Source organism: Rana temporaria, chromosome 4 (assembly GCF_905171775.1).
Source record: "Rana temporaria chromosome 4, aRanTem1.1, whole genome shotgun sequence".
NCBI lineage: Eukaryota > Metazoa > Chordata > Amphibia > Anura > Ranidae > Rana > Rana temporaria.
The window spans coordinates 205,341,011-205,485,189 of NC_053492.1; the positions used below are offsets into that span (position 1 = coordinate 205,341,011).

General features: G+C 43.6%; 3 protein-coding genes across 7 annotated transcripts; 2 read left to right on the top strand and 1 right to left on the bottom strand.

Moving 5' to 3' along the window:
• The first annotated feature begins 3,366 nt into the window (after window positions 1-3,366).
• VWA5B2 (von Willebrand factor A domain containing 5B2) lies at window positions 3,367-75,802 on the top strand. 5 transcript variants are annotated; one of them, XM_040349762.1, is made up of 23 exons: window positions 3,367-3,731; window positions 4,382-4,460; window positions 13,574-13,743; window positions 16,958-17,116; window positions 27,138-27,369; window positions 28,638-28,831; window positions 28,976-29,107; window positions 34,116-34,240; window positions 34,338-34,511; window positions 36,982-37,092; window positions 40,406-40,608; window positions 41,803-41,917; window positions 56,361-56,546; window positions 56,637-56,838; window positions 59,308-59,624; window positions 59,766-59,967; window positions 64,385-64,717; window positions 64,841-64,975; window positions 65,058-65,156; window positions 73,244-73,321; window positions 73,942-73,999; window positions 74,080-74,200; window positions 74,297-75,802. In XM_040349762.1, exons 3-23 carry the CDS (start codon window positions 13,605-13,607, stop codon window positions 74,906-74,908), a joined length of 3,927 nt encoding a protein of 1,308 aa, XP_040205696.1. In that variant the 5' UTR covers window positions 3,367-3,731; window positions 4,382-4,460; window positions 13,574-13,604; the 3' UTR covers window positions 74,909-75,802. The 5 variants fall into 5 exon arrangements, with proteins under 5 accessions (XP_040205696.1, XP_040205699.1, XP_040205698.1 ...); XM_040349765.1 differs by lacking the exon at window positions 4,382-4,460 and adding an exon at window positions 4,754-4,819; XM_040349764.1 differs by lacking the exon at window positions 3,367-3,731 and having other exon boundaries at window positions 4,317-4,460.
• On the bottom strand, window positions 75,053-100,838 carry ALG3 (ALG3 alpha-1,3- mannosyltransferase). Its single transcript, XM_040349766.1, has 9 exons — window positions 100,619-100,838; window positions 100,449-100,548; window positions 96,658-96,805; window positions 95,056-95,216; window positions 93,728-93,848; window positions 85,696-85,901; window positions 85,537-85,613; window positions 75,452-75,596; window positions 75,053-75,373 (listed from the first exon to the last, which is right to left on the bottom strand). Exons 1-9 carry the CDS (start codon window positions 100,815-100,817, stop codon window positions 75,196-75,198), a joined length of 1,335 nt encoding a protein of 444 aa, XP_040205700.1. The 5' UTR covers window positions 100,818-100,838; the 3' UTR covers window positions 75,053-75,195.
• Window positions 100,839-100,936: 98 nt separating this feature from the next.
• EEF1AKMT4 (EEF1A lysine methyltransferase 4) lies at window positions 100,937-112,877 on the top strand. Its single transcript, XM_040349767.1, has 3 exons — window positions 100,937-101,196; window positions 104,955-105,238; window positions 112,222-112,877. The coding sequence occupies exons 1-3, from the start codon at window positions 101,046-101,048 to the stop codon at window positions 112,507-112,509; spliced, it is 723 nt and encodes a 240-aa protein (XP_040205701.1). The 5' UTR covers window positions 100,937-101,045; the 3' UTR covers window positions 112,510-112,877.
• The last annotated feature ends 31,302 nt before the right edge of the window (window positions 112,878-144,179 follow it).

A 144,179-nucleotide genomic window follows, 5' to 3' on the forward strand; every position in this document is an offset into this window, starting at 1 on the left:
GTGATAATATCTTCATTATCATTTCAGTATAGGTGATAAGAATATTTTTACAGACATTACTGGGTTTCTAATTATTTTACATTGCTAGTTATGAATGGCTATACAGTATGTCATGCTTGCATAAATACATGCACAGGCTTAAATTCCTGAACACTTGTGTGCCCTAGGATTTACACCTATGTTTGTGCTAGCATGGCACATACCCGAGTCCTGCTAGTGTACATCCATCCTGTCATTGACTCTATTCACCGCTCCTAAAGCGCTGCAAAGAAGCTGCTGGCAGGACTTTTTTTGACGCCCTACCAGTGCAGCGCCCCAGTGTGAAAGTACTCGTGCTTTCACACTGGGATTGCAGCTGAGGCTTTTTTCAGGCGCTAGTTTTAGCGCTAAAGCACCTGAAAAACGCCTCCCAGTGTGAAAGGAGTCTAAGTGTGTAAATTAAAGCTGAACTCCGGGGCACATTTTTAGATTTACCATGCAGTGGGGCTGTTCCTGCACTGCATGGGTTAAAGTGGAACTTTAGTCAAAAAATTAAGTCCTGCTAGATCACTTCAGGCTGGCCCCTTTTGCAGGTATAGCTATGCTATATTGTCAAAAGTATTGGGACACCTGCCTTTACATGATCTTTAATGACACCCCAGCCTTAGTCCATAGGGTTCAATATTGAGTTGGCCCACCCTTTGCAGCTATAACAGCTTCAACTCTTCTGGGAAGGCTGTCCACAAGGTTTAGGAATGTGTCTATGGGAATGTTTGATCTTCCAAAAGCACATTTTCGTTTGTAGATGCAACTGTGTGTATGGCCCCATTGATTCTCAAAGTGTTTTGTTTAGATGCGTACAAAAGTATATGCATATAAACACAGTGTTTTAGATGTCGGTATGAATGAGCCAATATTTTACCTTTTAACCTACACTAAGCCTTGGGTGGCAATTTTCAGGGGGGCGGCATCTCCCCCAGGCAGAAAAACAGAGACGGCTCTTTAACTGCTTCCCGTCCTTTTGGCGGTTGCACCGGAAGATGCCATCATCCCAGTACCATGCCCCATACACACTATTACATTTTCTGCAGATTTTTGTCTTCAGATTTACCAAAACCATGTAGTGCAAGGGCCTGCCGGATTGCATACAAATTGAAACTCTTATATGGTTTTGGTAAATCTGAAGACAAAAATCTGCAGAAAATTGAATAGTGTGTATGGGGTCTTAGAGCCCTCTTGTAAAAGCAATCGTAACGGCTTGCTAGCTCTCTCAAGTTCTCCCATCCCGCCGGGAGACCCAAGCGACCAGCCAGAGCTTCCATCGGCTGGCCAGACAGCCAAGCAAAGCCGGGATTGACTTTCATCGGCTGTTCATAGCAGTCCGCCCAGGTTCACACTGCTCTGACATGAAAGTTGTGCAACTTCTGATCTGACTTTGCCCTGCAACTTCAGTCCGACTTTTATCTGACTTAATGTGACTTTTTACACTCTATGGCACAGGTGTCAAACACAAGGCCCGCGTGCCAAATGCGGCCCTTCATGACATTTCATGTGGCCCCTGCAGCTGCAGGAGAGCTCCAACCTACCTCTGGTCCTCCTCCAGAACCTTACTTTCTGCTTTCAAGCAATACATCCATCTTCTTCCCAGCAGCAGCATAAGGAAAGGGGATGCACTGTGATGTAAGGGAGAGTGGGGAACTGAACTTCTGACGGTGGGGTGGCATCTAATGTAAGGGGAGGGGATGCGCTGGACATCTAATCTTACAGATACAACCCGCCCTTTTTAGGGCAATCATAATACTGATGCGGCCCACGATGAAATCGAGTTTGACACCCCTGTTCTATGGCATTGAAGTCGTATCAAAGTCGGGCCAAAGTAGTTCAAGAAACATTTTCTAAAGTCGGAGTGACTTGTGTCAGATCAGTAAAGACAGCTCTCACAGGGAAACATTTCATTTGACATGCCATGCGACTTGGAGTCTCACAAGTTGGATCCCATGTCGCACCAATGTAAACCGGGACTAAACCAGAAGCGACGACATGACATCACTTCTGGTATACTTAGAAGTCATTGGTACCAGTTTTTAAAATCTAAAGCATTAAAAAAAAAACACAATGGCCCAGATTCTTAGAGGAAATACGACGGTGTATCTCCAGATACGCCGTCGTATCTCTGCGTCCGGCCGGTCGTATCTATACGCCTGATTCTTAGAATCGGTTACGCATAGATATCTGTTAGATCCGACAGGCGTAAGTCTCTTACGCCGTCGGATCGTAACTGCATTTTTACGCTGGCCGCTAGGTGGCGCTTCCGTTGAATTCCGCGTTGAGTATGCAAATTAGGTAGATAAGCAAATTCCCGAACGTACGCCCGGCCGACGCAGTAAAGTTACGCCGTTTACGTTAGGCTATAGTTACCCCTGCTATATGGTGGCATAAGTGTGGCGTAACAATGTTAAGTATGGCCGTCGTTCCCGCATCGAAATTTTAAAAAGTTACGTCGTTTGCGTAAGTCGTCCGTGAATAGGGCTGGACGTCATTTACGTTCACGTCGACTCGAAACCAATAACGTCCTTGCGGCGTACTTTGGAGCAATGCACACTGGGAAATTCCACGGACGGCGCATGCGCCGTTCGGGAAAAACGTCAATCACGTCGGGTCACAGTACATTTATATAAAACACGCCCCCCTGATCCAAATTTGAATTAGGCGGGCTTACGCCGGCCGATTTACGCTACGCCGCCGCAACTAACGGAGCGAGTGCTTTGAGAATACAGCACTTGCCCGTCTAAGTTGCGGTGGCGTAATGTAAATCGGATACGTTACGCCGCCGCAGAGATACGCTGATGGACGAGAATCTGGTCCAATCTTGGTGTTTTGAATGCGTAAGTGCAGGGGAGGGATTCAGGATCTTATTTACCCCAGATCCCTCCATAAAGAGTACCTGTCACATGGATGTTTACATTCCTTGTGACAGCAATAAAAGTGATCAGAAAAAAAAAAAAAAAATGAAAGCAACAGTGCAAAAAAATAAAATGTAAAAACTGAATGAAAAAAAGTAAAAGTGCCCCGTCCTCCAGTGCAAAGGAGAACGCACATGCCAGTCCCGCAGGCACGCACACAGACCACACATGTGCGGTATCACCGCAAACATCAGATCATGGGCAGTAATTGTGTATATATAGCACTTAAAACAAATGATGTGTCAGGGTCTCACTGTGAACGACTGCAGCTTCCCCATCAGACCCTGAGACAAGAACATATACTGCAGCTGGGGTGGGACACTTTTAAATGGGTGGGGGATTTTAGTCTTGCCAACCAAATCAAATGACACCAAGAACACATCCTGCCACCAATCTTTGGACAAGCCCTGCCCACTTTTGATGACCTAGCAAAGAAAGTCGGGACTGTCACTAATGAGGGCTGCAGAGCTGGGATGTTAGGTGTATGATGCATGTACTGGGAGGCTCCTTGCTGCTCTGAGCCTACAATGCAGATCTAAGGGGAAGCTGACACAAAGGCAGGACTGATCCATTCTCCATGCAGTCCAGAGCCAGGAAGGGAGGGGGAGGAAGGAGGTGGTACCGGCACCCACAGCACCCCGAGGGCAGACAGAAGTAGACAGGCAGCAGAAGACAGAGACCTGCAGACCGGAGAACAGGGGACCGCACCCTTCCCTCCCTTCCTTCCATCACACCGATCCTCTCTGCAGTACTGGCACTGGCCCAGACCCGGCACCGCGGAGATCGGAGGTGTGTGCGGCTGTGTGTCTTCTATTATCTGCAGGCTGATTGTACAGGGGGGGTCAGGGGTCAGAGTCCATGTCAGGACAGGAGGGAGCCCCCCAGATTCCTGCACCCCACTGCTCTGCTGCTATTATTTCTCCTGTCCGGTCTGTAGTGTTACCTGCTGATTGGGACGGATTATAGTGCAGGTGGGAAGTATAGGGTCAGATACAATGGGGAGATCAGTGTCTGATCATAGAGGAGGTACTGCTCTGCTACTTTGGGAATAACTTTGGGGGGGGGGGGGGGTTTATTTATTTTTTATCCTCCTTTTTTTTTTTAATCATAATAATAATAATTATTTTCTTTTTTTTATTATCTATTTATTTATTTTTTATCCTCCCTTCTTTTTCTTTCTCTTTTTTACTTTATTATTATTATTATTATTATTATTATTATTATTATTATTATTATTTTCTTTTTTTTATTATCTATTTATTTTTTATCCTCCCTTCTTTTTTTTTCTTTTCTCTTTTTTACATTATTATTATTATTATTATTATTATTATTATTATTATTATTTTCTTTTATTATCTATTTATTTTGATCAGGTGCCTTGTTTAGAAAGTTGTACTACTGTTGATTTGTAACAATTTTGTTTTGCTTGTGAGCTTTAGAGAGATACATTGGCTCAGGATCCTGCGCTGACATTGGAAGCATTCCCTATACAGGCGGTCATCCCTGACTTCTGATTTGGGAATAACTTTGTGGGGTTTTTTTAATTTATTTTTTATCCTCCCTTTTTTTTTTTTTTTTTTTATAATAATAATAATTTCTTTTTTTTATTATCTATTTATTTTTTATCCTCCCCTTCTTTTTTTTCTTTTTTTTTTTTTCTCTTTTTTACTTAATAATTATTATTATTATTATTATTATTTATTATTATTATTTTCTTTTTTTTATTATCTATTTATTTTGATCAGGTGCCATGTTTAGAAAGTTGTACTACTGTTGATTTGTAACGATCTTGTTTTGCTTGTGAGCTTTAGAGAGATACATTGGCTCAGGATCCTGCACTGACATTGGAAGCGTGGTCATCCCTGACCTCTGATTTGGTATGTATTATTTTTTTTTATTTTTTTTTCTGTGTGTGGGTGATGGTGGCCATACGCCTAATGATCTGATCGAACAATTTATTCTCAGTATTAGATAATATTATCAGATCAATGAATTAAAACAAATCGTCAATCGATTTAGATTAAAACCAGCTGATTTGATCAAAAATTTATCTGATGGATCGTAGTAATGTTGATTAATTCGATATGATCATTAAAGGGGTTGTAAAGGTTTGTTTTTTTTATTTTCTAAATAGGTTCCTTTAAGCTAGTGCATTGTTGGTTCACTTACCTTTTCTTTCGCTTTCCCTTCTATTAGGTGGATTCAGAAAGACTTAGGCCAGCATATCAGTAGATACGCCGGCCTAAGTCTGAATTTGCGCCGGCGCTAATTTAAGCGTATTCTGGAAACCAGATACGCTTGAATTAGGCTCAGATACGAGCGGCGCAAGTGTCTTACACCGTCGTATCCCAAAGTGTAATTTTTAGGCTGACCGCTAGGTGGCGCTTCCATTGCGGTCGGCGTAGAATATGTAAATCACTAGATACGCCTATTCACGAATGTACGCACGGCAGACGCAGTACAGATACGCCGTTTACATAACGCATTATCAGGCCTAAAGTTATTCCATCAAACAGCTGGAATAGTAATGTTAAAGTATGGCCGTCGTTCCCGCGTCGAAATTCGAAAATTTTACGTCGTTTGCGTAAGTCGTCCGTGAATGGGGATTTACGTCCACATCGAAACCAATAGGACCGTGCGGCGTACTTTGCCGCAATGCACACTGGGATATGTAGGCGGACGGCGCATGCGCCGTTTTTAAAATACGTCAATCACGTAAGGTCAACCCCCATTACCATAAAACACGCCCCCTCAGCTAAATTTGAATTAGGCGCCATTACGCCCACCCGATTTACGCTACGCCGCCGTAACTTAGCAGGCAAGTACTTTGTGAATCATGTACTTGCCTCGCTAACTTGCGGCGTAGTGTAAACACGATACACTACGCCGCCGCAGCGATACACCTGCCTACCTGAATCTAGCTATAAATGTGTGTGTTTTTTTTTTTTTTTTTTTTTTTTTTTCTTTGTCTGAATTTCTCACTTCCTGTTTCTCCTCAGTAAGCTTGCCCCCATCATCTGGCTGGTGGTTATTCAGCCAGAACAGCTTACTGAGGAGGAACAGGAAGTGAGAAATTCGGACAAAGAAAAAAACATTTAGAAGGAAAAGGTAAGTGAACCAACAATGCACTAGCTTAAAGGAACCTATTTAGAAAATACAAAACAAACCTTTTACAACCCCTTTAAGCATATGGCACATTGTCGTATTTCTGATCAGATAATAAGTTGATCATATGATCACGTTAAAAAATTGTTCTGTGTATAGCCACTGCGAGGGGAATTTTACGAAGACTGGAGCATAGTAAGGATGAGCTCCGGCGTGTTCGCACAGTCCACGTGCAGAGCCCGCTAGGAAGTCACGTGCTGCGCTAATCACAGGCAGGGAGACATTGTCCCGATGCATGGCTGCAGAGATCGGGCAATGTCTCCCTGCCTGTGATTGGCGCAGCGCAGTGCGGGCTCTGCACGTGGACAGTGCGAACACGCTGGAGCTCATCCTTAGTCCATAGCAACCAATCCGCTTCTAGTTTTAACTTCCAAAACTGAAAACGGTAGTAAACCGTAAATATATAAAACTCCCTGCAAATTAAAGTATTTGCAAAGCCAGGGGACCGGCTGCACATGCTCAGTTTGGTGTGAATTCCTAGAGAGTTTTGTTTTCTTTGGGAGGGTTCATGTGATCAGCACAGGGCCAATCAGCACTGTCCAGACAGAGGATCAGGGGAGAATGAGCTTCCTAGCTTTGCTAGGAACTGAAGTCACAAGGCTGCTATATTCTGCTGATGAAAAAAGGTATTTATCAGTTTTTATATTTGCTAAAATAATTGCATTTCCATGTTCTGATTTTTATATCAGTATTACATTGTATGTTGTGGTCGTTCAAGTGCTTATCTAATAGTTTTTTGAAATTATCGATTGCCCCCCCCCCCCCCTGCTGAAACCACCGCCTGTGGAAGAGAATTCCACATCCTTACTGCTCTTACAGTAAAGAACCCTAAACCGCTTTTCTTCTAATTTTAGTGAATGCAGATTCTGTGTGTGGTAACACTTTAATGTCATAATATGCTAGTATGCATGGCATACTAGCACATTATGAAAGACTTGCCTTAAAACTAAGCCCTCCAGCAGTGCACTGTTCCCTCTGGCAGGGCTTTCATCTTCACCTGATTTTCCCTCCGGGTTTGCGTGCAGCCGCCGTTTGGCTGAGCCGTGACTGCATCACTTCAGCAGCACGACTCTTTCAAGGATGGCTCTCCGTCCATTGAGAGCGCAGTGCGCATGCGCTAGTAACGCTAATGTAAATATATCTTAAACAGTGCACGTTTAGGAAATATTTACTGTACCTACAGGTAAGCTTTATTGTAGACTTACCTGTGGGTAAAAATGTAAAACAAAAGCTTTTACTACCACTTTAACTGAAGATAGAAGCTGATTGGTTGCTATGGACAGTTGCCCCCCCGCTTGATTTACGGTAAATGTCTGTTCTATTGGTGTTCTCAGCTTACCCAACAAATGCTCCCTCCCAACACGTTAGCCCATCAGTTTTGTGCGCACAGAGCTAATGCAATTTTAATGCTCCATAGATCTTTTTTGGCTGGATTCCCCTTGCTAATATCAAAGTTGTGTTTGTTCCCTGAAGCTGTGGATTGGCACATCTGGTGGTTGTTCTGCCGATTACCGTCTTGTTAATCCGGCGCTTCCATTCATTACCACCTGATCTCATTTTGTTAAGTTTTCCTGAACAGTTTAAAGGAAACCTGCCTGCAGAGAACTATGGTGGGTGCCATTGCCAAGGTAATCTGGGGGTTAGAGATCACCCAAAATCTGACAATTACTTGCCTTTTACCTGGCTGACATCACATATTCCCTGTAATTATAGACGCTTGCTACAACTCTGTCTGCTGTTCATACAACACGTGATTCTTTGTGACAGATTCAAGCAACTGTTGGTAAAGTGTGTATGAATCTGTGGCAGAATGCAGTGGCGGCCCGTCTATAGGGGGCGCCGCCCCCCCCCCCCCCCCCCCCCCGTAGTCACAAAAAAAAAACGGGCCCTTTAAGACTTTTTATTTTCCCTAAAATGTAATTTTACTTATACTGCAGTGATGGCGGTCCATCTATAGAGGGCGCTGCAGCGCCGCCCCCTCTGGCTCTCGCAAATAACGTACATTCATGCATTGACCTGGAGCGTGGCGATCACCCACACTTGCACATCGGGTCGCCGCCTCACCGGGTTTAGCAATCCCCTTGGCTTAATCTCCATTATGTACCTCGTCAGAAGGTACATTTAGGAGCATTCTAATTGGTCTCTACGCTGTCAAATGGGCGGCGTGACCAATCAGATCCTGCACAGCCTGTTCTACCACTGCGGGAGAAGAGGAGAGAAATCTCTGGACCAGTACAGCGGCGATACAAACTTTAATTTCGGGGGGGATCACCGGACTCCAGGTTAGTGGGACCGGGGAGGGGTCCAGTGTAAGTTCAGCTTACAGATTTTCTGTAAAGGGGAATTTTACACTTTAAAGTGGCTGTAAACCCGGAGATGAAGCAAATCCTCCAAAAGTTGTCTGTCTGCAGTCTTCTTTCCTCTACATCCATTCAAAGTGCTGAATTTCTAAAGCTTGCCTGAGCTGTCAGAAAAAAAGGGTCAGAGAGCTGAAATTGCACTCTGCAGAGCTCTGTGAAGAGAGCTCTAAACAGTGGCGACCCGTGGTAATTTTTTTTTTGGGGGGGGGGGCAGCAAACAGTATACCCAGCAGGTCTGGTGCACTTAGCCCATCTATGCAGCACTTTACCAGTGGCTTCCCTTGCAAAGCAGCGGCGACATCTTTCCCTTCCTCTGCTCTCCACGGGCATTGGTTCCTCCCTCCTCCTCGGCGGCCAATCGGAGAACGGGTCTCAGACCTGCTTCTGCTTGGCCAGATTGAGGATCAGTGTTACAACAGCGAATATTCATTCGATGTTGCCCACCCTATTTCGAAGCTTATTCGAGCCTATGGCTCTAAAAAAAAACGCCACTGTAATTCAGGCGTCCTGAAAGGGGCCAGATGCATGACATGGGGGTGGCAACGGCGGCCGTCCATAGATTTATGCTATACATGAATCTATCCATTATTCATATAGGGGGTGGCGTGGATAGAGAGCTGATTAGAGGGAAAGGACTTCCTCCCCAATTTCACACAGCACATAGGAACAGAGCTGAGACTGTCAATCAGCTGGAGGTTTCTCCCCTGTCACCTTTTTCTTTTTCTTTTTTTCTCTTGGTGTCAGGAAAACTTGTCACAAGTGATTCATGCTGATGGCACAGGGAAGAGGCATCAGCCTGAAATTACACTTAGCCTAGTTCACATTGGAGTTATTTGTCAAGTTGCAGCCTATTGGAGGCAATTAGCAATGTTCCAATTGGTGCGACAACGATTTTGCAGCTTTAATAGATGTCTGTGCTTTTAATTAAGACAAGTACACACTATAGAGCAGTGATGGCGAACCTTGGGACCCCAGATGTTTTGGAACTACATTTCCCATAATGCTCATTCACTCTGCAGTGTAGATGAGCATCATGGGAAATGTAGTTCCAAAACATCTGGGGTGCCAAGGTTCGCCATCACTGCTATAGAGGGATATGCTTTGTTCAGATTTCATGTCTGAGGTTTACAACCCCTTTTAAGCTTTTGCTTTGAGCACTTATATGGTCATTGCCTGCTACAGAAACCCAGTCTAGTGTTTTGTTCTAAAAAAAAAAAGAATTAACGCATTGCTAACTGGAAAGGAAGAAGGGGAGCATTATTATATGGGGTTGGCGCCTCACTTTTTTTTTTTCTAATTGTAAAATAATTCTGTGACTTGCATGGAGGAAACAGTTGCCAGTAGAAAACATACAAGTATTTCAAGAGTTAACATGGATGCTTACAAGAGACATTTCCAGCTGCTTGGAGAAGGCCTCTCAGTACCTATCCCTCACTCTGCATCTCTTCTGTTCCACCCAAGTAACATTCTTTCTAATGTTCTGAATGGCGATTAATTTCTAGAATGCTCCAGTAGCTTAGGTGTTCTGTGTAGTATCAGTTACTTCTACACACATGTGAGTGTCCAGATGAATGATTAATCCTCTGGCAAACATAGACGCTTACCCTGGCAATCCTAAATTACCCAGCAGCTAGGTAACCAGAAAGTGGACCAGCAAACTGCAGCCTGGTAATAGACAGATTAGGGTCTGGGTAAACACAGATGGCCTATGGAGTGCACTGTACATTTACTTTATAGTACTGAGTGATCTTCAACATTTCTTATCTACGACGAGTACAAAAATGTGTAAGGCCCCTTTCACACGGGGCGGATCAGTAATGATCTGCCTCCGTATGCTCATCGGGGATCGCTCCGTTGATCCTGCAAGCAGCATCTTTGGGAGCGCTGTATACAGCACTCCTAAACCTCCCCTGCCCATTGGAATGCATTGGCAGTGCTTCGGAAACGCTGCAACACGGGCGGTTTTAAGCCTTTCTTTGGCTGTTAGCGGGGGTTAAAGTGCCGCACTATCGCCGAAAAAACGCTGCTAAAACTACGGTAAAGTTGCCGCTAAAATGAGCGTCACTTTACCGCTAACGCAGCCACGCTACAGAGTGACAGTAGCCTGAGCAGTCCTATGAGTCACTGGCCACTCTGCGGCCTTTACTTTGACCGTGCTGTGCTCCCTAGTTTTACAAAGCTTAGAAATCATTAAAGATGCTGCAGTCAGTCATACATGTACTGACTCCCAGGGGCGTACCTAGGACATTTGGCACCCCCAGGGCAGGCGGCGCACCGCACGTCTACGTGTAGCGCACTGCAGCCCACAACCCGGAAGAATTATCCTTTCTTTGCTCCCCCGGGCGGCCAGGCCCCTCCTCGTCCGATGCGGGAACAAAACAGCGTAGACCGACCCAAAGATTGTTAATAGGCCACTGGTGCCAGACAGAAATACATATAACTTGCAGTGGCACACTTTCTCCATAGATGGCCTATGCAGGGCTTGACAAATTTGCTTGGAATCTAGGAGCCAGCTAAAAAAGTTAGGAGCCAGAAAACGCACCCCGTCCCGACGAGCTTGCGCGCAGAAGCGAACACATACGTGGGCAGCGCCCGCATATGTAAACGGTGTTCAAAGCACACACGTGGGGTATCGCCGCGATTGGTAGAGCAAGAGCAATAATTCTAGCCCTAGAACTCCTCTGTAACTCAAAACATGCAACCTGTAGATTTTTTTAAACGTCGCCTATGGAGATTTTAAAGGGTAAAAGTTTGTCGGCATTCCACAAGCGAACCCAATTTTGAAGCGTGACATGTTGGGTATCAATTTACTCGGCGTAACATTATCTTTCATAATATTTAAAAAAATGGGGATAACTTTACTGTTGTCTTATTTTTTTTAAAATTAAAAAAAGTGTAATTTTTTTCCCAAAAAAGTGCGCTTTTAGGACCGCTGCGCAAATACGGCGTGACAGAAAGTATTGCAACGATCGCCATTTTATTCTCTAGGGTGTTGGGATAAAAAATATATATAATGTTTGGGGGTTCTAATTAGAGGGAAGAAGATGGCAGTGAAAATAGTGAAAAATTACATTAGAATTGCTGTTTAACTTGTAATGCTTAACTTGTAATACCAACGGCCACCACCAGATGGCGCCAGCTTACATATCTGGTGGTAATAACTTGTAATACTAACGGCTCACCACCAGATGGCGCCAGCCCCCCTTCCAAGCCAAGTCGCCAGGACCCTATTTCTAGTCGCCATGGCGACCTGGCGACCGGGATTTGTCGAGCCCTGGCCTATGGCAGTGATGGTGAACCTTGGCACCCCAGATGTTTTGGAACTATATTTTCCATGATGCTCCTGCAATCTGCAGTGTAGTTGGACATCATGGGAAATGTAGTTCCAAAACATCTGGGGTGCCAAGGTTCGCCATCACTGGCCTATGGAGTGCACTGTACATTTACTTTATAGTACCGACCTTCAACATCCATTTCTTATCTATGATGGAGTGCAAAAATCCACTTGTCCACTTACTATGTGCTACTGTCAGTGCCGTCACTAGGGTTGGTGTCACCTGGTGTAGTAAAACAGAGAAAAAAAAAGAAGAAAAAATTCTGAAAGTACGGTAAAGATGCAGCATGCAAGACTGCAACTATAACTGTGAGAAGACCCCCTTTACATTACTCAGTCCCCATACCTCTGGACCCCTTTACAGTACGAAGCTTCACACCTCTGGACCCCTTTACCGCCCCCCCCCCCCCCCCGTTGGTACGCCACTGCATCCCCATAGCAATGCCACTGCCGACACCCCCTGACGATGTGTGGCACCCGGCGGATTGCCCCCCCTGTTGGTGTGCCACAGCTGACCATTTTTTTTTTTTTTTTAAACACACTGGTGTTTTTCTCTGAAGAGAAATCGATGGTGGTTTGGTTTTTAGAGGGCATGGATTAAAGGGTTAGTTCACGTTTACAATCAGGTTTCCCATGTACTGCAGTGCAGTAGGGGTGCACCAATTACCAATTTGTATTGGTGCGTACGAGTACCAAAACTTATGCTCAAGTACTCAGCGATACCCATACCTTTGTGGTGCAGTTTGAGCCCATACAAAATTAATGGGCTCAAATCGCACTGCAAAGAATCGCTTGCGTTTTGAAAAGGAATACGGTGCTATTCCTGTCCGAATCACATGCGTTATCCTGCACTATTCCTCATCACTCTATTCTAAAGAGGACTTCTACTTTTTATTATGGAAAATAAAATGTTTAAATTCTAAACTTTCCTTGTATAAAAGTAAGAAAAAGCATCCTTGCTAATCTAGAGTCTAGCGTTGTCTTGCTTGTAGGCAGGGCTTTTTTTCAGGGGGAACTTGGGGGAACTCAGTTCTACCACCTTTGGCTCAGACCCTTTGGTGCCTGCTCACCACAATCACTTGTAAACACAGAAGTCTGGTTTCTGTGTTTACAAGTGACAGCTCTGCACTCTGTGTGTAACCCCCATGAACTCTGCACCCTGTATGTAATGCAATCCTGGTATTTAATGCCCCTTTAATACCCTTCTACTGTTTGTGAAATCTGAACGGGGTCGTGGTTGAGTTCCTGCACCTATTTTCTGAGAAAAAAAGCTCTGCTTGTAGGGAAGGTTCTCCTCTCAGGCACTGACATCTTGAATTCATATACGGTGCATGCGCAAACACGCCACAGGGATCTTTGCTGGGTCTGAGCTTGCTTTTAACCCCCTGTGCCTCCTTGGATGAGTGACCTAGAAACCCCAGGAGTCAGTTTCACAGGACCATGGGCATGTGCAGAAGTGCTGGAGTGACCCTGTGGCATTGCAGCACTTGCGTGGGGTCCAGGAACATCATCCTCATCTGGAAGAAAATAACAGACCTGAACTTTAGAAAGGGGAAAAAATACATTTAAAAAAAATATATATTTTCTTGTTTTGCAGTTGTGTTTTAGGGAGAAGGCAGGCAAAGGAACATTGGGGAAAAAAAGGGTGAAGGTCCGCTTTAACTACTATTACTTGTCATGTAATTTTGTGTATAATCAAAACCTTCAAAAAGCATTTACAGACCTGATGTTGATTATTTTATTATTAATTTTATTTAATTTTTTCATTCTAGTCATTTAATAGTTAAGATTACCAGCAACAGAATGCCAGGCCTATTTGATACATGCACCTGGGTGCAGCTCCCCCTAGAGGCTTCATGTGTAAATGCCTGTGCTAGTGGATACAGTCTGGGGCTCCGTGCTCACCTCACCTATCGCAACACTAGTAATGAAACCATGCAAGGTAGGTTCATGGTAATGTGGCTCCAATTGCTTTTTGGGATCTATCAGGATTGTTAAAAGCGTGTAAAAGCATTGGGGCCCGCTTTCTTTGGACTGGGTGGTAAGGGTTTAAGGAGGTATAGTTAAGGGGGTAGGCAGTACTGTCCCTTTTTTAGTTAAGGTTCAGGTGGGGGCGACCCAATAGGAGTCTGGGGAAGGTTCTGGTTCCCCAGGGAAGGCTATTTAAGGGCTGCAGGGGGTCTAGGGTGTCCTCTGCAGCGGCCCAGGAAGAAAGAAGAGCTCCCTCCCTCCCTGTCGCGGCATCTTATGTGGTAGGGTCAACCCGGGGGGGGACGTATTTGGTGATACAGTAAAGCTGCCTGAGTTCCGAAAACTGGGCAGAGATTATGTGATGATTTATTGTATTATTATACTAGGGTTTCAGTTATAATGGTTGTGTAAAAATATTATGAAAACCAATAAAGTGTCATGGCCATTTCTGCCAAATAAACATGGTTTGGTGTTTTGGTTTGTGTGGTTGTATCTGGGGAATAGGTGGGGGCAGGTGTGGTCTACAGTTTTTTTTCTATATATCATTTTTTTTCCTTCCCTGTTCTAGTATCACACTTTTTTTTAAAAGATTTTATGTCTGTAATTGGAGATTCTTATAGGATATTAGATTTGATACTGCAGTGTACATAAAAGTGATTGACAAGGCGGTATAAAGAAGAACAAAACGGGAAGGTAAAATCTGGACCTCCTGTTCTTTTTTTGAGACCTGATACAAATGTAATCTCTGTCAGTGTCTTGCCCTTTTCTTAATCCACTGCATTCTGGTGACCCAGCATAAAGCTGGCCATACACTGTTCATTTTACAAACTAAACAAAACACAACCGATTTCCTATATTCACTCAAACAAAATGAATAGGGGAACCCCACCTTCCAACCCCCCCACATTGGTACAATGTTTTCTTACAGCGGCACCTCAGAGGCTGCAGCTAACTGAGGACATTTTCTAATATGTCCTGACAGTCAATCAAACAATTGATTTTCTGTCGAGCGGGTACTGCCAAATGCTGATCGAAATTAGGCTGTTGCCTGCTTACCCGCAGAAGTTTGATCAGTGTATGGCTAGTTGACAATGAAGCCTTTTTTAACCTAATTTTTAAACTTTCTAATTGCTAGATTAAATTTTAAACATTCATTGATAGTTGTTTCAGGATTTGCAATAGTTATATTTTAATTAGCTATTTTTCATTATACCAGAGATAGAAAAAATAGTTTTAAATGTGATTTTTTTAAAAATATATCTTTTATTAAAAAAATAAAATAGTGTTTTGCTTTTTGAGTACATAGGGCTAGATTCAGTAAGAGTTAGGCCGGCGTATCAGTAGATACGCCGACCTAACTAGGAATCTGCACCGACCTATGTTTAAGTGTATTCTCAAACAGAGATACACTTAAACCTATCTAAGATACGACGGCTTGCGCCGTCCTATCTTAGGGTGCAATATTTAGGCTGGCCGCTAGGTGGCGCTTCCATTGCGGTAGGCGTAGAATATGTAAATCACTAGATACGCCTATTCACGAATGTACGCCCAGCCGACGCAGTACAGATACGCCGTTTACGTAACGCATTATCAGGCCTAAAGATATTCCATCAAATAGCTGGAATAGTAATGTTAAGTATGGCCGCCGTTCCCGCGTCGAAATTCAAAAATTTTACGTCATTTGCGTAAGTCGTCCGTGAATAGGGATTTACATCATTTACGTCCACGTCGAAACCAATAGGCCCGTGCGGCGTACGTTGCTGCAATGCACACTGGGATATGTGGGCGGACGGCGCATGCGCCGTTCCAAAAAAATGTCAATCACGTCAGGTCAAACCAAATTAACATTAAACACGGCCCCTCAGCCTATTTTGAATTAGGCGCCCTTACGCCCGCCTGCTTTAGGCTACGCCGCCGTAAGTTAGCAGGCAAGTACTTTGTGAATCATGTACTTGCCTCGCTAACTTATGGCGGCGTAGTGTAAACACGATAAGCTACGCCGCCGCAAAGTTAGGACGCCCTTTGTGAATCTACCCCTAAGTATTCAACAGCAGTTTATCCCTGTCAGAACCATAGATAAGGGGGTACCACTGGCCCTCCTGTACTGGGGCCCAGGAAGAAAGGTGAATCTGATGTGGGCAGGGAGGGTGATCGGCATGGCAGGGAGGCAATCACTAGAACTGATCCTCTGTATGGCACTCTCGTCAACAGATGAAATCTGGCTTCTTCTCCTCTCCCTCACACCGGCTTTCAGCTGCTGCAGAGAGCCTTACAGGGGATCGTTCCAGTAATTTCTCCCACCCTGCTGCAACTATCACCCTCCCTGTGAACCATACATTTTCTTCTTCTCTCCTTTCCTTCCTGCCAGTAGTTGCAAGCATACAATAGGATGCTTCAGGATTGGAGAGTGGGGGAAGGGTCTGGTAAATATGTCATACAGTATTTAACAGGCCCTTTACTGAATGAAGACAATGAGTGATCGGTACTGATCACTCATAACTGAAGCATAACAAACTGTGTTTATTTGGGGAGGGGGGGCTGTCAGGTTGGATGTATAGGGCCCAGTGGTTTCTAACGGCAGCCCTGCTCCCTGTAAATACCTCCATTCCTTAAAACTGAGTCCTGGAGTTCCTTTACTGGCAGCTGACATCTTTGGCCAGTCTTCTTCTGGGTTCTGATCTTTGGGTAATTTGATTAGCTGAGATGATGTCAAAGTTCTACTTTGACACACAACCACCATGTTACTACAAAGAATTTTTCAATGTTAAATGTATGTTTAAATTCTAGCTGCAGTCTTCTTGACACTTTCGGCAAGTTATCTCCTCGGGAAGTTAGAGGATTCTTATCGGTTCACAGCAAAGAGAAAGCTTAGTTTTATTGTCTATCTTTTTAACTTTAGGAAATTAAAAATATTGTATTTTTATCTATTTGTAGATTCCACGCACCATAAAAATAGCTTTCAATATAAAACGATTTTTCTCCGGTAATTTGACTATTGGACTGTAGTACGGGAGCCTATCCATCAATCGAATTCATACATTTCTAGGTTCTTCATCATTATTTCATTCATATTGATAGAACTTAAATAATGTTGCAGTATTTGTCATGTGTCATGAACAATTCGTCAAACGAGTTGATAGAAAAGTGATCCGTAATTAATGTGGCCTGCATTTTGTGTCTTGTAGCCATGTTTATATATCTACTGGAGGAAGGGGAAGTGGTGACAAGCTTTGAGGCAGTGTCTGGCAACAGGAAGGTTCAAACACAGGTTCAGAGTCGGAGTCGAGTAGAAGATTGCTGCATTAGTTGTCAGTTGGAGGCCCTGCCAGGTTACTGCCCAAATGGTAAGTAGCCACTCAATCCATTTTAGCTAATATTAGGATACATGTAGGATGGCCTCCTAGAGACACACATCTGCCTGTATCTTTGTTTAACTGATTAGCTAAGAGCATGGATCTTGCAATAACCCACTAATAGACCTATACGGGCCAGAATCTCGTCAGGAAAAAAACGTTTTTCCTGACGAAATTCTTGGCAAGAATCTCTTGCCGCCCGGATGTACACACAGTCCTTTCAAAAGAACCGCAGTTCTTTTGAAAGGCAAGAACGCGGTGACGTCATCGCGTACGACGAGTATGCGCTCGTCACATTCGATGCCGTCGCCGCCATCTTGCTTCACCCTACCTATGCCGTGGAAGCTACCGCACATGCGTCGGTCATTTTGCGCATGCGTGGGTTTCAACAGCGCCAGGTAAGTATACAGACGCTCGGGTTTCTCGTTGGGAAACAGGCCGACAAGAATCTCAACGAGAAAATAGAGAGCAGGATCTTTATTTTTCTCATCGAGATTCTGGCCAGATTTCCAGACCAGAAACCTGAAAGCCTCGTACACACGCTCGGTTTACTCGGGAAGAAAGCTCTGCCAACAGTTTTCTTGCTGAGAAAACTGAGCGTGTGTACGAGGCTTGAGCCACAAAAGTGGACTTTATTAAAGCAATAAAATGGCCAAGTGTGTAAACGTGGAGATACCTTTTAACATCTGTTGGTGCCATTATTTTATTTATTTTTTTGAAATTCAGCCCTGTGGAAATTTCTTTGGCTATCAACTATTGCACTATAAAATAAAAATATACAATAGTGGTGTATTGTTATGCCCATTAAAAAGCATATTGGGGTTGCTGTGTGTGTACTGAAAGAAGTGAAACTTTGTTCTCATGGATCTGCCATAAAGTGTGTGGGTTTTTTTTTCCCCTAATCGTCTTTCAGGACAGCCACCTGAGAGACCTTGGCTCCTCCCCTCTGTTGGAAACACCGCGCCAGCCCATAAATTTCCTCCTCCCCTGCTGGTCCTCAGTTATTTGTGTTTCCTCCAGAGGGGAGACACCATAGCAACAAGCCAGGAGAGCCAAGGGAGGCTCAGGCAAGACGGTCCTGAAAGGGAGCAGGGGCTCTCTGGACTCAAAAGACAGGTACTAACCTGAAAACGGCCACCCTCACATCCCTGAGCGCAGGTGTAAGTCGGGGGGGCTCCGGGTTTTGTATGCACCGAGTGCGGTGCGAGGAGGTACAGCCAGCGTCCCATACTCAGCGCGTGTGGCTGCCGGAGGAATGGGGATTCCAGACGCGCAAGCCACGCTGTGTACTAGGACCGCTCGGAGCCGATGGCGGGTGACGTCATTCAGGCACGGGGGCGGGTACTTCCGGGTTCGCGGGTTCCGGGCGCGAAACTCAAAAACGGAGCCAGGCAATGGCTGGAGGGAGCTGCATAGACGCTGTAGAGACAGCACACGCGGCGCTGGTGACACAGACATGTCGGAAGCAGAAGGGAAAGATGTTGCTCCAGCAGAGACCAGCTCCAGCCACAGCAAGGTAAGGGGAACCTAGGGTGGATTTCCCCTCTCCTAAGAAATAGCTCACCATCCCTCTACACCCCCCAGGGTAATAGGGAGGGGGAGGTGGGTTAATCCCTCAGTGTCAGAGGGTGATTCATAGGGCCCCTAGTGTGGTAAGCCCATATGAAGACACTGCGCACCTGCTGTGTAGCAGGGGGAAGGCTACGGTACTAATCATGGGGTATATATTTTCACTTGTGTCTTTCAGAAAACTGACAAAGACAAGAATACCCACAGTACAAAGAAAAGATGTCCATCCTGTAAAGTCACACTTAGGGAGTCATGGAAAAAGGCTATTTGTAGCGACTGTATTGATAAGTTAGTACAGGAGCACACTGCGGAACAAAGTGATTTGGCATCATCAGTTAAAGAACTTTCTAACACCTTTGGGTCATTCAAAACATTTTTTGAAAACTTCCAGATCCCGCAGCTTCAGTCAGCTCCTCCTGTACAGGCAACAACGTTAGTCCCGGGAGTAAGACCTTCCACTTGTGCAGGCCCTTCAAGAGTTCCTAGTGAGGAGCTAGAAGAGGAACCTGACAGTGCAGTGTCCGGTTCACAGGAATCAGAGGAGGAGGCTCGGGAAGGTGATTCCAGGAAGCCCTCCCGCTACAAACTCTCTTTGGAGGATGTAGATCACTTATTGGAAGCTATTTATGCCACTCTGGGTATTCAAACAGAGAAAAAAACATTATCATTGCATGGCCAAATGTATGAGGGTTTAGGCGACCAGGAAAGTAAAAATTTCCCAGTCCATGATGTCTTGATCGAAGCAATTAAAAAAGAATGGCAGGAACCAGAAAGGAAACCATTCTTTTCCAAAGCTTTGAAAAGACGATTCCCATTTTCGGATGACCCATCCTCAATTTGGAATAAGACACCAAAGCTGGATGCTGCCTTTTCTCAAGTTTCAAGGCACACAGACCTAGCTTTTGAGGACATGGGCATTCTATCCGAACCTATGGATAAGAAAATGGATTCATTACTAAAAAAGTCCTGGGACTCCACGCTGGGTAGTTTGAAACCAGCAATGGCAGTCACGGTGGTAGCCAGGAACATGGAATTTTGGCTGAACCAGATTCAGGAGCACATTGAGGAGGAGACGGCAAAAGACCAAATCCTAGCCTCATTTCCCACATTGTTGAGAGGCATAGCTTATATTGCAGACGCCTCAGCTGAACTGGTACGGATGGCAGCTAGATCGTCTGCATTAGCTAACTCAACCAGGAGGGCCTTATGGTTAAAGACGTGGCAGGGGGACTGCGCGTCTAAAACCAAATTATGCGGCATCCCATTTACAGGGGACCTGCTCTTTGGGCCGGGATTAGAAAAAGTGCTGGACCGTACAGCGGATAAGAAAAAAGCGTTTCCGCTGAAACGCAAAGCACCCTGGAGTCAGCCACAGCAGACCAAAAAGAAACAGAACAAATTTAATTGGGTACCAAAAGGCCCCCGCTTCACACCCAAGGTAGACAATCAAAAAAGACCCTGGGCCCAGAAGGGGAAAGGCAAAGCAGGAGCTATTTTTCGTGCTCCTGAACAAGCCTATGATAAGAAATGACAGATTGCTCACAGTGGGAGGAAGACTGGGGGACTTCCTCCCTCAGTGGGAAAAGGTGACTTCCAATCGATTCATATTGAGGATCATAAAGGAAGGTTATCATCTGGAATTCTCCAGAACACCCCCAAAGAAGTTTTATTTAACAAAACTTCCGAAGGACAGAAGAAAGGCCGAAGGGTTATTGAGAGCCCTGGAGGATCTCAAGAAACAAGAGGTAGTAGTGGAGGTCCCCAAAAAAGAAAGGGGACTTGGGTTCTACTCCCACATTTTTGGAGTACAAAAACCCACGGGGAAGGTCAGACCAATTTTAAACCTAAAACCCCTGAACCTGTCCATAACCTACAAGAGGTTCAGAATGGACTCAATTTACTCAGTGAAAGCCCTACTACCTCCAAACTGTTTCCTGGTCTCCTTAGATCTAAAGGACGCCTACTTACACGTCCCAATACACAAGGACCACCAACGGTTCCTGAGATTGGCGATAGAGACGGGAAACAGAACCTTACATTTACAATTCCAGGCCTTACCCTTCGGCCTCTCTTCCTCACCCAGAATCTTCACCAAGATTCTGGCGGAAGCCCTGGCACCCTTGCGAGTCCAAGGCATTTCCATCATTGCATATCTGGACGATCTGCTGCTGTTCGCAGAAACCCCAGAGAGGTTGCAAAAGAACCTCGAGACCACACAGATCTTTTTGAAAGATCTAGGGTGGTTAATAAATGTGGAAAAGTCAAATCTAAAACCCACACAACAGATTACATACTTGGGGTACGTGATAGACTCTGTGCAGCAAAGGATTTTTCTACCCAAAGAGAAAATAGAAAAAATCCAAAAAGAAACAAAGGCAATTCAGGTGAATTCACCATGTACCATCAGACAGATCATGTCAACACTGGGGTTGCTAACATCAGCAATCCCAGCTGTTCAATGGGCAGCCTTACATTTCCGACCACTGCAAATGTTCCTTCTAGAGGTTTGGGACCACAGGCAGGAGTCCTTAGACACCCAGGTTCGAATACCGACACAGGTAAAAAGAACCCTTTGGTGGTGGAGGACGGTGGAAAACATGACCATGGGTCGGCTGTGGACACTTCCCATTTCCCAAATCCTTACCACGGACGCAAGTGGGATAGGATGGGGAGCACATCTGGGCTCCCAAGTAACCCAAGGGATTTGGAAAGGGGAAGAGAGGAGGAGATCCTCCAATCTCTCGCTATCAGCAATCCACCTAAAAGGGGATTTAAACACAGTAGCGGATTTCCTCAGCAGAATTCAGCTGAAGGAAAGCGACTGGGAACTAAATCAGGAAGTGTTCAGGCAGATCACACTAAAATGGGGAACACCTCAAGTGGATTTATTCGCATCCAAGAAGAACAAAAAGGTCAAGACCTTCTTCTCACTAAACAGAGGACGGAGCAATAGGAGTGGATGCTTTAGCACAAGGGTGGACTTTCAGGACATGTTATGCCTTTCCTCCACCAGTATTAATTCCACAAGTGTTACGGAAACTGCGTGCAGAGAACACCAACCTGATTCTCATAGCACCTCACTGGCCCAGGAGACCGTGGTTCTCTATACTGAAAGAGCTAGCTATAGAACCCCCCTGGTTGTTGCCAGTCCAGGAGGACCTACTCTCCCAAGGCCCAGTATACTGCCCCCAAGTGGAAAAGTGGAACTTGGCTGCATGGTTTCTGAGGAGCAGCTGCTGAAAGCAAAAGGTTTCTCAAACCACTTAATTGCGACTCTACTGAAAAGTAGAAAGATAGAGACACGCAAAATTTATGAAAAGGTATGGAAGTGCTTTGGCAAATGGTGCACAGAAAACTCCTTTAATACACAGAGTTCAGTGGCCGTCCTAGAGTTTTTACAAAAGGGAGTAGAAAAAGGACTAAGCCTTAGTACGCTAAAAGGTCAAGTATCCACACTGTCAGTGTTCCTAGAGGAAAGGCTAGCATCTGACCCATGGATAGTCAGATTCTTCAGATCCTTGAGCCGGCAGAGACCTATTCAGACCTCGGTCTTCCCGAAATGGGACCTGTCATTGGTACTACAAGCTTTGACATCCAAACCTTTTGAGCCTTTGGAGGATTGCAATCTAAAGACGCTGACACTAAAAGCAGTCTTTTTGGTGGCAATCACCACTGCAAGACGGGTCTGTGAGTTAGAGGCCCTATCGATCAGACCCCCCTTTTTTCAGATCTTCGCAGATCGTATAATTTTGAAATTGGATCCGGGATTCCTACCTAAAGTAATCTCAAGGTTCCATAGAGAACAAGAAATTATATTGCCTTCATTTTGTCCGAACCCTTCTAGAGAACAGGAAGTGAAATTCCATAGCTTAGACGTCAGGAGATGCGTCTTGCATTATTTAGAAGTGACTAAAACTTTAAGGAAAACGGACTCTTTATTTATTTTGCATTCTGGAGCTAGAAAAGGACATAGAGCTACCAGGCGCACTATAGCTAGATGGTTAAAAGAAGCCATTGAACAAGCTTACAGTTTAGGAGGCATACCGATCCCAGAGGGTATCAAAGCGCACTCCACAAGGTCTATGGCAGCCTCACAGGCAGAGAGAGCTGGAGCAACGCCGGAGCAGATCTGTAAAGCGGCGACATGGTCCAGTTTTGCCACCTTTGTAAGACACTATAGGGTGGATCTTTGGTCAGCTAAGGATCACACCTTTGGACGTAAGGTCTTACAAGCTGTGGTCCCGCCCTAGGGTAAGTGCTCGGTTATCCTCTCAGGTGGCTGTCCTGAAAGACGATTAGGGGAAAAACGAAGTTACTTACTGGTAACGTTCTTTCCCGTAGTCTTTCAGGACAGCCGGGTAACCCACCCAAAGGTATGTATAAGATTTCCTTACAGGAATTGTGATATGGTTAACGATGTGTATCATGTTTTCTTGTGTCTCCCCAGCAACTGGAGGTGCTCTAAAAGAACTGAGGACCAGCAGGGGAGGAGGAAATTTATGGGCTGGCGCGGTGTTTCCAACAGAGGGGAGGAGCCAAGGTCTCTCAGGTGGCTGTCCTGAAAGACTACGGGAAAGAACGTTACCAGTAAGTAACTTTGTTTTTTTTTTTTTTCTTGAAAGAAGTAGATCCATGGTTTGAAATATAGTATAGGGGACCTATTTTCTGGTCCTAGGCTGCTACCTCTCCAATGGCGACCAAGGAAGCATTTGCCCGACAGTAAATTCTTGGGTGTGTACTAAGGAGTGCGTGGTGCCAAGTTCTTTTCAACTGAAGGACTTTTTGAAAAATTTTACAGTTAATCGCATCAAATGCAGTCCACAAGCCTAGTGCATTCTGTCACGATTTTATTAACATCGACTCATCAAGCCCAGAAGAAGGGGGAAGACTTTTTCTTCTCGAAATGTGTTGGCTGTATTTGGTGCTCTTAACTATTAAATGTTTAAAAAAAGTCCTTCCAAGGATTAGATCAGAATTTTCTAAGTGCATTGCTTTGGCTTGATGTAGCTGTGTATTGACAGACACTTTTGCTCTTAAGCACTTTTTTGAATGTTTTATATCTATTTTTATTCACTTTTTTTTTTCTGTACACTTTCTTACTGGAAAGTATTATTGTATGTTCCTCTGTTGGTGAAAAAACTATTTATATAAATGAGAAAAAAATTCCTTCCATGGTGGTGAACGTTTGAACAAGGTGTTCCTTGGAACACATCCAAGAGCTTTCTTAATGCAGTATCTTGTTGATGCTTATCCTAATCTCCTCCATTTTGAGACTTTGTATAAGCATTTCTAAATGCACTTTGCCATACTATGTATGTGTAATATCCTTTTTGCTTTTTTTTTCAATAAAAACAAAGTGGGGGGGGGGGGGGGAGTTCAGAAAAATCTGGAAAAAATGCCAACGATAAGCTAGCAGAGGGCACGGAAAGTAATCAAGATTTCTCAAAAGGAATTTCTTTGCCCTTATAAATCTGGTAAAACATAAGGCTTTTATTGGAGCAAATAAAGTTAATTATTGGGGTTTACATACACTTGAAGAATGCATGTGTTTTTCTAATGCAGTGCATGTAGTTATGCATCTGTAGTTAATTTATTTTTATTTTTTTTATGCATCTTAACATGTACCGTATTTATCGGCATATAACATGCACCCTAACTTTAAAAGGGCAGTTACATGAAAAAAAAAAATTCCATAGCCTCCTGCGTATAACACGCAGGCACAGTTTACCATTTATTTTCAGGTTAAAAAAGTGAGTGTTATACGCCAATAAATACAGTATTTTCTAGTGGAAACTACCTTCTCTGCGTATGCGCTACCATTTATTCATATTAGCGATGCACTTTATGAAGACTGCAGGTAAATTGGAGCAAGCAGGATTTTTTTTAATGTAACATACAATGTAGGGTGAAATTGTACCACAAAAAACAGTAGGACTATCCACGTGCTGTAGGTGCAATTTAACACAACTTCTAAAGTGCAGAGCTGCCAATGGACATCCCATATATCTGAGCTGTGCATCATACAGCATACAGATTAGTGTTTTACAGACCATTGAGTTGAAGCCGGAAAGCAGGTGCTTCCTTAAAGTGGAACTGCACCCAAGGGGGGAGGTTCTCTTGTCTTCCCCCCCCCCCCCTTCTTTTAAGTTGTAGTGTTTTTTTTTTTTTTTTTGACTGGTGGAGTGGGTACCTGGATTTGACAGGTACCTGCTCCCACTTCTGGTCGTATTCCCCTGCAGCCTTCTGTCGCAGGTCCCAGAAAGCTGTGGGACCATTCACAAGGCGCAGTGCATTGGTCAGTGGGAGGCCGTCTATGAAGCCAGCAGCAGTCATGGCCTGCTTCCCAAAGTAAATATACTGGTGCCTGGACCCAAAGACGGCCGGAGAGCTGGCTCAAGTTGAGGACAGCACTGGATCCCTGTACGGGTAAGTGTCTAATTATTAAATGTCAGCAGCTACAGTATTTGTAGCTGCTGCCTTTTTTAATTTATTGAAGAACTGCTTTAATTTGAAAGATACAACAACTTGTATATTTATGGAAAAGGGTTTAGATTGCTTCCATCACCATAATGGACTAATTTCATGAAGACTGTAGAAAAGAAAAATTTAGTTGTGACCAGCCAACATTTTTTTTTTTTTATTGAATATAAGGTGAAGCATGAGTGAATGCTGTAGGCACACATTTCCATTTTGCGCTCATTTTCTTTTCTCCACTTTTTTCATAAAAAGTCCAATGCCGGCTATGTTGAATATGTAGCTAGAATTGTATTACCTAATGAGTATAGTTGTGCCATGAGCTATCCTTTTTCAAAATAAATAGTATATACACCAGTACACAAGTGTTTGGGAACACTGCTGGCCCTAAAGTCAGCAGTTTATAGCCAGGCTCCAATTTTTATTTTCTTATTTTTATTTTTTGTAAATGTTTTATCTAGAATGTGCTTTATAATTCACCTTTTTAAAGAATTGCACATTTTTTTCAGCTAAAAAAAAAAAAAAAAAAAATTTTTTTATTTATTTTTTTCAGCAGCCTGTAGAGAGCGTTGGCTAGATTCATGTAGGGTGTCCTAACTTTGCGGCAGGGTAGCTTAGCGTGTTTAGGCTACGCCGCCGTAAGTTAGCGAGGCAAGTACTTGATTCTCAAAGTACTTGCCTGCTAAGTTACGGCGGCGTAGCCTAAAGCGGGCGGGCGTAAGGGTAAGTCTGTGGGGGCGTGTTTTATGATAATGAGGCTTGACCCGACGTGATTGACTTTTTTTGAACTGCGCATGCGCTGGGCGCCTACATTTCCCAGTGTGCATTGCGGCTAAGTCCACGGCACGGGCCTATTGATTTCGACGTTGACGTAAATCCCTATTCACGGACGACTTGCGCAAACGACGTAAAATTTTCGAAGCGGGAACGGCAGCCATACTTTAACATTACTATTCCATCTATTAGATGGAATAACTTTAGGCCTGATAAAGCGTTACGTAAACGGCGTATCTGTACTGCGTCGGCCGGGCGTACGTTCGTGAATAGGCGTATCTAGTGATTTACATATTCTACGCCGACCGCAATGGAAGCACCACCTAGCCTAAATATTGCACCCTAAGATAGGACGGCGCAAGCCGTCCTATCTTAGATAGGTTTAAGTGTATCTCTGTTTGAGAATACACTTAAACTTAGGTGGGCGTAGATTCCGAGTTAGGTCGGCGTATCTACTGATACGCCGACCTAACTCTACCTGAATCTAGCTATATATCATCCATGATTAGCAGATTGCGGGTGCAATGTCAGGCGTCAGTAGACACTGCCTCCAGCTTTCTGCCTGTAACTGTGTACAGGCGTCCTGTTTGAAGCTGTAGGAGGTGTCAATGAACTATGGGAGCACTCGCCAATGCCCTCGCAGTCCATTGAGAACTACAAACCATCTGCAGATGGGACTTATAGTTCAATCATTCACAGATTGAATGGGGGGATTGGCTCATGTTACACATTCTTTTAAATACAGGTTTAACATGTTCAAAAAGGGAGACTTTGCTTTTACAGAGGAACTAAATTCTGTAGGCTGTGCCCAAAAAAGGCAAGCGGAGGACAAGTTGCTCTGCACTTTGTGTAAGCGACTATCTTGGAAGAGTCAGGATTTTGCTTCCTCATATCAGAGCCTCCAGCAAGGAGAACAGTGAGCAGCAGCAAGTAGCGACATCGCCAAACTCATTTCAAATCTCCTAAGAGTAGCAGTCAGGCGGCCATGCCTATGATTTTGCACTGCAGATGGGCTAAGACAAAAATGCATTGTTCATGATACTGCTTGAGTACAAATAACATTTTTAATTATTTCCTATAACATAGCATATTTTTTTTTTTTTATCTTTTACCAGGTTGTTTTTAGAATGTTCTCCCTTATTTGTAGAGCTCTCAATCTCTTCACTTCTCATTTGTCTCTTTTTCATGTTTTTAGGTCACCTGGTGTTGGATGCAGACACGGCCCACAATGTGTTTGTGCTCAGTGTGGGAGCTGTACATCCCTCTTCAGTTGTGAGTGTGACTCTGCAAAGTTGCAGAGAGCTGCAGACTCTTCCAGGAGGAACTGTGCGCGTGACCCTCAACTCCACCCTTACACCCTTGGCCCTGGGTCCAGGGGATCCTAGCGAGCATGGGGATGGTCTTTGTGATGACAGGTTGTGCTTATGGTGATTGTGTGTTCTGTGTACTGGGCTTTCTGGTGTCCTCTAATACAAAAGCTGTCCTATTCCTCCCTTCCTGTATTTGGAGTCTCTTCACTCTTTCTGTACCGTCTTTCCTTCTATCACTACCACCACCATGTAGTCATTACCTTTGTTTAGCTGTAGTGCTCAAAATGAAAACCAAGCACTAAACGGCCTGATTGGTCTTTGAAATATCTTTGTGCTGCAGCAGAAATATAAAGAGCTTATTTATCATGTAGGACATTTAGTCTTGGGTTGCACACGTGGAAGTAGTCTGATGTACAAAATTAGAAAAAAATAAAAAGTTTTGTAAGGCTTAGGCCCCTTTCACATGTACGGATTCCGTGAGGATTCGTACATGTGTATCCGCTTGCTTAGCGTGGATTGCTCCGTTGATCCCCGCTGAGCCGACAGATGACAGGGCGGTCCCCGCACTCTGTGCAGGGACCGCCCTGTCAGAACTCCGCTCTCCTCTATGGGGGATGGGATGAACACGGACCAAAAATAGGACTTTCCTCCGTCTGCAGAATCAGAGGATTACGGACACTGATGAGATCGGGGTCAGCGGATGTTCTTCCGCTGACACCCGCTATTTTTTAGGGATCAATGTATGTCCCTTTTTCATCCGTAAACGGATGGATGAAAAAGCGGACATACGGTCCGCAGGTTTGAAAGGGGCCTTAGGCAATGTAAACAACATATTGGTTATATATTCCGCTTTTTAAAATTGTAACTGTTGTGTACCAATCTTCATTGTACCTCTTATATTTTTATCAGTTCTATTAACACTAAGGCCCCTTTCACATGGGGTGGTTTCCGTTCCAATCGGCAGGGGGTCAGCTCGCAGATCCCCTGCTGATCGGAGAGTAGAGCGGGAAGATTCATTTCTGCAGAGCAGACACAGACAGTCTCTATGGGCGGCCTGGGGTAGCACCCAGTTTACACCCACCTGTCCATAAGGATGCATGGACCTTCTGATCAGGTCTGCCTGGAAAAGCTGACAGGCGGACCATTACTCGTGTGAAAGGGGCCAAAAGCTATAGACAACTTGGGCAAATTATCAGTACTTTAGAAACCAGATTGACCATTCTCGATTAAAAGTGCTTGTTTTCATTTACTGATGCACGCATTCTGCAGAGCACTCTATTTGTTTAATAAGTTAGGTGTGTATTGTGACCTAATTACATCTACTGTATGTGTGACTATAGGGATGTATGCACTTTGAAGACATTTCTGTGTTCTTTGTCTTACAGTCCGGCCAGTTGTTTTGGTGGTGTGAGTGGAGCAACGGTAAATTCTTGGCTGCTGATTTCAGATTCTCCTTCCCAGTTACTGCACTCTGCACATCCCCGATCTCTGTCTACTGCTCTCTCCAGCCTGGCTACTAACCCACAGCGCTATCAGTTTACCTTCCACTTACAAGTTCAGGGACCTTGTCTTCTAGCAGGTGACTATTTTACTTGTAAAATGTTATAAATAAAAGGAGAATTAACCCAAGTTTCAGTTGACACATTTTAATGATCAGCTACATATACAGGTATATGGCCCTCTATTTTGGAGAAAATGTAATGTTGCTTCTTTCTTTGTACAGGTATAGAGAGTCCATCCCATGCTCTTCGTGCTGATGCAAGCCCTTTTGCTCTCTCCGCTTCCTCCATTTGGATTAGCTTGGCAGAAGAGTATAAATGTGACCGTGCTTTGGAAGTTATCTTGCACCCTAGTGGTAAGTAACAGGGGGGAAAAAATCATGATTTCGACATTGGCAAGCACACAGAGCTTCATAAGTATGTTTGATCGCGGCTCTAAATTGGATTCACCTATGGCCGGCCATCGACTGTTGAAATCTCGGCCGGTTTAGCAGGAACCAGCTGAGATTTAAAACCTTTAAGGCAGTGGTCATCAACCCCGTCCTCAGGGCCCACTAACAGCCCAGGTTTGCAAGATAACTGAAATGCATCACAGCTGATATCATTTGCTCCTCAGTGATTGCAGTATTCTAGTCTGCATCTCCCCAAGGAAATACATAAAACCTGGCCTGTTAGTGGGCCCTGAGGACAGGGTTGATGACCGCTGCTGTAAGGGCAGGCTGAATGTACCCAAGTTGATGTGATTTGAGTTCAACTGGGTATACCGGGCCATGGCTGCAGCTGTTAAAGTTTACAGCTGGCAATGTATTCATTCATTTTTATATTTTTTTCGCCTTCTGCTAAAAGCAATTTGAGTGTCTGATTAGCTGGGGGATAGCTTTTTAGATGCAGCTGGATTAGTTGCCCCTCCTTCTGCTATCTGGTGTGGCTTTTCTGTTTCCCAGGCTTACCCGTCTCACCAGGGATCCCATGCAGCGGTTTCAGCCCATTGCCATGGAGGTGATCGGGGAGCCGAACGTCTTTGATCAACTCTAAGAGACTGGGAGCAATGAGCATTTGGTCGCTTCTGGTTAAGGAAAATGTAAACCAAACCTGCAGGATATAATAGTCTATGGTTAACCCACAGAAAATCTGCAGGTGCACTGCACCACGGTACAGGTAAACCACAGGACGTTGGTGCAGCCTTATACAATTATGTGCCCAGTGTATTGCTTCACACTGACCTGAAGATCTCTTCTTTCCTGCTGCTGGCACCACTCTGGAGACCGCTACCTGGGATAAGAGGTGGAGTGCAGTTGGTATCGGTCCACATGGGACAGGAGCCGGCACTACAGAGGAGGCATCGGCTTATGCAGCTCTTGCTCCACCTTTACAAGTAGTCCCTATGCATTGCAATCTGTTTTTCTCCTCTCCATTTTTTGATTTCATGTTGTGAGGGCTCTTGCATGACCGTGTACCAGATTAGTTCTCTAATTGTGTAACATCTTATCTTGGACCTCCTTTACCCCTGAAGCCATAAGCTTAAGCTTCCTGTTTTAGACCGGTTGGTCTTTTCTCTGCACATGCTATGTCTGTCCAAATTTTTTAAAAGAGGCTTACATACGCTAACCTTTACTATTCTGCATCGTAAGGCATACAGGGCTTCATTTACTAAAACTAGACAGTGCAACATCTGGTGTAGCTCTGTAGAAGCCAATCGGCTTCCAGGTTTTTTTTTTTTTTTCTGTCAAAGCTTAATCGAACAAGCTGAAGTTAGAAGCTGATTGGTTACCATGCACAGCTGCTCCAGATATTTCACTCTCCAGTTTTAGTAAATCAACCCCACAGTGGCAAAAAAAGGGGAATCCTGGTCATGTGACTGTGAGTGACAATCACAGTGGTCACATGATTGGAAGCTCCTGACCGCAATCGAGCTGTCTGTTAGTTCGGTCACTGTGCTGGGAGCACGCATGGAGTGTGCTTTCAGCAAAGGAGATCAGTTCCCTATAGATGCATTTGTGTAGCAGCTGGGTATTGAGGCCCACCCATCCTGCTGCAGCATATATGCCTACACCCCCCACCCCCCTCTTCACACACAAAAATGGCACACACATTGTGGTAATGCACATTTTGTGTGATGGTGCTGCAACACACCAAGTCCCATTCACACCAGCGGGTTGTAAAAAAAATTTTTTTTTCTTAAATTACATTTTCAATGCTTCATGCAGCAGCACTTTGTGATGCATTGCTGCACAGCACTACGATAAAGTATATACTTGAATCATTTTAATGTTCTCTATCTAGAATATATATATATATATATATATATATATATATATATATATATATATATATATATATATATATATATATATATATATACTTTGGTAGCTTATTGTCCCGTGTGCTGTTTTGAGGCCTATTACTCTTTCCGGTAGCAGTTTCCCCCTAACCGTGATTATCAGTCCTTGTCTGGAGCACCAGGTTGATCCACAGTGCCTTCGTTTTTGTTTTGGCCCTTCTTCATCTAAACCTTATTCATGCATTTATTCCGTCAGATATTCTCACTTTTTTTTTTCTCTTGTAGTATGGTCTACACATCTGTTTAATCTTTCAGTGGCTACTGCCCACCCTTAAGTTGGATCTTTCTTTCTTTCTTTCTTTCTTTCTTTCTTTCTTTCTTTCTTTCTTTCTTTCTTTCTTTCTTTCTTTCTTTCTTTCTTTCTTTCTTTCTTTCTTTCTTTCTTTCTTTCTTTCTTTCTTTCTTTCTTTCTTTCTTTCTTTCTTTCTTTCTTTCTTTCTTCCAAAGACAGAACATACAGGTGCATGTGGACACCCGACTTGTTTAATAGTCACGTACTACTAAGCCTAAGTGAGTTGGAATTCTTTTGAACATTGTGACTGTTTAAGTATTCTTGTGTCCCTCGACGGATGATAAAGGAAACAAATATTTTTTATACTTGCCATAAAAGCCTACTGAGTGACATAGGTTATGGGCTCTGTATTGGCCTTTCTACTGCTTGCCCTCCAAACTAAAGCATGACCGTTGAGGGAGGGGTTATATTGGCGCTGGCTTAACTTTTTTTTTTTTTTTGGCCCAGTCTTCTGTAGGTGGCTGTTTAACCAAACTGTTCGGGATTTCTTGTTTCCCTCAATGAAATCTCAAATCGCCTTTCAGGACAGCCATGGAGAGACAAATTTCATCACCCAGGGGTACAGTTTGGAGTTTTCGGAAACCCCTCCAAGCAGATATTTATCACCAATCTTCCAAAAGACAAGAAAAAAGCTTCCACAATGACTAACCTTCAGGATCTGATACAACAGGAAGTCATTATCCGAGTTCCAAAACATCAGGAAGGTTGGGTTTCTATTCCCACACCTTCCTCGTGAAGAAAGTCTCGACTGATACTGAATTTGAAAATTCTGAACAAATCAATTTGTTACAAACCCTTCGGTGCTTTAACTCCTGGTACTCTTTAAGGGTTTTCCAGGTCAAAAATATCATTTCAGTTTTAGAATTTCTCCATGATGGAATGAAGGGTCTGGAAGCCAACACCCTGAAAACAGTGTTGCCACCAGTGTTGCCAACCGTCCATATTTTTACGGACAGTTTTTTACATTCAGTGTGTGGAAAGCTTCCTCTCAGATTGGCTGGGGCCAAAGAGAAGCTGGGCAGTAACATCTCCTGTGAATGATGAAAAGGTATGGCAACATTGGACATGAATGCCGGGTCCATTTGAAGGATTACCCAATCTGGAAAAATCATTAAAGAGGGTTTCGTGACTGCCAAGGCTTGAAGCTCGCTGAAAAAAATTGTTTTCAGAACTAAAATTTATAGATGCCTCCTGTAGGGGTTCAAAATGAGCCTCTAATGAACCCTTGCAAAACAATAGACAACAGGGGGGAAAAAAAAACAACTTAAGGGCTACCGGCCTGTTCTGTGCAAGAGCCCTGAAAAATCTAGAAATTAACACTTCTTTGGAAAAAGTCTTCTAAAAAATAAAAATTAACTGAGAGTCTCCACCTGGGTTTTCAGGCAGTGTTACCAACCTACCAGATTGAAATTTACTGGCACAACACCCGAAATTTACTGGCGCAGCCAAGTTTTCACTGGCATTTCACAAAAGTTACTAAATTACATTTTTAGGTGCAAATTTCAGTATTTAGGCTACAAACATGTACACAAGGCAAATAGCAATGTGATTTAAGGTAGATATTAAGGTAAAAAAATATTTTTGTTATTTTCGATATAATAAGGGCAAATTATTTAGTCACATCACCCCCTGCCTTGACCCCCCTTTGCGGTGCCACAATTTCCCCCTGCCTCCAATCTCCCCCCTACCTCCAATCTCCCCCAGGCCCCCTGCCTCCATCCCCCTCTGCAGTGCCACCAACACCCCCTGCCTCCAATCACCCCCTGCCTCCAATCTCGATTGGGAAGTTTCAAGCCGAACCGATCTCAGCTATTTTTACTGGCACATTTCCGAAACCACGGACATTTAAGAAAGGGGTAAAACAGTTCCCCTTTTTACAAACTGTCCGTAAAAATATGGACGGTTGGCAGCACTGCTGCCCACTCTACAAGATCATCGGCAGTTTCCTGGGCCGAAAGAGCCGGTGCCACGCCTGAACAGATATGCAAGGCTGCTACCTGGTCCAACTTCTCTACGTTCCTCCGACGCGATAGGTTGGACCTGCTGTCTTCTGCAAATCAGGCCTTCAGCAGAAAGGTGCTGCAGGCAGTGGTCCCACCCTAGGGTACGTTTCTAGGTTATCTTCTCCAAGGTTGTCCTGAAAGGCGATTTGAGAAAAACTTGGTTACCCTTACCAGTGACAGTATTTCTAAGAGCCTTTCAGGACAGCCTTTACTACCCTCCCTGTTATCTTAGAAGTCTCAAGTTCCTGTCATGGTTGTGTTGTTTGTTTTTGTGCTTTGCTTTGTTTTCCAGCATGTCGGAGGCCACACAATAACTGAGGCTATGGTGGAGGAGGAGGGATTTTAAAGGCTGCATGTGTTCCCTGGGCGGAGCTACGCTCTCTCCAAGGCTGTCCCTAAAGGCTCTTAAAAATACAGTCCCCAGTAAGTCCAACTACATTTGTTTGTTTTTTGGCAACATGTTACATGTTCCACCCATTTTTATGGTGGCATGTCCCTAATGCTGCAGACACCGCTCCATGACAGCAGTTTGGGGAGAAGTTTCCCTTTATCAGCTGTGAGTTTTTAAACGTGGCACAATACTGGACTGTCAGAATGAGTGCTGTGATTCTTTGAGATGTCATGAATACCTATAAGTGTAACACACGTTACTTATGCATGCACTATGAAATGGCTTTAAAACAGGTATACAAAAGTGCTGAAAAAAAAAATTTAAATTCAATTTCCAGAACCCCATCTCCCCCACCTTTGTTTGGAGAGTGGCACCAAGAGTTTTTCACAATATGAGGCGCACATAAAAGAAAGGAAAGATTTCATCAAAGGCATGAAGAAATCCAGTGATCCTGAAAGACAGGTGGGTAAATTTTGATTAACAGCCTGAGGTTGCCATATTGCATATAAGGTGCTAAATAATTGGTATGAATAAAGGAAAGCTTTCTTCTTTCCAATAGGTTAACTTTGTACGAAGGCGGTTTCACAAAGATCTTCACTTCAATCCAGTCCTGATGCTGAACTTCTGTCCTGACCTTACTGCCCTCTGTACTTTGAGCTCTGACCTTCCTACTGTTACTCGTGAAGTCATATTCATTGTCCATTTGATGGGAGAACCATCTCGCAATGTTCAGGTGAGAGCAAAGCTACGCTATTAAAGTTGGGATTTAAATCTGCTTTCTGAAAGAGTCTCTACACCCTGTTAGCTTGGGATGCATTTTTCTGGCCAGTAATCTAAAAATCTGTGTTGAAGCCTAACACTGGTAAAAGTAAAAAATACTCTGTTGTAGTGAGACTGCACTCGCACTACAAGGGTTAATTACTAGTTTAGTCTAAGGGATGGTAAAAATGTTCCTGGTCCTGGAGCTCCCCCATGCGCTGTCTCTCGGCATCCTCACATCCAGTGCTGTGCTATAGTCTCTGCATCAGTGTTGATGATGTCAGAGGACCTTGGTGTAGGGAAGAAGCGGCTGCAGTGACCAGACTAGCAGTTTAGAGGAGCTTGCAGAGGCAGAAAAGAAAAAAAAAAAGGTGGCGGGAGGGAGATCCAGCTGATTGGCAGTCTCAGCTCTGTACTTGTGTGCTGTGTAAGGGTGGTCCGGTCCCTTCCCAGGAGGTTGTCCCTTTTTTCCAATCGGCTCTTAGAGCTCTCCTCACTGAGCTCTGCAGAGTGTAATCTAATCTCTCCTCCCCCTTCTTTTTTTTTTTTTTGTCTGATGGCTCAGACGAGCTTTATCATTTCTGGACATTGAATTGATGCAGAGAAGCAAAGACTGCAGACAAACCAGTATATAATCTATAGGAAGATTTGTTTTTATCTCTGTATATCACCTGAGACCAGTCTTCACCGGGTATATAGAAGGGTTTACAGACACTTTAAAGCAGTTCTTTGCTGTATTTTACTAAATGCATTACCCATACGTTGTCCAGTTTGTATCCCAGATTATTTTTTTGCAGTAATTTTGCATGAATTCTTATGCAGTAAGTTCACCATAAATGCCTAAAACATATGTGGTGGGGATGGTGTGTATTCTGGTCTATTTTTTGCCCATAAAGTGTTCTAATTTCTACACATATAGCAGATAAAATAAGTATTGAACACATCACCATTTTTCTAGGTAAATATATTTCTAAATGTGCTATTGACAAGAAATTAGCACCACATGTCTATAACAGCCCAATTTGTACATGCAAAGAAACCAAAACAAATTGGTAAAAAAAAAACTGGCTGATCCCGCCTGTTCCTGTGTGCTGACCACGGTAATCATGGCTGCTGAGCCCTAATTACCGAGGTCAGTTTATGTGCCTCTGTCATCCCACTGTTCTCCCCTCTCCCCCCCCCCTCCCTGCCTGTCAGCTTGTGTGTGTGTGTGTGTGTGTGTTTGTGTGCTGTCTCCGCCCTCCTGCCGCTATTAGTAGTAAAGTAAACTTTAAAACGTTTCACTGCTAGTCCCTCTTTTATGCAGTCACAACACACTGTGTAAGTGTTTAAAAACAAAGCCTCTAAATACCTTTTTTTTTTTTTTTTTTTTTTATATATTCAGGCTGGTCATGTGATTTCTGGCCGCTCTCCTCTCCCATCTAAAGGCTACAGCGGGAGGGCCTGAGCAGCCAGCTCGGCGTTAATGTGACCTCCCAGGCTGTCGGAGGGAGATCTCAGCCCCTACCACTTTTGCCCATAGATCAGAGTAATAGAGCTGCTGGGAGTCACGTGACTGGCCTAAAGATATTTCATAAAAGATATTTAGAGGCTTCATTTTCAACACACTTGCACGGTGTGTTTATGGCTGCAAAAAGAGAGGGGCTGGCAGTGAATAGCTTTGCAAGGTTACAACCACTTTAATGCTTCCTAAAAAATCCTTTGTTGGTAAGGACTGCTTCAAGACTGCTCCTGTATGGAGAAGCTAGTCGCACGCAATGCTCAGATGTGCTTATAGCATTTTCTTCCACACAAACCGTCTTCAAATATTGAAGGTTCTGTGGGCCACTTCTTTGAATTTTGAACTTTTAGCTCTTTACATTAATTTTCTATTGGATTCAAGTCAGGTGATTGGCTGGGCCGTTCTAGCTGATTTATCTTCTTTCTTTTGAAAAGATTTGAGTTTCCTTGGCTTTGTGTTTGGGGTCATTGTCTTGCTGAAATGTCCACCCTCGTTTCATCTTCATCATCCTGGTAGATGGCAGCAGATTTTTTATCAGGAATGTCTTGGTACGTTTTTTCCATTCATCCTTCAATGATATGAAGTTTGCCAGTCCCGTATGCTGAAAAACAGCCCCACACCATGATGATCCCACCTCCAGACTTCACTGTTTGTATGGTGTTTTTGGGGTGATGTGCAGTGCCATTTGACCTCCAAACATGGTGTGTATTATGGCATCCAAAAAGTTTAACATTTTGGTCTCATCTGACCAGATCTACATTATTGCTGATCCTGGCACTGTCTTAATAAATTAGGATGAAACTTCCATAACAACTTTGCAGATTTGGTTGGTTATATGCTGCTCCCCCAGCTTTCACGTTTTCATACATCATCATCTCCTTAGTATTGTTTTTGTGCCCAAGTGTCTTCACTGTTTTTATGCCGCCTTATTCTTTTGTTGCAGGAATCGCTTCTATTGGCAGTGAGGAGTTTGCCAGCTCGCGTGTTGCTGAACATAGCATGTGGCACAGGTGACAGCAGGGCCCTATTTCCAGCAAGCAGGCAATGTAGTAATGTGAGTGAAAGGAGGGATGAGTTCAGGGGATTTGGGGTACTGAGTGCTACATTTAAAATAAATAATTCTTGCTCTGACTTTCCAGTTTCCATAACCTGCACTTTTTTTTCTGTTCCTTCTCTTTTCTGCCCACCCCCCTTTTTTTTATTTTAGCCCTAAATGTTTCAGTATGCCCTTTTGGCCAATTCTATTGCTCCTGTAAAATTTGGAGCAAAAAGAAAAATGCAGCCACTGGATGTACAGAAGAATTTCAATCCACTTCCTGTACCCAGCATCCCTGTAGAATTTGCTGGGAGAAGATTGCTGTAAAACATCAAGTCTTTAAGATCGTATCTGATTTCCAAATGCCTGCCAACCATAATACAATGGGCATTTGATTTGACATAACGCTTCATTCCAGCCTGACATTAAAGGGTAACTCCACTTTCACAAGGAAAAAAAATGGCAAATAAAAATCTAGCATATGCAATTGCAACACAAGTCATGTTATTTAAAATTACCTTTTCCTTTTTCAATCTGCAGCTCTGTAATTTTCTGTAAAATGCAACAAGGAGGCGTTTTGTACATGGATGGTGTACAGCAGGAAGCCCCTCACCGTGGATCGGTGCCAGTCTGTGCCCTGCTCGAGGCCGAACCGCACAGAAGGAGCTGAGCGGCGGCTGAGCAGAGACCAGATTGCATTACCACCTGCGGCACTGCCCCATCACTGTTGTTTGGTCCGCCTTCATGAGATTTTTATAAAGGTCCTGGCACCAGTACTGGGTCTTTTAAGACCCAAGCACCAGGATCCCTTGGGCCATCTGGATGACCTCCTGCTTGGATATCACACACTACAAGCTCTGGAACAGAGCATAACATGCACAGTGCGGTATTTGGAAAGCTTAGGCTGAATCATAAATACCGAAAAAGTCAAGCTTGAGATCAGCTCAAAGTCTAAAGTATTTTGGCCTGATCCTAGATGCAGTCCAGGCAAGAATATTCTTGCCACCCGCAAGAATCTGTGCCCTGAAGACTCGGTTGCGTCAGATACGGGGGTACCAGACAACCCTCCATTCGACTCTGTATAAGTCTTCGAGGGAGGATGGTATCCTCTTTCGGGGTGATGTCTTATGCCCAGATAGATTCCAGGTTGCTACAATAAGATATCTTGTTGGCTTGGACCAGTAGAGGAAAAGCCCTGGATTATCCAATGTTCTTATCTCCTCAGGCATGCTTAAGCCTACGCAGGTGGTTACAGGATCAGAACCTGCAAAGGGGAAGATCCTTCCACCCGGTAACTTGGAGAGTACAGACTACAGATGCCAGTATCTCAGGCTGGGGAGTGACAGACAGAACAGATCCTGCCCATCAACATCCTGGAATTACAGGCAGTATATCTGGCCCTACGGTCCTGGACGATGGAGCTTCAGGACTGCCTTATCAGGGGGTCAGTCTGACAATGCCACCAAGGCGGTACCAAGAGTCATTCAGCTCTGAAGGAGGTGAACCACATACTAGCCTGGGCAGAGGGACAGGTGCCAATTATATCGGCAGTCCATATCCCGAGCATAGAGAACTGGAAGGCAGATTATCTCAGCCGTCAGCAGATCTGCCTGGGGGAATGGTTCCTACACCCAGGGGTGTTCCAGGAAATTTGCCAACATTTTGGGTATAGCCAGAGGTTGACCTACTGGCATCCAGGTTCAACAACAAGCTACAGCAGTTTGTGTCTCAAACAAGGAATCCTCTGGCAATCGAAGCAGATGCTCTGATAGTTCCATGGCGCCAATACTCCCTGGTTTATGCTTTCCCTCCGATCATTCTCCTTCCACATTTTGTTATGCAGGATTCGGAAAGAGGGAGTTCCAGAAGGCCCTGGTTCCTGGAGATTGTGAGACTAACAATGGACGGGCCATGGACCCTTCCACAGCGCCCCGATCTACTGTCTCGGGGTCCTAATATGTCACCCCAATTTAGAGTCTCTAACTGTGACTTCATGGCTATTGAAGCCAGGGTGTTAAAGGACCGCGGCATCTCGGGACCAGTAGTGTCAACCCTAGTAAATGCTAGAAAAGCTGTCTCTAGGAAGATCTATCGTAAGGTCTGGAAGACTTGTATTGCTTGGTGTGAAGCCAAAAAATGGCATCCTCAGAAATACGTGATTAGGAGAATTCTCCTTTTTTTTACAGTCGGCTGTATAAATCAAATTGGCTTTGAGTACAATCGGAGGTCAAGTTTCTGCCCTATCGGTATTCTTCCAAAGGCCTTTAGCCTCCCATTCACTAATCCAAACTTTTATACAGGGGCAACTTGCTTGCTTCCCCCCATTAGGTCACCTATGTGTCCTTGGGACATGAACTTGGTGTTGTCTGTACCAGGGGTGTAGGAACCTCCTGGGCTTTTTGCCATTAGGTATCTGTGGCTCAGATTTGTAAGGATGCTACCTGGTCTTCAGTGCATACCTTCACAAAATGTTATCAGTGGATGTTCGAGCAGCTGAGGATTCGGCTTCCGGCCGCAGTGTTCCGTGGGCTGCCGTATAAAAACTGATGGCTACTGTTTGACAGGGTGTCTCCCTTCCCTCAAGGCTATTGCTCTGGGACGTCCCAACTTGTAATGACTATTGGCTTGACTCTGTGTCCCTGTGTTGTATGAAAAAGAAAATAGATTTTTTTTTTTGTCGTACTTGCCTGTAAAATCAATTTCTTTGAATACATTATGGGACACAGTCCCTACCCTCTTTTTGAGGATTCAGTGTTTGCTACAAAACTGAAGTAACTTCCTGTATGGGAGGGGTTATATAGGGGATCACTTCCTGTCTAAAGACCTTGGCCTACCAGTGTCCATTCACCTGATGATGGAGTATAACCCAGCAGGTAATGAATATTAGCCTGACTCTGTGTCCCAAAAAAAAGGATTTTACAGGTAAGTATGATGAAACGATCCTTTTTTTTTTTTTTTGTGTGAGATACTCCCAAAGAGAAGTCCTATTTAAAAGAATTCAGACACTGCTATTTTCCTTATTGGAGCCTTGCAAGTGTAGCAGCTGATCGATAATTATGAAATCCCTCCCATGCACAATTTTGCACATGGGCACAGACAAACAGTGATTTCTTCAGACTAACAAAGTTTGTAAAAATTAGAATGTACATGGATCATCTAGAGTGGGAATGTTGTTGTTTTTTTTTTTTTTTTCTCAATAAAGTGGAGTTATTCTTTAATGTGAATTTAGCATAGACCTTTGTTGACATTAATTAAAAATTAGCTTAATAATTAGGTCTACGCACTACTGTTCTGCATTTAGGATTCTGAATGTTTGTTTTGTTCTTAATAGGACGCTTTGGAGCTGGCTTGTGATTTCATCCAAAGCAATAAATTGTGTGGGACAACCTGTAACCTGTTTTCTGTGCTGGGTCGGCTTATGGAAAATCCTGTGCATCGAGGTTATCCCCGACAACTATTTATCATCACGGATACTGATTTTAATAATATGAGCAGGATTCTTGAGCTGATTAGAAGACACACAAGAACTACACGGTGAGAATATTCAATTGGGCTATACATTTCTTGCAAAAAATGTATGTTACTCAAGACCTATTTGCACTAGTTGCAGGGGCGGACTGACCATTGAGTCACTCGGGCACTGCCCGAGGGCCCCATCAGGGTTGCCAGGCTCAGTAAAACCAGGGACAGTATGTAAAAATCTATGTTTTTTTTTTTAGATCTGTCCCTGATATGTCCGAAACTGACATGCTTTTAATGTGAATATCCCAAGATTTTAGCTGCTCTGCACTGCCTCCTGGCGTGGTGGCCATCTGTAAGCCAGAGGGGCCCCATAATCTTCTATTGCCCGGGGGCCCCATGAGTTGTCAGTCCGCCCCTGACTAGTTGTGGACCTCCTTGATATTGCCTACAAAAAGACAGGTGCAGAGGATGCAGTTTCCCATTTTTAAATGAATCTGAATGAATCTTGGTCATGGCCAAACAGATAAATAAAAGCACTGTGCACTTCATTATGCATTGTCAACAAAAACAATTTTTATTTCTTTGTTCAACTGCTCTTCTAGATGATGGAGAGATGTTGGGTTTTCTTTATTCAATCAAATTCCTTTTTATCAGGCATATTTTGTAATCAAAAGTGAAGGAGTGCCCCTTCCTAAAACTCATTCTGGGGGGAAAAAAAACCAAAGGAAAACTTCCAGCAGTGATGGAATACAGTATAATTTTATGTGGAGGTGAAAAAGTGCTCTTGGCTGCTTAAGTTTTTTTAGATGTAAAATAGAGGATTGTGGCTGTCATCCATTGTATGTCAACTAATATATCTTCTGTATGGATAGTTGTGGTTAAGAGGGAAAACTACATCATATAGACCAAGGAAATGGATTATACTTGTAAATATGTGCTTTTGAACCTTTGCCAATGACAAAAGTGTTCATTGTTTCCTGCAATGAAGAGCAACGACTTTTTTTTTTTTTTTTTTTTAGTCTAGGTTGGTTCCCATTTGTAGGAACTACCAAGGCAGTTGGGCAGCCCACATTACCAGCATTTTAAGGGGTGCGATTCCAGGCAAAGCCTCATATTAATAATATGGCTATGGTATGATATGCACTGAAAGCAAGATTTAATAGCCTATTGTGGCATCATAGTATTACAGATTTTTGTACTGTTGATATGCTGCCCCATAGTGTGTTTCTAGTGCAATACTGCAATATACTAATATTTTGCATGCAGGGTGTTTGGTCTTGGACTTGGTGCAAGCACATGCCACAGATTTCTTGAGAAAGTTTGTAGAATAACAAGGGGAACAGTGGAGCTGGTCAGTGAGGGTGAAAGACTCCAGCCAAAGGTAAGTCTAATGGATTCTTGAACATATTTAAAATGGATAATTGGTACTGAAAGACAATAACACTAAAGTTTTAAATTTTATTGACCGATTACTAGGTTAACTGGCATGCAGGTATTCGTATCTGCTATGAAAACATGGCCAAGAAAATTTTGCCTTTTTTGCCACTACTTGCTCATCTTACTACTTCCCTGTTTTGTTTTTTGTTTTTTTTTCCCCTTTTTACAGATGTATGTTTTTAGTCAGAGTGTGCAGAGATATAACGGCATATATATGGTAGTTTAAGCACAGTCTTGTAATCAGAGTGACATGGTGAAAGTCAAATATAAATAACACATTAATAGTCGGGAATATGCAGGAAACAGTATCCATTATTGAAAGATATGGAACAATGTGATGCAGACACAATCATAAGTGGTACCTTTTTATAGCTAACACTCAGTCACCCCATAAAAAAAAATCGGGCATCAATAGGAATGTGTGTGTCTAGTCCCCAAGGGTTATTGGAGATCCTTGTCCATAGCTGCTAGAGAACAATCCTTGGGTGGAAGAAACATCAATGAACATGTAAAAGTTCTTTGAAAACACTTAGGACTTGTAGCTATAGACTATAGGCACGATGGAGTGTAAAACAACCAGCTTTTATGAAATATAAAACCATTTATTAGAACCACAAAACCAAAAATGGCAATAGCCCAGTTGAAATGTGGAGGGCTTCATACCATTTCCATTTAACAATGTGTATATGTATCTCTCTGTGAGATCCTCTCCCGAGAGAAAACCCCTGGCTGTGGGAGCTTACTTGCCTATGGTTGGAGATGTACCAGCGGTCGTTGGGCTGGTAGGGCAGGGTGTAAAAGCCAATGGCTGTGGGTCTGCTCTGGAGGGCAAGGGGGCTTCGCCGATGCTGCTTGTGGCAACCAAACTGGTCTGGTGCAGGGTGAAGAGGATAAATCAGTTCCGGGTCACTGGGGAACTGGCTGAAAACATAATTTCATGCCAGAACCGACAAAATGATACTCAAAGCCCTCAGAACATACATAAAAAGACCGCTAAGTAAAATCCCAATATGATTAGACCCCCCCCCCCCTCCCCCCATAGTCATAATAATGGTCATAAGAATTAAAAAGCTAAAGATATAAATTAAATATAACATTTTAAGTTTCTGATATACAGAACCAATAAATACAAAATAATATTGCGCAAACGACTGAATGTCGTGGGTCAGGCTGCCAACATAACAAAGTGGATACTTCGTGAAAATGGTGTGAAAAAAATGTAGCGCCCAAAGTGAGAGAAAAATAAATAAAACCCCTTAAAAGGATTCTGATATAGTGAATATGACAGTCAAAAGATCTGCATCGACTGCTCTAGTGAAAAAATGTGTAAACCTGTGAGGTGAAATCAAACACATGAACAATTTGTTCAGATATGTGAGATATGATGCATCCAGTCCCTCATAAGCACTCTCTGTTGAATGGTGAATAGAAAAAAAGGATATCGCTCAAATATTCTAAAAAACAATAATCCTTGGCTGGATATATAAACCATAAAATCGTGATAATATGCTCAAAATAATATCCAAAAAAGACAGTGTAAAATCAACCTTATGTATATAAATGACTAAATGAGTCAATTGACGTGACACCATACAATTTTGTGAAGAAAAAAGTCTTTAAAAGCACACATATGTTCTTCAAATGTTGGGGTGGAGCAAGAAGTCTTCAAACCAAATGACACTCTTCACACATGGACATCAATTAAAAGGGTGGGTACTCTTACCAGAAAAGATGGACCCTCAACCTCACCATACGGTGGGAGGGTCGTCAAAGCTTGTACAGACTGACGTCTGAATCTGGGAGTCTCCACTTGGAATGGTCTGAACCAAAGGTAGCCTCAGATAATCTTGATTGTCCAGAAAAAAATGTTGCGGCAGGAATCAGCCCGTCAGAATTGCTCCAAACACCCAGATTAGTATGCAAAAGGAAAAAATATAGAGGTGCTCCTCATAGTGTAAAATTTTTTTTTTTTATTTATAAAAATTCCAAATTGCACACATATGACAAAAGTCAAAGTAAAATAGTGAAAGGCTGGCAAAGCCACACTTAAAATAAAAAAGCAGCACACTAAAAGTCAATCATAAAAACCACAGCAAACTGAAAAAAATAGCAGCAAGTACTCCCACCTTGGATAGGTATAGGAGTGTTCCAATAAGTCAGCAGTGGAGTTGCGATAGAACTATCACCCTACCGGTTTCGTCGCTAGAGGACTTCAACTGGGGTATCTCTATATACAGAGGCAAAATGGTCCTCCGACTGAGGGACTGGTTGACTATAAAACGTGGCTCCCAATGGAATAATACTAATACTATGCCAACTCAAAGAGTGCGCAGAGCGAGATTGTTGTTGATTAGATTCCCCCCCCCCCCAGCTCAGTCCTGAGATTTCAGTAACCAATAATTTTAAGCCTAGAGCCCATTAATGAGTCTCCGCTTACGATCCCCTCCAGGGTTATTGTCATGGCGAGGTGGTTTGACCTTTTACTGTTCCCTTAACCAATCGATACAGCCCACTAACCCGGGACTTACAGGACTTTGTCTCTAACGATATGGACAAACACTTTTAGGACATTGGGTAACATATCTCCAATAGAAGTAGCCCAGACCTTTTCCAAAAATGAAGATCATGTAGTCAATTCTTTTTATTACATTCTCAAAAAGTAAAGTAAAAAAAAAAAAAACTACTAGAGGAAAAGGATGTGGAAGAATTTATCAAGGCAAAACAAAAAAGAAAGGAAAGAAACAAATTGGAAGCCCAAGAGTGCACCATCAAAATGTATAACTTATCCCCTTGCTGCTGCAGAAATTACATTAGTCAAAGGTCTGAGTTTTGTCCCTTCTAGAGGCCCAAATAAATGTTGGACTTTTTAAATATCTACATAGTTTTACTCGCTAATTAACCATTAAGCAGCACTATACAAAGTCATAAGATGCTGTCAAAGTACTCACGGTAGATCCATCTAACCCACAAAATGATTTAGTAGGGACAGACTAGACACTTATGTTTACAACATAATAATTTTACTTTTCCTGATCAATTTTACCTCCAACTGCAAAGCACCGCCATGGGGGGCATATTTCGCTCCTTGTTATGCGAATATCTCAATGAGTTACTGGGAGGAGCTATACATTTGGAACCACAACCCCTTGACCAAGCACATGTGTATACTATGGCTAGGTACATCGATGATTGCTCATTTGGAAAGGTGATGTGGAACAGTTCCTTGCCTTTTGTATCCCATTGTAATAACAATGAGTTAGGTCTCCAATTCACACATGATGTGAATTTTTGGTGCATTGGTCTTTCTGTATTTGGAACTTGTCCATGAGGGAAGTCGTATAATTTCCTGCAACCATGTGAAACCTACGAGTGGTAACTCCTATCTGCATTTCTCGAGTTGCCACCATTCCTCCTGGTTGAACAACATTCCTGGGGGACAATGTCACAGGTTGCGACGGAAGGGCAGACTTTAAAAAATTAAAGTGTACCCTGATACCTTTTTATTAAAGGAGGCTTTTCATAAGCACACCTCTTCTGGGTCATCCTTCCCAAACAAGAAAAGTAAAGAGATTGATACAAAATTAATTTTGATTTGTTACTGGTTTAAATGATCAATATAGGAAGATAACTGGGATTATTCGGAAACATTGGAAAATACTACATTTGGCACTAACCTTGCCGTCTGTCCCCCAAGTTACTTTTAGAAGTGCCAGGACCCTCAGAAATATGATGGCCTCAAGAAAATTGACTGTCAGAAATAAGGCACGTTCTATGGACATTCAATCCTATTTTGACCATAGAACCGGTATGTTCCAATGGAGAAAAAAAGGTTGTTTGACTTGCCATTTCATTTCTCACGGCAAGTCTACTTTCTCTGACAGGAGTGGCAATATCCTTACAATTAAACAATTTATTAAGTGTTCATCTGAATTCATAGTGTACGTGTTTAGGTGTCCCTGTGATTTATTGTGCGTGGGCCAGAATACGCATACACTGCAAAAAAGAGTAGGTGATCATCAAACTTATCCAGAAAGGGTCTGTGAAGCATGGTGTGCTCCAAATTTTGTTTGTCTCATCACAACAAAGACATTAAATGTCTCAAGGTTTAGACAATAGAGTATATATCAGACAGAACCCTAACGGAAAATGAAAAGGTATTCCCTACTATGTAGAAGAGAAACATTTTGGGATTTTTTAAACTCGACACACTATCACCCAATGGTTTGAATGAGGGATTAGAGAAACACTGCTTATTGTAATTATAGCATATATGGTATTAGAAGATGTATCTGGTTTTTGTTTATTTTTTTCACATTTATTTATTTTTCCTTTTATCCTAACGCCGGGACAGAATGTACCGGCTCACAGCCAGCTTATTTAAGCTATGTATGCCAAGCAGATGGCAACTGTGAGACACGGAGCAGTCTCTGAACCAGGCATTTGCAGCGGTTCATTTCTCCTTACCCGGGTCACGTGAGTCACCAGGTGTTGCTTGACAGGCTAAAGGTGTTTAGCAGGATTGTTGCATAGGGGCTTGGTGAGCCCTATTAAAGGGTCTCTATTCTGAGGTGTGTTTAAATCTAGTACTCCCTTTTTGTGGCTAGTAAATGTCTTCAAAAAAATAGGAGCGGGACTAACACTACAGGGAAGGGCACACCTAAGTCATCAGTAGTTCCTGATGAACCTAGTCGTAATTTTCAAGAATATGGACCTGGGGGTTGACGACATGAGCACGCTTGGGGATCCCATGTTTAAAAGGGGTGATACATTTTCTATACATCTCCAAATATGTAGCAAACGTGAGTTGTGGTTATAACGCACCTTTTCTACAGGAACTGCAAGAGATCCTCAAGTCCTTCCCACTCCTCTTTCGGGCAGTTTGTTTTCTGATTCCTCCGCTGAGTCGGTTAGGATGGCAGCTAGGACCTCTGCCTTCAGCCAGGAGTCTGGCTCAAAACTTGGTCAGGTGACTCCGGTACTAAGCTGCGCCTGTGTGGTCTTCCCCTGTTAGGGGACCATTTGTTTTGTTTGGCCCTGGATTACCAGAAGCGTTGGAGCGCACGGCTGACAGCAAAAAGTATTTTTTTTCGAGGCCAAGGCAGGGTCCCCGAGGAAAAATAAAAAAGTCGGCACAATAAACATTGGACAGGGCTAGCGATGCACCAAAATTTCGGCCGCCAAAACATTTCGCTCTAAAATGGTGTTATCGACATTCGGCCGATAAGAGAAAAAGGTGATGATTGATGGCACAGAAAAACGCACACGATTTTTCCGCAAATTCGCTGTTTTTCCTGCGATTTTTTTTTTATTTTTTATTTTGATTTTTACTGTGCTCATGTTTTTCATAGGTAGCCACAATGGAAGTGCAATAGACCAGTGTACAGACATCATTTTTAAAGGGATACATTTTTCTTGCGCTAAAGGAGCCAATAATGGCTGACGATAAATTTATTTTTTTAAATTGATGATAATTAAGTCAAATATAATACAATCGTATATAGAAATTTTTTTTTTTTTTTTTAAAACTGTAGTTTTTGGCCATACGCATCCTGCAATTTTGGTCTTGGTTTCGGCACCAAAATTTCCATTCGGTACACATCAACAACCCGCCAAGCCACATTGACTCCTGCCGCCCAGTGGGAGGAAGATTGAGGGCCTTCCTCCCACAGTGGCCAGCTGTTACCTTAAGGACTTGGTGGCCAAGGGGCGCAGACTGGAGTTTGATTCCCAGCCGCCAGAGAGATTGTTGGTCACCAACCCTCCCTGCAATTGAGTAAAGGCGACAGTCCTGTGCCTCCCAGATTGGAGACTTGGTAGATCAAAAAGTCCTGATTCCAGTCCCTTGGTCGGATAAGGGCAAATACTTTTATCCCCATATCTTTGTGATAAAGAAGCCTTCGGGGGAAGTATTGCCTAATTTTGAACCTTCGATCTCTAAATCGCTCTATCAAATACAAACCCTTTTTTGCATTGAGTCAGTGTTTTCGAGAATCTGCTTTACCCAAGGTGCTTTATGGCAACACTGGATTTCCTGTGCAATGCAATTCCTATTTATACAGAATACCAAGATGGTATGACAGATGGTCCCCTGTGAAAGCAAGGGCTTCATCAAATCAGAGGGATCTTCTGGCAGTACAGCGGGCCTTAGAAGCATTTCCGAGGGAGGTCAGCGGTCACCATCTGCAGATTTGTTCTGACACCATTTCTACACTGTAAGCCCAGGAAATCTTGTCATGGGCCAAGGTTAATCTGGCCTTCATTACAGCAGTTATCCAAAAGCTTTAGAAGATCAGATGCCTTGTTTTTTTTTTTTGGGCCCATAAGGTTAAGGGAGCCTCCATGGCCACCATAGCCAGGTGAATTAAGCAGGCAATTTCTGAATCCGATAGGGTTCTGAAAGTTTCCCCGCCGTTAGTCAACACTCATTCAAAAAGAGCCTTGTTCACGTCTTGGGCCTAAAAGGGCTGAAGCCTCACCGGAAAAAAATATGTAAAGCGGAGACCTGGTCGGTTTTCTCCCTTTTTTTTGTTAAACATTATCGCCTGGACCTCCTGTCTTCTCAGGAGCAAATGTTTGGTCGAAAAGGTCCTCCGGGCAGTGGTCCCTCCCTAGACTTGTAAGTTCTGGCTCATTGACTGGATTCCCTTCCGGTTATGTCTTGAATTATGTGTATTATGCATATATTTTGCAGGGACGTCCTACGGTTCTCAAATACTGATGGGGGCTGCCTGTAGGACAACCTTTTGACCTGAATGTGTTTCCTGTCCTGGTAGGAGGAGCCCTAGGTCTCATGGGCTGTCCTGCAAGAGTCTCGGAAAAGGAGTTACCGGTCCAACTCGGCTTTCCGTATTCCGGGCTCTGTTGCAGGCAGTTGGTTCAGCCAGCTCCCCAGTGACCCCCTGATCCAATTTATCCTCTTCACCAGACCAGTTTGGTTGCCACAAGCAGTATCATCAGAGCCTCCTTGCCCTCCAGAGCAGACCTGCGTCCATTGGCTTTAACATACTGCCCTACCAGCCCCACCACTGGTACATCTCCATCCATAGGCAAGTAGGGTCCCACAGCCAGGGGTTTTCTCTCAGGAGAGGATCCCACGGAGAGATGCATGCATGCATGCATACACACACGCGCGCACACGCACGTGGTGGTTTTATATTTCATGAAAGCTGGTTGTTTTAGGATGGGTTCACATGAGCATGCAGTGGCTCACAGCAGCAGTCCAATGCGTCTTCGTCCACCGTTTTTTGCTGAATTCAGACCTCAAACGGGCCAAAAGACGCACTTGTGAAAATTGTACCGGAGCTGCTGCGGAGATATGCGAACCGGCTCCACCATAGAGAGCCGGTCAAAATCTCCTGCTGTGCGATTTGTATGCAGATTTCCCTGTATCCAATTTGCACTAGTGTGAACCCAGCCTTACACTCCATCATGCCTATATTATATAGCTACAAGTCCTAGGTGCTTTCAGAGAACTTTTACATGTTCAAGAACTAAAGTCAGTAACTGGGGGGGAGGGGAGAGAGGATGAAAGGGGAGGAGGGGGATCATGAAGGAGACAAGAGAAGAAGAAGAAAAACAGGAGTGTAATAGGGAGATGGTGGGGGATTGGTGCTCAATATCCTTTTTTTCATAACAGGAGGCCATATCCCTAATAGGTCCTTGATAAAGAAAAGCATGGCAATCTGGAGTTAGGACTTCTTGGGCCTGAGTATATTAAAAAAAATGGGTCCATAGCTTCCACCCAAGCCAACCAGATTTTATCAAACTTCTTGGGACAGTTACGTTCCAGATAGGTAAGCTTATAAAGGGGTAAAAGTGCATTCACCATGGATCTCCAGTAAGCGGGTTCTGACAATTTCCAATATTTTCTATGCTGTATTTTATGCATGGAAAGATAAACCAAACTATTTATGATTTCATAGCTATATTGTCTGTGATACCCAACAGTAGGAGTAAGGGATCCACAGCAATTGTCAAACCACTAATTGCAATATTATTCAAAAACCCTGCAGACAAAAACTGCTGGATAGAAATACAGGACCAGACCGTATGTATAAAATGACTGGCTTCCTGATGACATTTAAGGCAGTAGACCACCGTGGCATTATTTATAACAGGTGTAAAAATTGTAACTGGATAACCCTTTTTTTCTCTGGATGAAATCAAAGGGGGATTATCCCTCCACCACACATGAAATAGTTAGGTAACCTTGTAGGTGGGTTTACTCATGATTCTAACATACAGAGAGGAAAGAGTTTTATATTATGCAAGATTAGGAATTTCTCAACAGAGGGGGAACCCAGAGTAATAGGGCCAAGAAATTGAGCCTTCACAGCATGTTGTAGTTTAAGAAACCTGAAGTATATATCGATAGGTAAGTGAAAGATGTGCCTAAATTCATCAAAGATATCTTTTGGGCATAACATGCTGCAAAGCCTTCACTCCAAACCCAGCCCAGACCTGTGGATCTGGGACAGATCTTAGATCAGGTAAAGAGGGGTTACCCCATAATGGAATATATGGGGAGAGAATATGCCGTTCACCAAGGGCTGCACTCGCCTGTCCCCATACTAGCGCTGTGGTTCTCGGGAGTGGTAAAATTTGGATTAGAGTGGTCTAAGAAAGAAAAAATAATAGCCAAAGCTTGAGAAATTAGGAAAATTAAATCTACTGTCATTTTATAGAGACCAAGATTCAAGGACATAAGAAACTCCTTTCTCAAGGCTGAAACTACCTTGAGAATCGAATTCCTCATTTCCCTAAAATATTGGTATCTATGGAATGACAGTAAATTTAATTTCTCTCTTGTCCAATGAGGAACACAAGAAGCCATTCGCAGTTTTTGCTGCTGCCTACATGAGGATTGGACGCTGACAAACAAATATAAAATTGTAGGCCAGATGAGGCTAGCCCCTTCTACTGCAAGCATGCCTCCATTTTTGTTAGTATCCCTTTTTTAACTTCTGTCAAAAGTCTTATGCCGCATACACACGATCGAAAATTGCGACAAGAAAACCGTGGATTTTTTTTTTGACGGAATGTTGGCTCAAACTTGTGTTGCATACACACGGTCACACAAATCTTGTCGGAAATTCCAACTGCCAAGAATGCGGTCACGTGCAAGACAGGCGACGAGCCAAGATCAATGAAGTTCAATTTGGCTCTTCTGCTTGATTCTGAGCATGTGTGGTTTATATGTGTGTCGGAATTGCATACAGACAAGCAGATTTTCCGATAAGAACTTTTTCCGTCGGAAAAATAGAGACCCTGTTCTCAATCTTTTGTTGGCGGAAATTCCAATTATAAATGCGGTCGGAATCTCCGACCAAAAGCTCACATCGGACTTTTCTTGTTGGAATTTCCGATCGTGTGTACGCGCCATTCGTTTTTTATTTGCTAGCATTTTTTCTCTTTAAGTCTTTGCTACATTACTGCAAAAGCTGAAAAGGGGTGATCTGGATAACTGCCATTGTAGAGACCAGCTAAAGCAGCAATGTACTGGACTGCATGTTGTTGGACTACACTGGAAGTGACCTTTCGGGCGTTGGGTTCCGAATTAGGTGTTTTCCAGACACCATTCTGGTAACAAGTTGGCTGCACTGTACTTTCCAGACCAAAAGTTGTTGGCTTTACCTCTGTGCTTTCCCTGTCTCTTTACTTTGTGAGTATGTGAGTAGGCCCATTAGGTATCGCACCTAGAGCTACCTTGTTGAGCACTGCTGGGTGCTTAAATTTCACAGTCTGGTTTCACTGCGGAAAGGGTTAATACTGAGAGATCGAGCACTGACACCACCTGTTTAGTGAAGTGCCATGGGTGTGTGTTCTCTTTTCTGCCTTTTTTTTTTTTAGTATTGAAGCATCTCCCTGGTGCTGCTCCTGCTTTGCAGATAGCCACATGGATCTCAAAACATAAGTCAGTTCTTGCTCCCCACTTACAATCACTCTGTCAACTCTGGCCATCTGACTCTACACCTGCTACTAGCAGTTAGGTTCTGTGAGTACCTTAAAAACCTTGCCTTGTTCCCTGAGCTACATTGCTTCTCCGACATGGGTTGCAACATATCCAATTCCTGACACGAAGGGGACAGTTTCACTGTAACAGCTGTCCCCAGTTCACACTCCACTAATGGCTTGAGTGCTCCTAATGTCATGCTTACTGATGGAGCTAACATCTACAGCCTGGAATCCTCTTGCCCTCTGCTCCTGAAGTTTTTCCTAGGTCCATCAGGCTTGGCTTGGTATCCTTTTTTTGTATGTATGGCCTCCAAGTAGTCAGCGGATGAGACTGTCTGATCTCCAGTCTCTCGTATTTATCAGGAAAACCTACCACTGAGAAGTCTTGGTCTTCTGTCATCACTCCCAAGCTAAAAGAGACCATTTTACCATCTTGTCTGCCAATTTGCATGCCATGCCATGAACAATTGTCAGGCAGTCTTCCTCAGCCAGCAATGCTATATCACCATCCTGCTTTTATGGTCACAGGCTTTAACAGCATGGCTGTTGAAACCCAGGTTCTGAGGGGACAGGGGCATCTCTGAATCAATTGTTGCCAAGTTAGAAACTATACTTCCTGCAAAGCCTATCTCTGTATGTGAACGATATACTTCACTTGGTGTTAGGGGCAAGGCTTTCACACCAGGACATTCTTCATATGACTAATCATTTCCTTTCTACAGCAGAGTTTGGACCAGTATTTGGTCTCTTTAGCTCTAATAAGGGTCAGCTCTCTGCTCTTACTGCCTTGTTCCAGAGACCATTGGCCTCCAATTCCTTTATTAAGACCTTTTTTGTTCAATGCATATCCCATGTGGCTCCCCATGTTTGCTATCTTGTGACTTTGTGAGAACTGAATTTTGATACTCCTTAGCACTTAAAACCATGCTCTTTGAACTCATCAGAGATATTCCTGTCTCTACTCTTACCCATGTAATGATGTTTTCCCCTTATGTCTTTTAGGACAGCCACAATGAGAGCTAGGCTCCTATTCCTCTTCCCTAACAAACACTGTGCCAGCCCATAAATTCTTACTTCCCCCTGACGAACCTCAGTTATTTCTTTGGGTGGGGAGACTGTGGCCATTGGTAAACCCTGTATGGGAGGCAGGGGCTCTCCTGGGGACTAATGTGTGGTACTTACCGGCTGCAGGATGCCACCCCATCTTTGTCGAGTGCGGCAGGAAGATTCAGGGGACCCCTATCGTGTCCACAGGGAGGCAGCTCCACTCTCCCTGTACACAGATACAGGCCACATTTTGGAACCAGGCGGGCCGGACGACGGGTGATGTCATTTCTGGCAGAGGGCGGATGCTTCCCTTTGACCCGTGACTTCCGGTTCCAGATCACGGAGCTGATAGTGGGCCAGGCACAGGCTGCAGAAGAGTCGGGAACGCAGCACAGGCAGTGTGAGACTCTACAGCAGAAACCACCTGCAGTTATTTCTGAAGCGGATGCCCAGACAGCACACAGCGACACTAGCTCAAGCCTTCATAAGGTAAGAGTACCCTGGGGAGGGGTCCTCTCTATCTGGGATTTGCCCCCCCCCATATATGGTTCCTGTTTATGGAGGGCAGGCCCTCTTAATGGGCAGGAGGGAGGCTCAGATCCTTGGTCTAGTGCACTCCCCAGGGTTGTAACCTGGATGTTTAAAGTGATATATTTTTTTCTTTCATTTTTGGTGCATGTATTTCGGAAAGCTACAGACAAGGCAAGGTCGACACATGGCTCTAAAAGAAAGTGCGCCTCCTTTAGGGACACCCTAGGGGAGTCATGGACAAAGGTTTTGTGTAAAGGCTGCAGAGATGCTTTGGTTAAAGAAAGGGCATCAGAACAGGAAACAGGATTAGCAGCCTCAGTGAAGGAGCTCTCTTCCACCTATATTTTTGATAGCAGTGACAACTGCCAGGAGGGTCAGCGAGATAGAGGCCTTATCAGTTAGATGCTCTTTTTGTGTTAGTTTCCCAGATCGGGTCGTTTTGGAGATTTCATTGAGGCCAGGAGGCAGTCTTACCCTCTTTTTGCCCCAACCCCTCAGGAGAAAGGGAGTTGAGATTTCATACTTTGGACGTAAGGAGGTGTATCCTGCAGTATTTAGAGCTGACAAAAGCATTAAGGAAGTCAGACTCTCCCTTTCTTTTGTTTTCAGGGGCCAGAAAGGCTCAGAATAATCATTGGCCAAGCCTATGCATTAGCAGGGAAAGAAATCCCTACTGGTATAAAAGCAAACTCTACCAGAGCTATGGCAGCTTCTGTGGCAGAAAAGGCTGGAGCAACGCCAGAACAAATTTGAAAAGAAGCAACATGGTCCAGTTACACCACCTTTTGTAAAACATTAGAGTGGACCTGGTGTCAGCAGGTGATCAAGCCTTTGGGCGAAAGGTTTTGCAAGCTGTAGTCCCACCCTAACTGGTAAGTGCTCGTCTATCCTCTCATTGTGGCTGTCCTTAAAGACATAAGGGGAAATTAAAGTTGTGCTTACCGGTAACATCTTTTCCAGTAGGCTTTCAGGACAGCACTAGTTACCCACCTGAAATTTTGGGGGGTCTTATGAAAGAACAGAACGCAGCATTATAATGACATATGTTATTAATGTGTTCTTGTGTATCCCCAGCTGGCCGGAGGTGCTCTTGGGGGGGGGGGAAAACTGAGGTCCGGCAGGGGGAAGTAAGAATTTATGGGCTGGCGCAGTGTTTCCTAGGGAAGAGGAGGAGCCTAGCTCTCATTGTGGCTGTTCTGAAAGACTACTGGAAAAGACGTTACCGGTAAGCGTAACATAAATTTTTTGTTCGCTCACGGTGCGAGGCAAATGTCTGAGCTGGTGGGTTCATCCTGTAAAGAACCTTGTTGAATTTGTACAAGTCACTGTGGAGACCTATGACTTTCTTCCTACATAAGGTAGTTTCATCCTTTCAACATACTTTTTCTGTCCCTCATGGTTTGGGCATCAGCCACTGCTTCCTTCAAACTTACTGGTTCTCTTTGTCTTTCCAGATGGTCCCCATAAAAGTGAACCAACTCCGCAGTTCACCATTTCTCAGTGGCTCAGTCAGTTCCTTTTTCAAACTTGGCTCTTTAAACGACAGGCAGTCTCCAGTTCTGTTTTTTTAAGGCACATGTTAGTGTTTTGTTTGCTGTGTTGTCCATTCCTCAGTTGGACATCTTGATAGTTAATGATTTTGTATATCATTCAATGGACGAGAAAGAGAAATTAGGATTTTTGTATTCGTCGTCAAGTCCTTTCCGTTAAATCCATTAAGGGACGCTGGTCCCACTCCACTGTATTTATGATCATGGTCTTGGTTCTACTTTCCTACAAAACAGAGCCATGTTGGTTGTAGCAAGGGTTAGCCTGGTCTTGCCTACAATTTTTTTTTTTTTTTTTTTTTAGTATGCCAAGATCATGTAGGTGGCAGTATAACCCAACGAAAAGGATTTTATGGCAGATACAAAATCCTATTTTTCCTTGTTTCTGGAACATTGACTTTTATCTATTTTCGTCTTGCATAGTACCACCACAAGCTAAGAACCCATTGGATTTTCTTTACACTGTAGGAGTCAGTGTAGTATGGATTCACAACAGAATTTTTTTTATCCTTTTTTTTTTTTTTTTTTGAAAGCTTTCTTTTCACATCGGGAAGTTTAGAAAGTGAGTTTAACTAGTGAGGGGGGATTCTCCTCTAAAGCTGGCCATACATGGATCGAAATTTGTCCAGTTCAGCAGGAACTGTCAGAATTTTGATCCATGTATGACTGTTCCTGTTAAAGAGAAGTTGATTTCTTATGAACCGTCTTGTTGATAAATTTTCATTTGATAAGCACACGCAGTCAGTAGGCTGCAGCACTGATCAGTGTATTCTGATTGGGGGGGGATGACGCAATGACACATTAGGTGTGGATGGGGGAAATCAGGTCCGTGTTGTATGTGGGGTTTTTTTTTTTTCAACCTGCTGGCTGAATGAAAAAAAACTGACCCATTCATGTCCAGCTTTAGACTATTGTCACTGGAACAGGTGTCCATACTGGAAGATTTCCATTTGCCTCTTGTTCTGGTGACTGCTCTAAAAATGTTCAGTTCACTGGACTTGCTGTCTTGGCAACAATAGTAACAAGGACAAATAGAGAAGTGAATCCTCCTAGTGGAACCACAGATGGCAATACAAATTTGGCAGAGGTAATGGCATATCTACACAAAAAAATTGCCCATGCATACATCATATAACTTTACATGTAAGTTGCCCTACAACTGTCCAACCAAAGGTAAATGTAATAGTTTTATTTAAAGCATATTTGAACTTGATAATGGCACTCATCATTTTGAACCCCACTGTAGATTTCATATTGCATATGATTTGACCTAATGTTTACCAGTTGATCATTTTCTTGCCCATCTAGCTGATTAATGCATTGAAGAAGGCACTGGAGCCAGCTCTGAGTGACATTACAATAGACTGGTATATGCCAGAGACTATGGAGGCTCTGCTCACACCAAATGAGATTGCTCCACTCTACCCTGGTGATTGCCTTATTAGCTACTGCACTTTATATAACATTGCCAGTTTCCGAAGCAAGAAAGGAATGGTGAGAAAAATCACAATTTTTAAATGAGCTAGGTTTAATTAACTTCATTGGTCATATGTGGAAATTGTGTGTTACCCTGTTGTGTTTCAGGCACGGGTAACTAGAGGAGGATCACTTAGTTCTGTATTCCAGTCTCATGAAGAGTCTCAGACTTCAGGGACGACAGATGCAAGTTGCCTGAACCAGTCTGCTGCTGTGGAGGATGTTGAGCGAGCTCTGCAGGAAATTTCACATGAAATTTCATTGGAATTCTCAGCATGGAGTGAAGATCCAGAGAGAAGTGAAAGCACCTGTATGTATATACAGTACATGCAAATGTCACTATCATCATTGTCAGTAGTTTTTTTGTTTTCCTCCATTGAGGGACACAAAGTCTTAGCATTTGGGTTATACTGTCGCTTACAGGAGGCTTGCACACTGGCAAACAATAACTGTAGGCTGGCCCAGCATATAAGTATTTTATTCTTCTATATGTTGCTGCCAGAGCTGGTCTCTACAATTGCAGCTACCCAGCAAGGCCTATCCTTAGCTTAACTTTTGGCGTGCTGTAACTGGATCCCACTGGACTGAACGTTGTGGGGCTAATTTGGAAGTGATTTTCATGTACCAGGTTTCGTGAAAGGTGCTCTTCAGACCCAGTTCTGATAACAAGTTGGCCTCAGAGCACTTTCTAGGTCCAGAGGCATTGACCTTGCCTCAGCTTGCCCTGTCTGATGAATCACTTGGCGGGAAGGCCAATTGGTCTGATATTCTGCAGCTACTTCATTTGTTTGGGTCGTCGGACCCATGCCAATTATCAACTGTCTGTATTCCCTGGGTAACTGAGGCCTCGCCTCATACCAAAAACCTAGTTGTCTTGCTGCTACACAACATGTCTGTTTCGAAGCAGTTTTGCTGTAAAGGGTGACCCAACACTCACTCCCCTAGCAGGAACATTTGTTCTGTGACTTCAGAAGGTACTAACGTCTGGAATCCTGTTGCCCTATGAGTATATGGTCTTTCTCATTGGGGTTCTCCTTTGGCTCCACAAGATAAGGCAGAGTCCCCTGCCCTTGTTGATTGGGGTCTCTGATACAGGCAAGCAAGGCTCTCTGGCCAAATCCATCCATGTTTTAGCCAATTCTGACTGCAGAGGCTCCAATTATGTCCCCAATCTGAAGGATCGCCCTGCTGTCTCTAGTCCAGGGTTTTTTAACCAAGGTTCCTCCAGAAGTTGCGAGGGGTTCCTTGAGCAATGCCTCTCAGTTAATTACTCACTGACACCATTGATTACTTTGGCTGTAAGGAAGTAATTCTTCCCAATGACCACAAGTATAAAGGGCATTCTTCCCACTGACCACACTAATGTAACATGAGTTGTAGATCTAGGAATTTTTAGCTCTGGATAAGGTTCTCTTTGGAGCAGCCCTTGACCTTATCAAGGATATCATTGGGGACAAGAGCACCCACCTGCCTCAGCATAAGAATTGCTTCCTCCCCTCCTGGAATAGGCATGCATATGCCTCTAAAACTTGGCTTGGTTGCCACCTGTAAGGTCAGGTGTAAGAAACCTGCAAAACCTTCAGAGAAACCTTTATCAGCATGAAACTGCTCCCCCACTTTTTCTCAGAGGGCAGTTTGGTTAACCATGTAGACTTAAGGGTAGCTTGCCCTTCAGACATTTAAGTGCAGAAAGTGATCATTTTAAGATTACATTCCAAACATTTGGCCCCAGTCCTCTCTCTAGATTCTTGCCTTCTACTTCCCTGTGTAACTATACAGATGGGGGCCCATAGCAAAATTTTGATGGGACACCTCAGACCTTTCTCTGTGATTCATGGCAATGTCCATTCGGACAGTGATGTAATTCAAAGGTAGTCAACCTTGGCACTCCAGCTGTGGTAAATCTATGCAAAGTCCCCCAAATGCCTGTCAAGCCTGCCAGTTAAGTACACCTAATGGAACTCCCTGGGACGTGTGGTAAAGATGCTGCATTGCTCCTGAATTTGGAGCAGTGTTGCCACTCTTCTGTAGGCTGTAGCTGCTTGTACTACAGTGGATGCAAACATTTTGCAGAGGGTGTAGCTATCAACGTTGGCACTGCAGAGTAACAGGCCTGTAGCTTATCTGTGAGAATCTGGCCACATCTGTCCATTCAGAAAGCAGCTGGGATGACTTGTCTGCCTTAGTTGCTAAAACTCTTTTTACTGGGAACTGCATTATCTAGGAGGGGAAGCATGGGAGAGATGTTGTTCAATTAGGGAAGGTAAAAGCGGGTGTTTTGTGTGGGTTTTTTTTTTTTTTTTTTTTTTTTTTTTCTTTATGCATCACATGGTAACTTGATTTGGTACTTTGTTTAGAGTGTCATACTGTAACTGTGATTTTATTAGAAGGATTCAAAGAATGCACACGGAGACTAATCAGCTTCCATTGCCTTATGCAAGCATTTTATGAGGTCCTAATCCCATATATTTAATAAATGCGCACACACAAGGCTACCATCCATAAATAGTGGCAGAACCATCATACTAGTGTTATCTAATGTCATATCAACCTACATGGTCAATGCTGATGGGAGAAAGAACAGCTCAGTGTAGCAGCAGAGACAGGAAATGTCACTATAAGATTGCAGTGACTACCCATAATGTGTTTACTAGTGTTGAAGGCCCATGGGTGCTCCTGTCTTCCTTTTTTTTATTTTTTTATCCTGATTCTAAATCTGTAACACAAACATGGATGACCATCTTCTGGTTCTATAATATTACAAATTCTATCATTTTAGGTGGAGATGGAGCTCAAGTAAGTGACATTAGAAGACGCATTGTACGCTCCTCCTATGTGCAGGATCAATACGTCCTCACTCATTGCTCCGTGAGCACTGATCCAACTCATGCAGTGACCCAACCCTCCAGCAGTGACCGCACTCGTGCCCCCAGCCATGGTTCCACCAGCAGTGAGTCTGTAGGTTCTAGGGATACTGTTGCTGGAGAATGTATGACCCCCTGTTTTGGTAAAGTCTCCCAACAAGGACAGAAGACTGTAACACAGAGTGAAGGTGTTTCTGCATCAAACAAAAACATAACTCCTTCTTCATGCAAGGTAAAAGATCACTACTATATTTTGTATTTAATTATAGAAATTTGTTCTTGGGTTATATATACATTTTTGCTTGCTTATTATCAAAAGCCAATTTCCACCCTGAACGTAAGCTTTCCTTTTGTATGCCATGATTTATACCAGGCTCCAGTCACCCAGAGTTCAGAGGAGCTGGTCAGAAGGAAAGCCTTGATTCAGGCAACAATGTTTGGTCGCAGTTTTTCATCTCCACATGGGGAACTGGATATGCTTCGGTTACGCACGGTCTTGGATAAGGTTTCACAAAGCCGGGAGTCGGATGATGAAGGTCGTGCAAAACGCAGCGAAGGTCTCACTGATTATTCCTGTAAGTGAATGTGCATTTTTTGTCTGAGTGTAGATCTGTTTGCCCCAAGCATGTCTAAATGCCGTTGACTGACACATTTACTGGAAGTCTTCTCCAAGCATCAACTACTCTTTCAATAAAATAATACTTTCTAAGATTAGTTTTGAACTTTTCTGCTGCTAGTTTGAAGTCATGTCCCCATGTTCTTGATCTTGTCTTCATATTGAAAATACTGACCTCCTGAACCCCATTCAACCCCTGATGTATTTAAAGATTTCAATCATATCTTCTCTTTCCCTTCTTTCTTCCACATTGCACATATCAAGTTCCTGAAGTCTCTCTAGATTTGTTTTATGCCCCAAACCTTTCACCATTTGTGTTACCTGTTGCCTCTGGACTCGTTCTATCTTATCAGTATCTTTTTGCAAGTGAGGTCTCCAGTACTGGACACAGTATTTCAAATGAGATCCAACTAAAGATCTATATAGGGGGAAACACGACTTCCCTCCTCTTGCTGGTTATCCCTCCCAACGTTGTACTCTGTTTTATATAATTTTTTTGCATCTGCCTGCTAGCATCCTGACAACGACGCAACCCCGCTGTCAGACAGAAATTGCTATACTAGGCTCTTCACGTCTGGTATGGATTTTTAGGGGGACCAATGCCAAAAAAGTGTGGGGTCCCCCCCCAAAATCCATAACGGGCCCTTAGGTCTGGTATGGATTTTACTGGGGTCCCACAACAAAATATTTTTTACAAAAGGCCCCCCCCCCCCCTAAAAAAAAAATGAATCCAAGCATGCAGCCTGGTAGGCCAAGAAAGGGGGAGGGCCATATGCCCTCAATGTGTAGGGACCTGTTGAGGGCATATGTCCCCATGTTAATGAGAACAAAAGCCTCTCCCCCCCCCCCCCTGGCCCCAATAATTGTGGGGTTTGCAGGCAGGGGGCTTATCAGAATCTGAAAGCCCCCTTTTAAAATAAGGTGGGCCCCGAATCCTGGTTCCCCCATGTGAATGCATGAGTACAAAAACACAACACCGTTTTTGACAAGTCTAAACAAAGGCTAAAGCCTGCAGTTGGCTGACGTCACAGAGCCAGTCCAGACTCTGCAGGGATCCCGTCAATGTTGGGATTCGCACAGTTTCCTGACCTGTCCCCTGCTGGCTCTACACAAAGAACTGAGCGATCAACGTCTGCTGATCGCTCAGCTCTAGGGTCCACTCTTAACACAGTGGTGAATGTCCAGGGGTGGACTGACCATTCGGTCAGTCGGGCACTGCCCGAGGGCCCGTGGTGGGGGGGGCCGGGTCGGCTCAGTCTGCCCCTGGAGGTGCCCGCAGCAGCATATTATTATCCACAGAATTAAAAACAGTGCCATTGAACTATTAAATGCCACCCGGTTGATGTGGCTGTATAAGCGGTTTGGAGGTGTGAGCTGGCCGGGGTGGATGGCTCATCAGAGCTGTGAGCCGTGCAGGGATGTTCAGACAGTGACAGGCGCTCCGGCCACCTCTCCTCCTTCTCTCCCCCTGGGGAATCAGCTGAGGGGGCGGGGCCATAAGTCACTGCCGTGGGGTCCAGTCTGTGAAGGAGCTGGAGGGAGAGTGCACTGCACACAGAGCGGAGGGGACTGAGACAGCTTCAAATTCCAAAACGGCATCCACACTGATCTGCCTTGTGTGCAGCAGGTCAGTGTGATAATGAAAGCACTGCAGTTACTGTGTCTGTGTTGTTAGCAGAGCCATGCTGAGTGTTACTTCCTGGTTCCTTTTTTCTTGCCCTGTACTGTTAGCCTATTTACCAGGTGGCTGGTCAGGTGCTATTCACTGGTACACACTGATATCTGGTACACTGAATGCCACTCAATGCACTCAGTGTATAGATATCAGTGTTATATAGGGAATAGCACTTAGCCCTGGTTCACATCGGAGCAATTTGCCATGCGATTTGACATGTCAAATCGCATGGCAATGGCACTACCCGAATCGGTGCGATGCCCCATTTGTGCACCGCACTGATTCCCAAAAGTAGTTTCTGTACAACTTTTAGTGACTTCTGGGTGCAATTTCCATAGACATCTGTGCAGCAACCCCGCACAGATGTCTCTGAAATCGCCCACCAAACTCGCACTGACATTGTGGGTATGAAATCGTGCGAGTTTAGCTGAACTTGCAGGATTTCATTCCCGCTGTCAGTGTGAACCTGGGCTAAGTGAGTGTTATCTCTATATATATATATATATATATATTATATATATATAAATATATATATATATATTTATTATATATATATATATATATATATATATATATATATAGAATATATATATAATTATTGAAATGTATACACTGAGTGCTTTCCCTAAGGCCCCTTTCACACGTGCGGACCGTATGTCCGCTTTTTCATCCATCGGTTTGCGGATGAAAAAGGGACATACACCCATTGCGGGTGTCAGCGGATAAACATCCGCTGACACCCGATCTTGTCCACCTCCACAAAGATCCAATTTTGCAGACGGAAGAAAACACTATTTTTTCTTCTGTCTGCAGGATCGGTATGAACGCGGACAAGACGGTCCGTGTGCATCAGATCCCCCCATAGGGAGAGCGAGAGAAAAGACAGGGCGGTCCCTGCACAGTGTGTGAGGACCGCCCTGTCATCCGCCGGCTCAGCAGGGATCAACAGAGCAAGCGGAGCATACGGAGGTGGATCATCACTGATCCGCCCCGTGTGAAAGGGGCCTTAGTCCGCTTTCACACTGGGAAGTTTTTAATGCGCTTTTGGGCTAAAATAGCGCCTGTAAAACGTCTCCTCTGCAGTGTAAATGTGAAAGCCTAAGTACTTTCACACACTTTCACACTGGGGTGATGCGCTGGCAGGACGTTAAAAAATTTCCTGCAAGCAGCATCTTTGGAGTGGTGAAGGAGCGGTGTGTACACCGCTCCTGCCCATTGAAATGCAGCAGTGCTTTGCGGGTCGTTTTATCCCTTTTTCGGACAATAACGGGGGTTAAAAGCGCTAGCACTAGCGGCCTAATACCTCCACAAAAATTACAGTAAAGCGCCGCTTTTTAGCGGCACTTTACCACCGCCACCGCCCCAGTGTAAAAGCGGCCTAATACTGTCATCTGTACACTAAGAATGCTCCTTACATTGGTGATCAGTGGGAAGAATGTCCCTTACATTGGTGATCAGTGGGAAGAATGTCCCTTACATTGGTGATCAGTGAGAAGAATGTCCCTTACATTGGTGATCAGTGAGAAGAATGTCCCTTACATTGGTAATCAGTGGGAAGAATGTCCCTTACATTGGTGATCAGTGAGAAGAATGTCCCTTACATTGGTGATCAGTGAGAAGAATGTCCCTTACATTGGTGATCAGTGAGAAGAATGTTCTTTACATTGGTGATCAGTGAGAAGAATGTTCTTTACATTGGTGATCAGTGGGAAGAATGTTCCTTACATTGGTGATCAGTGGGAAGATTGGTGATCAGTTGGAAGAATGTCCCTTACATTGGTGATCAGTGAGAAGAATGTTCCTTACATTGGAGGTCAGTGAGAAGAATGTTCCTTACATTGGAGGTCAGTGGGAAGAATGTCCCTTACATTGGTGATCAGTGGGAAGAATGTTCCTTACATTGGTGATCAGTGGGAAGAATGCTCCTTACATTGGTGATCAGTGGGAAGAATGTCCCTTACATTGGTGATCAGTGAGAAGAATGTCCCTTACATTGGTGATCAGTGGGAAGAATGCCCCTTACATTGGTGATCAGTGAGAAGAATGTCCCTTACATTGGTGATCAGTGAGAAGAATGTCCCTTACATTGGTGATCAGTGAGAAGAATGTCCCTTACATTGGTGATCAGTGAGAAGAATGTCCCTTACATTAATGATCAGTGAGAAGAATGTTCCTTACATTGGTGATCAGTGAGAAGAATGTCCCTTACATTGGTGGTCAGTGGCAAGAATTTTTTAATTCCTATAATAAACATGTATTTTGAACATTGTGTAGAGAAATTCTTTGAACGCATGCAATGTGGGCAGTGCAATATGTAGGTGGGACTTTGTGTGGATATAGCTTGAACGTGGGTGGGGACACATGGGCGGAGACACAGGGGGCCCCATGATCTCCTTTTGCCCGGGGGCCCCATGAGCTGTCAGTCCGCCCCTGTGAATGTCTACCCCCTCCATAGTCCAGTGCTCCAGTGAGTGCTGGAGGGGCAGAGCACAGAGTAATTACTGACATTTGTGCTCAGAGTGGACCCAAGAACTAAGCGATCTGCGATCTTTTGATCTCTCAGGTCTTGGTGTAGAGCCAGCGTGGGACAGCTGCAGCTATCTAAGTGAGTATGAATGTTTGTTCTTTTTAAATCCCACACTTCTTTTAAACAAAAATACTGAAGGTGAGTCTAAACATTTTTGTTATATATATTTTACAGGCCAACTTCCATCTCCTGCACAGCTAGACTGGGACATGCTGGTTGATGCACAGTATCTTTTTTCTGCTTCACCTGCAACCGAAGGGGCAAATGTGGTGTCTGCAGGCAGCAGTGATTCTGGCTGGCAGTGTAGAGCTGTGATCCATGGTTATATTGGTGGGAAAAGTCACTCTTGGGACACAACTGTAAACTTAGAGTCGCTATTGTGCACTGCTGAAAATGAAGGAAACCATATAGAGTGTGAAAAGTGCTGCAACCTGCACCAGTTAGCTGCACGCTCTGTGATTCAGGACAATGAGGACATGGCCTGGAGGGAGTCTGACATTGAACACAGTGAGTAATGCCTCATGTGATGTAATGGGTGGCCTAATATAATCTGCATAATGACATGGTTGTTGTTAAACTCTCAGTAAAACTCCTGACTTTTTTTTTTGGTTTTGTGTTTGTTTGTTTTAGGCTCTTCTCGGCGATTTCGCCTAAAAGCCATGCAGTCCAGCAAATCCTGTTCGCAAGCCTCATCTTTTACCTGCCATGTCCCTGTAGACTCCACTACTCAGGAAGTACTCCCAGGACACAACATTGTGTGTAGAGGTGTGCAGTGATTTTCAACATGTGCATTTTATCAAGTCCTTCATTTATTTTTCTGAGGTTGATTCTACTGTTTAATATATAGGGGCGCAAAGTAGAAGAAGTTGCAGCTCCAACTCTACAAGATGGAGTGCTGGAGACAACCGAGGCTCAGAAAATACAGACGACTTATTTGAAAATGGAGGTAAACCAATGTTGATCCTATATTTCCTGGTTCAAGACTTTTTTTGTATAAGGCATCCAGCTGGAAAGCTTGGACACTTTTTTTTTTTTTTCCCTGTTACAATAGAATCAAACAATGAGGTTTTAGCCTGTGGTGCATTATTGGAGGAGAAAGTCTAACATTTCATCCCTGCAGATGATCTGGCCTTGTATATGCACCATAAAGAGAATTTTTGGTGTTTCAAACACTTATACTCCTGCTAAATTGCAGATGTCTGCTATTACATTTCTTATCCAAGAAACCTTCCTCTCTGTGTGTGTGTGTGCCTTTCTGAAAATAGTTTAAACATTGTGCTTGGGTCCTGGCTTCAGAACCAAGTTCTGTCAGTTACTATCCACCATTGAATAAGTGTATTATTACTAACACTGTGGCACTTTCATTGGAGGGATTTGGCAGTTATTGGGGCTTAGCCCCAAAGTCCAATCTCCCAGAATGTAAGGGATGCAGGCATCTTGTAGTGTCTGATGTTAGGTAGCACATTTTAAGTGGTGCTAAAGTCTGTTTTTCTTACCCCATTACTCCCCCTCTCCTCCCTACCTGACTCCTCTCACAATCCAGTGCTGTCCCCGGCAGCAGCCCCACTCTCCCCTCTTCCTGGTCTCACAGGAATCTCTCTAAGAGCAATGGGAGCCATAGGCTACTGCTGTCAGACAAACTCCTGTGAGGAGTGAGAGACAGGTCTTACTGGCACTGTGTGTGTGTCTACTGTATGGACACCCACAGCTTGGCTCTGGAGCCCCCTTAGCATCGCGTTTTGGGGTTCAAAAAAAGGATTTTATGGGGAGTACAAAATCCTATTTTCTTTCTTGTCCATTGAGGGGCACAGGAAGTCTTGAACCTCCAGGACATCCAAAGTATGCACAACTGAGAGGTGGGCAACACGGCAAACCACTACTAACAGGCCCACTGTAAATGGGAACTGGGGGCATCCTGCTCAAAAAGCCACCTTAAGGACCTTGCACTGAAAGTTGACATCATATGTGAACAGAGGACCAGGTAGCAGCTTTGCACATCAGGGAAAAATAAGCCAGATGCTTAAAAGCCCAAGAAGTGCTCCCAGCCCTAGAGGAGTGAGCCTTAGGAAAGTATGCCTTCCAAGTCTGATCCACGTCCTGTCAGGGAGAGGAGACCGATGGTGTGTCCCTTGTACATGGGGACACCGATCGGTCACCTCCCCCAGTCAATCCCCTCCCCCTACAGTTAGTGAGTGATTCTAGGGTACACATTTAGCCCCTTGATCGCCCCTTAGTGTCAACCCCTTCCCTGCCAGTCACATTTATACAGTAATCGGTGCATAATTATAGCACTGCTCGCTGTATAAATGTCACTGGTCCCAAAATAGTGTCCGATGTGTCCGCCACAAGATCGCAGACATGATAAAAATCGCAGATTGCCGCCATTACTAGTAAAAAAAAAAAAAAAAAATGCTATAAATCGATCCCCTATTTTGTAGCCGCTATAACTTTCGCGCAAACCAATCAATATAGGCTTATTGCGTTTTTTTTTTACCAAAAATATGTAGAAGAATACGTATCGGGCAAACTGAGGAAATGTTTATAAATATATATATATATATATATATATATATATATATATATATATATATATATATTATATATATATATATATATATAATATATATATATATATATATATATATATATATATATATATATATATATATATATATATATTTCTCTAGTCGTCTTCCAGGACGGCACCCTGAGAGATGACTGGCTTCTCCTGACAGGAAACACAATCAAAAAGAGGTTAAAAACCCCGCCCCTTCCCGTGCTCCTCAGTTCTTGATTGTGTTTCCCCACAGCGAAACGTTTATTTTTTTCTGACCTAAGGCCTGGGGCTGGTGGTCCCCCCCTGGGAACTGAACCGCAGGCACTGGGTAGCCTTTGGGTTCAGCGAATACTTCCACTCCTAGGGGGTCCCTTCTTACTCAGGGGGGCCTCACTATGTGAGCAGAAGAACCCCCCTGAGTGCTGGAGTCTCCTGGGGATAGGTGTCTATTCTGGAGCTCCAGGGGCTGATCCTCTCTCTCCCTGAGCCTTCCCCTTACCTTGGAGGTTTTTGGGTCGAGCTCTCTCCGGGGGTGGGGGCCTTCTGTGCGCTCTGGGGCTGCGGCCGGGTCGTCCTGGATCCCTGGGCGTTCATTGCCGTTCGAATTTTGGCGCCAAACCGGCGTCTCTCAGAGCCGGCGGCGCGGGGCAAGGACGTCACACACACAGGCGCGCGCGTGTGTGTCACTTCCGGGTCGGCCTGGTAAAGATGGCGCAGCGCAGCTCCAGCACGCCAGTCCCGGCTTACCACTACACCGGAGACACACGGTACGTCCTACCGGAAAGAGGACAGCAGCAGCTGAGAGAGAGCAGAGCCATCATCCTCCCGCGATGGAGCGAGAGGGCCGGTCATCTTCGACCCTGGCTGCAGAGGAGACCACAGGGGGTGAGTCTTCTTGAATACAGGTATGGTGGGCTAAAATCCAATGTGATTTCTCAGCATTTACATACATGCCTGTGTACCTTTTCCTTTTTAGGGGAGGATTGCACTGCCCAGGGGGGGGCTAGTCGTTCAAGCAGCACTAGTCGTTCCAAGAAATGTGGCTACTGTAGTTGCAAATTACCCTCAGATTATTTCAAACCCTTTTGTGCTAAGTGTATTGTTAAGCTAGCAGGGAAGGAGACCTCTGAGATTCTGAAGGGGTTTCTTGAGGTACAGTCAGAAATGCTCTCTACGCTCAAGGAATTTCATGTGTCTTTAAAGAGCAAAGAGCCTGAACCCCCCATCGCAGGGCCCTCTTCTCAGGAGAGTTCCTCTTCACAGATCTTTAGAGTCCGCCAGGAATCCCTTGGTTCCTTAGTATCTGACTCCGAGGACTCAGAGATTCCCCCTCAGGAGGGTGGCTCTCTTGGTCAGGCAGAGGAAGAGAGCGAGGATACTAGGGCAGGCAGGTATGTCTTTGCTGCGGACGATATGGAAGGCCTCCTAGAGGCAGTATATGCCTCTGAAGAGATCCCTCAACCTGCGGAAGTAATTTCCACTCAGGATAGGCTATACCAGGGCCTGCTAAAACCTCAGGCCAAGGCTATTCCGGTACACCAGTCCCTAAAGGATATTATCCTCAGGGAATGGGCAGAGCCAGAGAAGAAGCTTTTAAGGTACAAGACCTGGAAACGACGTTGCCCCTTTAAGGAGGAGGAGGAATCAACTTGTTTTAAGATTCCTAGACTAGACGCTCCGCTCGCGCAAGTTTCCAAGCAATCGGATCTCTCTTTTGAGGACACAGGCAATTTGAGGGATCCTATGGATCGGCGGGCAGAGACCTCCTTGCGTAGGGCCTGGGAGGCTAACGCGGCTGCCTTGGGCCCCGCCTTAGCCTCGGCCTGTGTTGCAAGAAATGCCAATTCCTGGATCTCAAAATTGCAGGAACATGTGTCCCAGGGGTCAGATTCTAAGGAAATTTTAGAATCCCTTCAACTCTTAGGGAGCGCAGTAGCATATTTAGCAGACGCCTCTGTAGAGACTGTGCATTCTACTGCAAAAACAGGAGCCCTCCTCAATTCTGCCAGAAGGGCAGTGTGGGTCAAAATGTGGAACGGGGACCTTGCGTCCAAAAACCGCCTTTGTGGTCTTCCCTTTGAGGGCTCCCTGCTCTTTGGTTCAGGCCTGGAGCAGGCCCTGACTAGATCCTCAGAGAAAGGGGTTCGCTTTCCTGCTAAGCCTAGACAAAACAAGAAAAAGTTTTTTCGAGGCCCCCAGGGTGGATTTGGAGGTAAGAACCGTCCCTCAGAGAAAAAGCCCCCTTACAACAGGCGTTGGGGTACTGGGAAGGAAAAGCAAAAAGGAGGTATCCTCTTTTCCAATCCCAAGCCCAGCGACAAGGACTCCAAATGACGGGAAGGTCGGGGGAAGACTCTCCCAGTTCCTTCCCAGATGGGAGAGTATTACTCAAAGTCCACATATTCTCCAGATTGTAAGGGAAGGTTACAAGCTAGAGTTCCGTCAGCTTCCCCCTCAAAACTTTATTTTGACGCATTTACCCAGGGACCCTCTCAAATCAGCAGCCCTTCTACAAAATGTTGCAGAACTGGCACATCAGGGGGTCATAGTCCCAGTCCCGGTGTACCAGAGAGGGTTGGGTGTGTACTCCCACATCTTTATGGTTCCCAAACCTTCAGGGAAATTTCGTCTGATAATAAATCTGAAGCCCCTGAATACCTCCCTCCTCCACAAGAAGTTTCGTATGGAGAGCATTTACAGCCTCAGGAGGCTCCTACTGAGGGAGGTATTCATGGTCACCATCGATTTACGAGACGCATACCTCCATGTCCCGATTTTCTTGGGGCATCAGAGGTTCCTCAGGTTCGCGATCGCCTCCGTCCAGGGAGTGCAGCATTGGCAGTTTGCTGCCCTTCCTTTCGGATTGGCCTCCAGTCCAAGGGTCTTTACCAAGGTCCTGGCGGAGGCGATCGCTTTCCTGCACCTACAAGGGATAGCGATAGTTCCCTATCTCGACGACTTGATACTATACAATCAAAGTCGGGATCTCCTTCTTGCGGATCTGGCCACTGCAATGACTACCCTCGAGTCCTTGGGGTGGATCATCAACAGGGAGAAGTCCTCTCTCCTTCCAGAACAGCAGAAACTCTATCTAGGGTTTCTGATAGACTCCCTGGGAGGGAAGCTCCTTTTACCCAGCGACAAGATCCGAGGTCTCATGTCAGTGGTCAGATCAACGTTGGAAAGAGCAGAGTCCTCCTTCAGGGACATCATGAGAGTCTTAGGTCTAATGACTTCCTGTATTCCAGCAGTCCCGTGGGCTCAGCTCCACTCCAGACCCCTACAATTTTTCCTTCTCTCCTCCTGGGACGGAAAAAGGGAATCCCTAGAGCTCAGTGTCAGTCTCCCAGAACCAGTGAAACTCTCACTGGGTTGGTGGCTCATCCCACAGAACCTACAGCAAGGTCTGTCGTGGGGCCAGACCAATCCGGTCAGGATCACCACGGACGCCAGCTCATGGGGGTGGGGCGCACATCTGGACGATCTCCGTGCCCAGGGTACCTGGGGACAACGACAGAAGGGGGCCTCTTCAAATTACCGCGAGCTATTAGCGGTCGGAGAGGCTCTGAAGGCATTCGAGGACAGAGTCTTGGACCAGGAGGTCCAGATCATTTCCGACAATGCGACCGCGGTGGCCTTCCTCAACCATCAGGGGGGCACCAGATCTCGCACCCTTCTAGACTTGTCCTTAGAGATCCTGGGCTGGGCCGAGCAGAGAATTCTCTCGCTCTCGGCGGTACACCTGAAAGGGACCCTCAATCTGGAGGCAGACTATTTAAGTCGCCATCCCATTCTCCAGGGGGAATGGGAACTAAATACAGAGATTTTCAGTCTAATATGCCAGCACTTTGGCAGCCCAGAGATAGATCTCTTCGCCCGCAGGGCAAACCGGAAGGTGAAGAGATTCTTCTCTCTCTCCCGAGAACACGGCTCGGAGGGGGTGGATGCACTGGCACAGGTGTGGAGGTTTCAGCTAGCCTATGCCTTCCCTCCTTTGAGCCTAATTCCGAGAGTCCTGCAGAAGGTAAATCTAGCAGTAGGGAAGTTCATTCTCGTCACACCCTGGTGGCCCAAGAGGGCCTGGTTTCCCGCTCTAGAGCGAGGGTCAGTGTTGCCTCCCCTTCTTCTCCCTGTCCGGGCGGACCTTCTTCGTCAGGGTCCGATTTTTCACCCAGAACCGGCTTCTTCAAGCTGACGGCCTGGTGCTTGAGAGGCGGAGCCTGAGGGAGAAGGGCTGCTCAGAGAGAGTTATTGACACGCTTCTAGCCAGTAGGAAGGTAGTCACTAGGCGTATATATGCCAAAACCTGGGGTATCTTCTCTCGCTGGTGCTCAGAGAGACATGTTTCTCAGCAGGAGACCTCGGTCATCTTAGATTTTCTCCAAGATGGAGTAGACAAAGGGTTAGCCACGAGAACACTAAGGGTTCAGGTAGCAGCCTTGTCATATTTTTTGGATAGACGTTTATCCCTGGACCCCCTGGTTAAGAGGTTTCTTATAGCCAGAGACAGGTTGTCCCCAGTTCAGATCTCTAGGGTTCCACCCTGGGATCTTTCGTTAGTGTTAAACCAACTTACCAAGGCTCCGTTTGAGCCAATCGACACTATCCCCATCAGGTTACTCACCTTTAAATTCGCCTTCCTCTTGGCAATCACAACGGCCAAGAGGATAGGTGATATGCAGGCGCTCTCCATTAAAGAGCCATTTTTTCGCTTATTTGAGGACAGGGTCGTTCTAAGTCAGGACCCCCTTTACCTTCCTAAGGTAGTGACAAAGTTCCACAGGTCACAGGAGGTAATCCTCCCTTCTTTTTGTTCAAATCCCCAGAATGAAGGAGAAGCTTCCTTTCATTGTCTGGATGTTAGACGATGTCTATTAGCTTACTTAGAAAGAGTTACAGTCTTTAGACGTTCTACTCATCTATTAATTTGTTTTTCGGGTCAGAAAAGAGGCCTTCAAGCGTCCAGAGCCTCTATTTCCAGATGGATTAGGCAGACAATTTCCTTAGCTTATGTACAAGCCGGTAAGGTAGCTCCTAATGTTAAAGCACACTCCACACGATCACTAGCAACCTCCTGAGCAGAAAGGGCCGGAGCTTCGGTGGAGCAGATTTGCAGAGCAGCGACGTGGTCAAGCCAGAACACGTTCCTGAAACATTATAGAGTTGACCTACTGTCACCTCAGGACTTGGTTTTCGGGAGAAAGGTCCTGCAAGCAGTGGTCCCGCCCTAAGGTAGGCCTGAAGCTACTTGCTTCTCTCTCAGGGTGCCGTCCTGGAAGACGACTAGAGAAATGACCAGTTACACTTACCGGTAGCTGTATTTCTGGTAAGTCTTACAGGACGGCAGGCCTACTTCCCACCCTTGGGATACATTATTGGTTTGTATTATATTTTTTTGTGGTGTTTTTTCCGTGCACTGGTGGGTTCATACTTTATCTCAAACTGAGGAGCACGGGAAGGGGCGGGGTTTTTAACCTCTTTTTGATTGTGTTTCCTGTCAGGAGAAGCCAGTCATCTCTCAGGGTGCCGTCCTGTAAGACTTACCAGAAATACAGCTACCGGTAAGTGTAACTGGTCATATTTGGGAATATTTATTATAGCAAAAAGTAAAAAAAAAATATATATATATATATATTTTTTTCTAAATTTCCGCTTTTCTTCTTTTGTTTATAGCGCAAAAAATTAAAACGGCCGAGGTGATCAAATCCCACCAAAAGAAAGCTCTATTTGTGGGGGAAAAAAATGATTAAAATGTCATTTGGGTACAGTGTTGTGTGACCGCGCAATTGTCATTCAAATTGTGACAGAGCTGAAAGCTGAAAAATAGCTTGGGCAGGAAGGGAGTGAAAGTGCCAAGTATTGAGGTGGTTAAGGTGATTTTTATTTTACCTTATGTGCATTCAGTGACGCGGCATGCCGAGTGATACAGTGAGCGGCTATGGCCGCTCACTGTATCACGGGAGCTCGCCCGCAATTACTCACCACCATGCGAGCTCTCGCATGACTGTGGTCAGTAATTCCGGGGAGGACAGAAACAGCCGCGGAGGGACCCCAGAAGACGTGGATCGGGGACACTCTGTGCAAAACGAACTGCACAGTGGAGGTAAGTATCACGTTTGTTATTTTAAAGGGAAAAAAATAATTCCTCAGATCTACATCAACTGTACTTGCACAGTGGATTTGCCTTTTAGATCTACATCAACTGTACTTGCACAGTGGATTTGCCTTTAGTAAATAATCTCCAATGTATCTTTTTGCTATCTCTCAAAAATGTTGACGAACATTGCTGACTTTTTTTTTTTTTAGACGGCTCTGCACTTGTTACATAGAATCAAGGAAATTTAGGGTTAAGATTTGTGAGGGGGGTGTTGAATCAAGATAATCTTTAACTATTAATTGTGCAGCTCTTAAAAAAAAAAAAAAAAAAATTACCTATACAAATCCTTTAAATTGTGTCTACTACCCCTTTGTCACAGGCAGGCCTGCCGGCTCTCCATCATCTCCACTCAAACTACCTTCTGAGAAAAGTATGGAAAAGTTGGGAATCCAAGAAGGTATGTTCACTAGGGCTGTATTTTCCACAATTGTGATCGTCGTCATTCAGTTGTACCTAAATTGGTGTGATGTTCATAATATAGCCCTGCTATAACTCAGTTTATGCCTATGTCCTGTGTTAAATGCTATGTAAAGATAGGGCAGTTTTTTTTATTTTTTTCAATTAATTTCCAATAAAATAGCGTAACCTTCAGTTTCCATTTCTCAGCTAGGTTTCACATTTCCCAAAAGATGTTTTTCTACTTCTTACTTCTATGTGGCTCAAATTGGGTCTGGTTTATTAAAGGAGTTCTTTTCATTCTAACCTGTTTACTTCGGGAGCCTAGTTAGGGCTGGTTCACATCGGCATAGGGCGGTGCCATTGAACTTGATATAACATGCACTTCTTCTATGAAAGCGCATCGTAGATGCAGCATATTTATTGCATTTTTTTATCACTGATCTTGACATGAATTGCATTAAAGTTTGCATATATTCTATACATTATGCAATCAACCTGAATAATTACACAAAAACAAATCACCTAGGTTTGGGTAAGAAATTTATATTTTTGAGAAAATATACTTTTTTGGAAGTTATGATAAATTAGTCAGTTTATTACCATAGCTCTATCTTTCAGGACAAATCCCTAACTCATTTGGCTCACAGAAGTCTTCAGATACGTCCCTGACCTCTAGGTAATAAATGTTCTTATTTTCCAAGGTTATAGCAGAAATTCCTTATTGGTAATTTTTAAATGTATTCTACAAATGTGCAGGATAAGTGTGGGAAAGAAGAAAATTCGTGGGATGTCTGGGAAGCTGTCTCCACTCAAACCATGCTTAACTGGGGATAAAGAGCCGAACATTGATCTTGTAGTACAAGACTATTTACCACTGGTGAGCTATTTTAGTGTTTTTTTTTTTTTTTTTTTTAAAGAAATGAATAAGTATCCCCTCCTTCTTACACAAATTGTTCTCTATTTTCTTATATAGATAAGCTTGCAGTTTGCAGAGGGTTTTTTCAGCTTGAACAGCTCTTTCTCCAATGTAGTACAGATATCACTTCAGCGGCTGCTTCGTACTTCCCCATTTTCTAGTCATCGTGGAAGCCTAAGTCCTGTGTCTGAGCCTTTCCCTTCAGAAGCTGGGGACTGTCATCTTAAAGGAGAAGCACAAAACTGTAAAGGGGGGTCTCAGCCTGAAGTCCCAGCGACACAGGAGAACTCTTTTCTCCCTGTCTACGCCTCATCATGCCCTGAAGCACTTTGTCATCAAGCAGACAGTGGACGGGGATCTGAAACTGACCCATGTGATACCTCTCCATGTCCTTCAGAAACTGGAGCAGAACTGGACACAGATATTGAAGGCTGTTCCTGGGCTACAGCTGTGGCTCTTGCATGGCTTGAGCATCGCTGTGCTGGTTTCTTCACAGAATGGGAACTGTTGGCAGCCAAAGCAGAGGGATGGCTACGGGCACAGACATTCCCTGATGGGTTACAGTTGCCAGCTTTAAAGGGGGCTGCCCGTCAACTTTTTCTCCTCCTTCGTCACTGGGATGAAAACCTTAATTTAAATATGCTCTGCTACAAGCCAGGTGATGTTTGAGTCAATTTTAATATCTAAAAAAATAAATGCAAGTACCCGACACTGGCTATTGGCCTATCAGACTGATGCTGGAACCCTTTTGGTAATGTGGGTACTAGTCCAGTTATTTTTATTTCTCAAATCAAAACAATTGTGAGACAGCTGTTTAATAAGTCAAGAGGCAGTTTCATGTTTATTAGCTTAAAAAAATATAAAGTCTATACTTTTATTTTCCTTGAGACAATCACTCTTAGCAGTGTTCTTTGTACCCTACAGTTTTAGAAAACAGGACAAAGCAGATAAGGAAATCAGTCCTTCTTCTTACGAGGCATCCGTGTGGATTCCAAGGAACTTGTCTCATCTGGTGGAACACCAAGCCACAAGTGCAGCAAAATGGCTCCATGACAAATATGAAGAGCACCTGAGCTCATAGAGGTAGAGGGAAATGTGTTCCAGGACAGCTCAATAAGGCCAAGGATAAGGATCCTGGAAATAATTTAAAGAAAGTCATCAATATCCGTTAATTAAAAAAAAAAAACACTCTAGGTGTCAACAGATACTTACTTAGCAAGTCCTGGCAAGACTCTAGAGTTTGTGCACCATAAAAGATATGGCAGTGTGTGGAAGTACCAGACATAAAACTGATAGTGCAGAGAACGACTGAAGGCCACACCCAGGAAGTTACTGGAAAACAGGACAAAGATAATCTCTTAGAAAAAGTTAAGGAAAATAGGGCTTCAGGGGCTCATTTTCTACCACTTTCGTGGAAATTTTTACAAGCACTTGATTAATTATCTACTTCTATTACTTGAGGAATAATAACTAAAAATGAAATCCAATTTAGGTGTTTTGGGAACAGTTTTAAAAGGGTGTTTTTTTTTTAAATACATTCAAATAAAACTATTTATAATAAAACTGTTATGCTTTAATATTACTTTGAGCACTTAGTCTGTATGCCGTACCACAGAAAGATCTACCTCTAAGGCTCCATGCACACTGAAGTTAATAAACTGTAGTTTATTGGCGTTTTGGCTTTTTTTTTTTTTGAAGCACATAAACTGAACATTATGCTAGCCTATGTGCCCATGCACACCTGGGCGTTTACTGTTAATGAGCTTTGGAGTTTAATGGCTTTTTCCGAATGCCCGAAATTTGTGTTCAAAGTGGCGTTTTTCAGCGGGGAAAAAACGCTAAATGCTGGCGCTAAAAAAAAACGTTGAAAGGCTCCCTGCAAAGCTACTGTTTTTTTTTTTTTTTTTTTTTTTTAGCTTCAGTGTACATGGAGCCTAAATGTTTCTCACACCTTGTACGCACAATTCAGATTTTTTTCCAATAGGTTGTGTGAATCTTGTGTAAAAACATTTATAAAAAGACCCCCCCCTAACTTATGGGATTGCAGATGTTTGACTATCACTCACAGGGGTAGATTTTGTAAAACTGCATTATTGTTTACGCTGCCTAAATTGCATTTTAAAAGTGCAAATTGTTAGCCTAATAAGATTAAGGCTCAGTTCACACATATGCGATGCAGGAACCAGCATCGCATGTCTCTGGCAGGCAATTCACACGGCCCCTATGCAAACCGCTGTGGGTGTCAATGACACCCGATTGGATTGCAGTGCAACCTGCCAAATAGTGCAGGAATCTGATTGGATGTGTGAACACCCATGTGATCAGATTCAGTGCGGACCAAAAAAGGGGTTCTGCACTATTTGGGTGCAAATTCAGCCATGCAAGGCTGAATTTGCATGTGATCTGCACAGCAGTGTGGTGTGAATCAGGTGCAAGGGATAACATCGCACCACTGGAAAGCCAGGTTAACAAGGGTGAAAATTTCAATTGCTAAAATGGTATTGCATCAATATTTTATGTGAATGCAGATGTCAAAGATCTGACATGGTTTCAACACATGTCTACACGCAGGTAGTTTATTATTATTTTTACATAAAGTAGTTTAAGCAAGGTTATACTGCTGCCTACAGAGTAAATGGACACACAACCTGAAAGCTAGACCCTGAGAAGCTATAACCCCCTCCAACCCACACCTTCTCAATTGCAGCCAACAGAGGAAAATGTGGAATGAGGGGAGGAAGAACAGTGTCCCTCATACATGCATACACTAGAGGTGCACCAAATGGAAATTTTAGTGCCAAAAAGGCAGGCTGCACTTTGCTGAAAAACTAAATTGACTTTTTTTTTTTAAGTATATATTTTTTATAATATATATATATATATATATAAACTTTTTAATTAAAATCTATTTAAATGAATATGTCAGCCTTTAGGCTGGTGCAATGTGGGGAATCCTGTGCTGGTTCTCCTATCTGAATTTCAGATGGTTCACACTGACATCTGCAAACCGCTGCAGGTGTCCATGTAAAGTTAATGACATCCCCCGATCGGTTGTGAGAAATAGAATAGGAATTGGAGCACACACACAAAAAAAAAAGTCCTGTACCCACTTTAGTCTGAATGTGATGCAAATTCAACCAAACTGTATGGCTGAATTGTCATCACACAGATATCCCATGTGATCTGCATAGCAGTGCAAATCACAAATGCAATGCCTGTTCACGCCAATGTGAACCCAGTCCGATTGGCATCTTTCGCACAAGAAAAATGTAACTCTTTGCATGTCTTCACACTGGGCAATTGTGGTGTTAAAAATCCAGCTTGCTGCATTTATACAAAAAAAAAAAATACACCCTCCCCATTGAAAATGCATGGTGCTTTCTGCACCACGCCGATAACACCATTTTCAATGCAGCTCTAGCATGCACAAATCCCTATTTTTCTAATTGTACACTAAGGAATACAGGATGAAGTAGTTCAGGTACATTGGGGTTATGCTGCTACCTTCAGGAGATTGGGCATTGGCAAACAAAGTCAGAAGTGCTCCTTTTCAGATTAGCTAAACCTTGGCATTGCCACAGAAAGCATGCCTGGACCCCTGCAGAGGAACAAACAAGGCTGGCCTGTAGCGTGTCCTTGAGCACTGGGCTCTGCTGAAGGTACTCCCCTAGACACTGGCCTCTGGATCTGTCAAGTGCTCTGTACATTAGATACAACAGTGCACTGGTATGGTGGAACCCTGTCCCCAAAGACGGTTTAGGGGAGGGAACTCCAAACCAAACTACAGCCCTCCAACTGTTGTGGAACTACACATCACGAGGCATCGTAAAACTGACTCACAGACATGACGAGGCCTGATGGGAATCCTAGTTCCTGAACTGGAGGCCCATAAGTTTGGAGACCCCTGCTTTAGGGAGTGTACCCACGAGAGTGACAGACTTGTGGAAACATGTTCATTGAATACTTCCTCTGTATCTCCTGTGTTGGAACAGCAGGACCTCGGCGGCACTTACATTTCCATGGTTTTTCCTCTAACTGGTTAACAGGCTGCAAAATTATTATTCATTGCAAAGATGGTGGCAAGCATGGAAATTATATTTTAATTTAGCTTTCCTTCTACTGTAGCTCTTTGACCCTATTGCTCCTCTAAGAGTCTCCACCCCCTAGGGTTCGCACTGACTTTCTGCCAATTAGGGCCGAAACAACGAATAGATTACAATTTTCATAATCGATTAATCGGTCAGTAACATAATGGGGTTTAAAAAAAACTAAAATTAGCCCTTTATAGTACAAAAAACAAATTGCTACTGTAAATGTTACTTTCACTGTGCCACAGTAAAAAAAAAATTAACCCCTTAGAGTAGCAATTATTTGCTCTTTTTGGACTTATTTTTTTTTTTTTTTTAACCCCATTATGTTACTAAACATCTCAGGCCTGGGTCACACCTCTGTTTTTTGGTGCTTTTTGCAGAAACACACTACAGTTCATTTACAATTTTTTTTTCCCTATGGGACACATTCACATCCATGATTTTTTTTCAGCTGCTGCGTATTTGGAAATGCAAGGACTTAACGCAAAATGATGCCATTTTGTTTTTTTGGTTCAATATACTTCAATGGAGAAGCTGCAGAAAAGCATGTAATGTGTTTTTGCGGTAATTTGTGTTTTGTAATCTGCCCAACATCAAATTGGCCCCAAAAAAATGCAATTTTTTTTTAAGGCTATTAACCGATTAATCGAAACAATTATCGGGCATCTAATCGATTATGAAAATAATCGTTAGTGTGGTACATTGGCAGTAGGGCTGCAACTAACAAGATCCTCTGGCTGTGCTCACTGCTGCCCTCCTGTGGCATGGCATTAACCCTTTCTACTCAATCATGCGTTTGCAAGTACCTCTTGTGGGTGTTCCTTATAAAGATTACAATTCTCGGTTATGGATTGCCTAGACCACTGGCCTCTGCCAGAGTCATAACACTCTTCAAGGTTGAATCCCTGTTTTATCCTAGGGATGAATTTCGTATGAGGAACATCACAGCCATGTTAACGAACTTAGAATGCAGGGGCCACAAGCATGCTTTGCAATTGAGGATATTCCTCGATTTATATCTCACTGAGCTGGCCCAACTGGACTTGGTGCTCAGACTCTGTGGGCCCTCCCCAATTTTTTTTTTTATCCCAAGGACCAATTTACCACTCTACTTTTGGGTTGCTAACTTTAAGATCCTGTCTGTTGAGGGATAGGTGCCCATCGGATTTATTTATCCCTATGCATGTAGAAGTTAGTAAATTGAGTTCTCGCAAAATCCATCACAACATACATCTCCTGAAGGCATTGGCATACCCGAATTACTTCATCCTGTAGGGATCTACTTTGGTAAGTTAAAAGTCCTCTTTTCTCTCTTGGCCATTCAGGGAATTAGCTTTATTAAGCCATCAAAGGATGTCCAAACTTTTTATTTTTTTATTGTGCTGCCTCTCAGAGAACCAGCCCAACAAGCGTAAAGAGCTAGCAACTGCAGAGGAAGAATAAATCCTAAAATGTTTGAACAGAAGATTAGGTCAAAGCCTTACAAATTTGAGTCAGGATTCTGTCTACCTAAGCTGTGTCTAAGAGGTAAATTCCAACAGCCCTAACTACATCTATACAATGGAGGGAGATCTTCTGGTGTGAAAGCCAATGGTATCACATTATCTTCATTAAATAGGTTGTAAGCCTCAGAGAGAAAAAAAAATAGCATAATGGGCTAGTATGCATTGCATACTAGCTAATTTTGAAATACTTACCTTAAAACGATACCCTGCAATGCCACCCACACTCTGCTCCCACAGTCAACATCTTTCACCAGTTACTTATGTGTTTGTGGGCTCCAGCACCATGATTGGCCAGAGCTGCAATGACGTCAGGCACGGGTACTGTAGAAACAGCACCAGCAGCCCGTTTCTTCATTACGCATGCACTGATGGCAGCAGCGCATATAGTTATCTCCTAAACTCTCCAAGTTTAGGCGATATTCACAGTACCAAACAGGTAAACCTTATTATAGGCTTACCTGTAGGTACAAGTGGTGTAACAGTTTACAACCATTTTATGGTAAAAGGTAGAGACCACCTTGGTCTCGAAGCAACCATGTTTTTGCATAAAATCAAAATGGGGCTCCAGACACAGAGTTAGGCCAATTATTAATTACCTGCTGGGTATTATACTTCATCTCCAGACAGGAAATGATCCCTATATAATCCCTTCCATACAGGAAGTAAATCCATTTTGAAGCAAGCACTGAATCCTCAAAAAGAGTGGCAGGACCACTGTGTCCCATGATGTACACAAAGAAAAGGATTTTACAGGCAAGTATGAAAAAAAAAAATCCCATTTTCTTTTTCATACATCATAGGGCACTGTTTAAGCCAATATTCGTTACCTGCTGGGACGTCCCAGAGCAATAGCCTTGGGGGAGAGGGCGACACCCTGCCAAACAATGCCCATCAGACCTTATACGGCAGCCCGCAGTACACTGTGGCCGAAAGCCCAATCCTTGCCTGCTCGAACATCCACTTGATAACATTTTGTGAACGTATGCACTGAAGACCAGGTAGCAGCCTTACAAATCTGAGCCACAGATACCAGACGACGAAAACACAGGAGGCTCCTACACCTCTGGTAGAATTAGCTCTCAACCTAAAGAGAGGAGCTTTACGTTTCAGACCATAATCCTGAATGACCAATTGACAGACCCAATTGGCAATGGAAGCTGCCTGCCCCCTTTTTTTAACCCAAGAGTCTGATCCTCTGATCTCTGCCGATCTAGACAAATAAACCTTGACTGCCCAGACAACGTCCAAAGAATGCAGTCATCTCTTTCACGGAACAAGGCTGAGAAAAAAAAAAAGGGCAAAATAATGTCCCAATTTAAATTAAAGGCCGACACCACCTTTTGGCAAAAAGGATTAGGCCGGTCACAACACGACCTGGTCATGGTGAAGGATCAAGTACAGTTCCCTGCTTGAAAGGGCTGCCAACTCCGACACCCTTCTAGCCGAGGTGATAGCCATCAGGAAGGCTAGCTTGCATGACAACAAGTCTAATGGAATTTCCTTAATAGGGTCAAATGGTTGTTTCTGTAACACAGACAGCACCAAGGACACATAGGTGACCTAATAGGAGGAGGAAGCATGAGAATTGCCCCCTGCATATTAAAAAAAAAAGTTTGGACCTCTGAATGGGAGGCTAAAGGCCTTCGGAAGAATACGGATAGGGTCGAAACTTGACCTCCAATTGTAGAAAAGAGAATTGTCCCAACCACGTATTTCCAAGGATGCCATTTTTGGTTTCACACTAAGGAATACAAGTCTTCCAGACCTTATGATAGATCTTCCTAGAGACCGCTTTTCTAGCATAGACACCACTAGTCCTGAGATGCCATGGTCCTTTAACACCCTGGGTCAATAGTCATGCCGTCAAATTTAGAGATCGTAAATTACGGTGGAACATAGGACCTTGACAGAGTAGATCGGGGCACTGTGGAAGCGTACATGGCCCATCTATTGTCAGTCTTACAATCTCTGGGAACCAGGGCCTTCTGGGCCAGGCTGGTGCCACAAGAATGACTGGAACTCCCTTTCTCCAAATCCTGGGCAACAAAATGTGTAAGGAGAGGATCAGAGGTAAAGCATAAACCAGGAAATACTGGCTCAATGGAACTACCAGAGCATCTGCTCCAATTACCAGAGGATCTCTTGTTCAGGACACACACTGCTGTAGCTTGTTGTTGAACCTTAATGCCAGTAGGTGAACCTCTGGCCCCACCAGATAGAGTGAGGTAGGGTTGTCCCGATACCAACCATTTGCCCGAGTACTTGTATTTGGGGTCTCTCTCTCTCTCTCTCTCTCTCTCATTATGATGTCTTAGTTAATGAATGAAGAGGTGCCACTGTCTTCTCTCCCTTCATTATCAGTGCAGCCGAGTCTGATGAGAAAGGGACTGGGGAATATGTGTCCCTAGTCCCTTTCTCGGTCTCAAAAGAGAAGAAGATGTCAGTTAAGACCCCTGATATCTCACCATAGCCCAACAGGGCAGATAATTTGAAAAAAAAAAGTTGCAATAAATAATAAAAAAAACACTGTTAAAAAAAAAACGCAGAACACCGTCATTACTAGTAAAAACAAAAAAAAATAATAAAAATGTCATAATTCTATCCCCTATTTTGTAGACGGTATAACTTTTGCATAAATCAATATACGCTTATTGCGATTTTTTTTTTACCAAAAATATGTAGAAGAATACGTATTGGCCTAAACTGAGGAAAAAATATTTATTTCTATATATTTTTTGGGGATATTATAGCAAAAAAAAAAAAAAAAAACGTAAAAAAAATACTGCATTTTTTTCAAAATTGTCTTTTTTTTTGCTCTATAAACAAAAATAGAACGCAGAGGTGATCAAATACCACCAAAAGAAAGCCATTTGTGAAAAAAAAAAAAAAACACGACAATTTGGTTTGGGAGCCACGCAGCACAACCGCACAATTGTCAGTTAAAGCGCCGGTTAAAGCGCAGTACCGAATCGCAAAAAGTGGCCTGGTCTTTGGCCAGCAAACTGGTCCAGGGCTTAAGTGGTTAAAATCCAGTTATAACACAGTGTATCACCCTGCTCTGCACATGCTCAGTTGCTTTTTTTTTTTAAAAAGGCACTGTGCTAAATTTGTAGAGGCCGATCTGCTGACAGGTTAGAGATTTACTTCTGTTCAGGGGCTCCGAGATTCAGCAAAAATGGCATCCTCCAGCAAGAATAATAATGTTGATGTTGGAGGCAATTTACAGCACAAACTAATTTTGAAAGCATAATTATTAATGTGGATTGTATGTTCCTTGCTAAAGAATTGTCTTTTACCAACACAAAATCAGCCCCAAGGGTGGCGTCATCCGCATGGAACTTCCCCTTTATAGTGCCGTCGTACGTGTTGTACGTCACCGCGCTTTGCTAGAGCATTTTTTTTTTCACGATCCTGTGTAGGCAACGTCGTTTTAATGATGAAGTTGGAAAAACAGTCGTTTTTCTAGAGGCTGAAAAACGTTTTTTACAAGCCGAAAAATGATCGTGTGTACGCGGCATAAGAGTTGAATCAAGCCATGCCCTCTTCCTCTTCAGCTTGGAGGAGTGGAGGGGCAGTCACTGTTCTCTGTAGCCTTCAATGCAGGTGGTTCCAACGGATATTTTGAAGCATTATAAAAAACAAAATCTGTCTTTTCACAATTCAAGGAGCTAGACATTTTGCAAATAAAAAAGGGATGCAAGTCCATTCAGAAAAGGATCTATACAAAAACCCACAGTAGGCATCAGGTTGTCGCTGTGACCAGTGGTCACTGCAGACTCACTATTTGAAAACCAGGAGGGTGTCTGAATGGTAGAAGCTGTGCTCGAGAAGGATGCCAGGAGTTAAAGCGGAGCTCCGCCATAAAAAAAAAATATATAAAAAGCCAGCAGCTACAAATACTGCAGCTGCTGACTTTTAATAAATGGACACTTACCTGTCCTTGAGTCCAGCAACGTCTGCAGCAGAAGACGAGCAATCGCTCGTCTCTCTGCTGCCCCCACCGCCATCCTCTGAGGGAATCAGGAAGTGAAGCGTTCCGGCTTCACTGCCCGATTCCCTACGGCGCATGCGCGAGTCGCGCTGCACCTTCCTCACTGGTCCCCGCTGTGTTCTGGGAGCCGCATTTCCCCCAGAACACAACGGGCGGGTGCAGGAAGTGACGCACTACCTGCAGAAGACTCCCGGAAGTGGGTGCAAATACCTGTCTTAGACAGGTATCTGCACCCCCTCCCCCATGAAAGGTGTCAAATGTGACACCAGGGGGAGGGTTTCAGATGAGCGGAAGTTCCACTTTAGGGTGGAGCTCCGCTTTAAGGTGAAACTGCATCTGCAGAGGATCCCAGCACTGGTCTTTAGGTGGCCAGTGAGTGAAAAGAGGGGGCTTGGAAAAGCTGCCTCAGTGAAGAAAATGATGGAAGTCTGTGGCACAACAGTCTTGTCTACTGAAGAAAGGCAGCAAGAAATCAAATTGAGGGCAGTCTAGAGTCATAGGCACACACCCCACTGGAAATACATCACCTTAGCCACTGCAAAAGCTCTATCCTCAGCACATCAATAACCTGCTAACACAACTATCTCAGCCGTGGTCCCGATAACTCGGCAAAGGAATTTACAGAAAACTGTCCAAACCTGAATAGCACATTTCTGTCTCAACTGGAACACAGATGGGTCATCAGACACAACACTACAAAGAAACTGAGAAATTCTGGGCTTGATAGCCAACTGGAGAGGGATTTTCAATATTCAGCATAAATCTACCAGCTGCTTTTGATAATAAAAATCTCCCAATTCAAGCAAAAGATACAGCAGAGTTGAATGAGATGTCCGTTATCCCAAGGACACTCAGCATATATGGGCAGGTATAATGTCTGAGGGGGTTGTAGTCTCTAGAGCAGGGGTCTCAAACTGGTGGCCCTTCAGCTGTTGTGAAACTACAAGTCCATTGAAGCATTGCAAGGCTGACAATTACAAGCATGATTCCCACAGGCAAAGGCATGATGGGACTTGTGGTTCCGCAACAGCTGGAGGGCCGCCAGTTTGAAACCCTGCTCTAGGGAGTCTGGCCTTCAGCTATGTACTTTTCTGTGTGAACAGAAGATAAGACACAGGCTGGATCATTACGCGACCACGGCATGGCAAGTCAAAATTTTAGATAGGATTTTTGTTCTTTAACATAATGATTAGTTACGGGGAAGATTTTATTCCAGTGTGGGGGCTTTAAGGCTGCAAATAAAATACCCGGTGATCAGGTGAGAAATACCATGCACTTCAACCTTTCAGTAGTAAGCCGACAGTGAAATCTGATGTTTTATTGGGACTACCTCGTTCACCTCAGAACTACATAACATTTATTACTTTAGGTTACAGAGATTAAATGTTTTGTAGTCCCAAAGCACATCCTGTCCTGCAAAAACCTGGCTTCTTCATACAGTTAAATGAGTGGGCACCGTCATCCCAGAGCAGGAAGTATTTCTGGTATGAAGAGGAGGTTCATGGATGCCCTGTGCAATGGAATTGCGCAGAGAAGGTTAGTGTAGAGATGTTTCTCTTATTTAATTTTACCTGTACAAAATCGCTTTAAAGGCTTGAAAAGAAAAAGAAAAATATTGCAGCCACCACATCGAAGAACTGGTAAAACCTGGTAATCTAATATATAGTTTGTTCTTGGGTTTAGACACAGTTTAACTTTTCGTAAGGATACTGTTTGCTGAAAGTTGGTGTGAGCGGGGTTTCCTTTGTGCTGGATCCTTCAGAAGCGCAAGAAGGCTCTGCCCAGACCTGCAGATAAGGAAACAGTAAAATTATGTGAAGAATATATTTTTAAAAATCAAACCCACCAAGACCACTTTTCATTGTGTACCTGTGCCAGCGGTAAAAACAGAACAGTACAAGGCCAGCTAGATGAGCTGTAAGTAGTCCCATGTGGAAAACCCTGTGGTGGAACACATGCTCTGGGAGGAACCGCCAGTTCACCGTCCATTGAAACAGAAACTGTCTGCCAAAATCAAAGGATCGTATAAGATACCCAGTAGGATTTTCCAGCAGAAATGGGAGGGCCAAGATCACCTGTAGGATTATAGAACAGTGCCAAAAGAAACAAACAAAAAAAAAAAAGTTACAAAATATTGCTCTCTGGAATCTGACTTCAGCACAAGCCTGACTGTTTGATAGTACCTATACCATGTTGTGCAAATTGCGATTAGGAGACTGTAGATCATTTATGGATAGCCAGACAAAATCCTTTCAGATTATATCCCCAATTCTATGTTTTAGACCCCATACACACCATTAGATTTTCTGCAGATTTTTGTCTTCAGATTTACCAAAACCATATAGTGCGAGGGCCTGCCCGATGGCATACAACATTGAAACTCTTAAAAGGTTTGACTTCATATTATATGGCTTGGGTAAATCTGAAGACAAAAATCTGCAGAAACGCTAATGTCTGAAAAGCGCGCGCCAACGACACACGGCTTGACCAACTAAAAAAAAATTCTACAGGTTGCATGTTTTGAAACGTTGCCTATGGAGTTTGTCGCCATTCCACGAGCGGACGCCATGACATGTTGGGTATCAATTTACTCGGCGTAACATTATCTTTCACAACATAAAAAAAAAAAAATTGGGTAAAATTTACTGGTGTGTTTTTTTTTTTTTTTTAAATAAAAGTATTTTTTTCCCCTAAAGAAGTGCAATTGTAAGACCGCTGCTCAAATACGGTGTGACAGAAAGTATTGCAACGACCGCCATTTTATTCTCTAGGGTGAGATATACAGGTCATTCTCAAAAAAATAGCATATTGTGATAAAGTTCATTATTTTCTGTAATGTACTGATAAACATTAGACTTTCATATATTTTAGATTCATTACACACAACTGAAGTAGTTCAAGCCTTTTATTGTTTTAATATTGATGATTTTGGCATACAGCTCATGAAAACCCCAAATTCCTATCTCAAAAAATTAGCATATTTCATCCGACCAATAAAAGAAAAGTGTTTTTAATAAAAAAAAAGTCAACCTTCAAATAATTATGTTCAGTTATGCACTCAATACTTGGTCGGGAATCCTTTTGCAGAAATGACTGCTTCAATGCGGAGTGGCATGGAGGCAATCAGCCTGTGGCACTGCTGAGGTGTTATGGAGGCCCAGGATGCTTCGGTAGCGGCCTTAAGCTCATCCAGAGTGTTGGGTCTTGCGTCTCTCAACTTTCTCTTCCCAATATCCCACAGATTCTCTATGGGGTTCAGGTCAGGAGAGTTGGCAGGCCAATTGAGCACAGTAATACCATGGTCAGTAAACCATTTACCAGTGGTTTTGGCACTGTGAGCAGGTGCCAGGTCGTGCTGAAAAATGAAATCTTCATCTCCATAAAGCTTTTCAGAAGATGGAAGCATGAAGTGCTCCAAAATCTCCTGATAGCTAGCTGCATTCACCCTGCCCTTGATAAAACACAGTGGACCAACACCAGCAGCTGACATGGCACCCCAGACCATCACTGACTGTGGGTACTTGACACTGGACTTCAGGCATTTTGGCATTTCCCTCTCCCCAGTCTTTCTCCAGACTCTGGCACCTTGATTACCGAATGACATGCAAAACTTGCTTTCATCCGAAAAAAGTACTTTGGACCACTGAGCAACAGTCCAGTGTTGCTTCTCTGTAGCCCAGGTCAGGCGCTTCTGCCGCTGTTTCTGGTTCAAAAGTGGCTTGACCTGGGGAATGCGGCACCTGTAGCCCATTTCCTGTGCACGGTGGCTCTGGATGTTTCTACTCCAGACTCAGTCCACTGCTTCCGCAGGTCCCCCAAGGTCTGGAATCGGTCCTTCTCCACAATCTTCCTCAGGGTCCGGTCACCTCTTCTCGTTGTGCAGCGTTTTCTGCCACACTTTTTCCTTCCCACAGACTTCCCACTGAGGTGCCTTGATACAGCACTCTGGGAACAGCCTATTCGTTCAGAAATTTATTTCTGTGTCTTACCCTCTTGCTTGATGATGGCCTTCTGGACGGCAGTCTTACCCATGATTGTGGTTTGGAGAAATTAACTAGGCTGGGAGTTTTTAAAAGCCTCAGGAATCTTTTGCAGGTGTTTAGAGTTAATTAGTTGATTCAGGTGATTAGGTTAAGAGCTTGTTTAGAGAACCTTTTCATGATATGCTAATTTTTTGAGATAGGAATTTGGGGTTTTCATGAGCTGTATGCCAAAATCATCAATATTAAAACAATAAAAAGGCTTGAACTACTTCAGTTGTGTGTAATGAATCTAAAATATATGAAAGTCTAATGTTTATCAGTACATTACAGAAAATAATGAACTTTATCACAATATGCTATTTTTTTTGAGAATGACATATATATATATATATATATATATATATATATATTATATATTATATTATATAATATATATATATATATATATATATATGAAAAACAGACAGGGGAAGCTCCATTACCATTGCTGGTTTTCTTGTCATACCAACGGCCACCACAAGATGACGCCAGATCACAGAAGGAACCATAGGCCTGCAGAAGGCGGCAAAGCCGCGGGCTCAATTACCGTCTGGCGCTAATTCTAGTCGCAATTGCGACCACCTGCCTGGGTTTTGTCGAACCCTGGTTTAAGGGACTGTCACCTTCCAATCTTACAGTACATACCAGAGAGAAAAATAGTGGCAAGTACCTGATGAACTGGTATAATATAGGGTTGTCCACATACCGATACCGGTATCGAGACCGATACCGAGTATTTGCGGGAGTACTCGTACTCGCGCAAATACCCCCGATACCTAAATAGAATACTTCCCCCCCCCCCTTTCCCCCCCCGCCGCATCGCGCCGCCGCATCGAGGGACATGGCTAGAGGGACATTGCTGCATATGTGAGGGACATGGCTAGAGGGACATTGCTGCATATGTGAGGGACATGGCTAGAGGGACATTGCTGCATATGTGAGGGACATGACTAGAGGGACATGGCTAGAGGGACATGGCTGCATATGTGAGGGACATGGCTAGAGGGACATGGCTAGAGGGACATGGCTGCATATGTGAGGGACATGGCTAGAGGGACATGGCTGCATATGGGGGGGACATGGCTGCATATGGGGGGGGACATGGCTGCATTTGGGGACACATTTAAAAAAAGTATCGGTATTCGGTATCGGCGACTACTTGAAAAAAAGTATCGGTACTTGTACTTGGTCCTAAAAAAGTGGTATCGGGACAACCCTAGTATAATACATTTACAGACTGTTATATGATAAGAGCCCTAGGAACACTTGTGCACTGTTGAACTGTTAAAGGAATATACTCTTGCTGAAAGATAGTCAGCTCACTATCTATTTGGAAATCTAGCAACATGAAGGGGTGCAGACAAGAATAAAAAAGGCTTTATATTCTGCAAATTTTACATTTTTGGTAAACTCATTTAATAAATCTAAGCTCTACAAGCATATATCATGCACTGCATTGATGCATTCACACAATATCACAGTAACCATAATAGATAAAACACAGTTCAGGAATATTTCTTTATCCCATTGTTTTGCATTTCTATGCACACTACAAACTGTATGATTAAATCAGTTCTGATATTAATGTTTTACCAACCTGACAGCTTATTATTCTAAATAAGAAACCTTAATTTTGTTTGCAAATATTTAAGATTCTAACTACCCACAAGAATGAGTCCTTACATTTAAAGAGCACCTGCCATTTCAGATCTATCATGAAAGCACCAGTTAGGGGGCATCCACTCACCTGCTGTCGCCACATCCCTCACCATGTTGCGTCACTGCCGCATCACCAGCTATCCCATTAGAGTGAATGGGACTGTCGGTGAGTCAACAGCGGGTCAGAGAAGGAGCCGATGCCGAACAGAAATGACAGTTGCTCTTTAAAAAAAAAAAGTACGATTTAAATAAAGTCAATTTAAAGCAAGCCTTTTTACTAGTGATTTAAATTGTGATTTAAATCCACAACTAAAAAAGGTCAATGAGTTTCTGGACTCCTGACAGACCCTTGCATCTTAAATCCAGTGCTGCACTAACATTTCTGGATTTGAGGTCATAGGGAATGCAAAAGAATTGTCAAAAGATCTGCGGGAAAATGTAGACTGTATAAAAAACAGGCAAGGGATATAAAAAGATAGCCAAGGAATTGAGAATGGCAATCAGCAGTGTTCAAACTCTAATCAAGAAGTGGAAAACGAGGGGTTCTGTTAAAACCAAACCATGGTCAGGTAGACCAACTAAAATTACAGCCGCAACTGCCAGGAAAATTGTTCGGGACGCAAAGAAAACTCACAAATAACTTCAGGTGAAATACAGGACTCTGAAAACATGTGGTGTGGCTGTTTCAAGATGCACAATAAAAAGGCACTTGAAAAAAGATGGGCTGCATGGTCAAGTCGCCAGAAGAAAGCCATTACTACGCAAATGCCACAAAGTATCCCACTTATAATATGCCAAACAGCACAAAAACAACAACCTTCTGGCACAAAGTCATTTGGACTGATGAGACCAAAATTTAGCTTTTTGGCCATAAACGCTTCATTTGGAGAGAAGAAAATCGAATCCTATGATGAAAGGTACACCAGATGCCTACTGTGAAACACGGAGGTGGATTGCTGATGTGCGAGCTACAAAGGCTCAGGAAATTTGGTAAAAATTGATGGCAAGATGAATGCAGTATGTTATCAAAAAATACTGGAGGAACATTTGCATTCATCAGCCAGGAAGCTGCCCATGGGACATACTTGGAAATTCCAACATGACAATGATCCAAAACAAGGACAAGTTGACCAGTCATTGGCTACAGCAGAATAAAGTGAAGGTTCTGAAGTGGCCATCTCAGTGTCCTGACCTCAATATCATTGAGCCACTCTGGGGAGATCTCAAATGTGAAGTTCATGCAAGACATCAAACTGTCATTGATGTTAAAGGGGACAATACACAGTATTAAGAACTGGGGTATGTAAACTTTTGATCAGGGTCATTTGTAGTTTCTTTTGCCATTAGGATTTAAAAAGAGTAAAACACATTGATTGATAATAAATGGCTTCAGCCAAACACTAACCATGACTGAAAGGAAAAAGTTTGTATATATATATATATATATATATATATATATATATATATATATATATATATATATATTTTCACACAGTATCTCACAAAAGTATGTACACCCCTCACATTGAAATAACACTTTGCTACAATGTCAAGTGCACAGCTTGTAGAACAGTGTAAATTTGCCATGTCCTCAAAATAACTCAGTCAATGTCTAAACCACTGGCAAAAGTGAGTACACCCCCTAAGTGAAAAAGCCCAAATTGGGCCCAATTGGCCATTTACCCACCCCGGTGTCATGTGACTAGTTAGTGTTACAAGGTCTCAGGTGTAAATGGGGAGCCAATGGGGCATCAGTGCTCTCAGTCTTACATACTGGAAGCTCAACATGGCACCTCATGGCAAAGAACTCTGAGGATCTGAAAAAAATAATTGTTTCTCTACATAAAGATGGCCCTAGGCTATGAGAAGATTACCAAGATCCCGAAACTGTGCTGTAGCACAGTGGCCAAGACCATACAGGAGTTTAACAGGACAGGTTCCACTCAGAACAGACCTCGCCATGGTCGACCAAAGAATTTGAGTGCATGTGCTTAGCGTCATATCCAGAGGTTAGCTTTGGGAACTAGACGTACGAATGCTGCCAGCATTGCTGCAGAGGTTGAAGGGGTGGAGGGTCAGCCTGTCAGTGCTCAGACTATACATCGCACACTGCATGAAATTGGGCTGCAAGGCTGTCATCCCAGAAAAAAACATCTTCTAAAAAGGACGCACAAGAAAGGCCGCAAACAGTTTGCTGAAGACAAACAGACTAAGGACATGCCCTGTGGTCTGGTGAAAACAAGATAAACTTATTTGGTTCAAATGGTGTCAAGTGTGTGGCGGCAACCAGGTGAGGAGTACAAAGACAAGTGTGTCATTATCTGGGGCTGCATGAGTGCTGCTGGCACTGGGGAGCTGCAGTTCATTAAGGGAATCGTGAATGCCAACATGTACTGTGACATACTGAAGCAGGAGCATTCCAACACGATAACGACCCCAAACACCTCCAAGATGACCACTGCTTTGGTAAAGAAGCTAAGGGTAAAGGTGATGGACTGGCCAAGCATGTCTCCAGACCTAGACCCCATTAAAGGAAAAAAAATGTTTTCCTGAAATTACTGTTTACAGGGTATAGAGACATAATAGTTAACCGATTCCTTTTAAAATTGATTAAAAATAGATAAAAAATCAATCATATAATGTACCTCTAGTTTTGTTTTTGCATCTAGTTTTGTTTTTGCATGCTATTCTGCCTCTGTGCATGTACAGAGCCATAGAGCAGTGATGGTTTGGAAAATGAAACTAGAATCTCCCAGTACTGTGGTCATCAGGAAACAGACAACCAGGAAGTGTCCGGAACAGAGAAGAATTACAGCAACATCAGAGAAAAAACGAACAATGAGGACATGAAACCAGGACTGCAGTAAGGTAAAGGAAGCTATTTAACAAAAAAAAAAAAAAAAAATTTCCTTTAGTGACCCTTTAAGCATCTATGGGACATCCTCAAACGGAAGGAGGAGGATTGCAAAATCTCCAACATTCACCAGCTCAGTGATGTCGTCATGGAGTAGTGGAAGAGGACTCCAGTGGCAACCTGTGAAGCTCTGTGAACTCCATGCCCAAGAGGGCTACGGCAGTACTGAAAAAGAATGGTGGCCACACAAAATAGACAAAAAAAAAAAAAAAAAAGGAAGACAAAAAGAAAAACACCATACCCACAGTGAAGCATGGGAGCACCACACCAGCCTGTACAGACCTTCTAAAAAGAGATTTTGTAACAGCCAACGCATTTTGGAGGCTCAGCATTCTTCCCCTTCATCAGGGACAAAAACTAGACAAAGAAAATATAAAAGTTCTGCATTTTCATTGTGTAGTTTTTGGCTCTGATGAAGGGCGAGTCCTGAGATCTCGAAATGCATTGGCTGTTACAAAATATATAGTACCCCTTTAAGGTAACCATCCTCACCTGTGATCCGTTTTTAATTAGTGTGTTTATAAAAAAGGTCAATGCGTTTCTGAACTCTTGACAGACCCTTGCATCTTTCATCCAGTGCTGCACTGACATTTCTGAATTTTGAGTCATGGGGTGAGCAAACTAATTGTCAAAAGGATCTGCGTGAAAGGGTAGTTGAATTGTATATAACAGGAATGGGATAAAAAAAAAAAAAAAAAAAAAAGATATCCAAGGAATTGAGAATGCCAATCAGCAGTGTTCCAACTCTAATCAAGAAGTGGAAAATGAGGGGTTCCGTTGGTTTGGTTTCAACTAAAATTTCATCCACAACTGCCAGGAAAATGTGAGATGCAAAGAAAAATTCACAAATAACTTCAGGTGAAATACAGGACTCTGAAAACATGTGGTGTGGCAGTTTTAAAATGCACAATAAGAAGGCACTTGAAGAAAGATGGGCCGCATGGTCGAGTCGCCAGAAGAAAGCCATTACTACGCAAATGCAACAAAGTATCCCACTTATAATATGCCAAACAGCACAGAGAAAAGCCTCAAAGTCAAGTGATGAGACCAAAATTAAACCATTTCTGTGAAACACTGACGTTTTGGGGATGTGTGAGCTACAAAAAGGCACAGAAAATTTGATCAAAATTGATGGCAAGATGAATGCAGTATGTTATCAAGAAATACTGGAGGAACGTTTGCATACCAGTCAGAAATCAGGTGAATTCTGACTGGTATGGAATTGGCATTTGGCACTTTGCACTGTTTTATTGAAAGGGTCTGAAAATATATTTTAGGGATGCACACTGTATAAGAGGGCTCTCACCTGAAGAATAGCACAAATAAATAGTTTTGGAATTGTGCGCAGTAGTCCAAATCGGCAGAAGAGGAGATATAGCAGTCCTGGAGCTAACAGAAGTATGTTCATTTTGACAGAGACCGCTAGGCTGTAAAAAAAAAAAAAGAAAAGAAAATAGTGGGTACAACTGTAAGATATTAAACAAAACAAGATGACCACTAATCATTAGATACACCCCTAAGGACTAGGGTTGTCCCGATACCACTTTTTTAGGACCAAGTACAAGTACCGATACTTTTTTTCAAGTAGTCGCCGATACCGAATACCGATACTTTTTTTAAATGTGTCCCCAAATGCAGCCATGTCCCCCACATATGCAGCCATGTCCCTCTAGCCACGTCCCTCACATATGCAGCCATGTCCCTCTAGCCATGTCCCTCACATATGCAGCCATGTCCCTCACATATGCAGCCATGTCCCTCTAGCCATGTCCCTCACATATGCAGCAATGTCCCTCTAGCCATGTCCCTCACATATGCAGCAATGTCCCTCTAGCCATGTCCCTCACATATGCAGCAATGTCCCTCTAGCCATGTCCCTCACATATGCAGCAGTGTCCCTCTAGCCATGTCCCTCGATGCGGCGGCGCGATGCGGCGGCAGCGGCGGGGGGGGGGGGGGGGGGGGGGGGGGGGGGGGAGTATTCTATTTAGGTATCGGGGGTATTTGCGCGAGTACGAGTACTCCCGCAAATACTCGGTATCGGTCCCGATACCGATACTGGTATCGGTATCTGGACAACCCTACTAAGGACAACAGCTAAACCATCCATGCTTGACATGATCAACAGTAACAAAATGCAGCACATCAGGTTGTTCACTCTTCACCACAAAAAAGGAATATGACCAGAATGCATTAATGTATAAAAACCCTTTGACAGGTACCCGCTCCCATTTCCAGTTCAGTTTGTGGTGAAGTGAGTTGAAAATTCCCCAAACAACCTCCCACACACCCTCCTTCCCTTTGCAGGCAGTAGGAAACCGGCTGTGAAGCCCTTATCCAAGATGGAGGTGCCAGCACCCGAGAGCCAATTCAACACTTGGCTCAGGTGAGGACACCGCTAGATGTCTGGACAGGTAAGTGCACTTATAGTAAAAGACAGCAGCTACAGTATTTGTAGCTGCAGACTCTATACACATTGCTACCCATTGTATTACAAAAATTCCTAAAATAAACCAGCGGCATGCGTCTATATAAAATCTCATTGCATGTTTTGGGGGGGGGGGGGTTAATTTTAACAATGCAAGCAAAACAGAGACTTTAGGGTACTCTGCTGCCCAGCTGGCAGCTGCCTACCTGTAGAAAATGCAGCCCCAGCTCCAGTGGTCCTGTAGTATCAAATTGATGGAAAGGAATAAGATGACCATTGCCACAGGGTCATTGAAAAGCCGAAGGAGGAAGATGGAGTGGACACGATATGAAGCACAGCACATGAAGAAAAATACATAGGGTGGTACCTAGTAGAAGTGACAAAATGTATTAGTATAATGAGTTCAGATATTTTATTTATTACAAAATTAAAAAACTATAAATAAATATGTGGCGACATACTATAGACTTTTGGCTCACTCTGGTCAATCAGGCACTCCCACTATACAAACTAACCCATTAAGCTTGAGGCGGCCCTCATAAATTTTATAAGATATGGGACTTGTGGGTAGCCTCTGATCGTACTATCCCACCAAATTCGTAGAATATTGAGCAATACGTTTTTGCTGAATCTTTATTTTTTTCTGGAATGTTGTACCGTATTTTCCGGCGTATAAGACGACTCAGCGTATAAGACAACCCCCTAATTTTCCAGCTAAAATGTTGGTTTTGGGATATACTCACCGTATAAGACTACCCCCTATCCTACTAGTCATGCCTCGCCTCACGGTGCCACCATTACATGCCAGACTGTGCCCCATTACATGACCAGACCGTGCCCTTACCTTATCCCATGCGAATCGCGGCTGTGTAACCCAACATCTTACCTTACCAGAATCGCGGCCGTACGATTTTTCAAAAGCCGCGCCTCCGACGTCTTCTATTCCGTGATAGGCGGAACATTCAGCTTCCCAGGAGGCACTGTGTTCAGTGTTCGCCTATCACGGAGGCCCTCTCGTCCGAGGACGAGAGGGCCTCCATGATAGGCGGACACTAAACACAGGACGAGAGGCCCTCCGTGATAGGCGGACACTGAACATAGTGCCTCCTGGGAAGCTGATTGTTTCCGCCTATCACGAAACAGAAGACGTCGGTGGCGCGGCTTTTGAAAAATCGTACGGCCGCGATTCTGGTAAGGTAAGATGTTAGGGTTACCGGCGTATAAGACGACCCCCGACTTTTAAGAAGATTTTAAGGGGTTAGAAAGTCGTCTTATACGCCGGAAAGTATTTTTATACATGGTTTTGAAGAATAATAATAATAATAATAAAAAATATATCCTGGTCCCTTAAAGCAGATTACACAGCACAAGTGCTGTGTAATCTGCCCACCTCTAAACTGTAAAAACAAACCCCTGAACCTGGCACTTCCTGTACGCCCTCTTTAAACAGACCACGACAACCAGGGCGGCTCTGCCCTGATCACTGTGGTCAAAGTGCGTCCACCCCGCCATACTCTGCCTGCTCCTTCTCTCCCCCCTCCTTCCTGTCATCTCCCTCTGTTTCCGGCCATGTCACATGACCGCCCCGGCTGAGGTCAGAGGGAGATCATGGCACCTCCCGCAGAAGCAAGCTATCAGAGCTGGAAAGCTGGAATTGGGTATTTAAAATACTTGTTTTTAAAAACAACTTACACAGTGTGCTATGTCAGCCTCTAATACAAAACTAAATTGTATGCACAGGCTTTATACATTCATACGTCCCCTCCCCCCCAAAAAATAAACACATTTACTGTGATACAGCTGCTTACCTTCTTGGTGAGAATGTAGATACGAAACACAAGGAACAGTGTGAGCAGGTACAGCGCTGCAAAGATATACTGTGCCAGTCTGATGTTGCTCCCTTGCTCAGTTACATAATATAGAGCACTGAAAATGTATACAAATCCAGCTGGATACCTGTTCCAATACAATAAACACAAAGAAGATCTTTAACTCAGACATTACAGTACACTATATTTATTAACTGTGCAGGATGTTCTTCCTATCACAGTAACCCACTCATTGCGGGCTCACCAAGTAAGGTGCAGTGTCCATTGGCAGAATAAATGGGGGGGGGGGTCTTTTTTATATTACAGTACACTGGCATTGCTTCTTTTATGATCCCTACATTGCAGTCAGTTTCAGCCCCTCACATGATTTCAAATGTCTCACTCCAGCAACACCTCGTATCTTATTAATCAGTGTTATAGGGGCCATGTCTCTTCTCCAGAATGAAGGAGGAGGTGGCCAGCCCAGTTCTACCCCCAAACCCCATTCACACATTAAATCACGGGAATGAAATTGTTTTATTTCAGGTACCTATAAAGCACCATCAATTCACGCAGCGCTTCACATATGTATTATACACTCACATCAGTCCCTGCCCTCAAGGAGCTTACAATAGAAGGTCCCTAACTCGCATTCATTCATACACATACTAGGGCCAATTAACCTACCAGCATGTCTTTAGAATGTGGGAGGAAACTGGAGTACCAGAGGAGACCCATGCAGGCATAGGGACAACATGCAAACTCTGTGCAGGTTGCTCTGTGGTTGGGATTCGAACCAACAACCCTAGTGCTGCTAGGCAGAAGTGCCAACTACTTGGCCACTGTGTTAAGCAATTCTGCAGAGCGCACCAAAGATGGTGGCAAGAGATTTTAGGCCATAAGAGACCATTTAAAGTGTTTGCACATTTGACAAACCTGCGCAACACTAAAATGCATATCAGTTGTCAGCAGATGGAAAAACTCAGTAAACAATGAATGCAAATCCATTTTCTTTCCCCCTCTAGCAATCAACAGCATTACAGCCACCTTCATATAGCAAAAGACAGTAATGAAAGCTAATCAGTGATTGGTTTTTCACATGTATGCCCCTCAACTATTGGAGGTACATTTTAATTGGCAGGTTAGAAAAACCTATGCTTGTCACTACTGTACACCCTTCTGTTACATGGTAGAAAATGTTTGGCTTCTTGTCCGAAGTCACCCCAGTGATCCTGCCAGGAAGCAATAAATGTTCTTGGTGAATCCCAAGAAAAACGAGGCACCACAGGCGCATGTATACATGCAGCCATAGGCAATGGCTCCAGCTGATTAGAAGGACTCATGCACACTGGACATTAAAATTAACATAAAATTGCCAGTAGCTTTGCAGTGAGTTTTCCCAAAGTTTTTGCAATAGCGTTCTTCCGCATTATTTTTTTTTCTTCAATGGATCAAAAACGTTAAATGCTGGTGAGCCACGTTTTTGAGCGTTTGACGTCAAAACGTTTTTACAGCTGAAAAACTCCTCTCAGAACCCACTAGTTTGGGGTTTTTGTTTACAGCCAAAAACAGTTGATAAACTCTTGACTGTAGAAAAAAAAAAAAAAAAAAAATCTGAAGCCAAAAACAGTAGCTGTAAAAACGTCCAAAAACATCCAGTGTGCATGAGGTCTAATTGGCACAGTACAGCGACAGCTTTAGTGCAGGATTGTTCAGGGAGCTTCAGACTAGCATCCAAACAAACCCAAGCTTGTTGCTATTCAAGAGGCTGCAGTATCACCTTTAACATCTCCGAAAAGGGATCTACCACAAACTTTTTAGAGGGGAGGTATGGACTGCTGGACAGGTTAAAAACCCCTAAAAGTCCTGGATTAGTGCTCTCCTGGGAGAAAAAGCTAGCCGAGTTGGATCATGATGGTACAGAGATCTGTACCTATTAATCCTCCATGGAAAAAAAATAGACCCATGTAATCCCTATGGGTAGAATGTTGCAAGTAGACTTGTATCAACCTAGATCGCCACCTCTGGTCAGTAAAAGCGGACCAGAATACAAATACTTTCCGTTTAATCTGTCTGACCCAGAGGTGGGTGGTTATGGGTGCATGCAATCCACCCTCCTGCATGGGATGTTTTCCTCTTTGTTTTGAGCTGCGTATTAACCGCCGTGTGAAAGGGGCCATAGGGGTTGACACTTGGGCAGTCAAAGTACAGCCTTGGTCCTCATGCATGTACACATTTAGCTTAAAGGGTTAATTAACCTTTACAGAAAAAAGTAAAGGTGGACAAACACTGCAAATCTTCCCTAGTCCCTGCTTTACTTACCTCCAGGGCTACTGATCTGTCAGTGCTCACACAGCTGGTCTGGGGATCGATCCGAAATCCTCGCTCTTCTCCCTCTCTTCCATTCAGCAGCTTCTGGCATGGACCATAATGATTTGCCGTGACAGCATTGACCAATCAGAATTCATCGAATCTGTCCTAAGAAGTAGCTGCACAGAGAAGAGCAGGGATTTCAAAACCCCAGACTACTAGAACTGCTGCATGGGTAGTGACTTCTCAACAGCCCCCGAGGTAGGTACAGCGTGGGGAGGGTGTCCAGTGTTACTTCATCTTTACATTTAGGCCCCTTTTACACGGGGCAGTGGAGGTGCGGTGGCGGTATAGCGCCGCTAAAAATAGCGCCACTATACCGTCGGAATTGCCGCAGGATTCGGCATTAACCCCCGCTAGCGGCTGAAAAATTGATAATACCGCCCCCAATGCGCCTCTGCAGAGGCGCATTGCGGGCAGTATTACCGCGGTTTCCCATTGTTTTAAAAGGGAAGGGGCGGTATACAAACCACTCCTCTCACCGCTCCAAAGATGCTGCTTGCCGGAGATTTTTTTCTCTCCTGCCAGCCCATCGACTCAGTGTGAAAGCCCTCAGGCTTTCACATTGAGAAGGCTGGGGCAGGAGTTTTTCAGGCGATATTTAGGCGCTATTTTTAGCGCCTAAAACCACTAAGCAGGGGAGGGGGGGTCAACAGAGCTGGAGGTTACGGAGTGGGGAAGAAAATCAAACAGAGCTGGAGGTTACCCTGTCGGAAAAAGTCAGATGTGAGCTTTTGGACGGGAATTCCGACTGTGTGTATGCTCCATCTGACTTTTTCTGTTGGAATTTCTGCCAGCAAAAGTTTAAGAGCAGGTTCTCCATTTTCCCGACCCGAAAAAAAATACGTTTGTTTGTACGGAATTTCAACGCGCAAAAAAAAAACAACATGTATGCAGAGAATCAAGCAGAAGAGCCGAACTGCCTATTGAACTTCATTGATCTCGGCTCGTCGTACGTCACCGCGTTCTTGACGGGCGGAATTTGGTGTGACCGTGTGTATGCAAGACAAGCTTGAGCGGAATACCTTGGATGTTTTTTCCGACGGGAAAACCATGTGTACGCGGCATTAGGCTCCATTTCCACTACTGCAAGTCGTTGTGTTAAAGTTAAAACCCATGCATTTCAATGGTCCCCGTTCTAATTGGTGCAACTCAAGTCACGGCGACTCCAAAAAAGGTTTTGCACTATTTTGTTCTGACTTTGGGGCGGCTTGTTGTCATGATTCTCACCAGTTGCATGACATCGCCTCAAAAATCGTGTGACTTTGGGGGGCGCAATAGTGGAAACCTAGCCAAAATAAGCCCCAAGGTGGACAGCGCTGCGATTGGGTACTTGCGCGCACAGCTGAACATTACAGAAGTGATTGGTCAGTACGGTGCGTTTCCAGCCAGTATTGGAGCATGCAGGGTGTCCTACTCACACGAGGGGTCCGGTCTCCCCCTGTAGCTTGGTATAGTCGTAGGTCCCATTGATCACCCCCTCCACCTCGTCCATGTAGGCTCTCCAGTCTATCTCTGTGTCTGTAGAGACATAAGACATTAGTAGGGGGCTGAGCGAACAGTACATGTACATACAAGGAGTGTCACTCACAGGGGACCCTCTGGATGACCCAATGTGTCACCCCCAGCTCCAGCACACACAGGCACACTCCCAGCAGTGCTGTGTATTGGGGGTCCGTCAGGACCTGTCTACACTTCTCCCGTCCTCTCCTCACAGTCTCCGCCAGGCTGGAGCGGGTCCCGGCTGTCCCCCCGGGGGGGCCCCCTCTCCTACGGACACCCGGAGACATCTGCACGCAGCCTCGTCTCACACACACACACACCGGCCTGGCCGGAAACAGGAAGCTGGGGGGGATAAGCCGGTCCCGGTATAATGACGTGTGCTGTGCCTTTAGGTGTTCCACGTGTATACACGGCACAGCTGTCTCCGGCCAGTCCGGTGTACAAACCCTGGCCCCGCCCTCCGCCTACGTCACCGGAGAGGGCGTGTAGACCGGCGGAAGCTGCACGTGTCCGACATGTACAAGGAGTCGGGGTACTGGGATACCCGCTATGAGCGAGAGAGGGCGCTGCCTGAGGCTGGAGGACATGAGTGGTTCGGTCCATATGAGGACTTCGCTCACCTAGTCAGGAGACAACTGAGGAGCGGCCTGCGAGCACTGGTGTTGGGTATACATGCTCTGTACTACTGGGGGGAGGGCTTGTATTCACCTCCATTCATAGTCTATTCAACTTCTTCTGGGTGGCATTGGCATGTTGGGAAGATTTCATTTCCTGGGCCAAAGATGCAATAGGAAGTGAGAGAAGTCTGAGGCTGCATTTCATTTAAATCACCACAATTCTGCCTGTGATTTCAAAGCGCTCTGCTAAAATGACAAATCGCACAGGTGCCTTTTATATTAACCTCTTCAACTCCAGAAGATTTACCCCCCCCCCTCCCCTTTAGCCCATTTTATTTTTGCGATTATACAGCACTGCATTCACATGTGGGCAAAATTGTTTGTATTCTGCCCCATGATGTAAAATGGCTGTAAAACGCGGGATGCAAATCGCGTAGGATTGCCACTTTTTCTTCAAGCCAAACACTTTAGCGACGCGCGGTCCTCTTCTTCTTTTTTTTTTATTTTATTTTTTAAAGTTTACTCCATAGCAGAAGTCTCCAAACTTTCTAAACAAAGGGCCAGAGTACAGTCTTTCGGAGCTTTGGGGGGCCAGACTAGGGTGATCGGCAGTGCAAAATGTCCAGGGATCAGTGGGAGTAACCAATGCTCCATCTTTGCTGTCAGTGAGAAGAATTGTGGCCCGTCGTTGGGAGGAATTGTGCCCCTGTCGTTGGGAGGAATTGTGCCCTGTCGTTGGGAGGAATTGTGCCCCTGTCGTTGGGAGGAATTGTGCCCCTGTCGTTGGGAGGAATTGTGCCCTGTCGTTGGGAGGAATTGTGCCCCTGTCGTTGGGAGGAATTGTGCCCTGTCGTTGGGAGGAATTGTGCCCCCGTCGTTGGGAGGAATTGTGCCCCGTCGTTGGGAGGAATTGTGGCCCGTCGTTGGGAGGAATTGTGCCCCCGTCGTTGGGAGGAATTGTGCCCCGTCGTTGGGAGGAATTGTGGCCCGTCGTTGGGAGGAATTGTGCCCCGTCGTTGGGAGGAATTGTGGCCCGTCGTTGGGAGGAATTGTGCCCCCGTCGTTGGGAGGAATTGTGCCCCGTCGTTGGGAGGAATTGTGGCCCGTCGTTGGGAGGAATTGTGCCCTGTCGTTGGGAGGAATTGTGCCCCCGTCGTTGGGAGGAATTGTGCCCCGTCGTTGGGAGGAATTGTGGCCCGTCGTTGGGAGGAATTGTGGCCCGTCGTTGGGAGGAATTGTGCCCCCGTCGTTGGGAGGAATTGTGCCCCGTCGTTGGGAGGAATTGTGGCCCGTCGTTGGGAGGAATTGTGCCCCGTCGTTGGGAGGAATTGTGGCCCGTCGTTGGGAGGAATTGTGCCCCCGTCGTTGGGAGGAATTGTGCCCCGTCGTTGGGAGGAATTGTGGCCCGTCGTTGGGAGGAATTGTGCCCTGTCGTTGGGAGGAATTGTGCCCCCGTCGTTGGGAGGAATTGTGCCCCGTCGTTGGGAGGAATTGTGGCCCGTCGTTGGGAGGAATTGTGGCCCGTCGTTGGGAGGAATTGTGCCCCCGTCGTTGGGAGGAATTGTGCCCCCATCGTTGGGAGGAATTGTGCCCCTGTCGTTGGGAGGAATTGTGCCCCGTCGTTGGGAGGAATTGTGCCCCGTCGTTGGGAGAAATTGTGCCCGTCTTTGGTGTCATGAGTAAAATAGTGTCCTAACGGCCGCAGTATGCAGACCACTGCTCTTTAGGATTGTAACATACCTGGGACACCTGTGGGTACTCCAAAGAGAATAGTAATTCAGTGCACATAGTGCCCCGTCTCCCTCTTTTTAAGCCCTGTTCCGAGCCACATTCCTGTCTGAAAATGTGTCTGGGTTTCAGGTGGGCTGAAACCCAGACTGTTCGAGTGAATTCCTGGACAGATGGCAATCCTACCTTCGCAACGCTCAATGCTTGTCACTCAAAAAGGAACATGAGCTTCTTTTGGGTGACTGCAATTGGCCATTAATTGCAACGCGGCGAGATTGGGATGCCATTCGAATTGATGGCATTGCAAACATGTCCCATGTCTTGCAGCCATTTGAAATCATGGCGATTCCACCCGTGATCATGTGTGACTGCAGTCTATTGATTGGTTTGTGCAAAAGTTATAGCATTTACAAACTATAGGATATTTGTATTTGTTTATTTTACAAGTGGTATCAGCGACTTATAGCGGGACTGCAATATTGCAGTGTACATTCGGGATTTTTCGGGAAGCAGTGACACCAGGGTGCAGATGCGGTGCAATTTGAGCCATACAAAATGAATGAGCTCAAATTGCAGTGCTGCAGGATTGCATGTGATTTATATAGGAATGTGGTGCAATTCCTGTCTGTATCACTTGCGATTCCTCTAACACACCAGTGTGAACTAGGCTTTTTAGAAGAGCGTTTTGAAATCGGAAACAAGGCAGAGCTTCCTCCTGACGTGGGGAAGTGATAGCTTTTCTTTCCTTCTCCAAGCAGGAAATAAAATCCATCCCATCCCTGAGTAAGAGCACCACACACAGTACACACAAACACTGGCTAGGTACACATTTAACCCTTTGTTCGCCCCTGATGTTTAACCCCTTCCTAGCCAGTGTCATTAGTACAGTGACAGTGCATATTTTTAGCACCGATAACTGTTAGTGTTACTGATTCCCACAAAGTGTAAGTTAGTGTCAGAATGTGCACCACAATATTGCAGACCCGATATAAGTCGCTGATTGCCACCATTACTAGTATACAAATTCCAGTATATATACCATAGTTTGTAGACGCTATAACTTTTGCGCTAATCAATCAATATACACTTATTTGGGATTTAAATTTGTAGTGTAATACAGGGGTCAACAATATCCGGGCGCCAGGTCGCATTGGCGACAAGAAATTGTGACCTGGAGCCCGCACCCGCCGGTAATTGAGGCCGCGGCCTATAACGATCGGGGTGATACCTCATGTGTGGTTTGAATACTGTTTACATATGCGGGCGCTACTCGCGTATGTGTTCGCTTCTGCGTGCAAGCTCGTCAGGACGGGGTGCATTTTCTGGCTCCTAACTTTTTTAGCTGGCTCCTAGATTCCAAGCAAATTTGTCAAACCCTGGTGTAATACATATTGGCCTAAATTTATCAAGAAATTTGACTTTTTAAAATAAATTTATGGGATGTGTTTTATCACAGAAAGTAAAAGCTTTTTTTTAAATTTAAAATTGTCAGTCTTTTTTGTGTCTATAGCGCAAAATATAAGCACAGTGGTGATCAAAAAAGAGAGCTCTGTTTGTGGGGAAAAAATGATATGCATTTTATTGGGGTACAGCAGTGCAGGTGAATCTTCCAGAGGTCAAGTGGATGCATTGAACTGCATACTCTTTGTAGAATGCAGTCTCAATTTGTCTATCCATGGGCCCATGCCAGAGTAGCAAAATACATTTGAAAATGTGGTTCTACTTATTAGGGATCTAAGCTGCATGGATGATGAAAGTCTTACTAGGCTTACCAGCACAGTGCCTGACCTTTTTTATTTTCTAGGGCAGTGTTTCTCAACTCCAGGCCTCAAGGTGCCCCAATAGGTCATGTTTTCAGGATTTTTTCTCAGATCAAACGGCTGTGGTAATTACTAAGGCCGTGAAACTGATTAAATCACCTGTGCAAAATAATGGAAATCATGACCTGTTGTGGCGCTTTGAGGACTGGAGTTGAGAAACACTGTTCTAGGATGACTGTTAAAGTAAAAAATATCAGGTCATTTGTTTACATTATATTTTGTTCCAATTTATATTAAATGTTTAATTTCATTTTCACAGGATGTGGGACCAGTTCACTGAGCGCTGATCTGTATGCAGAAGGTGTGAGCCCCATTATCAGTATTGATTACTCACCAATTTGCATAAAGGAAATGACAGAGAGAAATGCTGACATTCCTGAAATAAGCTGGATGGTGATGGATGCTCGACAGCTTCAGTTTCCTGACGAAAGCTTTGACCTGGTTATTGAGAAAGGAACTTTGGATTCAATGATGGTGGATGAGAAAGACCCTTGGAACATTACCCCAGCAACTGTTAACTTGGTAGATGAAGTGCTGAGTGAGGTAAGAACGTAATATTTACCTTAATCACTTTCCCTCTGGAGCAATTCTATTTTTACATTTTTTCACATATGTGTAGCGGTACCCCAGTGAAGCCTGCTAATAGACTCTATACCCTACTGGTTACCTCGACTCTGCAAATCCTCTCTTACCTCTGACACCCTGGGTTCCATCCTGCAATGTTCCATTAGTAATGAGAAACTTGCACAGAATCACTGAACCACTCAGATATGTTTACTAAGATGAAAAATGGACACAAATAATGGCATGAGTAAAACGCAACTTAAGTTTGACAGAAAGTATTTCTCATAACTGCTATACAAAGGTGTGCAACACAAATCCTCTTCAAATCCTCTACAAGACCTATGTGAACAGGAATACAGAGAAACAAATGTCCACCACCCTTAACATACTTATTGGATACCTTTCCTCTGAGGCCTCAGCACACTGACCATCAATCAGTGATAGACATGTGCATTCAATAACCACAATGTAACTTGGGCAATGTCCTACAGATTGTCTCCCCCTAGGTTGTAGTTCAATGATTTAGCAATAGGAATGCAAAGCAGTGGTACACAACATGATGAATGTTCTTTCAATTCCAGATATCTTCAGCTAGCCTGTAGTTTATACTGCAGTGTAATTTGTAATCCAAATTAAGGAGAAGACATAAAAAGTAAAAAAAGGAAGATGGACTAATTGATGTTTTGTTTGAAAAAGTATTACCACATGTATGTTCCTCTTTAATTGTAGTAAGGAGTTAATTACAGTACTGACTTTAGAGTGCAATGGGGAAGAATAGCCCCCAAGTGCCTGTTATGTGAGGTCTGTGAAGAAGTTGATTCACATCCGTGGAACTACAAGTGTCACCAGCCAGTCTGTAGAATAACTACTCAGCAATACTGTTATCACTATCAGGATGGGCTGTGCCCCCTCATCACTACGGACATCAGATGAATGAAGTATTCCAGCCGGAATTCCCTTGTGTCTGTGTCCTGTGAAAATGGCGCCGCCGCGCTGCAACTCCCGGTGGACTGGAATGCAGGTGTATCCAGACAAGCCGGAGCGCAGGCCGAACCGCTTTGCTGGAATAGCAGTGCTGTCCTATGAGGTCCCTCTGAGGCTGTCTATCCGGCTCTCTGCTGTGTAGGCCGCAGACTCTCACTCCCCGTCACACAGACCTCCTGCTGGCAGGTTTAGGATGGCGTCCAGAGAGCGAAATCCTGCCACCCCCGCCTTTTTATTTCCTCTCCCAGCAGGCTGTTCTGTGCGCATTGCATTCTGTGTCCTGTGGTCTAGCTTGGCCCGTCCAACAGTGTCACTTCCTCATCCAGACTACATGTTCCATAATGCATTGCTCTGGTCATTCTCACAGGGGGAAAAAAAAACACTCAGTGTCCAGCGTGCACTAGAGGGAGCCAAACCCATACATGAAAATAACAAACTGTCTTTTAAATGTCCTTATTTCTGCCAGGGGGGGGCGGATCCGGCCCTACCCTTGCAATGGGTTTCATCGATCACTTACCTTGGGGTCAAGGTCACGGCCAACAGTGCAGACTATTTGGCCCTTAACCTGGTCCCCCTGTTATCCTTCTTTAGGCAGAAGGCTCAGGCATGGCAGAAACTTCCGCTCTCCCTGATAGGAAGAATAAGCCTGCTGAAGATGAAAATTCTCCCGGTGATTTTGTACTTCCTGCAGCACGCTCCAGTGAGAATCCCTAAGTCCTTTTTTAAACAACTGGATGGCATTACTAGTTCCTTTCTTTGGGCCCCCAAAATGCCGCGTATAGGGCTTAAGGTGCTTCAGGAACCCTGGGGACTGGCTTTGCCTGATTGGAGGAAGTACTATCTCGCGGGCCAAATGGTTTTTGTTCACAGGTGGACCAACACAAAGTGTCACATAACTTTGGTGTCTGTCATTGCAGTTATTTTTGATGCATTAAAATGTCATTCCAGTTTATCAGAGATGCAATGGACTGCAGCCACATCACCCTAAACACATGTGATCTTGGCTGATCTCGGAGCCTAAGCAGGATCGAGCCTCTATAGTGCTTTGATGGCAGACACCTGGGAATACCAGGTGCTGTGAGCTGTGTTTTGAGAGTACCTTGGGCCAGAAGATCTTGGGGCAGTCTCTGAGGTGGTTCAATCCGTCTTTAGCCAGCAGAAACCCGGTAGGTTAAGTACGCTTCTTGACCTTCAAGGTCCGCCACAGAGTCTTCAGCCTTTTGCCTTGCATTGGCTCTTGGAGCAGAAGTTGTGAGCTCATTATTGCAAACACTCAACTGGTAGCGGCCCCAAAACTAAACTGTGACATGAGGTCTATTTGGATCTTAATGCATTAGACGATTTTCTAAACATCCTTCCTTCTGTTCAGATGAGGTTGGTCCGATCAGTGATGGCCTCTCTGCAAGAGGTAGATTTTGGGTGTCCATAGTCATCAATGACGTATATCTTCACGTGCCAGTTTTTTCTAGGCTCAGGTTTCTGCAATTTGCAGTAGAAAGTCCCCATCTTTGTTTTGTGACATTGCTCTTTGAGCTGGCCACGCCACCCCCCCCCCCCCCCCCCCCCCAAGAGTTCACAAAGCTCTTATTCCAGGTTCTGAACTTGCTGAAGATGCAGGCGGTGTCCATCTCTGGATACCTCAATAATCTTGCTCAGGGAGCAGTCGGTTATAGATTTGAAGCAAAATGTAGAAAGCAAAAGGGTATCCTTTCGATACATCTCTGCAGGAGGAAATGATATCTGTGTTGAAGAAGTGCAGCTCTACTCCAGCACTTTTGTAGAGGATCATTCTCTGTCTGGAACATGAAGGTCCAAGCCTTGGATTGCCCAAGGGCTCTGTCCCCGGAGTATTGCAGAACTCGAATTGATGGTTGATTGTTTAGAATCTGGAGAAGGGGAAATTTCTTCCTTCAAGTGATATAGAAGATAACCACTGATGCCAGTCTGTCCAGTTGGACTGGTTTGGAGGTGGCTACAGTTCAGTGGACTTGGTCTCAACAGGAGAGAATACTGACTCCATGCACTAAGGTAAAAAACCTTCTGCAAGCAGATTCCCCTCCCAGCGCCCAAGAGCAGCGTTCCTCTCCCTCTTTCTCCCCCTCATTGGACGAAGAGGCAGCAGCGCTAGCCATTGTCTCCTGCTGCTGTCAATCACAGCAAGTTAGGGGGCGGGGCTGGGGCTGGGGCTGATGCCGCTCAGGAAAGAGCATGCATAAGTGCACACACTCACTTGGAGGGGTAGGAGCCGCTGTAGGAGTGTCAGCCGGGGACCCGAGAAGAGAAGGGATCGGGGCTGCTCTGTGCAAAACCAATGCACAGAGCAGGTAACTATAATCATGGTTGGTGTGTGGGTTTTGTATTTTTATTTTATTTTTTGGATTTAATTTTACCTTTTTTTAGAAACGCTAACAGTCTTTACCATTATTTCCTTTTCATCTGGTAAATTCTATGTAATGCGTGTTAATGTATGAGTTCTAACATTGTTTTCCTGGTAAAATGATTCTTATTAAAAAGAAAAAGTATCAGATAAGGAGCATCACCCAGTTGTTGTCATCACTCTGCTTATCCTCCAGATGCCTGGCTCCCAGTGTTGGGCTCCGCTCACATCTAGGCGTATGGGGGCGACACTTGCAGTAAAAACATGCAAATAGAATTGCGGGATGCCCCGTCGCCCAAAAGAAGCTCCTGTGTTTCTTTTGGGTGACGGAACGCACGGCGTCCCACGTTTTGCCGCTATTACAAATCGCGGTGATTCTGCCCATGATTCAGGACGCAGAGATGTGAATGGAGCCTTAGACTAATGCCTCGTACACACGATCAGTTTTCCTGCCAGGAAAAGTGCTATGTGAGGTTTTTGTCAGGAAAGCCGACTGTGTGTATGCTCCATCACACTTTTCCTGCCAAGAAAAGATTGAGAGCAGGATCTCAATTTTCGTGACAGGAAAAATTCCTATCGCAAATCGCTTTTGTCTGTATGCAATTACAACACGCAAAAAAACGTGCATGCTCCGAATCAAGCGGAAGAGCTGAACTGGAAAGAAAAATAAATCGCGCTGACCCCCTAACCATATGGTGTAAAATAATAAAGTTTGGAAAAATAAATCACCAAAAAATATATATACCCCAAACCAGGCTAGTAATAAAACAATAAATAACACCAACTTGTATCAGTTGACATAAATTAATTAATTGCCTTAAACGTGAATAATCCTGTGAGAAATAAACAGATTAAAAATAATAAAATTGATAATGACCAATAAATATGATTCAAAAATTCCCTAAAAAATATAACGTCCATAAATAATTGATATTAATGAACACCAGTGCTCAGTGCAAAAAGTCCATAAGTTGGTAACTATCGTGTCCAAAAACGTGATGAATCCTCCACCAATCGGCAGAAATTACTTCTTACCAGCTTGCTATGATCCCCTATGACAGAGGATCACTATGTGCATGTAATCAAGATTCTCACTCCAGAAAAACAGCCAAAACAAATCCGATTCTTAAGCAGTAACTCTCATCCAATGGCGGACATGAATCATCAGCAGATGTACCCGATATATGAAAAATAATAGATGCTCCACATTGTGCATTAAACGTATAAAGAATTTTATTAAAAGGGTTTGGTAATACACTTACAATGTTGCAGATCAAATAGGCCTTAAAGTCTGCTGTGCCGGCCGGTACACAGACACCTGTCCTACTGGGGAATCTTATGGAGCTCGAGGTGACGTCAGTACGCCACTCCGCCCTACATCCATTTCGTAATAACTTACTTCGTCCAGGGGCCAGAAGAGCCGAACTGCCTATTGAACTTCATTGATCTCGGCTCGTCGTATGCGTTGTACGTCACCGCGTTCTTGACGTTCGGAATTTCTGCCAAGATTTGAGTGACCGTGTGTATGCACGACAAATTTCAGCCATTTTCCTGCTGGGAAAAAAACGTGGTTTTCCTGTCGGAAAAACTGATCGTGTGTATGAAGCATTATAGTATTTTCTTTTTAATGAACAAATAACTGGATTACATTTTTGATTTGTTTTTGCCTTCTTTTTGTCTTTCATTCTTTCTTGTTTTGTGCACTAGGTGGTGCTGTTTGTTTGACAATGCAGAGCAGCATCTTCTTTTTTTTTTTCTCTCTGTTTAACTTTTATACAGAAAATACATGTTAAAGCTCATCCTGCAGTTTTCATACTCCTATTTGTTTTGTTGGCCAGTATGTCGCAAAGCGCTGCTTGATTTTAAAATGTTTACATTATTCTTCATGCAGTCTGAAGTACAATTCATGGTAAGTATTGTAACAGGTCTGCTGTAACCTTTGCTAAAGACAATTTGTTGATTCTCATTATTATTGTATAGTAAAAAATAAATTATAAATATTTTATTTTATTGTTTTACTATATAATTGTATTATGTTCAACATTTTAATTAATATCATGAATTTTAAATGAATATTTTATTTTTGGCAATTATCGGCACCTTTTTGTTAGCATTTAAGAAAAATGCATCCCTTTTTTTAAATTCTATGTATGTCTTCACACTGTTCCATTGCGTTTCCTCATCATGGGATTAAAAATCTTGCTGCATTTTAGGTCACTTAAAAAAATGCACCTCCCCGTTGTCATGCAGCTAGAACGTATCAATAACGCACAAGTTACATCTTTGAGCCACATGACCTATGAAAAATGCACCATGAGCACAGTAAAATCATGGCAAAAATCACTAACCTTATTGGCACATTTTTCTCTGCACACTGCCGAAAACACAATTTTCAGCTGATATGTTTTGGCTGCCAAAATCTCAGTGTATCTCCTAATATTATTCTCTCTCATTTGATGTCTTTATACCACGCTCGCGCTCTCTCTCATATCTAGATCTCCAGTTCCGGTGTTTTAACACACAGGGGTTTATTTACTAAAGCTGGAGAGTCCAAAATCAGGCTCACTTCTGCATAGAAATCATCAGTTTCCAGGTTTTATTGCCAAAGCTTAACTGAACAAGCTAAGGTTAGAAGCTGATTGGCTACCTTGCACAGCTGCACCAGATTCCAAGTGCTCCAGTTTTAGTAAATCTCCCCCACAATGATATCTTTATTATACAAGCACGACACTTGCAATGAATCTGTTTTGTTTTGATATAATAGAAGTTGTGTTTTGTGTAACTCTTGTACTATAAATGTAAAAAATTAAACTAGCAGGCCTTGGTTCCTCCTGTTGGGGGAGATTATATATATATATATATATATATAATCTCTTAGTATTAAACATTTTATATTTAATTTATTGAAAGAACAGTTGAGCTTTGTTTGTGTACATTGTTTTAATGCAGCTTGTGTGTGTGTGTATAGAAAAGTAATTAATTTCTTTTGGAGGGATCCATGTTGCTTTGTGAAGTACTCTTTGTGCTTTTAGGGCCATGAAATGTTGCTGCTCTTATGTGTGCATTCACTATTTGCATGACTGACAAATTTACAATAGAGGTGTAATGATGGCCATTGAGCCTGACTAGCAGTTGGCATATGCAGGTATATAATTCTATTTGCCATTGTAAAGTTTAAATACACTGATTTTAGAAGGCTACTTTAAGACCTTACAGCACTTAGTGTGTCGTTATATTTTCAACTTGTGGTAATGACCTGTGACCTTTTCACTAAGCGAGGGTGGGGCTCCTAGTACTCAGAAAACTGTGGCTGTATAAGTTTCCATAGAAACAGTCAGTGTTGTCGGCTTAGGTTGTCATGGAAACTGCTGCCTGGAGGCATCTTTTTAGTTGGACAGACACAAATGCTTTTCCTTCTCCACCGCGTGCCATACTGTTGTGACACCTGTATTTGTTTTATGTTGGCAGTGTTTGTTATGATTTTTCTTGTTTTTCATTAACATTTTGTCTCATTAGTAACTTTTGATGTGGTTTATTTCCAAATTTTTGATGTCTATTTTGTATGGTTATTCACCTAAATGTTCTGATTTTTCTCTCTCAGGTTAGTCGGGTTCTCACCCCCAGTGGATGCTTCATCTCGGTCACATTCTCCCCTCCTCATTTTCGCACCCGACACTATGCACAACTAAAATATGACTGGTCTGTGTCATGTGACACCTATGGAAGGGACTTCCATTATTTTCTGTACACTCTGCTGAAAGGAGGAAAGTTGACACCCTATGATATTGAAAGAGGACAAAGTCTTCATAAGCCACGTGTTATCCCAAAAACAGTGCCAACAATATCTGCGTATGACGATGAGGACTTCTTAAGAAACATCCAGATATGAAGGTGTATGGCAGTTTCAGATAGCTGGCATTAAATGTCCTTGTATTAGGAAAGGAAACTGAACAGAGTTACTCTGAATGCAAGATTCTACAACAATGTGCTTTTTAATTCTATATTAGCAAAAATAGTTACTATACTACAATAGTTCAAACTATAGCGTGTCATTAAAGAGAACACTGGGGCAAGACGTCAATGAACTACTTGTTTTATCAAGAAAATGCTTGTTACTCTATTCAAAAAAGAAAATATGGCTTATACCTCTTTTATCTGACTCTTCTACTGTAATCATAGCCTTATGTATCTCAGTGTTTTGGCAGCAAATTTCAATTTTGTTTTAGTCTTTTGACTAAAATGGCATTTTAGTTTTAGAGATATATATATATATATATATATATATATATATATATATATATATATATATATATATATATATATATATATATATATATACATTTTTTTTTAGTGTTCTGCAATTGTTTTAGTCTTATTTCGTTGACTAAATCTCCAGTACATTTTAGTTGAATAAAATCCATTGTGTTTAGTTAAATTGTAATGTGTTATTTTAAGCATTTCTTCAGAATTTCAAAACTCATTATACACGACTGGAGTAAAAATAAAAAACACACCTGACATGTTGTTATTTATGGTTTGAACAAACTAAACAGACACAGATTTATCCATTTTATATAACGTCTTTACTCTGTAAAACTAAGTTTCGTTACAAAAATATAGCTTTTTTTTTTCTTTTAGTCACAGCTTCATTCCTTACTATAAGTGCATGCTACTTTTCTGTTGTTGATTTAAACAAAATAAATTTGAACATTTTTTTTGTGTGTGTGTGTGTGTGTGTGTATGTATGTATGTATGTATGTATGTGTGTATATATATATATATATATATATATATATATATATTTCTCCCTTGAACAAGTAGCCCCAAGCCCACCCACACACTAAACAGTTAATTAAATCACTATGTGGACAAATGCTTGCATGAGTGGGACATACCAAGGAGGAAGATCCTTGGGCCACGTACACACAGTCGATCCATCCGATGGAGTGGCCTGACCAACTGATGTGCGTACACACCATCGTTCCAAAAAACGATCAGGTCAGAACGCGGTGACGTAAAACACACGACGTGCTGAAAAAAACGAAGTTCAATGCTTCCAAGCATGCGTCGACTTGATTCTGAGCATGTGCGAGTTTTGAACCGATGCTTTTGTGTACTAACCATCGGTTTGGACCTATCGGTCAGCGGTCCATCGGTTCGATTTTAAAGCAAGTTCTCTAACTTTTGTCTGAAGGACAAAAGACAGATGGAGCGTACACACGGATGGTTTGGACCAATGAAACTGAACTTCGGTCCGTTTTCATCGGTTTGGACCAATGGTGTGTACGCGGCCTTAGAGTTATTATAACAGACAATAGGAGTAATATAGTGGCAGCATTTAAACAAACCACCACATCAGCAGAAGAAGAACCACCAAGCTCTATTGAGGAGGACTCCCCCATGACAGAAAGTCCTAAACTGTGGTGAGACATTTTTAATTCTTTAACATGATGACACTACAGTCAATTATCAAATGGATATGAGATGAATGATCTTGGGCTGTCTGGTGTATCTTTATTATTTTTCCACTTTATTTGTATCTCGTATAAAAATATTTCCATAGGATGTTGGAACGGACACAAGTAACTGATGAAATGTTCTCACCAGTGTTTGCAGCAGCTGCTTTTTTGTCAACCCTGCAGTCTGTGAAAACCCTTGTTGATGTGGTGGATAAGAATATTCAAGAACTGGTTAAGAAGGCAAAGGAGTATTCCCGCGCCATAAGAAAATACACATTGCCACAGTTATAAGATGAAGATCTGTCTGACTCTGAAGATGATATGTAAGAGGAGAATATTGAAAAAAAAAAATCACAGAAGCATCATGCACATCAAAGCAGACAGTCTTTCGGCTTCTTTCAAAATGCTGCAGAAGACCCAGGCAGAGCACCTCCCCAAACACGCAGCATATCAGTCTGACTAGTAATCCGGTGCCTCAGTGGCCTGTTGTTCCTTAGAGTCGAATTTGTATATAATAAATATTTTTTATATATATATATATATATATTGTGGTAGTGTGGTACCCCAAAAGTGTAGTGACCCAGAATTCTCAACTGGACCGGTTGAGGGGCTCCAGGGAGCGTATAATGTACAGAGGAAACTGGCGTTTCAGTTTCCTCATTATTTAATAAAATCCACTTTGGGACCTGGAGCCCGGGGATTTCTTAGAGATCCGGGTGGGATGAAATCCCCAGTCCTGGGTCCAGATTTTGAGATTCACCAGCACACTGACTGGCCAGGTGTGTGCTGGCCTATTTGTAGATACCTGACCATGGTTCTGGGCTCCACCCTCCCGAGGAGTCCAGGCTTGCAAGGGAGAACTCGGAGTGTGCACTGGAGTAGCTAGAGAGTGCGGGATGCACTGTGAAACCCAGAGACCTGAGTCTGCGGTTGCTGACAGGAGTGGAGGGCTCCATGCGGGAGCCTGAGCAGTGGTGCTGCTGCTGAAGAGAGCCAGGTGGCTCGGTATTTTCATTTGCACTTTTGCAGGTGTGAGCCAGGAGGCTGAACATACTATCATTTAATGTTGATGGTGAAAACCCCCTGCGAGGGAAACAACTTTTGTTTTCATTTCTGGAACTTTGTTTGATTTTCTTTAATAAAAGTGGGCCAGCAAGCCCTCAAAAGGAAACATTTGTGTGGGACTGTTCTCGCTAGCGTGTGCTACACTCAGGGCCGCCATCAGGGGGGTACAGGCAGTAGACCTGTAAGAGGCCCAGAGGTGTCCCGGATGACTACCCCCCCCTTTTTTTGCAAGGGGCCCAAAGGTCCCCAGGGCAACCCCCCTTTTTATATTATTTTTGTTCGTCAGCACCCAATGCCCCCCAATCTCAATTTGTGGCAGCAGGACCCCCCCGCTTCTCAATTAGCGGCGGCACCCCCTGCTTCTCAATTTGAGGCGGCAGCACCCCCCAGTTCTCTGCTCCAGGGGGCCCATGCCTGAAGCTGTGTAAGGGGCCCCATAATTCCTGATGACGGCCCTAGCTACACTTAAGCTAACAACCCCCAAGCATTACAGTGTATGTGTGTGTGTGTGTTATATATATATATATATATATATATATATATATGAACTTTAAAAGAGCAGTGCAAATAGTTTGCTGTGGTGGTGCACTGGCTTGACTTGGCCCATCATTGGAAGTTTTCTGTATCTGTGGCATTGAATTAGGGCAGGGGTAGTTAACCTGGTGCCCTCCAGCTGATGTGTAACTACATTTCCCATGAAGCATTGCAAGGCTGGCAGTTACAATTACTGTAGTTTACTGTAGTTCTGCAACAGCTGGGGGGCCCCAGGTTGCCTACCCCTGAATTAGGGGGGGGGGGAATCAAGTTATTCTGATTTTGCATTCTCTTTCACCCCACACAGTTAGTTCCAGGTTGTCTCTCTATTATATACTACATGTATGGCCCTTCCCAGGGCTGGCCTTAGGCCTTATATTTCTTTTATCCCCTTCCAGGACGGCACACCTGAGAGAGAGTGCTCCTCCCCACAGGAAACACAATCAGTTGGCTGCTTGTTATAAGTCCCCACCCTTCCCCTTGCTCCCCAGTATTGATTGTGTTCCTCCCGAATACAGTAGCATGTTTGTTTTGTTGGAGAGCAAATACCAGGGAAGGGTCGGGTTGTCCCCTGTTGAGACAGGTTCTAGGTAAGCTGGGGAGGGCTGAACTAACCTGCAGGATTGTCCTTCTAACGGGTCGCCCTCAAGGCTGCACCAGCGCTCTTGCTGCCATCGCCGTAAGTGCAAAAAAACTCCGCCGCCAGCTGCTCTCTTCCTCCTAAAGTTCCTGGGAAAAGCCATCTTGCATTGGAGAGGAAACACTGCGCTCCAAGCCTTGCTCTGGATAAGGTCACGACCGCCTCACAGGAAGTGGGCAGCACCTGAAGTACCCGGAAGTACCTCTAAAGCGCCGGGAGAACATTGTGGAGAGTGGTGTGGGGAAGGAGAGACAGAGCAAGTGGCAGGCAGCGGTTGGCTCGCTGTACTAAACCCTCAGTGGTACCAGCAGCCCAGGAACGGGCCAACCTCCTCATGGAACAGGAGGAAGGGATGGTAACTACAGGGCTCAACATTTCAAGTCCTGAGCCACTAGCCAGGCCTTAAGAGTTACTCTCCACCAGTTGCCCCACCCAACCTCTCCCCTGCCCCACCTCTAAGTCCGCCCCTAAACACGCCCTTGTAAATTATCATATGAAATTACACTGTTAAATGTTTAAAGCAAAATTAAGTTCCAAAAATGAATAACAACTTTAATAATATTAACATAAAGCATATCAATATTAACATAAAGCATATCAGTACCTATCAAATGCAGCCTCACTTTGCCCATCAAATGCAGCTTTACAGTGCCAATGAATGCAACCTCACTGTTCCCATGAATGCAGCCTCACTGTGCCCATGAAATTCAGCTTTATGGTGCCCATGAATGCAGCCTCACTGTGCCCATGAAATGCAGCTTTACAGTGCCAATGAATGCAGCCTCACTGTGCCCATGAATGCAACCTCACTGTGCCCATGAAATGCAGCTTTATGGTGCCCATGAATGCAGCCTCACTGTGCCCATGAAATGCAGCTTTACAGGGCCCATGAATGCAGCCTCACTGTGCCCATCAATGCAGCTTCACGGTGCCAATGAATGCAGCCTCACTATGCCCATCAATGCACTCTCACTGTGCCCATCATTGCTGCCCCACTGTGTCCATGAACACAGCCTTACTGCCCGTTAATGCAGCCTCTCCGTGCCTGTGACCGCAGCCTCCCTGTGCCCCATCAAAGCAGCTTGACTGTGACCCATTAATCCAGCTTGACTGTGACCAATTAAGTATGTATTTAAAGAACTTATTGGACATATCTGAGCATGCAATGGTTCCAGCAACAATCCAGGCAAGGAAGGAACTCACTGAAAATCATCTAATGTAGAGTAACACAATGAGGCCTGTCCGTGAGACTCACCTGGATGGATCGCTTCCCTCCCTCACTCACTCTCCCCCGCTTCGCTTGTCTTGTCTTGTGTATTCATTCACACAGCAGGGATGTCCCGCTGTGATCCCCGCTGTGTGACCTTTCCCTATAATAGGCATAATTGTATTGTAATGTGGGGGGCCAATGTAATACTAGAAAGTCGTTTTTAGGGTGAACCTCCCCTTTAACAACAGGACAAACAAGTCATGCCATCAATGTTTTTTGTGTGATCTATGCACCTGGGAAACTGGGTGTAAATTGGGGATCACACCCCAGATCTCCAAACATACAACACACTGTACATTTAAACTTTGGCGTGCTAGTGATATTTATATCTTACAGCTGAAATATTACATAACCACTCATCAGGCATTGTGTGGGTGTGCTTCTGCAATGACTGTTACTCAGTTTGGTAGCTGGTTTCTGCACACAGTTAAAAGGTATTAGAAACCTATTGCAAAGATATATACAGGTAATAAGCTGCTTCACGCTTGTTCAATAGGATCACTGCAGATCAGCCATAACTCATCAAGGAGCATCTCTGTATCCCATTAACCTTGCAAACCCCTACTGTGTTCTACTATACGTGGTGTCAAGGTGAGAGCCAACAAACATTTAACCCCTTGCTGCCGAGCGTACGCAGATGTGCATCCTCGGCTTTCAGGGGTTATTCCGGGATGATGCCCTCAGCTGCAGACATCCCCCCCTCCTGCTGCCTCTGCTGCTCTGACCGGGCCTCCCGTCCCACCGGGAGACCGATCGACGTTCCGCCTCTTCCGGTGCCTAGCCACAGACTGGAACAAAGCTGTAAACGGCTTTGTTCAAATCTCCTGACTGTAAACATGGAAGCAACGTCACAACGTCACTTTCGGTTTACTCGGCTGCCAATGGCGCCGGATTTAAAAAAAATATACAGTATTCAGAATCGCAGTTTTCGGCGATCTGAATACTTTGAAGTGCAAAGGAGGAATTTGGGATCTTTTAGACCCCCGATCTCTCCATAAAGAGTACCTGTCACCGCCTATTACTGTCACAAGGGATGTTTACATTCCTTGTGACAGCAATAAAAGTGATCACATTTTTTTTTTTAAACACACAATTTAATAATATAAAAAGAAAAAAGAATCATTTTTTTTTAAAGCGCCCCCGTCCCCATAAGCTTGCGCAGCAAATAAAACGCATACGGAAGTCGCGCCCGCATATGTAAACAGTGTTGAAATCACACATGTGAGGTATTGCCGCGATCGTCAGAGCGTCGCCTATGGAGATTTTTAGGTACCGCCGCTTGTTGCCATTCCACGAGTGCGTGCAATAATAAAGCATGACATGTTTGGTATCTATTTACTCGGCGTAACATCATCTTTCACATTATCCCAAAAAATTTGGCTAACGTTACTGTTTCATTTTTTTTAAAATTCATGAAAGTGTCCTTTTCCCAAAAAACACAGCTGCACAAATACCGTGTGACATAAAATAATTGCAACAATCGACATTTTATTCTCTAGATTCTCTGCTAATATATAAATATATATATAATGTTTGGGGTTCTAAGTAATTTTCTAGCAAATAATACGGATTTTAACTTGTAAACACAGAAATACTGTAGGCTTAGTCATGAAAGGGTTAAAGAAGTATTAAACCCAAAAGCAAAAAGGTAATATATTGCAGCTTACCAATCCTTAAATGTGGTGGCTGCATTCGTTTTCTATTTTATTTTTACTTGATGATCTGCCCAGAAACACACTTCATGTCTTAGCACTTCTTGTGTTAGGGTGGCTGTCCTATCTATGGAGAAGCAATAGAAGCACATTTGGACGGCAGCACTGTCTGGAGAGAATAGTGTTTGATGTACTAGAAGGGGGACTAAAAAAAAAACAGGGACTGTTGTGTTAATGCTAGTGACAGACTACATCATATACACTCACTGGCCACTTTATAAGGTACACCTTGCTAGTAACGGGTTGGACCCCCCCCCCCCCTTTTCATTCAGAACTACCTTAATTATTCATGGCATAGATCCAACAAGGTCAAAGAAACATTCCTCAGAGATTTTGGTCCACAATGGCATGATAGCATCACGCAGTTGCTGCAGATTTGGCTGCACATTCATGATGCAAATCTCCCATTCCACCACATCCCAAAGGTGCTCTATTGGATTGAGATCTGGTGACTGTGGAGGCCATTGGAGTACAGTGACCTTATTGTCATGTTCAAGAAAATGGTGATGAGATGATTTGATCTTTGTGACATGGTGCATTATCCTTCTGGAAGTAGCCATCAGAAGATGGGTACACTGTAGTCATAAAGGGATGGACGTGGTCAGCAACAACACTCAGGTAGGCCATGACATGTAAACGATGCTCAATTGGTACTAAAGGGTCCAAAGTGTGCCAAGGAAATGTCCCCCACACCATTATACCACCACCACCAGCCTGAACCATTGATACAGGAAGGCAGGATGGATCCATGATTTTGTGTTTATGCTAAATTCTGACCCTACTGTCTGAAAGTCGCAGCTGAAATCAAGACTCATCAGATGAGGCAACGTTTTTCCAATCTTCTATTTTGGTGAGCCTGTGTGAATTGTAGCCTTGGTTTCCTGTTCTTAGCTGACAGGAGTGGCAGTCGTTGTGGTCTTCTGCTGCTGTAGCCTACCTGCTTCAAGGTTCAAGGATAATATAACCCTTTCCAGCTTTATGCAAGTCAACAAGTCTTAATCGTAGGTCTTCTGAGAGCTCTTTTGTGCGAGGCATCATTCACATCAGGCACTGCTTCTTGTGAAAAGCAAACACAGAACTGGTGTGTGTTTTTATAGGGCAGCTGTAACCAACACCTCCAATCTCATCTCATTGATTGGACTCCAGTTGGCTGACACCTCACTCCAATTAGCTCTTGGATATGTAATTAGTCTAGGGGTTCACATACTTTTTCCACCTTCACTGTGAATGTTTACATGGTGTGTTCAATAAAAACATGGTAACATTTAATTCTTTGTGTGTTATTAGTTTGGGCAGACTGTGATTGTCTTTTGTTGTGACTTAGATGAAGATAAGATCACATTTTATGACCAATTTGTGCAGAAATCCATATCATTCCAAATGGGTTCACATACTTTTTATTGCAATTGTATGTAAAAAGAAAATGATTTTCCAAAAGATCTCACTGTTTTCTGTATCCCCTCTTTATCCTAAGCCACTCCAGTTTTACTTGGTGTGAAAAAAATATTTATAGCAATAACTCGGTAATAACCCTGTTTTGATGATTTGACAGAATGACCTTCACAAGAAAAATAGCCAGCCATTGTGTTTATTATGAAGTGTGTTTAGTATATTTTTTAATTGCAATCCTCTGTTGTACTTGCATTAAAAGTTGCATATAATTTCCTAGCTAATGCATAGACCAGTTATTCGCAAATAGCAACCAGGGTTCCATGGGGCTCTACTGTTCCTCAAGAGATTGCTAGGTGTTCCTCGAAATATGACTGATGATCAGTGGCGGTGCGTCCATAGTGGGCGCATGAGCACCGCCCCCTCTCTCCTGCACCCGTCACTCAACAATACATAGATTCATGCATTGCATGAATCTATGTATTGTCGCCGCTGCCACCCACTATTCAGGTGTCCGGCCCCCCTGTTGAGCGCCGGCCATCTGAATAACAGCGGTGGGTGTGTTTCGGAAGTGCCTGATTAGAGAAAGATGCTCTAATAGGCTTCCCGATTAGAGCCTGTGGGCTCTAATCGGCTTCCAAATGGTTAACCAAAGGGCGCACAGGCTGCAATTTTCAGGCACAAGCTGGCTGTAATTTTTGGGCACAAACTGCAATTTGGGGGGACAAACTGGCTGCATTTGGGGGGACAAACTGGTTGCAATTTTCGGGAACAAACTGACTGTAATTTTCGGGGAACAAACTGCCTACAATTTTCAGGCACAAACTGGCTGTCATTTTAGGGCACAAATTGGCTGCAATTTGGGGGGACAAACTGGCTGCATTTGGGGGGAAGCTGGCTGCATTTGGGGGCACAAACTGGTTGCAATTTTCGAGAATAAACTTGCTGTAATTTTCGGGGAACAAACTGGCTGCAATTTTCGGGCACACACTGGCTACAATTTGGGGGGACAAACTGGCTGCATTTGGGGGGAAAAACTGGTGGCGTTTGATGGGCACAGTGGCTGTGTTTAATGGGCTCAGTGGCTGCGTTTAATGGGCACAGTGGCGGCAATTGATGTTTTTTTTTTTCAGTTTGTTTGCGCCCCCCCAAAAATGTTGAGCACCAGCCGCCACTGCTGATGATTGAACTCCCATCTGATGGTGCCTTTACATTTCCAGGTTTTTACCCATGTGGCAGAGCCAGTAGCATGACAAGAATTATCTTTTTGGCGATCTGTAGGAACATCACTGTAAGGGGGAGGGAGAGGGGGCATCCCACTAACAACCAATGCAAGAGGTATTCTAGTGGCTCCAATGGTCTGATCTTAGCAGGGGTTCCCCTAGACCTGAAAATGGACTTGAATTTAATTAAAGACTTAATTTGGGGTAAAAAAATGAGAGGCTGGTATAGACATTTGAATTCAGAAACAAGATTATGTAGGAGTGCACTGGTCAATCAAATTACACTGCATACAACAGCTTGCTCTTTTTACAACAAACAAGGGTTATATGGGGTGGCAAAGGGTTTTCTCCATGACCAAAAGGTTGGCAGGCAAGCAGGGGAAAAATGAGATGCAGCAAAAAACATATATTCTATTCGTTTTTGTTTAGAGATTTACAGGTAGCTGTTAATTTGTGCATTGCTTTTGTATAATGTAAAGCAATGTTTCTCAACTCCAGTCCTCAAGGCGCCCCAACAGGTCATGTTTTCAGGCTTTCCGTTATTTTGCACAGGCGATTTGATCAGTTTCACTGCCTTAGTAAATACCACAGCCATTTCATCTGAGGGAAATCCTGAAAACATGACCTGTTGGGGCGCCTTGAGGACTGGTGTTGAGAAACACTGATGTAATGTGTGCAACATTCGAATTAAATGTGTTCCTAGTAAATGTTTTATACATTATTACATGATTACATGATTATAAACCTCTCTTAAACTTAACCTCCAATTAAACTCTCAGCCTAAATCAACTTGGTGAGGAGTGCCCAATGTCCAAAAAAAGTCTCACTTGATAATTTTTATATTTGTTTATTGAAGATAAAAGTAAACAGTAGAGCCAGTTTCAGAAGAATGGCTTCCTCCTTCAGGACTGTATTTCTTGAAGAATGGTGAGATTCTTAAAGGGTTAAATATATTCGATCAGCGGCTCTTCAGTATGCTGATGTTGTGGAGCAGAGACAGCAGAATACATTACAGATGCATTAAAACAAAGGTGTTCAAACCAGGGTTGCACCGATACCACTTTTTTAACACCGAGTACCGATACTTTTTTGCAAGTACTCGCTAATACCAATTGCCGATACCTATCGCGTAGGTAGGGAGGTGGTTTAGCAGGGGGTTGCTAGAGAGTTGGGCAAGGCTGGGGTGAGGGCAGGGTGGGAAGTAGAGGGGTAAGTGAGGACAAGGTAGTTAAGGGTGGGGTGAAATAGGGATTGTGGGGTGGGAGAATTGAGAAGAAAAAGGCTGTGATTGCTGGGAAAAGAAGATGGAAGTGTCATTGAGAGACATGGGGCAGAGGTGACAGCTGGTGGTCGAAGGAGGAGGCAACACAGGGAGGGAACAGTACAGGGTGTTAGGAGGGTGCAGTACAGGGCATTAGGAGGGTGCAGTACAGGGCGTTAGGAGGGTGCAGTACAGGGCATTAGGAGGGTGCAGTACAGGGCGTTAGGAGGGTGCAGTACAGGGCGTTAGGAGGGTGTTAGGAAGGCACAGTACAGGGCGTTAGGAGGGTGCAGTACAGGGCGTTAGGAAGGTGCAGTACAGGGCATTAGGAGGGTGCAGTACAGGGCGTTAGGAGGGTGCAGTACAGGGCGTTAGGAGGGTGCAGTACAGGGCGTTAGGAGGGTGTTAGGAAGGCACAGTACAGGGCGTTACAAGTGTGCAGTACAGGGCGTTAGGAGGGTGTTAGGAAGGTGCAGTACAGGGTGTTAGGAAGGTGCAGTACAGGCCGTTAGGAGGGTGCAGTACAGGGTGTTAGGAAGGTGCAGTACAGGGTGTTAGGAAGGTGCAGTACAGGGCGTTAGGCGGGTGCAAGAAAGGTGCAGTACAGGGCGTTAGGAGGGTGTTACGATGGCGCAGTACAGGGCGTTAGGAGGGTATTTGGATGGTGCAGTACAGGGCGTACAGATTGCACAGTACAGGGTGTTAGGAGGGTGTTAGGATGGCGCAGTACAGGGCGTTAGGAGGGTGTTAGGATGGTGGAGTACAGAGCGTTAGGATGGCGCAGTACAGGGCGTTATGAGAGTGTTAGGAAGGTGCAGTACAGGGCGTTAGGAGGGTGTTAGGATGGCGCAGTAAAGGTTGTTAGGAGGGTGTTAGGATGGCGCAGTACAGGGCGTTAGGACGGTGTTAGGAAGGCACAGTATAGGGCGTTAGGAGGGTGTTAGGATGGCGCAGTACAGAGCGTTAGGAGGGTGTTAGGATGGCGCAGAATAGGGCCTTAGCATGGCGCAGTACAGGGCGTTAGGATGGCGCAGTACAGGGCATTAGGAGAGTATTAGGAAGGTGCAATACAGGACGTTAGGAGGGTGCAGTACAGGGAGTTAGGATGGTGTTAGGAAGGTGTAGTACAGGGCGTTAGGAGGTTGTTAGGATGGTGCAATACAGGGCGTTAGGAGGGTGTTACGATGGCGCAGTACAGGGCGTTAGGAGGGTGTTACGATGGCGCAATACAGGGCGTTAGGACGGTGTTAGGAAGGCGCAGTATAGGGCGTTAGGAGGGTGTTAGGATGGAGCAGTACAGGGCGTTCGGATGGCACAGTACAGGGCGTTAGGAGGGTGTTAGGATGGCGCAGTACAGGGTGTTAGGAGGGTGTTAGGAAGGTGCAATACAGGGCATTAGGAGGGTATTAGGAAGGTGCAGTACAGGGCGTTAGGAGGGTGTTAGGATGGTTCAGTACAGGGCGTTAGGAGGGTGATAGGATGGAGCAGTGCAGGGTGTTAGGAGTGTGTTAGGATGGTGCAGTACAGGGTGTTAGGATGGCGCAGTACAGGGCGTTAGGAATGCGCAGTACAGGGCGTTAGGAGGGTGTTAGGATGGCGCAGTAAAGGGCGTTAGGATGGCACAGTACAGGGCATTAGGAGGGTGTTAGGATGGCGCAGTACAGGGCGTTAGGATGGTGTAGTACAGGACGTTAGGAGGGTGCAGTACAGGGAGTTAGGATGGTGTTAGGATGGTGCCGTACAGGGCGTTAGGATGGTGTTAGGAAGGCGCAGTATAGGGCGTTAGGAGGGTGTTAGGATGGCGCAGTACAGGGCGTTCTGATGGCACAGTACAGGGTGTTAGGAGAGTGTTAGGAAGGTGCAGTACAGGGCTTTAGGAGGGTGTTAGGAAGGCGCAGTACAGGGAGTTAGGAGGGTGTTAAGATGGCACAGTACAGGGCGTTAGGAGGGTGTTAGGAAGGCGCAGTACAGGGCGTTAGGAGGGTGTTAGGATGGCGCAGTACAGGTCATTAGGAGGGTGATAGGAAGGCGCAGTACAGGGCTTTCGGATGGCACAGTACAGGGCGTTAGGAGGGTGTTAGGATGGCGCAGTACAGGATGTTAGGAGGGTGTTAGGAAGGCGCAGTACAGGGCGTTAGGATGGTGTTAGGATGGCGCAGAACAGGTCATTAGGAGGGTGATAGGAAGGCGCAGTACAGGGCATTCGGATGGCACAGTACAGGGCGTTAGGAGGGTGTTAGGATGGCGCAGTACAGGGCGTCAGGAGGGTTTTAGGATGGTTCAGTACAGGGCGTTAGGAGGGTGATAGGATGGCGCAGTGCAGGGTGTTAGGAAGGTGCTGTACAGGGCGTTAGGAGGGTGTTAGGATGGGACAGTACAGGGCGTGAGGAAGGTGCAGTACAGGGCGTTAGGAGGGTGTTAGGATGGCGCAGTACAGGGCGTTAGGAGGGTGTTAGGATGACGCAGTAAAGGGCGTTAGGAAGGCGCAGTACAGGGCGTTAGGAGGGTGTTAGGAAGGCGCAGTACAGGGCGTTAGGATGGTGTTAGGATGGCGCAGTACAGGGCGTTAGGAGGGTGCAGTACAGGGCATTAGGAGGGTGCAGTACAGGGTGTTAGGATGGTGCAGTACAGGGCGTTCAGATGGCACAGTACAGGGCGTTAGGATGGCGCAGTACAGGGCGTTAGGAGGGTGCTAGGATGGCGCAGTGCAGGGTGTTAGGAGGGTGTTAGGAAGGTGCAGTACAGGCAGGGCTGCCATAAGGGGGGTACAGGCATTACACCTGTAAGGGGCCCGGAGGTCCCCAAGGGCCCGGATGGCAACCCCCTTAAAAAAAAAAAAAATTTTTTTTTTTTTTTTTTTTAGGGGCCAATTTTTTTTTTAGAGGTCCGGAGGCCCCGGATGGCAACCCCCCTTTTTTTATTTATTTTTTTATAAAAAAAATATTTTATTTATATATTTTTATTTTATTTTTTAATAAAGGGCCATTTTTTTTTTTAGAGGTCCGGAGGTCCCCATATATATATAATATTATTATTATTATTAAAGGGACCAGAGGTCCCCAGGGCCCCGGGTGGCAACCCCCCTTTTTTTATAAAAAAAATTATATATTTTTCTTATATATATATTTATATATATATATATATATATATATATATATTTTTTTTTTGTCTTTATATCTTTTTTTATAGGGCCCCGGGTGGCAACCCCCCTTTTTTTATAAAAAAAATTATATTTTTTTTATATATATTTTTTTTATATATATATTTTTTTATATATATTTTTTTTGTCTTTATATATTTTTATATATATATATATATATATATATATATATATATATATTATTAAAGGGCTCAGAGGTCCCCAGGGCCCCATGTGTGGCAAATCCCCCCTTTTTTTTTATAAATGTTTATTTTTTTATTTTTGTTTATATATATATATATATATATATTTTTTTTTTTTTTATTAAAGGGCCCTGAAGTCCCCAGATGGCAACCCTCCTTTTTTTTCATAAATGTTTATTTTAATTTTTTATATATATATATATATATATATATATATATATATATATATATATATATATATATATATATATATATATATATATATATATATATATATATATATATATATATATTATTAAAGGGCCCAGAGGCAACCCCCCTTTTTTGTAATTTCTTTATATATATATATATATATATATATATATACATACACACACACAAACATTTATATATATTATTAAAGGGCCCAGAGGTCCCCAGATGGCTACCCCCTTTTTTTTATATATTTTTTTCTTTATTTCTTCTTTTTTGTGTAAAGGGCCCCCCCGCTTCTCAATTTCAGGTGGCAGCACCCCCCCCCCCCCGGTCTCTGCTCCAGGGGGCCCATGCCTGAAGCTGTGTAAGGGGCCCCATAATTCCTGATGGCGGCCCTGAGTACAGGGCGTTAGGAGGGTGTTAGGATGGCGCAGTACAGGGCGTTAGGAAGGTGCAGTACAGAGCGTTAGGAGGGTGTTAGGATGGCGCAGTAAAGGGCGTTAGGATGGCACAGTACAGGGCATTAGGAGGGTGTTAGGATGGCGCAGTACAGAACGTTAGGAGGGTGCAGTACAGGGAGTTAGGATGGTGTTAGGAAGGTGTAGTACAGGGTGTTAGGAGGGTGTTAGGATGGCGCAGTATAGGGCGTTAGGAGGGTGTTAGGATGGCGCAGTACAGGGCGTTAGGATGGTGTTAGGAAGACACAGTATAGGGCGTTAGGAGGGTGTTAGGATGGCGCAGTACAGGGCGATAGGAGGGTGTTAGGATGGCGCAGTACAGGGCGTTAGGATGGTGTTAGGAAGACGCAGTATAGGGAGTTAGGAGGGTGTTAGAATGGCGCAGTACAGGGCGTTCTGATGGCACAGTACATGGCGTTAGGAAGGCGCAGTACAGGGCGTTGGGAGGGTGTTAGGATGGCGCAGTACAGGGCGTAAGGAGGGTGTTAGGATGGCGCAGTAAAGGGCGTTCTGATGGCACAGTACAGGGCATTAGGAGGGTGTTAGGATGGCGCAGTGAAGGGCATTAGGAAGGCGCAGTACAGGGCGTTAGGAGAGTGTTAGGATGGCGCAGTACAGGGCGTTAGGAGGGTGTTAGGATGGCACAGTAAAGGGCGTTAGGATGGCGTAGTACAGGGCAATAGGAGGGTGTTAGGAAGGCGCAGTACAGGGCCTTAGGATGGTGTTAGGATGGCGCGGTACAGGGCGTTAGGAGAGTGCAGTACAGGTCATTAGGAGGGTGATAGGAAGGCGCAGTACAGGCCGTTAGGCGGGTGTTAGATAGAATAGGGGAGAGAAAACCGCACTGCTAAAGACAAAGAGGGCAGCTGCTAGCACACAACATACAGATAATATGTGAGAAAAATGCAATATAAAATTGTGCTGCGCTAATGAATGAAACTAGACCTGTGTGGTCATGATGTGAACATATACAAAAAATGGTTCGACCAAATGTGCACAAAATACAAAAAAGGTGATATGTAAACAATATACTCGCAGCAGCAAATATATATGCGTGAAAAACCAAGTGACAGTGAATGTATTCCAATACTAAAAAGTAGGGTTGTCCCGATACCGAGTATTTGCGGGAGTACTCGTACTCGCGCAAATACCCCCGATACCTAAATAGAATACTTTCCCCCCCGCCGCTGCCGCCACATCGCTCCGCCGCATCGAAAGCCGCCGCATGGGTTAAACGGCGTGCGGGAACATCACAGCTTTCATTTGAATAGCTGTAGTGTTCCCGCGCGTATAGACACTCCCTCTTGCTCGGGATTGGATGGGTGTTCCGAGCAAGTACATTCAAATGAATGCTGTGATTTTCTCCATGCGGCTTTCGGCGGCAAAGGTATGGGGGAAATGGCTGGAGGGACATGGCTAGAGGGACATGGCTGCATATGTGAGGGACATGGCTAGAGGGACATGGCTGCATATGTGAGGGACATGGCTAGAGGGACATGGCTGCATATGTGAGGGACATGGCTGCATATGTGGGGGACATGGCTGCATTTGGGGACACATTTAAAAAAAGTATCGGTATTCGGTATCGGCGACAACTTGAAAAAAAGTATCGATACTTGTACTCGGTCCTAAAAAAGTGGTATCGGGACAACCCTACTAAAAAGTATCATAAAAAGTGGTCGTGAGTCACTTCAGAAAGAAGTCCATGTAAATGGTTACTGATGTCAATCAGGTGTAATCCTCGCCAGCAAGGTGAAATATGGAGCATGGAACAAAAGTGGTGATGGCAATCTTGATGGTAAAACCAATATGTAAATAAACATGAATCCAGAAAAGGTATAAGATAGGTACTCTTACCGTGTGGCGTGGACCCAAAACCTCTCAGGAATGGGTCAAATAGGCAAAGGTAAGAGTGATGGTATCTCCAGCACCTCCAAAGGTCATCTCTGGTATAATCCGGAAGTTCCTCCCATCTGTTCCCCGATATTTTCCAGAAATTCAAAAGCTCCAAACTCGATCACTGGTTCCCAGCAGCTCAATGTTGTGGACAGCAAGGGTCAAAAGAGGAGCAGTATCCCTCCAGGGATTTATGACATGGCATAAAAAGGAACAAGAAAAAAAGGCCTCCACATGGCGCAGGTCAAAAAACTAAACCCGAGGGATTTTATTAAAATTAAACACAAGGCAAAAAAACAATGATAAAAACAAGGATAAAATGTAAATGATTGTAAAAATCCAGCGATAGTTACAATGGTGATCACTGATAAAAAAGGCGCAGAGTAAGCAACAAGCATAGAACCCTATGCATTTCATCTTACAGGACTTCTACAGGGGTGTATCTCAGCCTGCTGCTTCTGCGCTTATATACTGTTACACTGATAATTGTCTAATTGCCAGATCGTTTACTTCCTGACATGTGGAATCAGTTTGCACCTCAAGCCTCCTTCTGGACAGCCATTCACGGCTTATCAAGTCGGATGTATCATCAAAAGTCATGGCAACCATTCTAGGAGGTATGGGTGCAAGTGCCAATCAGGACGTCATTGCGTCAAGGTACCCACCCATCGACGCTCAGCGTCAATGCGTCATCGAATTCAGCCCATCACATCGGAGCTCATGGTATAGACACCGCCCTATGATTCATCGCATCACCGCAGGCATCAATCACAGCTCGAGCCCATGTCTCAATAGGCTAGAGTAAAGAGGCACACCCTGAAATACGTCTGAGCCGGCGGGGCATGTACAGCCGAGACAACTTCCTTCTGCATAGCGCCTGACAAATGCCGGATACATCAGACGGGGGGGGGGGGGAGTAGCACTATTGGACAAGCCTGGATCATGTGGGCGTATTAATACACTTTAACCAATATTAGAGTGATGTATCTAAATAAGAATAACTCCACGCAAATTGTAAAATAAATCAAACGGAATTCATAATTCATATATCATGTCTATGTGATAGTCTCAAGGCCAATTATAAACTGGCCAATAGGTGGCAGAAACACCTATAGAAATGTTACCAACAAAATATATAATGATAAAAAAACAGGTAAATAATAGTATAGGGAGAACGATAACTAGGTGGTGAACAGAAGAGTGGGCGTAAGACAAACTTCTATGATTGATTAATGAAGGCATTCACGTCCCACTCTATGTTCATTTTCATTCCATGGGGCACATATGTTTTTAACTGGTATATCCAGAATGTTTCGAGCTTAGAAACTCCCCTGATTTTTGATTCACCCCTCCAATGGGGTGTAAATCTGTCAATGATCTGAAATTTTGAACCAAGGTTTTTTTTTGGTGGCATTCGAGGTAATGCCTCGATACACTGTGATTATCTTTTCCTGTTAGAAAGGCGCAGTACAGGGCATAAGTTGGGTGCAGTAGAGGGCGTTAGGAGGGTGCAGTATAGGGCGTTAGGAGGGTGCAGTACAGGACATTAGTAAGGTGTTAGGATGGTGCAGTACAGGATGTTAGGTGGGTGTTAGAAAGGCGCAGTACAGGGCGTTAGGAGGGTGGTAAAATGGCGTAGTACAGGGTGTTAGGATGGTGCAGTACAGGGCGTTCGGATGGCACAGTACAGGGTGTTAGGAGGGTGTTAGGAAGGTGCAGCACAGGACGTTAGGAGAGTGTTAGGAAGGCGCAGTATAGGGCGTTAGGAGGGTGTTAGGATGGCGCAGTACAGGGCGTACTGATGGCACAGTACAGGGCGTTAGGAGAGTGTTAGGAAGGTGCAGTACAAGGGTGTTAGGAGGGTGTTAGGAAGGTGCAGCACAGGACGTTAGGAGAGTGTTAGGAAGGCGCAGTATAGGGCGTTAGGAGGGTGTTAGGATGGCGCAGTACAGGGCGTACTGATGGCACAGTACAGGGCGTTAGGAGAGTGTTAGGAAGGTGCAGTACAGGGTGTTAGGAGGGTGTTAGGAAGGTGCAGTACAGGGCGTTAGTCTTCCTATTCGCCGTGAGGAGAAGCAACGGCCCGACTCTTCCCTGGAGCAAGGCGCCCCATCGGCCTCATCTTCCTAAGGTAAGACCACTTTAATCACCGTCTGTCTCCCACGCTGAGGTGGGGCAGGTTTGTTTGTTATTCCCTCCCCCCCAAAATATTAAGCAGTTAAGCACCAGCTGCCACTGTGTTCAAACATGCAGTTTTATTTTTTAAAGTAGGTACAGCAGTGGTGTCTTCTGGCACTGACAGCAGCATCCCCCCTTTGGAAGACTACGGCATGACACACACCAGCCACATCCCCCCCCCCGCGTGGACGCTGCACCTACCCGATCTAAGGCAGTGGCTCCGATGTCTGCTACTCCCGCAGCCGTGTTCCTCCAAAGCTAGGCATTCAATAGGATAACCTGACATTTTGACCTGCCTCCTGATTGGCGGGGAGGAATGTTAGTGTGAAAATAGCAAAAATTAATTCACTGCCATCACACAACAGGAAGGGATTGGGCCTTTAAGGCCCATACACACGATCGGATAATCTAACGGGAATAGTGTTTGATGACGGGCTGTTGTTGGATAATCCGACCATTTGTATGCTCCATCGGACAATTGTTATCGGATTTTCCGCCAACAAATGTGGGATAGCATGCTTTAAAATTGTCCGCCAACAAATGTCAGATTATCTGATCATGTGTACAGAAGTCCGTCACACAACCATAGGACAAAAATCAGAGGCTTTGTCCGCAGAAAGTTCGATCGTGTGTATGAGGCTTAAGGAGTAAAGATGGGCAGAGGTTCACCAATCTGTGAAAAGCTGCATTTAAAAATTGTTAAAGAGTTTCAGAATAATGCTCTTCAACAGAAAATTGTAAATCATCTACAGTATATAACATCATCAAAAGATTCTGAGAATTAAAGAAAAACTCTGCACAAGGGACAAGGTCGAAAAGCAATATTGGATGCCTGTGATCTTCTGGCCTTCAGACAGCATTGCATTAAAATAAGGTATGATTCTGTAATGGATATCACTGCATGGGCTCAGGAATACATCCGAAAATCACTGTCTGTGAACATAGCTCAACGTGCCATCCAAAAATGCAAGGTAAAGCTCTATCATGCAAAGAAGAGGCAAAATCTGAACATGATCTAGAAGCTCATTTAACCAGTTAAGGACCAGCCACTGCATTTATACTGCGGCAGGTTGGCTTACCTGGGCGAATCGCCGTAGCTGTACGTTGGTCGATTTAAGAGCTCTAGGGGGCGTGACGATGGAGCTGATGCTCATGAGACAGAATGGAGATCTGTCAATGTAAACAGACAGATCTCTGTTCTGTTAGGAGAGAGAAGACAGATCTGCTGTTCATACTGATTATGAACAGCGATCGGTCTCCTCCTCCAGGCAGTCCCATCCCCTCACAGTTATAATCACTCACTAGGACACACATTTAACCCCTTGATCGCCCCTAGTGTTAACCCCCTACCCTGCCAATGACATTTATACAGTAATCAGTGGCTATTTTTGGCTGTATAAATGTCAATGGTCCCAAAAAAGTGTCTAATCTGTCCGCCGCAATGTCACAGTCCCACTAAAAATCGCAGATCACCGCCATTACTAGTAAAAAAAAAAATTATAATGAAAAAGCCATTAATCTATCCCCTATTTTGAAGACGCTAGAACTTTTGTGCAAACTAATCAATATATACTTATTGCGATTTTTTTTTAACAAAAAGGAATATAAATATATATCGACCTAAACTAAGGAAAAAATTTGTCTTAAAAAAACAAAGGAAAGCTCTATCTGTGGAAAAAAAAGGACACACATTTTGTTTGGATACAGCGTTGCATGACTGCGCAATTGTCAGTTAAAGCGACGCAGTGCCTCATGGCAAAAAATTGCCTGGTCATTAACCACTTCAATACCGGGCCTATTCTGGCACTTCTCTACTTCATGTAAAAATCATAATTCTTTTGCTAGAAAGTTACTCAGAACCCCCAAAATTTTTTTTATATATATGTATATATATATATATATATATATATATATTAGCAGACACCTTAGGGAATAAAATGGTGGTCACTGCAACTTTTTATCTTGCACGGTATTAGCGCAATCATTTTTCAAACGCCTTTTTTTGGGGAAAAAAACGATTTCATGAATTAAAAAAATAACAAAACAGTAAAGTTAGCTCAATTTTTTTGTGTAATGTGAAAGATGATGTTATGCCGAGTAGATACCTAACATGTCACGCTTTAAAATTGCGAACACTCATGGAATGGCACCAAACTTCAGTAGTTAAAAATCTCCATAGGCGATGCTTTACATTTTCGAGTTATAGGGTCGTTTAAAAAAAATGTATAGGGGCGTTTAAAAAAAATGTATAGGGGCGTTTAAATTTTTTTTTTTTTACACTTTTTTTTACATTTTTTTTTTTTAATCACTTTTATTCCTATTACAATGAATGTAAACATCCCTTGTAATAGGAATCTATTGTGACAGGTCCTCTTTATGGAGAGATGTGGGGACAGAAAGACCCCACATCTCTCCACCAGGCAGGAAAGCATGAGATCGGGAAAAAAAATTCACTGATCTCATGCTGACAGCCGATATTGCGGCTTTGTTTACTTCCGGGAACCCGGGCGTGACGTCATAACGTCGTGCCCGGGCCTCCAACGGTCATAGAGATGACTGGTGACCATCCGGTCACTGAAAATCTCTATCGCCGTGAGCCGGCGCCAGATGATTCTTTCTCCGGGCCCCCGATGGCACGGGAGAGCCCGGAGAAGCACCGGATGGTGGGGGGAGGGTTGCTGCAGGCATCATTCAGATATCCCTGCACAAAGTCAAGGACGTCATTTGATAGTGTGCGGTATTGAAGTGGTTAAGGGGACAAATCCTTCCGGTCCTTAAGTGGTTAAAATGGTCTGTTGCAAAATAAAAAACTGTTCTGTGGTCAGCCGAATTGAAATCTGCAATTTTTTTGGCAACCACGAGCGGGATTGAAATTTCAAATTTTTAATTTTAACAGTGCGAAACTGAATACTGCATCTAGGACATCAGAATAGCTTCATAAAAGAAGTGTCCAGGGGCTTAACTGGCCTGTCTGCAATCCAGACCTTTCACCAATTGAAACTTAAAATGTGACAAAGACCCAGGACTGTTGAGCAGTTAGAATGCTATATTAGGCAAGAATGGGACAATATTCTTTTACCAAAACTCCAGCAACTTGTCTCTTCAGTTTCCAGGCATTTACAGAGTTTTGTTAAAAGAAGAAGGGATGCTATCCTGTGGTAAACATGGCACTGTCCCAACTTTTTTGAGATGTGTTGCTGCTATCAATTTCAATTTTTTTTTTATTGTATATTTTCTCAGTTTAAATATATGATATGTTTTTTCTATTGTGAATAAAATATGGGTTTATGAGATTTGCATTTTATTATTTTATTTATTTTACTGACTTTGTGGCGTGTATTTTTAAGCAGAGAATAAACAGTGAGCACTAGTGGTGTTTCCTTTTTGAATGTTTTTTATGTGCTGTTCACATACACCTTGGAGTTGTACCTTGTACAGCTGGGAGAAGGAGTAGCAGAGAATCCATCCAGGCAGAGCGGATCCTGGTCTTAAGGGGGACATGCACAAACAGAACTGTATAATTTAAGGTTTATTATGTGAGGGTAAGCAACCCTTTTGTTCACACTGGTGGTGGATTTTTTTTTCCCACATAGTCGATTGGAGGTGGCTTAAGCCACAGCCGAATATCAGGCGAAATCAGCCTGTACAGTAGAAAACATTACAGGTAAAACATATTCGATTAAACACTTTATTACATGTACTACTAAAAATTGGGTTAATACATGTCCATGTGGCAAACAGTATGTGGGATGAACAATTAGGACCTTTTCCATACGAGCCAATGAGCACATTAACCACTTCAGCCCCAGAAGATTTTACCCCTTTCCTGACCTTTTTACAATTTGGCACTGCGTCGCTTTAACTGATAATTGTGCGGTCACGCAATATTGTACCCAAACAAAATTTGCGTTCTTTTTTCCCATAAATATAGCGTTCTTTTGGTGGTATTTGATTACCTCTGCAGTTTTTATTTTTTGTACTACAAACAAAAAAAGAGTGACAATTTTGAGAAAAAAAAATATTTTTTGCTATAATAAATATCTTTTTGAAAAACAAATTTCTTTATTGGTTTGGGCCAATATATATTCTTCTACATATTTTTGGTAAAAAAAAAATCACAATAAGTGTATATTGATTGGTTTGCGCAAAAGTTGTAGCGCCTACAATCTATGGGAAAGATTTATGGCATACTAGTAAAGGAGGTGATCTGCGATTTTGAGTGATACTGCGACATTGCTGCGGACAGATTTGACACTTTTGACACTTTTTTGGGACCACTGACACTTTCACAGCAATCATAGTTATAAAAATGCACTGATTACTGTGTAAATGTCACTGGCAGGGAAGGGGTTAACACTAGGGGGCGATCAAGGGGTTGACTGTGTTCCCTAGTAAGTGTTTCTAACTGTATGGGGATAGGACTGACTGGGTGAGGAGACATATCGTTGTTCCTACTTGGTAGAAGCAAACAATATATCTCCTCTCCCCTGACAGAACAGGGATTTATGTGTTTACACACACAAATCTTCATTTTGGTGCTCGTGCCCGCGACGGCCCTATGACGGCTCTTAAAGGGTACAACGTACCCATATGGGGTTTCGCCCAGCAGAGCCATTCTGCCGACATATATCGGCGTGAGGCAACTGGTTAATAACATCATTGCACAATGCCACAACAGAGACCCTACAGGCAATAGATACATATATACCACCTTGGAGAGGAGGGTCTGCCAAAAGAGGTGTTTCCCAAATGGAGGTTAGATGGATTTATGAATTCAAATCTTATGCCCCTTTTGGTATAAACATAGACTGGGATATCAACGCTTTCATCAATAATGCCTGATATGTTCATTGTTCCTTTTTATAGTTTTCCAAGTATGTATACTTCTCATCATTCAATTTTGACATATGCAATTTGGGTTATCTGTTGTTTTTATTGTATACTGTACCTTTGGCCCTTATGTGGAAAGAGTACAAGATTTCCTTTTTATTAAATACTCGTTTTTTCATTAGACATACTTACCCCATCTATGTCCTTTCAACGTGTTTTGAATAATATATTTTTGTTTTTAATAGATGTTTTTGGATTCTGTAGCAGATACAGGCTTGATATGAAATGCTTTCTGGCGTGATTTCATGCATCTTCATTCTAGGATGACACCGCGGGTTTTGTTCCTTTTTTGATGCTTGGTTTCCTTTTTTCCATTTTTAACTCAATGTCTGTTTTTTCTACTCGGAATAAGGCTTGGTTATCCAAACTGACATCTGCTTTTTACCCAACACCGCGGCCATGTTGATCTCCAAATGAGGCCTGGTCTTTTTTACTTTTTTTTCTTTCTGCTGAGTACGAAGCTTGGTCTTCAACGCCATTTTCTTTTGTTTCCAATGGATGGATCGTCAATGAAGTGCGAATCTATGCCTTACTAGGCTCCTATAACGTGGAGTCTAGCTATCCGGTAACGGCACATCTTTTATTTTCACGGTGGAAGGTGCAATTTTTGGTGATTTCAATGATTTCCTCATGTTTGGACACTTTATGGACTAATCATCATTATTTAGTTATTACATTGTTCACATGTTATTAGCGTGGCAATCTTTTGTGTTTCATTTTTTAGGAATGGAGCAGTGCCCAAACTATAGTTGGGTTTTAAGAAATGCATCACTTTTTGAATTAAGAACATTTTCAAAGAAAACCTGATAACCCTGTTAACTTAAGGAATCATTCGGCTGCTTCCCTCTTTTATTTTTTAAACTGCCTTACCAGCAGAAAATTAGGATGCCATTGGTTAAAAGCTTGGGATCCCTCACAATTTTTCTTCTAGATGCTTTATAGATTAGGCCAATTCCAAATCATCGGTGAGTATTTAATATGATTGCCTGTGTGTTTGAGTTTTGCTGTCTTTATACTACAGTGTTTATATATCAGGGATACAGAATCAACATTGTTTTTAGAAACGATTTTAGAAAGATGAAGACAGCAGAAATATGTGTAAGACTTGTGTAGAGAGATTTGTTTCATCCCTATGTATCATCCGAGGCTGTTCACTACACTGGGTATAGGAAAGGGTTTACATCCACTTTAAGGCAATATCACAGGGTTAAGGAATAAGGATAAGGAATTCTTAATGCAAAATTTCTTGACTGATCTAGGTATACACTGCATCAAATAATAATACCCATAGTAAAGGCCCATACACATGGGCTGAATATTGGGCGGTATTTGCTGGTTCAATAGAAACTGGCCCACATTCGAACTGTGTGTACGGCAGCTGATCCAACAAAAACTGGCTGAATGTCCGGCCTCTGTCGAAGGGTCATGATTGAAAAAGGTCTGCCGATTGGCATACAATCAGCACTCTCAGCCAATGGCTGAGAGCGCTGACTTGTGTGTTCTGGCAGCGGGGGGGGGGGGGCGCCCCCTGTCAGAACATAATACGGTAGCTCAGTGGGGAGATTGTTGTACTTACATTGGATTGTTAGTACAAGATCTCCTCCTGAGCTCTTCAGTTTTTTTTTCGTTCAGCCCACAAACTGGATATAAACCTGATTCATGAAATTTGACCCATATTTCTGTAGTGTTTATTTACCTCTTGCCAAAGCACTAACTAAATCCTGTGTCTTTCTGCTGCTCTGTTCCTCTGTTATCAGCATGATAACTTCTGACAAGTTCTCCAACACAGAAGATAAAAAAAGTAGCTAAAAAATTTGTGTTGGGGAGGTAACTTACAGATAGATAAGCAGAGAGCTGGTCTATTCAGAGCACAAATGCAAGTTAATTAGTTCCCCTGCCTATGTGGAAGGGGGTGTGTGCCTTTCCTCCAATCAGCTGTCACACAGTGTATGCCAAGACACCACACCCAGTGCTGATTGGGAAGAAACAATTCTAACACAATCTTCACTTTCTAAAGATTTTAGAAAGATGAATACAGCAAATATGTGTAAGACTTGTGTAGGGAGATTTGTTTCATCCCTATGTATCATCCGAGGCTGTTCACTAGACTGGGTATAGGAGAGGGTTTACATCCACTTTAAGGCAATATCACGGGGTTGCATAGCAGAAAAAAGAACAACACAGAAATTACTTTTGAAATTCAAGCTGCTATTGTAGTTCAACTGAGCAATTATGTGCATCTTTTCTTTCAATCATCAGTAATCTCAAATGCAGAAAGGTGCATAGAAGGTGCCTAACAGTAGAACGTCTAACACTGCACCATCATACAACCTGTTTTTTTCAAGACGGAAATTTGTTATCACGTTGTAAACCACCCAGATTCCTAGGGACTTGGCAACCTGTCATTAGTGGACTACTACATGTTGAATCAGCGTTGCATCTAGGGTGGAAGGCCATAAATGCACTTTTTGGAACCTACTTTTAAAACAGACAAATTATTATAGCAGCACTCTTGTAAACCAGGTTTAAAATCAAAAGCAGTCATTAAACACAAATAGTGAAATAAAAGATTTTAAGGGGAAGATCTGTTTGGTCATCTATATAGTGAAATATTTATTATTAAGACTTTTGCTTGTTTCAAAAGATACATTAATTTGAGGCAATATGCATCTGCAGTTATTTAGAGTCTACCCCTAGTACAGTGAGGAAAAAAATATCAGATTACCAGCTGATTTTGTACATTTGCCCACTGAGAAAGAAATTATCAGTCTATAATTTTAATGATAGGTTTATTTTAACAGTGAGAGATAAATAAACAACAAAAAAATCCAGGCATTTCAATTTTTTTTTATTCATTTGCATTTTAATAAGTGAAATAAATATTTGACCCCTTAGCAAAACATGACTTAGTACTTGGTGGCAAAACCCTTGTTGGCAATTACAGAGGTCAGACGTTTCTTGTAGTTGGCCACCAGGTTTGCACACATCTCAGAAGGGATTTTGTCCCACTCCTCTTTGCAGATCCTCTCCCAGTCATTAAGGTTTTGAGGCTGATGTTTGGTAACTCAAATTTTCAACTCCCTCCATATCATTTCTATGGGATTAAGGTCTATAGACTGGCTAGGCCACTCAAGGGCCTTAAAGGAGTTGTAAATAATTTTTTTTTTTTTTGCTGAAATGACTGTTTACAGGGTATAGAGACATAATAGTTAACTAATTTCTTTTAAAACCTATTAAAAATAGATGAAAATCAATCATATAATGTACCTGTAGTTTCTAGTTTCGTTTTTGCATGTTGTTTCCTGCCTCTCTGCCTTACAGAGCATACAGAGCCACAGAGCAGTGATGGTTTGTAAAACGAAACTAGAAACTAGACACACGGAAGTCACACCTCCTTGAAGTTAGTGACCACAGAGAGAAAGCTCCCAGCACTGTGGTCATCAGGAAACAGACAACCAGGAAGTGTGGAGATCAGAGAAGAATTACAGCAACTTGAGAGCAAAAACGAACAATGAGGACAGCACTGCATTAAGGTAAAGGAAGCTATTAAGATTAAAAAAAAATCCTTTACAAACCCTTTAATGTGCTTCTTCTTGAGCCACTCATCATGTACATAGGTTATAATATGACGTTTCTTGATTATAATATTGACCAAAAATTTGTTTAGCGAACAATCTCATGAAACCCAGATTGATTCCTGCGCATGAACCGACCTGCGTTTCCCCGAGAAAATTACTCCAACCAACCAAAGTCCTTACTTTATCAGAAATACTCAAAAAAATTGTAATAATAGTTTTTTCTACAATTTTTGCTAATTTTAGATTGAACAAAACTTTCATATTTTAATATTTTTCCTGGGTAAACTTAAGTAAATTAGAACAATCTACTTCTTTTAATTTAATAACCAAATCCAAGTTTGTAATCTTTTGTAAAGATTGCTCAATCCTTAAATTATTAATTCCTGCAACTAAATCTGTAGCATTTTTGTTAAATACTAAATACCATGTTGTTTTCCATTAATTGAATTTTATACAGTTCTTTACATAATCTTAATCAATAGTTTTTCTTTAAACTTCTACCCCTGTTAGTGCTTAGAATGACATGTAATAACACATTTCTGTTGTTTAGGGCTAAAATATTCCTAAACATTTATATGCAGTTCACTCTGGCATTGATTAATTAATTACCCTACTACTGCTATATACCTGTATTGCATATACAGTATATATAGAATATATAAATTCCCGATAGTACAGAGATATACTTCTAAACTTTGAGTTTTTTAACCATCCCATGTTATCCACTTATATAAAAAAACATATTTACCCCTTGTTTAGAATGATTTTCCTGTGTACACTTAAAAAAAACAAGAGATAAACAATGTCCTTTAACTTTGTCTGTTGGTAGCTTCTTTCGTTCGTTACTGTCTTTGGTGCTTTTTCTTGTTGCTTTATCTTCGTTTGTTGTTTTTTCTTGGAAGAATAATTTTCTTGTAACTCTTGTCTTGATCTCTGGCTCGCCTTGTTCTTTTGGCTTGTGTTAATGTATTGTTTAGGTAGCCTGTAGTGGCCTCAAGTAAACAAAATGTAAAGATGCGTGTGTAAAAATGTCTTTCTCCTTTTTGTGTATGCGAAAGGAATGTATAATGTATAGTGTATTCTTGGACCGTTCAAACATCAAAAATCCGACTTTCATATTAGCTCAACCAAAGTGTACGTCTGCCTGGTGCATCAATGGTGGCCTTTAAAATAACGTGAAGCCTTAGATCCTATTTCAACACTTCTTCTGTGAGACATTCTCACCTTTTCTAGAATCTTCTTGGCAGAATCTTCACGTACGTAAACGTTTACGATTTTTCTCCATAACCAGAAAGTCCTCGCTGGATTTTCCACGATATCTTAAAAACATTCTTGTCCAGATGGCTGATCCATCAACCTCGTAAGCCTTGTAAGTCTTAGTTTTTTTTTCTTCTGCTTGTAAGGCTACAAGCGATCTACTGGTGAGAAAAACAGACAGCGTAAAAACCCACTCTTGTGTTTTTGAGCCTTCTGTCGTCTGATGGAACACAAACGCCTCTTTGTTTCTAGGTTCTTGATCGTTCTTGACGTCTCTCCATCTCCCCCTTTTTCAAGGCTTTAGGAAAAAAGATGACCAATTTGGCTGGCGCAACAATGTTAAATGTGGGAGAAGAGAGAGATTTTTGACACGTGTCATGTGTAATGTCAATAGTGTCTCCTTCCAAGGCGCTTCGTTCCCAATATTCAAAACTCAGGTTTTCTTCCAAATAGTACGAAGTTTATTCTTCAAAGATTGACAAAAACGACAATGCTTACATATAGTTACAGCTGATAACACATGGCAAGATTGTAATTCAGAATAAGGAATTAAATGGTATGATATGATGGTACATCATCTGCTGGATAGGGTCCCTTCCCCCATCCCCGAGGTCCTTAGCTAGCTACTCAAACCACATGGATTCTTATACTGTTTTAAAAGCCAAGCTAAGCATATTTACATTTAGACTAGCTCCAAGAAAGGTGGCGAGCTTCTGTCACAAACGTAACACCCACTTGAGTATATTTAAGTAACATATCTCCACCCACTGTCTTGATGTAGATCTCCAAAAATACATGTAACGTGCTGCAACTGACCTTGTCTGTCCTTAAAACTACCATGTTTAAATATTGATTCTCAGAAACTTTTATCACATAAAATAATAATAGATTCAAAATCTAACAGTTGCCTTGGCCGTGTGTTTTGGGTCATTGTCATGCTGGAATACCCATCCACGACCCACTTTTAATTCCCTGGCCTGAGGAAAGGAGGTTCTTACCCAAGATTTGACGGTACATGACCCTGTCCATCGTCCTTTTGATGCAGTGAAGTTGTCCTGTCCCCTTAGTAGAAAAACACCCCCAAAGCATAATGTTTCCACCTCCATGATTGACAGTGGGGATGGTGTTCTTGGGGTCATAGGCAGCATTCCTCCTTCTCCAAACTTGCCGAGTTGAGTTGATGCCAAAGAGCTAAATTTTGGTCTCATCTGACCACACTTTCACCAAGTTCTCCTCTGAACCATTCAGAAGTTCATTAGCAAACTTCAGACGGGCATGCGCATGTGCTTTCTTGAACAGGTTGACCTTGCATGCGCTTCCAGATTTCAGTCCTCCACGGCGTAGTGTGTTACCAATTGTTTTCTTGGTGACTATGGTCCCAGCTGCCTTGAGTTAATTAACATTCTCCTGTGTAGTTCTGGACTGATTCCACACTGTCCTCATGATCATTGAAAATCCACGAGGTGAGATCTTGCATGGAGCCATAGACCGAGGGAGGTTGACAGTTATTTTGTGTTTCTTCCATTTGCAAATAATTGCACCAACCGTTGTCACCCTCTCACCAAGCTGCTTGGCAATGGTTTTGTAACCCATTCCAGCCTTGTGTGGTTCTACAATCTTGTTACTGCCTTTTTTACAGCTCTTTGGTCTTGGCCATGGCCATGGGAATCTGATTGATTGCTTCTGTGGACAGGTGTTATTTATACGGGTAACAAGCTGAGATTAAGAGCACTCCCTCGTTACCTGTATAGAAGACACATGGGAGCCAGAAATCTTGCTGATTGATAGGGGATCAAATACTTATTTCACTCATTAAAATGCAAATCAATTTATAACTTTTTTTAAATGTGTTTTTTTCTGGATATTTTTGTTATTCTGTCTCTCACTGTTAAAATAAACCTACCATTGAAATTATAGACTGGTCATTTTTTTTATCAGTGGGCAAACATAGAAAATCAGCAGGCGTTCAAATACTTTTTCCCCCTCACTGTATATCAGAATACTGTATGCATACACAAATGATTTATTATACTGTTTTCTTTTTTTGGGGTGGAAGAAATTGGTCAGCTCATATCTGCACTGTGTTTGAGCAACTGCATAATCATTAACCAATGCTTTCAAATGAGATGTTATTACATTTTTATAACTACCAGAGTCAACACTGATATATGTCATCATAGATTTTTAATCAGGTAAACCATCAGCCAAAGAACAAACTGAAGAAGCCAGAGAGCAGCGAAGAGTTACAAACACTACACCTCATTCTGGTTTAGGTCTAATCCATTGAGCATAATGAAGAGCAAATCCACATTGTTGATTGGGCTTTTTGTGGTAAATACTGGGGGAGATTCACAAAAACTGGTGCATACAGATTCTGCTGCAGCTGTGCATGATAAACAAATAGCTTCTAAGCTCAAATTGTTCAGTTAGAGGCGGTTCACACACAGGCGGCACGACTTTGGGGGCGACTCGGCAAGGCGATCTCAAGGCGACTTCAGAGGCAACTTGCAAAATGACTTCTGTATTGAAGTCAATGCAAGTCGCCCCGAGTCGCCCCCAAAGTCGTACAGGAAGCTTTTTCTAAGTCTATTAGAACGGTTCCATTGACTACTTCGGACCGCCACTGTGTGAACCGGCTCTTAAGTCTGTAAAAGTCTACTAAGTCTGTAGAAAACCAAGTTGATTCATTCAGAGAGAACATAAGCCCCAATGTAATGTAGGTCAAACTTCATAGTTGGAACTAGGGATGAGCTCCCGCGTGTTCGCACATGTCCACGTGCAGAGCCCGCCAGGAAGTCTGCGCGGCGCTGCGCTAACCACAGGCAGGGAGACATTTCCCGATCTCTGCAGCTGAGCATTGGGAATATGTCTCCCTGCCTGTGATTAGCGCAGCGCCGTGCAGACTTCCTGACGGGCTCTGCACGTGGACTGTGTGAACACGCCGGAGCTCATCCCTAGTGGGGAGTTTGAGATGGATATTCTTTGTGGCTTGCCAATGCCAGTCAGCAAGTTTCTTGGGTCTAGCTGCAGATTGCTCAAGCTGATTCTGGACCTAAAACCAGATATGTTTCATGTTGTTCTGCATGGCATCTGGTGAAAGAATCTCAGGAGTACATGGCATGGGCAAGTTCTGTCAAGGGTGCTTGCTATAAAAATAAAACTGGGATTATTAGTTATTGACATTATGGTGATTATTACAATTAAACTCTTCC

Excerpts from the sequence above, each read along its gene's own strand:
- VWA5B2 (XM_040349760.1), top strand. The coding sequence starts at position 9,844 with ATGCTTACAAGAGACATTTCCAGCTGCTTGGAGAAGGCCTCTCA. Across the intron at positions 29,108-34,115 it reads AGTTATCTTGCACCCTAGTG|AACCCCATCTCCCCCACCTT; the intron begins GTAAGTAACAGG and ends TTCAATTTCCAG. Across the intron at positions 64,976-65,057 it reads ACACAACATTGTGTGTAGAG|GGGCGCAAAGTAGAAGAAGT; the intron begins GTGTGCAGTGAT and ends TTTAATATATAG.
- ALG3 (XM_040349766.1), bottom strand. The coding sequence starts at position 100,817 with ATGTCTCCGGGTGTCCGTAGGAGAGGGGGCCCCCCCGGGGGGACAGCC. Across the intron at positions 93,849-95,055 it reads TGGGGCTGCATTTTCTACAG|CCTAGCGGTCTCTGTCAAAA; the intron begins GTAGGCAGCTGC and ends TTTTTTTTACAG. Across the intron at positions 85,902-93,727 it reads TTATTTGTGCTATTCTTCAG|GTGATCTTGGCCCTCCCATT; the intron begins GTGAGAGCCCTC and ends ATAATCCTACAG.
- EEF1AKMT4 (XM_040349767.1), top strand. The coding sequence starts at position 101,046 with ATGTACAAGGAGTCGGGGTACTGGGATACCCGCTATGAGCGAGAGAGG. Across the intron at positions 101,197-104,954 it reads CCTGCGAGCACTGGTGTTGG|GATGTGGGACCAGTTCACTG; the intron begins GTATACATGCTC and ends TCATTTTCACAG. Across the intron at positions 105,239-112,221 it reads TAGATGAAGTGCTGAGTGAG|GTTAGTCGGGTTCTCACCCC; the intron begins GTAAGAACGTAA and ends TTTCTCTCTCAG.